Source organism: Carcharhinus amblyrhynchos, chromosome 10, assembly GCF_965287045.1.
Source record: "Carcharhinus amblyrhynchos chromosome 10, sCarAmb.v2.hapA, whole genome shotgun sequence".
NCBI lineage: Eukaryota > Metazoa > Chordata > Chondrichthyes > Carcharhiniformes > Carcharhinidae > Carcharhinus > Carcharhinus amblyrhynchos.
Window position 1 is genome coordinate 69,122,277 of NC_137333.1, and position 144,179 is coordinate 69,266,455.

At 40.4% G+C, this 144,179-nt stretch overlaps 2 protein-coding genes and 1 non-coding gene across 7 annotated transcripts; 1 reads left to right on the forward strand and 2 right to left on the reverse strand.

Moving 5' to 3' along the window:
- Positions 1–1,420: 1,420 nt before the first annotated feature.
- On the reverse strand, positions 1,421–74,085 carry LOC145349036 (radixin). 5 transcript variants are annotated; one of them, XM_080197280.1, is made up of 15 exons: positions 73,764–74,085; positions 73,089–73,428; positions 72,275–72,343; positions 40,024–40,107; positions 35,550–35,645; positions 33,255–33,529; positions 29,539–29,622; positions 25,169–25,315; positions 21,553–21,649; positions 19,472–19,635; positions 16,340–16,470; positions 13,800–13,960; positions 7,453–7,545; positions 7,035–7,274; positions 1,421–3,591 (listed from the first exon to the last, which is right to left on the reverse strand). In XM_080197280.1, exons 3-15 carry the CDS (start codon positions 72,284–72,286, stop codon positions 3,427–3,429), a joined length of 1,749 nt encoding a protein of 582 aa, XP_080053406.1. In that variant the 5' UTR covers positions 72,287–72,343; positions 73,089–73,428; positions 73,764–74,085; the 3' UTR covers positions 1,421–3,426. The 5 variants fall into 5 exon arrangements, with proteins under 5 accessions (XP_080053406.1, XP_080053403.1, XP_080053404.1 ...); XM_080197277.1 differs by lacking the exon at positions 73,089–73,428; XM_080197278.1 differs by lacking the exon at positions 73,089–73,428 and having other exon boundaries at positions 72,275–72,376.
- A 25,617-nt stretch (positions 74,086–99,702) lies between these two features.
- Positions 99,703–99,864, reverse strand: LOC145349579 (U1 spliceosomal RNA). Its single transcript, XR_013888102.1, has one exon. It is a non-coding gene; the product is annotated as a U1 spliceosomal RNA (small nuclear RNA).
- Positions 99,865–113,032: 13,168 nt separating this feature from the next.
- On the forward strand, positions 113,033–138,490 carry fdx1 (ferredoxin 1). Its single transcript, XM_080197283.1, has 4 exons — positions 113,033–113,285; positions 122,968–123,092; positions 132,251–132,380; positions 135,918–138,490. The coding sequence occupies exons 1-4, from the start codon at positions 113,071–113,073 to the stop codon at positions 136,030–136,032; spliced, it is 585 nt and encodes a 194-aa protein (XP_080053409.1). The 5' UTR covers positions 113,033–113,070; the 3' UTR covers positions 136,033–138,490.
- The last annotated feature ends 5,689 nt before the right edge of the window (positions 138,491–144,179 follow it).

The following is a 144,179-nucleotide window of genomic DNA, read 5'->3' on the forward strand; positions in this document are numbered from 1 at the left end:
AGGCTGAATAAACTAGGCTTGTACTCGTTAGAGTTTAGAAGAATGAGGGGAGATCTCATTGAGACATACAAGATGATGAATGGGATGGATAGGATAGAGGTGGAGAGACTCTTCCTGCTCAGAAAGGACAGTAGGACTAGGGGGCACAGCCTCAAGATTAAGGGGGGGGGGGGGGGGGGGGGGAGATGCGGTTTAGAACAGAGTTGAGGAGGAACGTCTTCACTCAAAGGGTGGTGAATCTCTGGAATTCTCTGCCCATTGAAGTGGTGGAGGCTGCCTCGCTAAATTTTTTAAGACGCGGGTTGATGGGTTTTTGATAAACGAGGGGATTAAGGGTTATGGGGAGAGGGTGGGAATGTGGAACTGAGCCACGATAGATCAGCCATGATCTTATTGAATGGCAGGGCAGGCTCGAAGGGCTAGATGGCCTACTCCTGCTCCTATTTATATGTTCTTATTATGCACATTATTTCCTATTCTCCAGCAGAGGTCAGAATTGCTAAACTTCATTGAATTGATGAGATCAACTGCTCCCAGAAGGCAGTAACAAATCCAAAGCTGGTTATATATTTTTAGAAGTCTTTGAAGGAAGATGATTAAACATCCCCACTAAGTTTATTCTGCAACATTTGTTTTTAAGAATATCAAATCATTTACTGCATCTCCATACACTTTCCCCACTGTGGCTGTGAAAAAAGATTGATGCACTGTTGCAAAAGCTCAACATGTTTTCCCTGCAGCTGAAACCAAGCATTACAATGCAACATATACTAGTGGTAGTTGCTGTTTTACTAGCAAGTCCAAGTATATATTGCACAGAAGTCCATAAATGCAAATCCATATTTACTTGTATTGTAATTTATCCCAGACTAACATGAATAATTACTTTGTTTATCTTCCAACCACTTGACTAGAAACATGGAACAAGGTATATTCCCAGCTTTTTTCCTGAAAAGCAGCATTTTTAAATACATCCGAGCGCAGGATTACCAATGACCATCCAGTAATCTAGAAAGCAGGTCAACTGCCAACCATCTGATGGAAGAACAATAAAGAGTTTCAATATATGTTTTGCAACATTTAGAAATTGTTACTCTATTACATCTAGGAGGGATTTAAACATTCAACTCTTTCAGCCCAACTTAGTGACTGAAAGAATTATGTATTTTTCAAAAATTCCACAATTTGAGTTGATGGTAGACCACTTCTGCAATGCTGGTCATCTCTGTAGGTTGGTCACCAAGTCACCAAGTCACCTCATCTGCACTTCAGCCTCATTAAAAAAGGCATCTAACTCATCTGATGAAGGAGCAGTGCCCTGAAAGCTTGTAATTCCAAATAAACCAGTTGGACTTTAACCTGGTGTTGAGACGTACTAAAAAGAGAAACCACCATTTATTGAAATGAGAGTACACCAGACAGGTATTTTACATCTTTAATTGTTAACCAATGAATGTTGTTCAAAATAGTTATGCTCAATTGTACAACATATGCCAGGGAAAAGCATTTTTAAAGTTACTTTTTGGAAGAAATAAACCAATGCATTTTATATTAATGTGTTCTACACTGCTAGTGGTTGCATTTTTAGCCATACAGCTTAATAGTTGCACAATTGTATAAATGGAACATTCTCGTAATCTAGCTCATATAGCTATTAAACTGCAAACACAATAACTGGTTGTATTATCCAACAATGATATCAATCCACTGATGCATCAATATTTAGTGTACACTCTTCAGGAAAAAATCCATTGAAAGCGTAGTATTTCAACTTGCTATGGCAAACTGCTTGAACATTATAAAATTATTAATGCTCATGCTTCAGTGAATGTTTTTGATGCACAAAAACAGTATGCTATTATGCTGTAAGTGGAAATACTTCACAAAAAGCAGTTTGATGCATGTACACAACATTCACAACCAGTTTAAGAATTGCCAGCTGTCCCTCAGCATACAAAATGAAACAGAAACCTCACCTGCAATTACAAAAAAACTAGATGTTTATTCATGACGCAAATCAAAACTTAACCTGCAATAATAGCCACAAAGAGCGCAATAGAATTGCCCATTATCTTTAGCCTACTAGGCTTGTTAAATGCTCAACTATAAATGGCAATTTCAATAAACCATCATTACAGATAATAAATGCTGATTTATGAGTGCATAATACCAATGGGAATTTAGCTGAACCAAGTACAGAGGAAGCAAGGACACAAAAATCTAAGTTACATCTTCAATGACTTGATCACATGTTTTAGCTCGAGAAATGTGGCAAGCTTTGCAGACAGCCAAATGTCAGGACAACATGCACTGTTCTTCCTACTGTAATTTGCCACTTTAAATGCTTGGATTTAATAATGCAAGTTACCTCAGTACCTCATCCTCTTTCTCAAGAAGCATAATTCACTGGAAATGTGCGCACATACATTCACTCATTCTCCCGCAAGAGGAAAAACAACAACAAAACACCAACTGGGTACCAGCAAAGAAATATTAAGTGTAATACAAAAACTTATCATTTTACATATACAACATTGAGTGGTCTGATCAACACACAAGTATTGCAATATTACTAACAAAGGGAAGAAAGGTGCCAAAGAAGCAAGATTCAAAAATCACATGATATCTTGCAGAAAATTCAGACTCCGAAAGGGTGTTTGACTGGCCATTCATCATGTGTATAATATTGAGGTAGTATACTGTCCCCTCCTTGGGACTGATGTTTTCATATGCTCCCCTGTCAGAAAGGCCTGATATTAAGAGTTGTTCACTATTTTAAAATGGTGCATTTCAATTTGGTCTGTGCAGACACAGAAAACCTAATGCCAATGCATTGCTTGCTATGTCTTGAGCAAATAGCATATCCCACTTTTTAGCTGGACTGCTATCTGTTAAGCAAGTCTTTGTGAACAGGTAGGCAAAGAAAACCATCTATGATGATAGGACATGAAACACCAACCTTGAGACAAATATGTTCAATCTGACACAACACTATTCAATTAATGTTACATCTCAATTACCAAAATTTAGATATGAATGTTGCAGACTCCCCTCAATTTAAGGCAGTTTGCTTAAGCCCTCACAAAAGTATCAATTGTTCTATTAATTTTATACAACTCTAATGACAAGCTGCAGAGACCAAGCCAAAACTTCATACATGCATTTCATTGGAATTATATTTGTTCCAAAAGAAAAAAAGTCTATTTCCTGAATAGTTCCAGCTAAGTTCTGTTAATTGTTGTACTGTAAAATGCTTAAAGGGCATTTATTAACTGCCTTAGAATAGAAATTTACACCCAACTCTTACATAGGTATAACTGATACAATACTTTGGCAAGGTGAAACACTACTCTTATTAGCAGTATAGTGCTGCTTGTTCCTCTGCTGTTGGTTCAGCTGTTTTAAAAATATAAAGTAACTGCACTTTCACATGGCTTCAAACTCATCAATTCGCTGTTTCGTGTTGCCTTGTCGTATCTGTCGAAGGGTCTTGTATTTGTCACGGCCTGCCTTAACATTCTCAGCATGGATGACATCGTTTATGGTTTTCTTTGTCTCATCACGGGCATGGGCCAATTCAGAACTTAGTGCCTGTTAAACAAACATGGATTGAGTGGTCTTTCAATGAGAAAATCCATCTAAACTTTTCAATTTAATTAGAAAAACATGAAGAAATAGTTTTGAAAGCATCCTTGAAGCTCCAAGGGTGTATAGGAAAAAAAACAAAAAACCAATTGTCCAGATCACACACTGAACAAAATATCTGTTGAAACTCAACTGCATTGCATAATTATAGTGATCTATACTTTGCAGATAAAACATCATGCTTGTGGAAGGGTACGGTCACAATTAAACAATGTCTCAACTAACTTGTGTCTCCACAAGTTATATAATCTACAACTAAAGCACATGCACAATACAGAAACCAAAATAATTTGGGGTTCAGCTCTGATTTAGAGTCAGTTATATTGGACAAAAGTTTTATGAAGTGACCATCCTCAATTGCTAGACATGCCAAACTTGTAGGTTCACTCAAGTTACAGGATGTGCCCCCGCCCCAGGAATTAAAGGAAAAAAATCCTGTTGTGTTAAGCAGAGAAGTGCTGGGGAGTAAACTAATTGGGAACTTGTTCAAAAGAAACATCACATGCATGGGCTGAATGGCCTCCTTATGCTATGTTGTTCTATGCTTTCATTGTACGTAGATAGCAGAGTGTATTATTTCAATTTTTCTGGAGTTGAAAAAGCACATCAGCAATTCAGGTAGTGGTGCCTGTATTCAACATCTGAAAATAAACCTCAAAACAACATTTAGCTGACAATAGCACTTTGCCTTTTAAATTGCAAATTAACAGGCTCAATGAATAATGAAGTGTGAAGATGAAAATTGCCAGTTTACAAAGTAGAAATCAATGCTGAATATACAATAAACATTTATTCAGCACTTTTAATACTGCAATAAAGTCTGACCAGAGCAGTGAGAAATCAGGCAAGGTGGCCAAACACAATTAAGTCAATTTTGAAATGAGTTCAGATGGTTGAGGTGGGCACTGCGTAAATCAAGTCTTGAAGTAACAAGGACATAATTGAGAATTTCAGCACCAGAGATTGCAAGGATACACTCAAGTCACAGTGCAGGACATCTAGTCTCTGGAACGAGGTTTGTTTCAAAATAAAAATCTTTGTAGCTGAGAATTTGAGAAGGAATTTAGGAATGCAATCTTGAAGGTGGATAACCAAGTTGCATCACCAATATGGCAAGGTAGTACAAAAGCAATTAATGGCCAATGAATTGAAGATTTGCCATAAGCATTACAAAGATTCAGTAATTATTCTATACACACACACACACAGATACCAAACAGAAGTATTTCAAAATGTCATAATGTTGGCTTATGAGGTGATGCAACCTTTCATATTGGAGCATTCATGAAATGGAACAGATCAAACCTTAGTACTTCTTTATTCCATCTGATTGCCCAAGGATTTTTTTTAAACATAGCTTCACCTTCAAGGTGAATATCAGACCTTAAATAAAAAGGTGTTCAGAATTCCAGGGGACAGAATCCTCCACAGAGCAGCCCAGACTCCCACTTCATAAACAATTGGCACTCTTTCCATCTGCAAATCAAGTACTCAAAACAACAGGCAACAATGAGCTTCAATGAAGGGCTCACTACTCCTCCAACAAAACAATACTGGCAAAGTTTCACTACAGGCATAGCAGAGTGCCAAGTGCCATTTGAGGTTCATTTCAGAAACATCCCCATCAAAAAGCAACAAGAGAACAAAATTCCTCAAACAGCTGCTAGCAAAATAGAATAGATCCATTATTATACTGAAGCTCATTTCAGCTGAGGTTATGGTAAAAGTTGCTCTAAAATACTGGAAATCAAATAACAAAATGCTGTAAATACTATGATGGTCAGACAGTTGTGGAAGGAGAAACAAATAATGTTTTAGGTCAATCAGACCTGGAAAAAAGTTAGAGAGATATAACAAGCTCAAAGCAAGAGCAAAAAAAAAGGGTGGGTGGGGATGAGGGAAGACATGAACAAACAAAGGAAAGATCTGTGATGGGGTGAAAGGCAGGTCAATTTAAATGGACAAATCAGGATGAAGATGCAAGGCAAAATTTGATTGGTTGAAAAAGGAACGGGAAATCCACAGGATGATTAAAGTTCCAGCGTGTACAGGATTGGCTTCTGGTGTTTAATGTAGAATCCATACAGTGCAGAAGGTGGCCATTTGGCCTGTTGAGTCTGTACCAACCACAATCCCACCAGACCCTATTCCTGTAATCCCACATGCTTACTCTGCTAATCCCCTGATACTCAGGTCAATTCAGCATGGCCAATCAACCCAACCTGCACATCTCTGGACAGGGCCAATGAGGTCCACAAAAAACCTTCAATGTTGCTTTAGTGTTGGACATCATTGGTAGTTCCAAAAGGATCTGCACTTTTTCTTGCATCTGTCTTAATTAAAATCATACGGAGGAATGCAAAGAAAACAAGATTGCAAGGTGCAAATGGAGCTCAGGTTACATCTTTGACAGTTAATAAATCCCTCCATGACAATCAAACTAATTTTACTGACAACTTTAAACGAGTCAAGTCTAAGAGAATACAAAAATGTGAAAAAAAAACTTACGGCAGTTAATAATGCAGTCTGGGCACAGCAGCCACACACTACTTGTACTGTGTGCACCTGCTGTCCTTGAACCAGATCAGCTAATATAAATACTTGCCACTCCAGATAACAGTACGTGATCTAATGGGAAAGTCACCACAGCTGCTAGATGTCCTGAAAGGGCAGCTGCTTTTAAACTAAGACAGCATCAAAAGGTGGGGGAGTAGATGGGCACCTTTTTCAAAGCTGGACCCCAAGTCAAACTGTTGCTATGCAAAGCATCCAGACCAACCTATTTAACGGCAGCAGGCAAATACTGAGGACACAAAACATCTGCAAACTGAGGTACTGGCTACAAATTCTGTTCATGACACTGAAGGAATCACAAATTTCCCTTGCAAAGCTGGCCTCATACAAACACTGAACACCTAGAACATTGCTCAAAGCTGAAAGGAAAACTATCTGCTGTACCCCCTCTAGGCTGATGTAACAAATTTAATTTCAACTACATAAAAGTTTAATAGCAGATATGAAAATGAAAGCATCTAACTGGGAATGCAGATGTATACAAGCAAAAAGTGCATTAATAAGTGCTTTGTTTTTAAAGCACTGATGCAAATCTGATTTGAGGCTGGTCTAATTTTTTATTAAAAGCAGAAATTATATAGAAGATTGACAACAAATTGAATATATAAACCCAATATGGAAATGCAGAGAACAATGATTAATTCAGTTAGAACTCAACACACTGGTCCTAACTTGATATTTCTTTAACCGCATGCCATTGCAAGCTTGTGAACTTTAAGATACCTTTGTAAGTTGCTTTTTCCAATCCAAGGATTGCATGTTTGGAGTGTTTATAATATATGCACAAAAGGTACCCAACAACTAAATTGGTTCACCTGCAGCTGTTTCTTTACACGCTCATTCTTCTGTGTCTCAGTAACGCGTTCTTCCTCACTGCGATGGTTTGCTATTCCTTCTGATAAAAGTTCAGCACTGGCTTCAGCATGGTTTTCATCCTGCTCATCGTCATGTTCATTTTCAGCTTGTGGAATAACAGGTGGAGGTGGAGGAGGCGCAGTCATCACAATTTTCAATTCCTCCTTTGTTTTTTCCAAATCCTCTTGAGCTGTGACAGCCTATAGTAGAAAAACACACTTTTCACCATTTGTACAAGAGGTTCTTCACTCATCTCAAATATTATCTACATTAGCAATAATAAGATGCTCTTATTTCAGAAGCAGTGTTGCTTCTGTTGGACAATGTCTGCCACTGCCCCCCTTAAAATATTAAGTTATTCACAGCTGAATTACTAACTTTCTGCTGCCATTCAGTGGCTTCCTCTTCCTTCTTTCTCTTGGCATCCTCCAGAAGTGCAATTTTGGCTGTAAACTCAGCAAGTTCAGCTGCCTAAAAGGAAGAAACATCTTTAATCAATTAAAATTTGAGAATTGTACATATCCACAGCCATAGGTTTTTTTCAGAGCTCAAAGATACCTTCTAAGTATCCAGGGAAAAGTGAATATCAACCAACTTTCCATCACTAACCAATTATATTTGTAAACCACCAAGAGGAGCCAGCACTGAAAGTTAAAAGGAAAGTCATACTTCAAAAATTTTTTTTGGAAGAACTGACCAAATAGACTGAAGATCAGGATAACATTCTTGTATCAGGAAAGTGTGTAGCGGAAACAGCCACAAGAATTGCAAAGTTATACACTGGCTTTTACAGAAGATTTAGACTTGCACGTTGGTGCATATTTGCATTTGGAAAACAGCAAGTGGGTGAGAAGACTCAAGATGACAATACCTTACAGGTCACTTCATATTGAAGAGAAGGAGATAAGGAACAGCAATGGAAAGCCATTAAAATGAGAGGATGAATAGGTATATCTAGAAGTGTTAGATATAGAATTTTAATAGTTCTGACTCAAGACAAATCAGGTCATTAGAAAGATTGCAAATCAAACTCTAACTCCTAGTAGAATAGAAAGCTTCTATTAACTACTTTTCATCATTCTTCACCAGTAGACTGGGCTGCTGGACTGAACAACATTTCAGGAATGTGATGCAAGTGCCTCTGGATTTTAGTTCAAAGACTGAGTTTGTTCTTAACAACTGGAGGCTAATATAGTACCAGTATTGTTTTAAGGAGCAAAATAGTAGGAAATTATACACCACACAAAAAAAAACCAGTAATCAGGCACTCTGCATGATCAAGACAGTAGGCATTATTAGAGACTACCCACCTTTTCTGAGAGCAATCAGTTGTCATACCAACCTGGTTAAAGTTTGAGATAAAGTTGTTCTAGTTACATTAAATTTTCAGAATTTTGGACAATATATTGCACAATGTTTTTATTTACAAGATAGACTCTTGATAGAAAGGCATCTGCTAGATTAAATAGGGGCCAGACAAGGTCCTTGCTTGGTCTAATGTTACTAGGTACAAAAAGATTAGGTAGACATTGGACCTGTACATCAGTTATGTTGATTATCCAGAATTTTTGTTAGTCACATGTCCCAATCTCTCACTTGATCTGTCAATTTTTGTCTAATTATGCTTCCACAAAACACCCTGGGGACCTTTTAGCACATTTAGAGGCACTACATAAATAAAGCCAGAAATGAATTGCAGTTCTTCAACTTGCCAAGTTTTTTTTGCTACAAGGGACTACTTGAACTTTTAACTTCAAATTCATAACTGTCTGCAAGTCAGAGTACATTTGGCTAGTGCTCGCAGTCTGTTGCTTGGGCACTTCAAAACAATGATGGTGGTGGTGGGTGGGGGCAGCATCCAGACCTGGGGATCATTATTATTGGTGGTGGTGGTGGCAGTGGCAGCAAGTATCACCATACTGAATTCAATGATCAGCCATGGTCCAAATGAAAGATGGAACATGCTCAAAACAAAGGGCCAAATGGCATACATCTGCTTCTAGTTTACTAGTACAAGTATAAATACACCAACTGTGTTTTGATTTTATAAAATCATGGAACAGACTAATTTGTATAAAGCAGTAATTATGCCATAATTAAGAGTATGGAGGCCAGTTTTGGGCATCCGTTTGTAGAAACATCAAGCCAAAAAGTGTAGATTCTTCATGGTGATGCCACATGCAGAAATTAGTTATAAGGAATTTCTAGAGCTACCTTGAATATTCAAGTCTGTAAAGTGATGTAGGGTGAATGACACTATCTTCCCACTGGATTAAGTCCTTTAAGATTGAAGGAGGGGCATTGGTTAGATACATTTCTTTATAAGAATTTGGGATAGTTTCACAGTAGTGATTGAGGTAGAGGCTTTTTATTTAAAGGGGCAAACTGGATCAACATGCAAGGCAAAGAAAACATACGACATCAAGGAGACCAAGAAATATTTTGGGTTTGCTTGAATGGACCAATTAAAGCTTCATGGTCCACCTTTGCTGTTAAATGTTTAATAGTCTCCAACATGAGGAACAGCTCTGGAGGAGGCTGCTAAAGAGCCACAAAAACACTAGCACCAGATGATCATTTGGAGGAGAAAATAGTGAAAGATTTACAGATTTGAAAAGGCAGCTAAAGAGTAAACCTGAAACTAGTTTAAAAAAAATCTGGAACCATTTAAGAAACAGTTAGAAGCTAGTTAGGGTTCACCAACTTTCTAAATGGATAAAAAAATGCACTGTGGTCTTGAGCTATCTCGTGCTTTTTCTGCATATCTAGTTCAGCTGTGAAGAGAATCTTGGTAAGACAAGAAATTTGCAGGCAGTTTAGAGAAATTTTCAAAGGCAAAAAGTGGATACCAGCTTCCTCCATATTTGCAAAGAACTGCCTCAATGAATATATTTGTTTTAAGACTTTTAATAGTTTTAAATTGATCACCCCTCAATCTAAATGACTTCTTTCTATTTTGTTCTGACTCAAAAACAAGGGTCGGAATTCTCAGACCGTTCATGCTCCACCACTGCCATCAAGAATTTGGCACAGACAAATCTCAGTTTGCTTCCGCAGGGCCAGAGAATCCTTGCTGTGGGCAAGGTCAAAGAGATCAGCCCAAGCTCTCCATTTTCTAAAGCAGTTCACAAGTCTGCCATTACCTTAAATTCTCTCAGACTTCTTGAAACAAAGCATCTTAAAGACCATAGCTGTATTTTGAATAAAGGCTGTAGATACCAAAATAGGGTTACAGCAGTTTCTAGAGCTGGACTTCATACAGGTGCTAAAGAAATAGAGGAAAGTTTGTGTTTTAATTTTTGAGGGTGATGTAGACAGTAAAGCAAAGAGGGAACCACAAAAGGAACGAGGTCATGTTCCCTTCAGATATATTTTTGCTACCTTTTTGAAATATATCTAAAACATATATGATTTGTACTCTCTTCTGCTCCATCACTTTAGAGAAGTTATTCCTTGCTTTGTATCACTGAGCACTTGTGTAATGTGCATGGGCAAGTAGGTTACACTAGATTTATGTGGTATTCCTTGAATAATGCTTTTAGCTGCTCAGGATGTGCCTTGGGGCTTGTGGAATGAGAAGGGAAATAAATTGGGCAGTCCCAACATGAACACCTTTGTTTGGAGTGCCCAAGCATATTAGTAATCATCAGACCACAAACACTAGCCAAGCATCACTTTGCACCTGACATGCTCAAAAGACCTTAGAGATCTACAAAATAATGAGGGGCACAGGGAGGGAGGGGAGACACCAGGGGAGCAATTTTTTCAAGGTGGTGAGTGTCTGGAACAAGCTGCCAGAGGTAATAGAGGCCAGTACAATTTTGTCTTTTAAAAAAAGATTTTAGTTACATGGTACGATGGGTATAGAGGGATATGGGCCAAAATGTGGGCAATTGGGATTAGCTTAGGCATTTTAAAAAGACCAGCATGGACAAGTTGGGCTGAAGGGCCTATTTCCATGCTGTAAAACCTCTAAAAAAAAGATATTAAGGTTGAAACTCAGATTGTACTGCAAAAGAAAATTACATCAGCAAACTCCTGGGGCCAGTAGTTTGTCATTTGCTTTTTTCCCCCCCCCCCAAAAGTGAAAATGCACAAAAGCCAAAAATTCTAGTTAAGGTGGTTACAAAAGAATTGGAGGAAAGTAGTACAGAATACAATGCTTTTAATTCATCCTTAAATCCAATCACAGTATGGATAGAATCCCTACAGTGTAAAAGGAGGCCATTCGACCCATTGTGGTTGCTGGAGACTCAATCTCTAAAGCCAGGTGCTATTCCCATAACACTTCATATTTACTCTTCTAATCCCCCTGATACTAGGGTTAATTTAGCATGGTCAATCAACCTAACCCATACATCTTTGGGCTGTGGCAGGAAACCGCAGCATGCAGAGCAAATTGTAGGGTTTAAAGGACTGTAGAAGGGTTTAACCAGCCGTGGTTATCTAAAGAAATAAAGGAGTGTACTAAATTAAAAGCTGATGCATTCAGAGTGGCTAAAAATAGTGGGCGATTAGAGGATTGGGAAAGATTTAAAAATCAAAGAATGACTAAGAAGGTGATAAAGAAAGGAAAGATAGACTATGAAGCTAAACTAGCACCAAATATAAAAAAAGACAGTAAAAGTTTTTACAAATATATAAAGAGGCGACGGCTGGCTAGAGTGAATGTTGGACCCTTGGAGGATGAGGGGGGATTTAATGGTGGGAGATGAGAAAATGGCCGAGGCTTTAAAATAAGTTTTTTGCCTCAGTCTTCATGGAGGAGGACACGAATAGTTTGCCGGACATTAAAGATAGAAGGATGGTAGATGAGGGCCTGAATGCGATTACTGTCACTAGAGAGGTAGTGCTTGATTGACTAATGGGACTGAAGGTGGACAAGTCCCCAGGACCGGATGGAATGCATCCCAGGGTTCTGAAAGAAATGGCAGAGGTGATAGCGGATGCCTTAGTAATTATTTATCAAAACTCGCTGGACTCCAGGGGAAGTGCCAGAAGATTGGGAAATGGCTAATGTTACGTCACTGTATAAAAAAGGCAGGGAATTATAGGCCAGTTAGTTTAATGTATGTAGTTGGAAAAATGCTAGAATCCGTCAAAGAAGAAATAGTGAAGTACCTAGAAAAGAATGGTTTGATCGAGCAGACGCAGCATGGATTCGTTAAGGGGAAGTTGTGTTTGACAAATTTATTGGATTTCTATGAGGATGTGACTAGTGTGGTAGACGGACGGGAACTGGTGGATGTAGTGTTTTTAGATTTCCAAAAGGCGTTTGATAAGGTGCCTCAAAAAGGTTGCTACAGAAGGTTAGGGCGCACGGAGTTGGGAGTAAGGTGTTAGCGTGGATAGAGGATTGGCTGTCTAATAGGAAGCAGAGAGTTGGTATCAATGGGTGCTATTCTGGTTGGCGACTAGTGGAGTGCCGCAGGGATCAGTGCTGGGGCCTCAACTATTTACCGTTCATATAGATGATCTGGAGGAGGGGTCTGAGTGAAGGGTGATGAAATTTGCTGATGACACGAAGATGAGTGGAAAAGCAAATTGTGTGGAGGTGTGGAAAGTCTGCAGAGGGATCTTGATAGGCTGAGCAAGTGGGCGAGGACCTGGCAGATGGAGTATAATGTTAGCAAATGTGAGGTTATCCACTTTGGAAGAAATAATAGTACGAGGGATTATTATTTAAAAGCAAAAAGCTGCAGCATGCTACAGTGCAGACAGATCTAGGGGTCCTTGTGCACGAGTCACAAAAACCCAGTCTGCAGGTGATCAAGGCAAATGGAATGTTGGCCTTTATTGCAAGGGGGGGGATAGAATATAAGAGAAGGGAGGTCTTGCTGCAACTGTACAGGGTACTGGTGAGGCCGTAGCTGGAGTACTGTGTGCAGTTTTGGTCAGTGCACTTGAAGGATATATTGGTCTTGGAGGGAGTGCAGAGGAGGTTCACTAGGCTGATACCAGAGATGAGGGGGTTAGCCTATGAAGAGAGACTAAATAGACGGGGTCTGTACTCAGTTTAGAAGGATGGGGGGGGGGGGGGGGTGGTGGAATCTTAGATATATAAAAGATAATGAAGGGGATGGATAGGGTAGAGGTAGAGAGATGCTTCCAGCTTAGAAAGGATAGCAGGACTAGAGGACGCAGCCTCAAGATTTGGGGGGGCGCAATTTAGATCAGAGTTGAGGAGGAACTTCACTCAAAAAGGGGTGGTGAATCCCTGGAATTCTCTGCCCATTGAAGTGGTGGAGGCTACCCTCACTAAATATATTTAATTTAAGTCACGGTAGATAGGTTTCTGATAGACAGGGGAATTAAGGGTTATGGGAAGAAAGCAGGAAAGTGCAACAATCCACTTCAGATCAGCCATGATCTTATTGAATGGCAGGGCAGGCTCAAAGGGCTAAATGGCCTGCTCCTATTTCTTATGTTCTTACAAAACCCATGGTGAGAATGTGTAAACTCCAGTGACCCAAGGCTGGAATTAAACCTGGGCCCCTGGCATTGAGGCAGTAGTGCTAGCCACTGCCACCCCAAATCATTTCATACAGCGTACTCCTCTCAAATTGGAAAAAATGGAAAGACTGCCATTAATTGCAATTTGGATTTTATAGTTTATCTTCCCTCTTCTGCACTGAGGTGCCATTTCTAGATCCTGCAGAGCCCCCTCAGAACTTGACAAAAATTAAGTAGCTCGGTTTATGATTGACAGAAAGCAAGATTCCTACCAGATGTTCTTGATTCTTCATTTGATCTTCAGCCTGTTTGGCCAAGGCAGCTTTTGCTTCTTCTGCATTGCGACGCTCTCTCTCTAGTCTCTCAGCCTCTTCTTTTGCTCTTTTCCTTTCCTGTTCAAGTTCTAAAGCTCTACGTGTTTGATCTTCTAACTCTGTTAGAGAATTAAATATATTAATGAGAAATGTGCCCAAGCTCATGCAGGAAAAAGGGATTTGCAGCTTATTTACATTATCTGTACAATAGGCAGAACCAAAGTTACACAAATAATTGATTGCCAACTTTGACCAGCAGGATACATGTATGACCACGCAATACAGCAGAACAATATTGTCATTATCTACTTAAACACATGGTTAGTTAGATGTGGCTGAATTATTTTTCTTTTATTATCCTCATTTTGGCTCAGACACAGGTCATCTCAATTACCTTGACCAGCAACTACCTGGACAGAGTGTCAAGTGATTCAAGTATGGGAGCCAACACAAGTATAAAAAAAAACTTAGTCATGGCCAAATTTGGATAACATGGCAGAAAGTTAGTTAAGGAATCTTTCTAGTCTTCATGCAAGACAACTTGCTTCTATTAAACCATGTTTACTATATATATATATATATATATATAAAAAACAAAGAACAAAAGAAAATTACAGCATTGGAACAGGCCCTTCAACCCGAAAGCCTGCACTGATCATGCTACCTCACTTAAGTAAAACCCCCTATGCTTCCGGAGACCATATCCCTCTATTCCCAACTCATTCATTACTTGTTAAGACGCCCCTTAAAAGTCACTTCAGTATCCACTTCCACTACTTCCCACAGCAGAGTTCCAGGATACCACCACTTAAAAAAATCTGCGTTGTACATATCTTAAAACTTGCCCCTCGCAACTTAATCCTATGCCCCCTAGTAATAAACTCTTCCACCTTGGGAAAAAGCTGACGATCTACTCTGTCCATGCCTCTCATTATATTGTAGGCTTCTCAGGTCTCAACCTGTTGCTCCAGTGAGAGCAAACCAAGTTTCTTCAACCTCTCCTCATAGCTAATGCCCTCCATACCAGGCACTGGTAAATCTTTTCTGTACCATCTTCAAAGCTTCCACATTCTTGTTAGTGCTGCGACTAGAATTGAATACTATTCCAAGTGCGGCCTCACTAAGGTTCTATAAAAGCATCAACATGACATGCCAATTTTTAAACTCAATACCCTGGCTGAAGGCAAGCATGCCATATGCCTTCTTGACTACCTCCTCCACCAGCATTGCCACTTTCAAATGACTTGTGTACCTGTACACACAGATCCCTTTGCCTATCAATACTCTTAAGGGTTCTGTCATTTACTACATATTTCCTATCTGTATTAGACCTTCCAAAATGCATGACGTCATTTAAAATCAGATTAAACTCCATTTGCCATCTTTCCACCCAAGCCTTCAACTGATCTATATCCTGCCTAATCCTCTGATGGTCCTCATCGCTATCTGCAAATTCACCAACTTGTGTTTTGTCTGCAAACTTACTGATCAATCCAGTTACATTTTCCTCCATCATTTATATATTTGGAAACAAAGATCCCAGCACTGATGCTGGAGGAACACCACTTGTCACAGCCCTCCATTCTGATGTGCACCTTTCCACTGCTACCCTGTTTTCTTTAAACTGGCTCAAAGACAACAGAGGGTAGCAGTGGAAGGGTGCGTTTCTGAACTGGCTGTGACAAGTGGTGTTACTCACGGATCAGTGATGGGACCTTTGCTGTTTGTAAAATCTAGAATCAAGTACAATATTAAATACATTTCAATATAAAGGTTAACAGTTACACTCAAATCTGAGCACTATTTGCAAATAGGCATTGAATTGGTTTTTGTTGAAATGAAATTGCATTCCAATTTTGGCCATCAAAATACATTCCAACTACACCCAGGACATTGTGCCGAACACCAAAAATACACATCTTATTTAAGCGGCAGGCAGGATGCTATCACGTTTTCTTGAAAGTTGGCTACACAAGGTTACATGTTGAACTATATTCTTCAGCGAAAGAATTAATTTTGTACATTTTACTCTGGCAATGCAGTTCACTACAGCAAAGATTTGCTTTTTTTGCTGCATCTAATTCACTTTACTAGTTAAAATTACATTTATAGGAATTCACTTTTGCCTAATCCTTTCAAAGGAATGGATAAAGTATCCATTAATTTGTTCAAGACAGTTCTAGATTCAGACACAGGCTTGAAAATAAACTTTGTTCCTTCACCTGAAGGGGAAGAATGATAAATGGATTTACTAAAACTGACTCAGAATAATTACACAATGTAAATGAGGGGCAGAAAGGAACAGGATTGCAATCACAAATTAAGGTGGCAGGCTGCAGGCTAACCTCATCATATTCCTAGTTTAGCAAACACAATAAATTAGCATAAATCAAGATCAGCTTTGCAAAGACAAAGACAGTCTAGAAAATAAACCCAAAATGTTGAACCAGGTAGAAAGTTTGTCTCTGTATACATTAATGATTGAAGTAAACCATCACCTTTCTGAGCCTTTGCTGTTTGTTCTTCAATTTGTCTAAGTCTTTCCATGAGCTCCTCCTTCTCTTGTTCTATCCTTTCTTTTTCCTTTTCTGCCATTTCTCTCTTTTTCTTTTCATTTTCCAGTTGTGCCCTTTTAAAAGCAAAAATAGATGAACTTAAATACTGATCAAGAAACAAAATTAAATGAGTATCATAAAAGTACTTGGTCAAGGAAATTGGGGCTATACATGTGATCTTAGAAGAGGTAAGAGTAAAGATCAGTTTTTAAAAACAAGCTGCCAAAAGTACATACGCTGAAGATGACGCAGGGAAAAGCAATTCAAAAACCTGATCCCAACATTGAAAGGAACAATCAAGGAAGCAGCTATAGGGAAAAGCTCAACTGAAAATATGTCCTAAAGATACTTGTGACTAAACTTTTAAATGCAAGGCTCACACCAACTCAGCAATGAGATTACTGTGAAATTCCCCTAGTTGCCAGACACCCGTTTGGGTCAATGCACCTAAACCAGCACATTCTTCAGACTGTGGGAGGAAACCCACACAGATATAGGGAGAATCAAACCCAGGTCCCTGGCACTGAGGCAGCAGTGTTAACCACTCTGCTACCCACATTTTATGTGGATACTTTTTACTTTAAAAGTTTGTCAAGAGATGACAAAAAAATTATGAGAAGAGAAAGCTTGCAAATAGCAGAAACCAAATGAAAACTAAAATTGCTAACCCAGGGAGAAAGAAAATGCAGGTTCTGACATTTCAGACATGTACCCTTCATCAGAAGGGAACAGAACAGAGGCATAAGAACTGAGCATCTTGAAGGACAAATCAGTATTTATTCTCAAGGAAACTTTTCAGTATTACCATTAACAGGCATTCACAAAAAAGTTATCTGGCAAGAAAGTAATCACTTCAATTTCAGCATTTATTACACTTCAAATCCTCAAGACATCGTTTTTAATTTGAACTGCAATGCAGTGACTTACATAAGCAAAGTTGGCAGCCAGGTTCCCAAAGCAGCAGTGACAGCAGTATTGAAGACTCTTAATCACTTCATTGGAAAGAAAGCAATTGAGCTATAATTGCCAAATTAAAATTTACCCAGTTTGTGTGTATAGAAGTTATTTGGCAAGATTCCACATTGTTAAGTAGATGCCAGTGTCATTGCTGCATTGAACAGCAGCAAGTTCTGGCAGAGGACTTCAATGCTGTAGAATGGGATTGTGGTCAGTGCAGACTCAATGGGCTGAAGGCCTCTCTGCACTGTATGGTTCTATGATTCTCAGAGGCCACAGCTTCTGTCATTTCCAGCGCACAGACCTTTATTACATGGGAGTGAACCAGACTCGTTGCAAAACAGTCACCTCTGGTGGGAATCAATAAGTTAAATTTTGGCTGAAAGCACCCACGAAGTTTGGAATGCTCACAGAACTGCATTAGTTCCTTTTGTGTCCACCAACATTTCCAAATTGAGGTGGTAAGGTTACAGGGCTTTGCTTGGATCAGTTTGTTGTGGTACAGCTGAACTCAGTTTGCTTCTTTTGATGTAGGCATGGCTGTTTAGTAACTTCACAAGATGATGCATCTTCAAAGGAATGCCCAGAACAGCTCCTGGCGTACCCTCCCAAACGTGCCTTTGTAGCGGCATTAATCTACTTACTAAATGGTGAGGATGCGCCGGGTCAGGTTAGATTGGTGGTATATAACTCTGCTGCCAACAATCCATAATGCCACAAAGGAATATTTTACTGTGTGATAGAGACTGCCTTCATTGTAGTGAGTGCTCCTCTCATGGAAAAACTACTATAGATAGAAACTAGTCCTTTTGACCAACCTATCTTAACCTAGAGATTTGATTCCCCTGCCTTGGAATTTCCTGTAAGCCATCTTCCTTTTCTATTGTAAATACTGAGGCAAATTATTCAACTTGTGCCATTTCCCCATGGTAACTGGTGGGCCAATGTTAAAATTTTATTTTATTAATGTCACAAGTAGGCTTACATTAACACTGCAGTGAAGTTAGTGAAAACCCTCCAGTCACCACACTAGCACCTGTTCAGGTACACTGAGGGGGAATTTAGCATGGCCAGATCACCAAACCAACACATCTCTAAAATTTAAGCAGTTTATTTTAAAGTGAAAACAAAAAAATCTGTCAGTGCTTCTCGAGACAGTATCGGTGGGAGAAAAAAGTAGCAAGACAAAATTTCAGAACTGAAGACCTTTCATGCTGGAAAATATTGGCTTAGCAAATCCTGGGAATTTGTCACTTTTTACTGCCATTGTTTTCTTCATTACCATTTTGATTGTTAATTTTGGTGAGTTCAGACTCACTGATTTCCTTTGTATGTTTGGCATACTTCTACTGGACCACCATTTCCTTACTTTCATTAATAGTTCTGTGCTTTCTTCATGTCTCTGGACTACAACAAGATCCAAGACTCAAACCCACTATTTCTTGTGACCTTTAAAACTGGATGCCTTCAGATTTTCCAAATCTATATTTGATGTAACCACTGCTTTCTTATTTCTAATGGCAATTCCCCTTGCTTTGTCATTAATAAAATGTCTCACTTGAATTAAAATTAATGAATATGGGATCAAATGATAATTTAAATTGAGACCACTGGATTGTTTGTAAAAGCCCATCAGGTTCACTAATGTCCTTTAGGGTAGGAAATCTATCACCCTTATCCAATCTGGTCAGTATGAGAGTCTGGACACAGCTATGTGGTTGACCCAACTGCCCTCTTAAACAGTCTAGCAACCCACTCAGTTCAAAAGCAATTAAGAATGGGCAATAAATGCTAGCTCTACCAACACATCTCCAAGAACCAATAATAATGAAATTCTGCCAGATCCTGCCTACCCCTTATAAGCAGAGTCTTTTACTGTGAGAAATGCCATGTAAACAAAATTCCTAGAGTTCTTCTCAGCAAACTGATTTTGCTTTCAGTGCCTGTTAGAATTCAATTATGTATTTAGAATTCATGCAAGGGTTGTGAATACTACCTTAGTCAAAGAGACTTCTCCAGAAGAGTCAGATTACAGTCAAGGCTCACACCAATATCCTTGTGCATATAACAGACATGGACTTGTACAGAGCAATGATAAAGTTGACCAGTCTCATTTACCTTTCTAATTGTTTCTGATGCTTTTCCTCTCTGGCCTGTGCCTTCATTTGCTGTACTTCAATAGTGTCAGGTTTTCTCCTTCGCATATAGAGTTCATGATTTCCCATACAAAGTGCCAGAATTCGTTTGTTGATTCGCAGACGTGGAGCATAAAATACAAAATCCTATAAAAAAATTAGGACTGGGCAAGATATTCGAATGACAAAACCATAATCACTTGTGCTTACATTTTATCATTAGCTATATGAATACCTACAGTGCAAAAGGAAGCCATTCAGGCCAAGTCTATACCCACAACCACCCAGGCCCTATTCCTGTAGCCCCATGTATTTATCTTGAGTGATGGTCAAGTTAACATGGTTAATCTAACCTGCACATCTTTGGACTGTGGGAGGAAACCCACACAGACATGGGAAGGATGTGCAAACTCCAGTCACTCTAGCCTAGATTTGAACAGGGTCCTTGGTGCTGTGGTAGGGGCTTATTGCCCCTACTGTTTTTACTCTGAAAAGGATGAGTGTTTCTCAAATAATTTAGCAATGATCAATTATTAAAAATTCCACTGCAAGAGACAAAAGCCTCAAATAACAATTTTGCCAACTGATTAATATTCCCACTTTTGTTTCATTCCCTAGTCCAATCTTTTCCCACAGTTTTGAGATTTCCAAATTCTTGGCCTCAAGTCTTTACATCATGGACATCCAATACCTCCACACCATCTCTGAAGAGTCTGACCCAAGAGCTGTCCATTTTTCTCTAGAAAAGAGACCCCATCCATCACCACCCTTCTACAAGCCAAATTAACTCAAAAATCTTCATTCCACCCCATTTCACATTTTTCACCCTGACAAGGTGACCTTACATGTCAGTGCTTCTGGTCATCTTCTTCCTCAATCTAAGACTTCCTTCTGTGGTTGGTTGATAGGCAGAAAATTGCCCTTATCCCATTTCCTGCACTCGCCACTCCCCCATCTTCCCAGAACCATAATAGGATTCCCTTGTCCTAACCTTCAAGCCCAGCAGCTGTCAAATTCAACACTCAGCCATTCTGCACTTTCAGGATTCCAATGAATACATCTTCCCCTCACCCCTATTCTGGAGATGTAACACCCATTTTACGTTTTCCCTTCCCACCATCTAGGATGTCAAACAACCTTTCAGGTGAAAGATTTACTTTGTTGTTTTTACCAATCCAGTATGCTACTCACAACCCAACCTCCTCTACACTGAATGCTTTGCAGATTACCCAGTCTGTAAGAGTTAAACTGCTTCCAATCATTTGTCATTTAAATTCTCCTTGGGTTCAGTTGGTAGCTCTCTAGCCTGAGAGACAGACAAGGGGTGGGATTTTCAGCCTCACTCAACCAAAGTGAAAATCCCAACCAAGGTCAGACATTTCCACTGTCTGCCCCTTACCCACTCTGATATCATGGCAGGTGGGACAGTAGAATTCCAGCCAATGTTCCAGGTTCAAGTCCCACTCAGGCTAGAGTGGGCAAAAAACCCCAAGACCTACACTCCAGTGAAATGCAGAGGGCATTGCTGGCAGTTTTTCTTTCAGAATCCCTACAGTATGGTGGTCACCATTTGGCCTGAGTCTGCACAGACCAGAATCTCACCTAGGTTCTATTTCTGTAATCTGACATATTTACCATGCTAATTCCCCCGATACCAGGGTCAAGTTAGTATGGCCAACCTAACCCATACACCTTTGAATGATAAAACCAAGGTCACAGCTTCCCCCTCAAAGATTTTCAAAGAGCCAAAAGAATTATCCCAGTATTTGTCAACATTTATTCTTTAAATCACTACAGTATCTGATCATCATTCAATGGTTTACACTTTAATTCTCCCATAAAAAAGGGAGTCTGGTTGATTAAGACCTGGATCCAATCCAAACTTTAATTTATACTTCCTACTAAAAGGAACTAAAACACTTCCTCTTAACCTACTGCTTGGGAATGAAGTGGTTGCACTGAACATTCCTGATCATTTAATTAATTCAAAAATCAATGATCTGCAAAAGTTATTTGTAATTCAGGAAATTTTAGTTCAACATTTAAAAGTTATTAAACACTTACTGGAGCTTTCTTATCAATAGGCTTTATGACAAACTTCTTATCATTAAAGGAGATGTTTCTTATTTCACTCCAAGGAAAACCAATTTTGGGCGTTAATCTGTTGATTAAAGAATACAATTACAATACAATTCTAATTTATTTTCTTCAAGGAAAACAGGACAGTGCTTTTCTTTAGGTACCCAAAAATGTTTGAGCAGAGTTCCCTTAATATTGGATTGTTTACGTGCACTTAATGAATTTTTAAATATAACTGTTCAGAGCATCCTTTACAATAAAGGCCTTCAGCAAATATCAATGCCCAAAGCTCATTTTTCAACTTTGTCAGAGGAACTGCTGCAGTTACCTGGTTCAAAAGTGGAATCTTATTTATGTTGCAACTCAAGACACCTATATCAGACTCCTATTTATTGACTACACCTCAGCCTTCAACATTATAAGAACATAAGAAATAGGAGTAGTCCATCTAGCCCCTCAAGCCTGCCCAACCATTCAATAAGATCATGGGTGATCTATAGTGGTTCAGTTCCACTTACCCGCCTACTCCCCATAATCCTCGATTCCTTTATCGATCAGAAAGCTACCTGTGACTTAAACACATTTAACAAGGTAGCCTCCACTGCTTCAATGGGCGGAGAATTCCAATGATTCACTACCCTCTGGGAGAAGTTCCTCCTCAACTGTTCTAAATTGACTCCCCCTTATTTTGAGGCTATGCCCTCTAGTTCTTGTTTCCTTTCTAAATGGAAAGAACGTCTGTGTGTTGTTGTCATTGTCATCATCAACAACAACACTTCAGCTAATTCAACTCCAAGCACCTGAGGGAATGCAGCCAACTGAATGAGCTGCAGCAGGATACCTTGTGGCATGCCCACTTCCCTACACTGACATATTTTTGCACTGCTGGAGTGTCCAAGACCAACAGTTCACCTCTGATTAACTTCGACAGGAAAACAGTCAAATCAAAAATCAGGTACACAGAGGGCAAGGGAGGACAAATGGCATATGACCAAATCTGGAGTATAACTCCCTTCCTGATGTTAAGATAATTTCATATGCATTGACAGCCTTCAATCACTTGCATTTATATAGCACCTCACTGCAAAGCACTTCAAGTTTCAAAGGACTAAAGTCAGAAAAATAGTGGAGAGTTAGTAGAGCAGGATCATAAAAAGGAGACAGGTGGAGCCATTGCAGAGCAAGAAGTCCAGGTGGCTAAAAATACAGCTGCTGATGGCAGAGCAAAAGATACAGATTCATAAGAAGCCAGAATCAAATTCAAGTTGTGTGTGGGCATGGCCAGGTAGAGATCATGAAAAGTTTAGACATGGAAGTGAAATGAGGGATGTGTCAATGTAGGTCAAAGTCAGGATCCATAGGACTTACTATAGATGATAGAAAGTTTAAAAATAACCCAAAGTTTACACTGGGAATAATGCAGCACAAGCCTGGGAATGTTTCAGCAACAAGTGGGCTGGACACTCAACAAGACAATGGGTGAAGTTATACTTAAAGTGGATACAAAAAGGACAAATCTGTGGTATGAATTCAAGAGTTTAGGAAAATGACTTTGATCTTCAAGGAAATTGCCTGTCAAAATCACTGGAATTAAAACAAGGAGAGAAATCAGAATCCCTACAGTGCAGGACGACACCATTCAGCCCATCAAGTCTGCAACAACTCTGAAAGAGCATCCTGCACAGGTCCACCACTCCCACCCTATCCCTGTAACCCCATACATTTAGCACAGCCAATCACAGAATCTCTACAGTGCAGGAGGCAGCCACTTGGCCCATCAAGCCTGCACTGACAACAATCTCACCCAAGCTCTGTCTCTATAACCGTATGTACTTACTCTGCTAATCCCCCTGTCACTGTCAATTTAGCACAGCCAATCCACCTAACTTACACATCTTTGGACTAAGAGTGGAAACTGGAGCACCCAGAGGAAACCCAGACATGGGGAGAACGTCACAGGCAGTCACCCAAGGGCAGAATTGATCCTGGGTCCCTGACATTGAGACGAGAATGCTAAAGCTAGGTGTCAATGCACATGTGGAAGTTGATCATGTTGTAAAAAGTGTTACAAAAAGAACAGCATGTAGATGAAAAAGAAATGGGAACCAAGGGTAGGTCCTTGGTGAATTCAAGGTAGTAGTCCAAGGGCAGGAAAAGCAACAGTTACAGGAAGAGATCTCACGGTTTTTGAGGAACCATGAAAAAGCCAGTTTCAGGAGACTGATCCATAGGGGAGACACCCTGGAGGAGTCAGCATGATAAAGCTGCAGGAGGTCAAGGAGAGAGGAATGCACTATGGCCACAAGTCAAGGTTAAAATCAGAAAGCAACAAGAGATGGCAGTTATGCTGAAAGCAAAGGGATAGAACTGGAAGACAGAAAACCATTTTCAATGTCAGTTATCACAGAACGCAGATCAAGTAGGTGGGTCTCAGTGAGAGGAACTCAAAATTGGAGGAGAAGCAAGAGTGTGATACAAGACCTGGTAATCTAGTTAAAACATTTACGTCCATTACCAATAGCACGGAGAGAGCAAACACACCAGGCTTATACAAGGGAATGACCAAAATGGAAGATAATGAAATGATTACTGGGGACTAGGGCAAAAAAGCAGAAGGGAGCTAATGCAGGAAGGAGGTGAACAGAACAGTTAGAGGCATCTTTGTGAATAAAAGACAAAAAAAACTAGACCTGGGGAGTTTAAGTGTAACTGAAAGTGAATCAGGGACACTTCTTTCCAAATTGAGCACATGGATAGTGAAATATGTTTTAGGAACAAGATGAGGAGAGATACAAGGAAGAGTACAGAAGTGGCCTGGTGTTGATCAAAAGGGACTGAGTAAAATTGGAGAATGAGAAGGAAAGATTACTATTCATAAACAGTCTGCAACAAGTGATTAACAACAAAATGCTGATAGTATAGGCTAGTGCCTGAGATGCTTTGCACCTGTTTGAAGATGGGGACAATTTAAAGATGCCCAAGAGGATGTTGGGCAAGGAGGACCCCAAGAGGAAAAAGAATGCTTTATTTTCTGACTATATGCCTAGTATGCGAGCTGTTCAATTGTTGGGCATCACTGACAAGTCCAATCCCGCCAAAACAAATTTACATAATTTTCTACATTAAAAGGGATAATCAGACCAAAAAAGACACCTTAGCCAAAAGTAGTATTTAGATACATGCATACAAGAGCAAAATACTGCAGGAAATGATTTTTAAAAAGCTGGAAATTCAGATCAAGCAGCGGAGGAGAGAAAGGAGTTAGGGTTTGCCCAATGTCTTTTTAGAGATTTGGGAAGGATAACGAAAGTCTTTGTAGACCACTTGATAAGAATACACTAGGAACATAGCTAATTTTTTGCCACTCCCTAATCTTCTCTGCAAACCTGGATCTTCTATTTTACCACACCAAGAACCAAATCTGGATCCTCCATAGTTATATGGCTCAATACATGATCACAAAATGCCCAAGTTATTAGCAATAATCACTTACATTTTAAGCAACCTTTCCTTCTACAATCACTGGAACAAATGGTTTACTTACATTAGACTCTAGCTTTAAAAATCATGAATCAAGAAGTATTTTAAATACAGTTCTTACTTATCATCATGTTCATAGATGTTGAGTCCAAGGGCGTCAACGCCCAACCATAACTCTGTTCCTTTTTTGTTCTTGATTTCAAAGTAATTGACACCATACATTTCAAGATCTTGAGCAATTTTGAGGTACTCCATCATTGAATCCTCCCTATTGACAAAAAAATTATAAAGGCCAGATCTGTCAGATTGTTCATGACAGCCCCATTCATAATTGTAACATGCAGTCCACATCACATACACTTGCAGAAATAAAATACTGCAGAGGCTGGAAATCTGAACTAAAAGCAAAAAAAAAGTGCTGTAAATACCAAGATTAGGTAACATGTGCCATTAGAACTGATGAAATGTCACTGACTTCAAACATTCACACTCAACTGCAGAGCATTTGCTTCTCTATTTTACCTTTCATATGAAGTGATACACATTGGATAGCAGGAAAAGCTTAATGGAGAAATAATCACGATGCCCTGAGTGCACTCCTCAAAATGCTGAACACATGCATCGATATTAAAGTTGCTGCACTGAATGACAAATTTATATGTGCTATTAACATGGCAGATTATGTTTTTGCACATTAGCTGGTCACAGCAAAACCACAAGTTGACAAAGTTTACACAAGACTTCAGTAAAAATACGTTCGCTTAATTAACATTCCTATTGTATCATCTCAAGAGGACAACCATGGTCAGTTCCCAGTCTCAGGCAAAAGGATAAACTGCATTAAAAATTCTGCTATTCATAGACACATAGGACTTAAAACTTGCTCCACCTTTGGATAACTTCATGACTTGTCTGTGGCCTCAATTCCATTTTTCTGTTTGCCCCCTACATCCTTCAACTCTTGTCGAAATATTTAACTTAAATGATCCAGCTTTCATTACTTGAGAATTCTACATACAAGCAAATCTTAGAAACCTCTGCTCATGTCCATCTCAAAATTATGCCTCCTTCTAGTCTCTCCCACAAGTGGAAACATCCTTCACCCTATTAAGTCCCATCAGGATCTTATACACTAAGATCACCTCTAGCCCTTCCAAACTCCATTACACACCCAGCTTGTTTAATCTTTAAGATATGCCCTTCATTACAGGTACAAGTCTTTCTATTCACTTGCTATACCTCAGTATTAATTTTGAGATTAATGCATCAGGATTGGTGTCTGCAGTCTCTCGCCAATGACAGTATACAGCTTTCGCATTCTTAAAAGCTCACATTTTCCCATATTATACTTCATTCAGTCCAATTTTTACTGCTTTACAGTCCCTTTGCAGACACTACCTCCTCGCGAAGGATGTCATTCGGTCCCTTCATCCAATTTGATGTAGACGGCAAATAGTTGAGGCTCACCACTGGTTCAGCTTGCCAACCTGAAAATTATCCATTTATCCCCACTCACCATTCTGGTGTAATGTTATCATTAAGTGATTGGTTAAGCAAAAGAAAAAACCATGTTCTCTCATCCTAAGAAACCTTTTGAAGTGGTTGCTTATCAAATCCCTTGTGGAATACAGTTCAAATTCACATGTTTTCTTTAATTGATCTTGGTTATTACTTCAAAACTCAAACACTATCTTTCAGAAAACCATGTTGATTCTGCCTGATTTTCTTAAGTTGCTTGCTATAACCTTCCTAATAAATGGATTCTAGTAATTGTCTTAGGACAGATGTTAGATGAAATGGCCTAACATTTCTTTTCAGTCTGCCTCTTTTCTTTAAGAGGAGATGTTACATTCACTATTTTCCAAACTACAGACTTTTCTAGCATCCAAAGAATGAGAAAATTATTACCAATGCAATTGCAGTCACTTATTTTAAAATCCTTGGATGCAGGCCATCAGTTCAAGGCCTTTTCAGCCTTTAGGTATAATCGCTTTCCCAGTACCTTTCTCCTAGAGATGGGCGATTGTTAAGCTGTCTCTTTCACCTCTACATGTTCAAGTATCTTCCATCGGTTTGTCAAGTCTTCTACAGCGAAGGTAGAGTTCAACATCGCTGCCATTTCCATGTTTCCATTAGCAATTCCCCAAATTAGTACCAATACTAGGTTTGGTAACTCTTTGCCCTCTTGTCATGAGTGTACCTTTGAAACATCATGCAGCTTACAGCTTCACCAATGTCATTGGGGGGGGGGGGGGGTGGTTTGGAGCTAAGCTGTGGCAGTCAGACGATAGGGTTTTCTCCCCCCTTTGGGTTTTTCAATTTTTTTTTTGCAGAGGCTTTGCATGTTGGAAGCATTTAGCAGCAATCGAAGAAGCAGTCACTTTGGTTCTGAAACTTAGTTAGCTGAATGAGAGACTTATTGCCATCCTGCCTGAAAGCAGCTGTATTTTGGGAAACAGATTCAACTACAACCTCAATTTCAATGGATTTTCAACATTCAACCCAGGAAACTGGATTCCTGTAACAAGTAGGCATTAACCTATGCTGTATTGTGCACTGGATGTTGGCTTTGGTTGGTACACGTTAGATATTCCTCAAGAGGAATACATCATGGTTGTTGCATTTCTTGTTCGTAATAGTTAAAAGTTTTGTTAATTGTCTTACTATACATGTCAGTAATATTCTTAATTAAAAACTTTACTTTTGATAAAAGCTCCTTGTGGGTCAGTTGAATCACACCTGAAGTGAAACTTCATGCACATCCTAGCCAAATTCAACATAAAATGTTACATGTCAGGCAAGTTTCATAAAACACTTTGAAGTATCCAACCTGACTTGTAACACTTGGTTGGTTCTTTTAGTCACTATTTCTTGGTTGATACTCAAATTTCACTTCTGGTCTCCAAAACCAGACTAGGAGTTAGTCAGTTCTTCAAATGGAGGTCCCCTCATTTTACATTTAGATAGCTTCAGTTTATCCTCTTTATACTTGAGCATTATAGTTTTGTGAACCCTTGCACATATATCCTTTAGTATTGCATTCAGCTCTAAATTTAAATTTCAATCATGATAGCTAGTATACCAATTGTCACAAGCATCAAATATCAATAACTCACATTGACCTTGGTTTCCATCTGAAATTCTGCAAAATATTATAAAATGAACCCCCAATGTCACAGCAAAAGGCACATAATTCAGATTTTCAACTTGAAAGTAGCTTAAGCCACCTTTAAATGGGCAATCAATTGGGGAATGATAGTGTTGCGAACTTAACTTTTTTTTGCAGCAACATTTTGCCATTTAGGATCTGAACCACAGCAAACCTAATAACACTATGGGTTTGAGATTGCTGTCATCTTCAAGTTCACATTTATTCTTTTAGAATTAAAATGTGCTCTTATTTGTTTCACCAATACAAATAGATGTAAGCAAAAATTTTAAAGTTACTGGTGAAAATCCCCTAGTCACTACAGTCCAGCACCTGTTCAGGTCAATGCATCTAATCAGAATGTCTTTCAGAATGTGACAAAACCTGAGCACTCTGCAGACATGGGGAGAATGCGCAAACTCTACACCCAAGTTGGGAACCAAACCCAGGTCCCTGGCTCTGAAGGAGCAGTGCTAACACTGTGCTACATGCCACAAAATTTACATCCGCTATGTGCCAAAAGAACTTCCATCAACTTTCCTCTTCTTCCACAAACACAATGAGTTAGAACACAAGAGATGACCACATACAAATTCAAACATTTGCATTCAAACTCAAGATGACTCAAACCTTGCTTTCCTGGGCTCTTTGCTTTTTCTCCCTCCATTTGTGAAGAGGAATTACTGATTTAGCAACCAACTTCTCTCATTTCTTGCAGTTCATCTGCCCAGATATTTATTCACAGGTACAAAAATCTTGCTCTTATTGTTGCTGGCCATTACCTGAACTCTACTATAAATTTCTCAAATTTGAAGGATAAATACAAGGGAAGGTATCAATGGAATTAGACAAATTTTAAATTTAATTCCTTCACCAATCTAGGATTGTACAACCATGGCAATGCTTCTTGCAATACAAATGCAGTTACCTCATAAGCCCTCTTAACACAATATACATAATCTTCATTTCTGGGAAGGGGGGAAGTGGGGGAGAGGAGAGTGAAGGAAATGGGGAGAAGGAAGCTGGACAAGTGCATTTTGTTTACCAGGTCATCTTTTCCCAATATTGCCATGATTACTTACTTGTTTGAAGCGTTCCCACTACTTTAATATGTTTATGATAAATGGCATGTTAGAACATTTCTAATGCATATTGGAGGGGAAAGGAATAACAATCCTTTTGATTTTCAGAATATATCAATGGATTGTCTATATAAAATGTAAATATACACAAAGGCTAAGCTCTATCACTTGGAAAAGAAACCATGAAAATTCCATCCAATGAGAACCTCAAGACACAAAAGATGTGTTAACCAAAAATATGAATTATTGTCACAATGTTACCTCAGCATTCCTCTGTGTTCTTCATGCCAAGTCTGTATCCTATCTTCCCACTGCTCTTTCGTCAACTTATGCTGTTCTAAGACACTAAGAACATATAGCGCCAAATTAAAAAGAGGATAAGAATGTTTGAAGTTAATTTAACATTGCTCAATGCCAGTATACTCAAGCCAACATCCAGGATATTCAAGCAAATGAAGCATTTTGAACTGTTAATAATTGGTATAAGCATATAGGTGATCTCTACCATTAGACTCTTTACAACACATGTAAACCCCTGGAACAAAGTAAACATCATGTTAAATATTTAACTCAAATAAACCAATTGTAAATTTTTACAGATCGTTAAAGTTCAACCATTTGTCAGACAATCTGGAACAAATATTTCCAAACACAAGCTTTATAACCAACCAACCTAGAATTATGCTGCAATTACCAGATTAAGGGGTTCAGTACTCCAGTTGAAAGTTGAAAAAGAGGCCGAGTCTTATAACAAGAACTCAGGATACATCAGCCAATTAAATCTTCTAGGTTAAGAACATTCAAATATGATATAGCTGATCATTTGGAATTAGTTTTCAGATTGAGAATTAGAGCATGTAGAAGAGGGAAAAACTGACAAAGATCAGACTCAAATCTGCTTCAAAATCACCTGACAGACAACTAGAACAACTGTAGGCCACAAGTACCAATAAAGAGGATGTACAGCAGCAAGTGTTCTACAATGCAAAAATGTAATGAGTGATGGCAGAGGGAGGGGGTAATAAAGGAAAGTTCAAAGTTCAAAAATATACTTTCAGCAGAGGAGAATGAAATAGGGTGGTGGAAGGGAACATTTCCATTGTTTAATTGGTATTGCAATGCACTCCACTATAACAGATTACAAATTTGAATCCAAAAATTCAACAAAATGGATTAATATGTATGAACTGACAGCTCAGATCAGTGATACCAGAGTCAGAAGGTTCCAGGTCCCAATTCTAGGTCTCAAGCACAAATCCACATCTGCACTTCAGCACCATACAAAGAAAGGACTGCACTATTGGAGCGGAGATGTTCAGATGGATGCAACTGATCAAAGAGAAGCCAGAACATCCTGGCCAGCATTCATCCTTCATCCACCACCAGCCAAGCCAGTGAATTATTGACTTCATGTGCTGGCATAAATCCTATGCAGCACTGTTTACCCTTCAAGTAAATTACTAGTTGTGAAGTGTTTAGGGACATTAGAGTGTGAATGTGTCAATTAAATGCAAGTTATTAACTGTTTTGCAGCTTTAAAAACCTCATTCAAAAATCAGTAAATTGTGAATACATTAAAAACATACCGTAACAGCCAAAACAGCAAGTGGCAACATGTTCAAATTGACATTTCATTCCAAGTATTCTTCAAACAAAATCACATACCTACTGCAGTGAGCCCTTCATATGCTACAGCATGAATTCAGACAGCATGAATTTGGACATCACCCACAGCTGGGGTTCTCTGGTCCCTCTGCAGTGAATGGAGTTTTGGCTGAGTGCCAAATTTTTCATTCTTGCTAGTAGCAGTGGCAGGACAAATGAGATCAGAGAATCCCAGCCTACATCTTTACTAAAAGCTGTAATGGTGGTCTAGTGGTTGACACGCCTCTTCTGCTGCTCCAGACGTTAGACAGCATCAGCCAATGCACGACTCGAGATATGGCCTTAACTATGCAGCAATCCAAGTCTCAATCTCCAAGGACACAAATGATGCAAAGCTCACACTATTACCTAGCAAATTTTCAAACAGCTGGCAGTCACCACAATAACCTATTATCAGGATCAGCATTGTGGCATAGTAAAATGTAGCCTTTACCAGATCAAATTAACAACACTTCCAAGATGCTAAGACATGAGGGAAAGGGAGAAATGGAATAGTATAATGTATCATGCCTTAAAATTTTATTTTTCTGTACACAAGGGCTCACCACATTTAACCTGGTAATGGCTGGGGCCTTGAACACACAGATAATGTAAAAGATGCAAACCTTTGTTTTTGACATTGTTGCCCCCTGTCAAAAGACAAAAAAAGGGAAGCTTTTTGAAGGAGAAATTGCTAGAAAAGATTATTAATTACATGAGGAATGATCAAATGAAAGCCACTTACATAAATATTCATGCAACCAAATTGTTTTTAAATATTGGTGCAGTGACAGAAAGTGGTAAAGACTTCAGTCCAGTTATTTTTGCTATTTTAGTGCAATGTTGCCCCTGGACACAATAATTCACGTCCATTTTTGAATAATGTCACAAAAGTCCCATAAGACTTGTAATGCATTCCACACGAGTATTAAACTCAGGTAGAAATTTCAGGGCAAGCCAGAATAGGAAAACTAGATGAACAGCAAGAAAAATAAATATCAGCTGAGTTAGAGCACTCTAGCCCTGGAATTGGAAGGCTATAGGCTAAATCACAGGAGCTACATAGTTTAACAACCAATACTGAAATAAGATTGTCTATGGGTTTCCATGTAAAGCTAATGTTTCACTCAAACTACTTGTGGTACTTAATCCAGACTGACAGATCAATGCACCATCTTTTAGATGAGACATTAACCAAGGCCCACCTCAGATGAGTCTAAAGATCACACTCCATTATCAAGAGCAACAGGGCAGCTCTCCATACCCTGGCTGAAGTTTAACAATTATTGCAGTTTTTAGAAGGAAAAAATGCCTGCAGTTCCTCTACAGAGACTGTGCTTCAAATGAACTTCATTGGTTGTAGAGTGCTATTTGATGACACAATGCCAAGTCGGTCACGTCATAACTTCTAATAAATAAAGACAAGAATGGAAGGAGGGGGTAATCCAAATTCAAAAGTGGTTGAATTTGCAGATGTTACTGAACCAGCAGGAGCAAAGAAATCAGAAGCTGCAGTTCAGAACATACAGAATGATTTAAACTAACACACAAACAGAGCAGTAGCAAGTAAGGTTTAATAGAACTAGAAAAGGCTACACAAGGAGCAAAAAATTACAAAATGTTTTAGTTAAGAATGTAGTAGAGACCCTTTCCCCCCGCCCCCCCGAACACGTCTTGGAAGATGGGTCAGAGGATTCAATTGAATTTAGTGCTATTTTATGCATTTTTGATGATTTCCCAAATGCCACAGTGGATCACCATTTAAAATAAAGTCCTAGCATGACAAGACACTCAAATCACTAGTTTAACTATGATTAGTCAATGACTCCATTCTCTTCATTTGAATACCTAGATGTTAACAGTAAACTATTTGGACTATATCCTTTTCTTTCAAGAAAAAATTCATATATAAATAATTCATCTTAAAAATAAATTAGGGCCACAAAATGCCTCCCTACAAAGCCAGATTTCTTCCAGAATCCACCCTAATCTGAAAAGTGTCTAGACAGAGCTGACTGTGGTGCAGACCTGACAGTTAGTGGGAACTGGAAACAAGATGGCAGAAGAGAGAGGAAGACAATTTACTTCAGCACACTCAATCCCAAACACAGCCAGTTTAGCTCCACCCAATACAGATAGACAAGGCTAAACTAATTCATCAACTCCTGACAGCCACTGGCCCCATGACACGTGTTGGCCCACAGCAACAAATACTCTAAACCAAACAAGTCATTTCACTAAGGAGACTGATCAGAAGTTAGAAAAAGGTTCACTTTACAAGTAGTACAGCAATTCAAGATAAAAAGTTGGCAGATAACCCTAGTTCCACTTACCGCTGGGGAAGAAGTCGATCACTGGCTAGATAACCTGACTTATGAACATCTTTGTTGAAATCTGCATATTTTGCTTGCACAGCATACGAAGCAAGGAGGACAGCAGTTTCTGGTGGACAGTAGATTTCATCATTAAGAATGCCCTCCTTCACTTGCAAGAAGAATAAACGCTGTGTTATCTCCTGGATCAGCTCCTCAGACACATCTTCCGGGAAGAACTTTGCCCTGAATTTAAATTGTAACGGATTCTCTTTTCGCACATCCTGCTGAGTAACCTGAAAACATACAAATTGGAAAAGAATAAGCAGGAAAATACTAAGTTGTTTCTACAGGACAAAGTGGGGGAAGCCTGGTACAATAGGATTTTGTGGAACACTTCAGGTAAAAAGTTTTTGTACACTTATTACATTCAATTATTTGAGGTTTATATTTGGCCACACTGATTGTTTCATTGCTAATTACTATTATGTGAAATGAGGGGTCTGAAGTGTTGAACGAACAGTACCCATTTGTAAAGTGCTTTATTGCAGCATGCAAAATATCATGGTCAGAAGAAATTTATGAACATTAAGTAGGTAGAGTATACTTAGGTCCAAATATGTAAATAATTTGGAGAGGGGAGTGAGACTTTTAGCAGGATTTTCCAGCTGTCAGCAGAATCTTCCAGTCCCACTAAATTCAATCTCCCATGGCAGGGGAATCATGCAAAACAATTCAGGCTTTGGGGGTAAGGGGGTTATGGAGAATTGGAGTTAGTGACAATGCACCGAGGCCATTGCAAACAAAATATTCATGACAAGAAAGCAATGGGAAAGAGTTTTATTCTTGACCGCCATCTGACAACTCCAATTGGGCTTGGTAGATCAGTTGCAAGAGTTAGACAGTGATGTTGATTATCGACCTACTGTTCACCAATGATCACTTGAGCAAAAATCAAAGACAGATTGGGGAAGGGAGAACCCAACAAAAACACTTACATTTCTTCAGCTCAAAAGTAACCATATGGCTATGCCAAGTAGGATGCACCCAAGTTGCAACTATATTTATGTACTTTTACAAATTGATTAGTAAAAAAAATACAGCTGCAGTTAAAATTGAATTACTTTGAAAGCAAAGGTATTTGAGCCCACTAACTTTATAAAAGCTTCAATAGTGATTTTCTCATATCTGGTACTCGGCTTCAAACCCAGCCAAAGAGGTTCATAAATCAGGAAGACTGCGTGCTGGTCCCAAGAGTTCATGTAAATGAGCTCAGTGTCAATCCAGTTCACAAGGAATCTGCAGCATAAACTGTCCATCATTTAGCAATCTTTGCTTAAAAAAGCCACAGGACGTCTAGTATGTGAATTGGAAAAAGTATTACGCTGGTATAGAAAGTAAAAGATGCAATATCAAGTAAACTTTACTTTGATTGTCACATCCAAGACATTATACCTAAGCTGCAATTTAGAATGCCCAAAATGGAGGGAAGCTCTATTGTCACATATCTAAGTGATATGGTGAGTGATGTTGTAACTGAAATGTACATGTATTACTGAAGATTTGTTTATTTCCTCCTGTTCCACCACAAATACTTTTATGCTGTATCTTTGTATGATATTTCATATCAACTCTGACAAAGGCAACCAGAATCCCAGAACCAAAGTGTCAATAATATCCTGTACACTGGCCTTGAAGTTTACTCTTACACAGCCATTTCCTGCTTCCATTCAAAGGTTAGCAGCAAAGTCTTAAACGTGGAGAAACCGCACATTACTTTCTCTGAAACTGGTCTGTTCCATTTGCAGTGCAATATTCTTTAGCACCTACTGAAGAATTGGTAAAAGGAAAATTTTCCAAAAATATATCGTGTCCTTTGATATATAGTTCAAACCTTAAATCCAAACTTGGACAAGAGTTTAAGTTTCAAGTTGAGTGGCCCTTTAACTTTTCAAAATAGAATCCAACCCCAATCAACTTGATTTGAAAGGTTTGAACACAAACATTTATAACAATGGTTCAACAAATTCTTGCTGAACCCAAATGCATTAAACATTTTCCAGTATTTTGAACAAAGCAGTGAATTGTAGAAGCCAGAATAGTGATCAAACTGCACTAATTTCAATGAAACATTTCTGTACCAATTTGTTCCAAATATTGACTGAGGTTATGATTTATGTTTGAATACTGATTTGTGTTTTAAAATGCCTGGCATAGATTTTAAACTAAAAAAAAACAGAAATAAGTGTGCACATTGCAGAATGTTTCTTGGAACAAATTCTTCCAGCTTTAAAGATTCACAGAAATAAAAAGTACCTTTTTATTTAACTTCAGCCATGTGGTATATCCTTTGCTGTCTATATACTGCAGGCCAAAGAACCACACTTCTCGTAGGCCTACAGTTTTTACAACCTGAAACAGAAACATCCATCAATATCACATTGATACATCACATGTCATAAGAAAGAAAGCTATCTGAAGTTCTATTTGAGCATAAACAAAATCTGAGTAATGGAAGTAGTGATTTGTGTAAAGCAAAGATCACTCAAGCTAATGGAAATATCAAACTTTGCAAAACATGTTTAAAGACAACTAGCAATTGGAATAGGCCACATGTTCTGCAAACCAGTTGCACCATGCATATTAAATCATGGTGGATCAGTGTCTCAATGTATAAATTGACATCAACAGGTTAAAATAGCATTTTTTTCCTCCATGGGGAGGGTTGCTATCTCAAGATTTTTTCATATTCATTTCACATTCACGATTCCTTTTTAGTTGCACTTGTGTATGTTTCATTTAGTTTGAGGGGGAAATGACAACCAACATTTTGGCTGTTGATAAGGTGAATACAATCTCATTGAAACATTTAAATCAGCGTGCCTTTTCAAAGCAGTCCCTATCCCCAACAAAAGCACCTTAGCAAAGTATTGCCATCCATAACTAAATGTGTTCTTAAAGACTAAATGTAGTACAAGATGTGAAGTGTCATCTGAATGGGGAAAAGAACAAGTTCCTCATTATAAGCTGACTGGAATGCTCAGATGCCCTTATTACAACTATTACACATTTAAGAAGTTGGATTTAAATGCAAATTTTAAGAACCTTGTTGCAAAATCAGTTCAATTAACTTGATGTACAGTGGCAAAACAATAGTGCAGTATTAATACCAACACTTAGACAACATTGCCATCATTAAATGAAATGGCAGACATGAAAGAGTTAATTGGCTGTTAGCAACACCATGTTCACAATGTATTAGAATAATTTCAAGGCATTAATTAAATACGAGTGAATGCCTCAAATTGAAATAATACAATCTCAAAAATACATTAATGTATTGCACCAGGTTAAAAAATTCAACTACATTTACATTTGTAAATGTTATGCTACCTCAAGTCAAAGAATGCATGCTAGATAAAAAATTAACAGTATTCAAGTCAATAGCTCCATTGTTTATGGAGCATGAAAATTAGGAATTTTAAACATCACAAGTCAAGACTTTTAAAAGCCATTTTCTATAGTATGCATATGTCTAGGAACAGGCTGAAAATGGGCAATTGAAAAAATTAGTAAATTTTTAAAATAAAAACAAAATGGCGAGGCCAGTTTTTTGTCCACTTGTAGATGTGCTGGTAAAAGGTGGTGATGGGGATGTTTTCCTGTATTGCTGCAGGATAGCAGTCTGATGCAAGCAAGTAGTTTTAGGCCACAGACGACAGAAGTCAGTCATGCACTTTTGGGACTGGGGTCCTATGTAGGCCAGTGTGGGTGAAGATAAAACCCAAGCTAGTTTAACTTTTAAACATTTATAAAGCTTTATATCCCCTTCTGCTGATGCCAGATATAGAAACAGATTAGGGGAAGTTAGTATTTGGCAAAACTTAGTTTAAGGGTGTTGATTTAATGCATATAGATTTTGAAAGACATTCCATCATGTCTTAAGCAGCCATTTAAAAAAATTCAGATAGCTGACGCCAGAAGAAGGTGATATAGCATGGATGTACAGGAAGCAAAGTCAGGGTAAAAGGTTACACAGTCAGGTTGTGAAAATGGTAAACTAGAGGGATCAGGTCAGCCAGTCCATTGTCCACTTTTGGTACACCTAACTTGAGCTCAACATATGAGCAACGCAATATCAAAAAATAGGTTTGACAACATGAAAAATGTAGGCAGATTCATATAGTGTTGATAAGCAAGAGGAAAAAAAGAAATGGCAAGATATTGGAGGGGCTGGGGTACAAAATTTAAGTGGGACCATAGAAAAAAGGTCAATTGGATTGAGTTTAACAATTAGAAAAACAGTGTACAAAACCAAAACATACACAAAGGATATGGCTGGGTGAGCAAGAGTATCAGGACAACCCATAAATCCTCACAGCAGCAATTTTCCAATGACTGAATGTGGTGTGTGGGCGTGCATGGAGAAAGTAGAGACATACAAAATGCATCAATTTTCATTGAGCCGTTCTTTCAATATTTGGCTGTTCCATCCTGCTCCACCTTTGGACCTTCATGTGGTTGGTCATGGTTCCCACTCCATCAAAAAAAACTCCCAAGTTTTAATGCATCTTACAATTCTAAATGTTCTAGACTGTCTCCTTAACATACTGTTGCTCAGCAATAGTGCATAGGAAGAACCTGCCATATACTTACACACTGACAAAACCCACTTCTCCTGCAACTCATTTATAATCACTGCTGTTACAAAAACGTGGAAAAATTTTCAACTGCCACCACTGCAATATTATCCTCTTGAATCCTTAATATTTGACTTCATAAAAAGTCTGAGCTCTACTCTACAAAATTGCCCAAAACCAACCACGTTTCAGTCTAGTTTTCCCATCATTCCATACATGCTGTCTCTACATATTGAATTAAACATCTTGTTGCAAGGTTTTTTGATACTAGGTAATGATTAAACTTCAGCTACAGACTCATGAAGCCAGTGTCCTGGTTGAAGACGTATCTTTATTTGGCCAATTGATGGGAGAGGTTAGCATCAGGTGGTCCAATGTCTTTCTTGACATGAAGGTCTGAGCATTCCAATACCACTGAAGTTACAATGCATCAAACAGATCAAGTTTTACTTTTCTCACCCATCTGGTAGTTATGAACCAGTCATTATTAATGCAAATATTGTTAACAGTTGTCACATACCTTAGCCAATTGCATTCTACCCTCTTGAAATCATGGGATTTCATGGGTCCATAGAATCAGTATGTTTCTTGCACCAGTCACTTAACAATTCAGGTCAAAGTTACTGCTCCCACCAATTCTCATTCATTGAAATGGCTGGACCAGTCAGCTGACATTCTCATGTCTAAGACCTGTCTTAGAAGGACAAGAACAGCCCTTTTCATAAAGTGGCTTCAAGAACCATACTCTTAGTAACTTTTGCTGATTGAAACCATACACATTCTGCTGTTTCACTTTTTGAAACAATGGGGTTTGTCTGTTAACATAAGAAATAGGAGGAGTAGGCCATCTAGCCCTTCGAGCCTGCCCCGCCATTCAATAAGATCATGGCTGATCTGTCGTGGATCAGTTCCACATTCCGCCCTCTCCCCATAACCCTTAATCCCCTCTCAAAAACCCATCAACCCGCGTCTTAAAAATATTTAGCGAAGTAGCCTCCACCACTTCAACGGGCAGAGAATTCCAGAGATTCACCACCCTTTGAGTGAAGAAGTTCTTCCTCAACTCCGATCTAAACCGCCCCCCCCCCCCCCCCTTTATCTTGAGGCTGTGCCCCCTAGTCCTACTGTCCTTTTAGTGGGAAGAGTCTCTCCACCTCTATCCTATCCAACCCATTCATCATCTTATATGTCTCAATGAGATCTCCCCTCATTCTTCTAAACTCTAACGAGTACAAGCTAGTTTATTCAGCCTCTCCTCATAGCTCAACCCCCCAACTCCAGCATCAGCCTAGTAAACCTCCTCTGCACTCCCTCCAAGGCCAAAATATCTTTGCGTAAGTACAGCACCCAAAACTGCACGCAGCACTCCAGCTGTGGCCTCACCAATGCCCTATATAGCCGCAGCAAGACCTCCCTACTTTTATATTCAATCCCCCTCGCTATGAAGGCCAGCATCCCATTCACCTTCCTGACCACCTGCAGGCTGGGTTTTTGCGACTCATGCACAAGGACCCTGAGGTCCCTCTGCACCGTAGCCTGCTGCAGTTTTAAGCATTCATTCCATCATCCCTCACAGCAGCCTGCCTTTGGCTGAAGTGTACAATTATTTTAAAAAAGTTAAAATGCATGTTTAAAATCAGAAATACCATGTTTAAGCAGACAGTTCCCCTTGTTAAAACGAGTCTGATCGGAAGTCACTTCACTTATGGCTGGTAGTTTTATTAATGATCTAAATAAAATTTGAAATTTCTCTAACCTATGAATTTCTGCAATGCATCCTTACCAATATTTTCAAATCTCTGGTCTCAGATGCTACACCTGTATCCTCCTCCGTCTTTACCAGAAAACCCGTGATCTCCTCACCCCTTGTGCATCACCCTTCGCTGCACTCTCAATTCAGGTGAGAAGCCTTCAGATGTCCTCCTTGCTAATTTTTAAGCATCCTTGCTAACTCCATTCAGCTCCAAATACAGCTGAATGACTGGCCATGTTTTTGGCCACCTCCCTACATTTTGTGTAATGGCAAAAAAATGAAATTGTTGCTGTCAATTTCAAACTGAAGAGCTTTACAAGTTAAAACTCAGCCACACAAAAGATGTGCTTCACGTTGAAATAAAAATTTTAAACTTGAAGGGAACAAAAAAGCTTACCTGATCAAAGAGCTGCTTGCCAGTTGTATTTGGCTGGATGGCAAACTCTAGCTCTGCATCCATGGTTGTTACACGTACATTGATCTGTTAACAGGCAGAAAATTAAACCCATTAACTCATTTACCTACAGCAAGCTATCAATTCTGTAATTATAAAAGGAAGAAAATACAAACAAATTTTGAAGTCATCAGCATTTTAACTCTCTCCCACTTTGAATAACCAGAAACAGCCATTTCTACGCAACTCTGTTAAAGTGCTATCATTATTACACTCCACAAAAATATTTTTGAAGTCTAACCAAAGCATCAGGGGATTATATTCATCCATGAAAGTAATTAGAAGCGTATGATGTGCCAAATATAGATTAGGTTAGACAAAAACAAAACAAGTTTGCACATTTTCTGGCTCTAAAAATGAAAATCAGCATGCCAGTTTTGAATCCATGTTAAGTGCATCTGAGATATTAAAGGTTCTTGAATATTGCAATAAAAATAAACTGAAGATTACTTCTCCAAGTATACTTTCTCAGTTGCATAACATTTACCCCTGCAAGTTTTTAATGATAGAATTCAACATGCTAAGCTAATTTTCTATAATGAAAATCAAGTTAGTTCAGGGCATTATACAGTAATCAGTTAAGTAATTGGGTATCACTCACTACTGGCTATCTTGATTATACACTTAAAACAAGAACTAGCTGGGGCAACACACTGATTTTCTAATCCATTTAAGTGTAATGGATTTTAGAAAGATTAAAAAAGGAGTTAGGAAATGTACAGTAAATGGCAGGACCCTTAAAGAATATTGATAGGTAGAGGAATCTGGGTGTATGGATACACATCACAAAAAGGGACAACGCAAGCTGAGAAGGTAATCAAGGCAGCATACTAGCTTTCATCGGCCAGGGCATCAGGTTTAAAAATTGGCAAGTCATGTTGCAGTTTTATAGAACATTAGTTAGGCCACACTTGGAATAGTGTTCAATTCTGGTTGACCCACTGCCAGAAGGACGTGGAGGCTTTGGGGAGAGTACAGAAAAGATATACCAGGGTGTTGCCTGGTATGGAGGGCATTAGCTACAAAGGAAAGATTGCAGAAACTTGGTTTGTTCTCACTGGAATGACAGAAGTTGAGGGGTGGCCTGAAAAGTCTACAAGATTGAGGGGCATGCACAAAATAGATAGTCAGAAGCTTTTTCCCCCCAGGGTGGAGGAGTCAATTACTAGTGGGTTTAGGTATTAAGGTGCAAGGGGCGAAGTTTAAAAAGGAGATGTACGAGCAAGTTGTTCTTTTGAAAAAAAAAGCAGAGGGTGGTGGGTGCCTGGAATTTACTGCTGGGGAAGGTGGTGGAAGCAGATATGAGAGTGAGTTTTAAGGGGTGTGTCTTGACAAGTATGGGAAGAGAGATATGGTCCCCAAAAAGAGTAGGGGGTATTAGTTAATTCAGGCAGCATGGTCGGTGCAGGCTTGGAGGGCCAGTTCCTGCACTGCAATTTGTTCTTTGTATACTCTCATTGAAATACAAACAGTAAACAGGGATCATGTTCTAGGTATGGTCACCAGCACACAACATCCCACCCACCTATTACTTTGAATTTAAACAATATCTACAACTTGAATGGCCATGTTATTCAAACTAGAAATATTCCAAATCCAATTCCCAGTCTGCACAAAACAAAAAAAGGTACTGATCTAAGAGGGCTGAAAAAGTGTTCCACACAATCTTGCTGCCTGTAGATAGAAGGGGACTGTAGCAGCTACAGTTCACACTCCCAAATGTAGGCAACTCCTGTTGGAAAGGCACATGAATGCCAAGCAACATGTGCCTGGGATATGCCAAGTGGGCAAAGCTGGTGAGTACCATCTTTCCCAGAAACAATAAGTAATCCACCATGCCTCATGAGGAAGTGGGAGAAAAATCACAACTATGCCTAGCAGATCATGCTAAGTGTCTGTTTTACAAGCACAAGACTACCATATACTAGTTATTATTTTGCTGTTCTGCTCACCAAAGTGTGTCAGGTCAGATTTTAGTTCCCATTCAGTAAGAGAAAAAGGAAATTGGAAAATATCTCAAGCTCTAAAAAAAAACTATTTTGCTTTCCTATCTTCCAAGATAGTCACAGATGCAAAACAAAAAGGACAAAAATGTTTTTTCTTCCAATGTCAGCTACCATTAAGTCAACCCAACTTTATTTCCTACTTTGAATCAATGTCAGCTTCATGTTCTTCAGCAATGATGACCTGCCTTCACCAAGGCTCAATCTTCAACCTTTCACTGGAAACCAGGAGACTGGCATGAAATTAAATATTTTCAGCTCCATTGACACCCCTGTTCAACTCAACTAGGTAAATAATTTCAGAAATGAAAATCAAACTCCCATATTTATTGATGTTTAATAATTTTTTCCTCCCCCCCCCCCCCCCCCCCCCCACCCCTGCCCAAACAACTCAATGAGTACCAGCCTTTTTCTGAATAGCTTTTAACCATGACCTTTCTCAATTCACATTTGGAAAAGTTACAAAAAGATACAAATGTCCGAGGTCAAGTACTAACTGACTTAAGAACAGCTTCTTACCTGCTGCCAGACTTTTGAATGGATCTACCTTGCATTAAGTTAATCTCTGAATCCTAGCTATGTCTGTAGTGCTACTTCTGCACTCTATGAATGGTATACTTTGTTTTGTCTGTATAGCACAAACAATACTTTTCACTGTATACCAATAATAAATCAAATAAAAAAGGTTTCATAAACAATGATATAAAAGGCATACACCACCAATCCAGTTGTTGAAATATTTAGAACCATTTGGGCTGATTCATCTTGCGTTACTAGTTAGGCAATTCATGCTCCCAGTTCATCACTGCTAAGCGATTAAACATTTACTAAGCTGCAAACCTTAAAAATTACAACTAAATTGAAGCTGACTTGTACCATGAGGTTGTAATTACACTCAAGGAAAAGCAAATGGTTTAAAATTTCCCCATCCTCCAAACCACACAAGTATAAAATGCTAGTTACTGAAATTTGTTCTTTATATGGTTTCACTGGACCACCAGCTTTCTACCTCCTCCAGTAGTTCCATCAACAGAAAGTCATCAACATGTAACTAAAGGCTTTAGCCCCTCACGAAATAAAGATAACTTAACAGAATTAACTTGCACAATAATCCAATTTTCAAAAACAGAATTCTGCCTGATCAAACTACTCAACAACCCAACCGGATAGGGTGCACCTCCAACCTGCAAAACAGACCTTCCTGTACAAAAGGCTCAAAACTGTAGGGTTTAGGATAAGCTACAAGAATAGATTTTTAAAAAGATTTTGTTGGGTAGGAAACAAATTTATATATGTGAAAGCTTGGGAAGCCAGACAAGCTGGGGTGGAATTACTAGGTTGGATGTTTCAAGGTTTGGTGTCAAGTGCTGGTGTCCAAGTTACATAAACTCAGAAATAGTCACATCTGCAGACTATACCATAGATAGAACAATTAAATTGCAAATCACTGGTGCATTAAGCAATACATACAATAATTGGCCAAGTTAAATTTTAAAATAGTAAAAGTTCTACACAGGAAGGAAAAAATTGCCAGATACTCCATGCTGAAATAACAATAAATCCAAAAAGGGGCCTTATGTTCAGCCAATGCACTGCAGCAAATCTGCAAGTTAACAGATGTTAAAACTACAGAACCCAAAAAGTAAAACACAAGTCAAGAGGAGGAAATCAAATGATCTGCACATCAAGAAACAAGACATTCTAACATGAGACAGTGATGATGACAAACAAGTTGGTCCCCATTATCAGGTGTCCCTTGGAACACCAAGTTCAATGCAATTGAACAGTACCCAGCATATGAGCCTTCTGGACAGTTAGGAGCATCAGAATCCTTAGTGCAATACGCTCCAAATTTAAAATTCACTGTTCTGAGAATTCATTCAGCAAAGCAATATTCTAATATAATTCATCAAGGAAAATGTTTAGTGATTGTGTTTAGAGAAGACAGTTCAGAGATTACTTGCCTTCCAATAGTGTGTGGAATTCTGGATAGACACTTCTGGAATAAAAACTAACATTATATATTCTCAAAAGACAACTCATAACTGGGGACATAATAAACGTTCTTAAATGGAGAAATCAACCTTTGAACTCAATTTAATTTGTCACATGCATTGATATACAATGCAAAGTATATTTTTCTTGCACACTATACAGGCAAAACATACCATTGAGAAGGAAATGAGTGTGCAGATAGTGTTACAGTCATAGCTAGGGTGTAGAGAAAGATCAACTTACAATGAGATGGCAGTCCACTCAAAAGTCTAATGGCAGTAGGGAAGAAGCTGTGTACACATCTGGGGTTTTACTGCACCTGTTGTGAATTCTGCTGGCTGCTTTTCCGAGGCAGCAGGACACAGACAGTGTCAGTGTGTGGGAAGCAGGTTTCAGTGATGGACCAAGCTTCGCTCACGACCCTCTAGTTTCTTGCGGTCTTGGACAGCACAGGAACCACACCAAGCTGCACTGTTTAGTAAAATACAGTACTGCAACACTGAACCACTCCTATTGGACTGCTGAAAGTGAAAGTGCATCTTATATGTCAGACCCTACATGAACTGAGATGTCACCTATTATGTCCATCAGTCCACATTCTCCCAATATTGACTTAAGCTGCAACTCCCAACTTATGTAGCAGCTGAAGCTCCGATTTATTTAAAAAATAACTCGGAGTTATTGTCTTAAAAAAAGGGATGTTTACACAATAAAAAGTTTTTAAAAATCCATACAGCCAAGAAAGTATGACCTCGAGTCAGTTAGCTGATTTTAGCCAGAAAAGTGAAATTATAACCAAAGAGCTCTTAACTGTTGCTGTTAGTTCAGGTGAGGGTCAAACGTCAGTGGATCAAACTACACAGGCATTCTTCAGTGCTCCAAACAATTGCATTTTAGAAGTGGAAAATCTCTGCAGTAAAAAAAAAGAGCTTGGGAGATGCAAAGCTGGGAAGCTGCAGCACAGCATATTAGAGTGTAACGTCGTACGGCAAGTTTAGAGGTAGTATCCATTAAAAATCTGGACATAGAAATTTACAAAATGAAAGTGATTGACAACATGACTTATGTTTAAGAGCAGATCACCACAATTGCAAGGTTTCTTACAGCCTTTGTTGTCGTTTACATCACTAGTAACAAAAGTAGATCCTAGTTCAATGGCCGTGAGTAAAGAAAATTTATTACTTCATCCCAAAGAAATTCTATAAAGCAGCTGGAATAATAGGTTCTGATCACAGGAACTCCCAACATCTGCTGTTGATTCTTGTACAAAATCCCACCAAGAACACACAACAGAACATCTGTGCTAGAGCTTTATGTAATCAGTAAAACAAAAAACTTTGAAAAACAGCTTGCTTTTGTCCAACCTCCTTTGTGAGCATCCAGTTCTTCTACACCTTCATCGCCATAACAGTCCCCATCCATCACCAGTCTCCCAATGAAAGGTGCAAGTATCCATAGCAACATGGATCCTTGCCAAGTCCAACTTTGTGGGAAGCATTTATTGTTCTAATCCTCAGGCCCCCCCTCTCTAGTACTTGTAGAATGTCATGGTGTCATTTCCTGCTCACACCACATAGTGACTGTTCCCCTTAACTTCTCTGACCATTTCTGGTGATAGTGCAACTATAGGGTTCTGTGGATTAGCCTGGGTACCCTACTCCTACCCCTACAGATTCCAACCCATTTCATGCATTGCTGTTCTCACCTCTTCACTCCCAGAATCATGATAGGGTTCCCCATGTCCTCATCTTCCAGCCCAGTGTACTCAACAGATCTCCATTTCCACCAACTCCAGCTTCCCTTCCCCATCCAACATTCCAAAGGGACCATTCCCTCTGCAACACTGGTCCACTCAAGTTATCCTCAACACCCTCTCCCTTCCCTGTGCAAATGCATAGGTGCAAAATTCATCCTTGCATCTCCTCCCTTCTTCCCATCCAAGGCTCCAAACACTTCTACCAAGCTATCTGTACTACTTTCAATTCATTCTATTGAATTCACAGTTCATGATAATGGTGGCCTCTACACTGGGAAGGCCAAAGGGCAGGTGATCTTTGTAGAACAGCTCAATTCAGTCCACAAGAATGATACCAACCTTCCAGTTGTTGCCACCTCCATCCCATACTGACTTTTCTGATCACTGCTGCTAATATTCCGGTGAAGCTCAACACAAGGTCATGGAATAAGTGGCACTATATCTTCAACCTGGCACTCAGCCTCTTGGAACTCAATGTTGAGTTCAAATTTAGATCATAACTTCTGCCTCCTTGTTGTTCTTGTTTTGCTGGATTGGACTTTTTAATCCCTCCATTTTATTGGAATACCAGGTATGAGGAATTTTTAAAATGAAGATTGAGCCCAATTTCTCTATTCTCCTTTGAGCAAGAGATGTTATTGAGGTGTTCAAAATTCTGAGCAATGATACGACAAAGGATACTCCATTTACACTAGTTGGTATGTTAGTGACTCAGTCACAACTTCAAGGTGGTCAGCAAGAGAGCTAGGGGTGAGATGAGGAGAGATCACTTTACCCAGTTGTTGGGATTTGGAATGTGCTGCCTGGGAAAGTGATGGAGGCTGATTTTGTAGATTTTAAAAGAGCTGGATACATATTTAAAAAAAGAGATGAATTTAGAGGGCTATGGAGATAGGACTGGAGAAGGGGACTAGCTGGGTAGTTCTTTCAGAAGCCAGTGCAAACACAATGGGCAGAAGGCTGCTACTACGTAACCAATTTCTTTGCCACATCCACTACCACTGCTTCACTTTACAATAAAGTTATCAAATCTCTCCTGCCTGCCACAGATTTTTTGTTCTCTACCCTTCCTTTTCACTTGCTTAAAAAGCTTACATTTTTATTTTTCATCAGTTGAAAGAAAGGTCACTGACACCCAAAACAGTAACTGATTCTCTCCATTGATGCTGCTGGCTTGAGTTCTTCCAGCATGGTGTTGTTTTATTTCAGGATTTCCAGAATCCACTTATCTGCATGGTACAGGACTTGGCTTGCATGAAAGAAAATTGCAATGCATCCAAGGAACTGCAAACTGACCAAAATCCAAATTCACTTTGGCCCCCATTCTTCCAGTGGACAGAACAGTACCACAACTGCTAGCTAATTTAAAAATAGCCAGAAAAATATTTTATTGTGAAGGAATAATTTTGCAAATTGAATTAGAAAGTATTTTCCAAAATAATCCTTTTTTTTTACTCAGCTGGATAAAGGTTTCAAAAACAACCTACTGTGAGTACTCAAAATGGAAACAAGGTTAGACAGCATCTGTGGAGCACAAAACAAGTAAGCATTTTAGATAGATAGCCTTTCATCACAACGCCAGTTAGAAAGGCAGAGGACTCAATTTTACTTTGAGGGAAATTCTGTGTAAAAATATTAGATGCGAGTTGAAAGTTAGCAATGTCCAAATATATTCACATAAAGGGCTTCTGGAAATGCAGCCAGGGTTGTATTTCCAGAAGCACCTCATTTTTGCTAGTAAAGGACTGTCACTAAAAAAATTACAGATTTCAATTTCTATTGTGATATTATTATATCACAAGATATTTAGGCAGAAGTTGGCTTGTTAAATCAAGTGAAAAATTCTTTTTAAACTTCAAAGGGAAAGAACAGGTTCACTAGACAGGTACTATATAGATGGTGCAGCATGTTAGTGCACTGAGGACTATGGTATTAGTTAAAGCCAAGATTTCTATAGTTAAAAACAGTTTGAACAAAGTCATTTGGTAGTACAGAACTGGAGTACTGATGAAAAAGAATTTGTCAAAGCTTTTCATTTTGCACTCATTGATATTCTTGTGAATTGTCCTAATGTCGGAAACACCAAATTTATACCATGAGTGCTGATTGGTAGAGGAGTTAATACAAAGAGCACTGCTTAAAATTTAAACCAAGTGGGTCGACTGATTGGTCAAAACACTGCCCTGAGGAATGAATCAGTGAATGACTGTCACTTATGTTGCACCTGTTTCAGCTAAACAATGTACATCTTCTGTCTGCAAAGAGGGCTCTGTAGTAATATGTAGCTTTCAGAACATCCATGTGCCAAACCACAAGCCTGACTGAATCTTAAATTCAGTATCAACAAAATTCTGAGCACATGGAGAACTATTTAGCAAGTGTTGGGCACATTTGAGTTTTGTAAGCATGGGCTGGTTAAGTACAGTCTGTACCCTGCCCATTGAACAGTGGAAGGGACATGCTGTTTAGTCATTTAGTACAGAGCTTACATACCTAGCATCACACTAGCACCAAAATTCATACTACATTAGTCATGTATGATAAGCAGAACATCCTTTTGGTTTAACAGCAGGATCCTGTTATTGGCAAATACCCCTCATGTTACTACTGCATTGTTGCAGTTAGACACAACCAACTTCACTTATTATTCAAATTGTTTAAGACCTTGCTCTCCCATGGTAGACCCCATCGAGCAAATGGCAAAGGCCCCATACGATGGTACCAGCCACATTGAAGAGGTTGCCAATAAAATAAACACAATCTTATAGCATGTGGAATTTTAGGAATGTATGCACTGACCCATGAAGGTAAGCTTGCAGTATATCTTGGTAGAGAAACCCCTGGCAGGTTTCTCAACTAGTACATCAAGGATGGGGAATTCATTTACAGCTCCATTTCAAAAAAGGTGAATTTGAATATAGGACAGAGCCCTACATTAAGCCATGGAAAGAAGTTACATAAACTGTAAACTTAAATACAGCAAATGCATAATCCACACTAGAAATACACAAAGGGCAGGCAGTTAGCTGTAGTTCCATTGAAGACAGCTTTCTCATGGAGCCCACAGATGTTTGAGTGTGGATTCTATGACAACCTATTTGGGCATAAAGTTGTTAAAAGGTACCAAGTTCAAACTCAATGAACACTGATTCACACAAAAAGGCGTGCGTCTAGATTGCCATGTCAGTGCTACAGCACAAATATCTATGGTTTCCCTTAAGGGAAAAGATGAGGTCACAGGACACTAGGTTATAATCTAATAGCGCAGACTGAAGGAGCACCACTCCAAAAGCTTGCGATTTCAAATAAACCTGTTGGACAAGAACCTGGTGTTGTATGACCTCATCTTGTCCACTACCAGCATCTGCACATCATGGCCACCATCTTCAAGTGGAAGATTTGATCATTTGACATTGCAAGCCAATTTACCAAAGAGACAGCTCTGATTTTCAGTAACAATCAGAATGGTGGATTTGGCTCATCTATTAAGGATAGATTGATTGTTGACAAGTCCATGCTCAGTTTAAAATGAAAAGCAAATGGAAGAAGCTGAAAAGAAAAACAAAAAATGAGCAGCAAATTGGAGGAAACATTCTGCATTAAATATCTGGAGAGAATACCAAGAAGAATTTCATGAAAAAAAATCCAGGTTTATGCCAAGCACAGCCATATCATTTCATGAAGAATTCAATAGGTGGACATATGGATTTATTCAGAATTTTAGATTTTGAATACCCATTTTAGGAATTTTCACTGCAGAGTTGAGGAAGCCAGCAAGATACTAGTTCCCAGATATTCTAAGTTTCCCTTTTGCCTGTTTAGGGTTCAAACAGTATAACGTGGACAAGTTTAAACAAAATGCTGAACCTATGCCTCCCTTGAAAATGAAAAACCTGTGCTATTGGTTTTTCGGTTACTCTTCGAAATGAATAGATTTTAGTTGCAGATATCTGCATCAAAAAAACGGAACAAAAAGAAAGTGGGGTGTGTTTGTTAGTATCTGATTAAAACAAAATACCAAATTGTCTCAATAGCATTGGTTTTGTTTACCCAACCTTGTACACTTTTCCTTTTAAACAGAGCATGCACTAAATGATAAGCTATTACACAAATCAGGTTTCTTAATTTCAGTTATATTTACACATTAAACCCTTCATGTGAAATCCAACCCAGAAGAGGGCTGGGATGTAGGTTCGGCACAGTAATTAGAAACAGTCAATGTTTGCCAAAATAACCAACTGTACAACTGGAGACGGATTAAGTTTCTAGTGTTGACGTTTTGTTCCAAAATGATCTATAATTAGACTTGTTTTAATTATAGGTTACTGCCTTGTAAGGTAGTTTAGATGCAAGGGCTGTTCACTTAGGGTTCAGCACAAACTCCTCAATTTCAGTATTGTTAAAAAAGTGAACGATGTTTTAATAACTGACGTTATATTGAAATCAGGAACACAAACCAAGTTAACTGTTAAAACAAGAACACCTTTTCATAAGAATGTCATTGCATCGCTCAAAAGGACTGCAACATGCCAAGATGACTTGAAAACAAATTCAGATTTTAAAAATTGCAATGGATAAAGGCTGTACACTGACTGAATTATTGGCTGTAATTTGCAAAAAGAATTTCTAGCCTTCGAACTACCACAGTAACTTCAGCACCTCTAAAAATGTGCTAATGCATTCCAAGGAAATCGATTTGTGGTAAAGTCCTGGCCAATGGAGAAACTGCTGATGGAGGACAAAGAACCCCAAAACCTCTGGTCAACTTATGGAGGAAACAAGATCCACACCAGGAAATGTACATCCTGTGTTCAAACCAAGAGGAAAAGTGGGAGCTGTCACATGACCACTCCTCCCACATTTAGAACTTGTAATATTGCCTTGTGAATCTAAGAGGTAGTATGTCTTTCAATTAACAAAACAGTAGAAGTCAGATTTTATAAAGTGCATGGCCCTCATCTAAACCATGTTCCCTACAAGATTGTCCTAATATCTTTAAGAGGATCTACAACAAGATTAATTCATTTCTGTTTGCTTCTCCCATCATGGAAGCCAGTGTTACTAGTAAAGTGGATTCACCCCAACCAGCTTTAGCCTACTAATCTCAGAAGAAATACACCATTAGAGGCCATAATTGAAAGATTATTGAAATAATAGTTCTTTTGTCTGCACTTCTTTCCCTCATCCCTCTTTCATTGTTTGAATGCAGGGAGAGTGGTGTGAGAAAGATGGAAGAGATATTGCACACCATCTTCCAACATTGATGAGTAAAATACACTAACCCTCCGAATTTGTCCTGAGTTTGCTATGGGGTTTGAAAGGAATAGATCACTCAAACTGGAGGGGCAGGGAAAATACACGAGGGGAGAAATCAGGGAAATTTTAAAGTGAACTCGTATCTGTAACATACACTAGTCATTTTGTGCACAGCACAATCCCATAAGCTCTTAGTTAAATCAAATCGATCTCTGATGGTACTGAAACATTACTACTTTTACTGTTCATTTTTAAATAATGCCATGGGACCTTTAAACACATTAGAACCAAACAGCTTAATAACAACCCTCCTTTCAAACTGGCAATGCTAGTTTAAACAAAATGCCCAAATCCTAATTCAGCTATGAATGCAATCAAAATTATACAGGAATATAGGCAGTGCAGTCAACCTACCAACCCCTCAAAGTTGTTGCCAAGAGATGAGCCTCTGACCACATGACCATACTCATCATTCAAACTGCTCATTTCCACCACCTGACTCCTACACTCATCTTAACTCATCTGCTGTTGGTACACTCAGTAAGAAGTCTCACAACACCAGGTTAAAGTCCAACAGGTTTATTTGTTAACAAAAGCCACTAGCTTTCGGAGCGTACTTCATCATCAGGTACACTCACCCATCCCTTGGATACTTCTAGACTTACCACATTCCAAAACACTCCTGGCTGGCCTCCTACATTCCAACTTTGAAGATATGCTCAACTTTGCCACCCATATTCCTACTTGCAACAATAGCCTTCTGGGGAAAATGTGCACTATGATCAGTGTCAAGCTTCTATAACTGAAGAGATTCCTCTATTAAGAAATTATTAAATCTGGATGTAAGAATATTCATAGGCCATGGCTCTGGTTAATATTTTAAAGGGCAATGTTTAATTCTGGGAAGATTGTTGTAATGGTAAAGGTAACTAAATTGCTGAACTTGTGGTTGCCAAAATGCCCAGAGAAAAATGACAGTCAAGATTACCCATGTTGTTATCCATGAGTCAGAATAGAAGATATGGGGCCATAGAACAGATGGGCTTACTTAGCTGGAGACAATGTCAACATTCGACAAGAAGTGCAAGGCAAAGAAGATTGGTTTGGAGTTGGAGCCAGATTATGTTAAAAGCATTATGAACCTGAAAGGTTATGGCATCATGGAGATGGATGAGCTTCAGAAGGCTCTTGATTTCACTTTTAATTGTGGGTTTGCCAGGGGAGGAGAGCTGGTTGCAATTTGGACCTTGTGCAGCTCAGAATAATGAACAAACTCCAGGCAGTTAGGGCTCAGGGAGAAGTCCTGGGGAGCAGAGAAGGTCACTGATTCTAAACTGGAGGCAGTTAGGGCTCAGAAGCCAGGGAGCCATTTATAACTTGCAGTTAAGGAGACTGATTGAGAAATTAGGTCAGTGCTAGCTTAGTGAAGTTAGATGTTTGTAAAAGGAGTTGGAATGGGAAACAGTCTCAGACAAGATTGAGCCATAGGGAGACAAGCAGCTTTTGAGGGATGACATCTTTAAAAAGTTGATCAGTTGAAATTCTTCAAGAAGGAGACATATTTGGTGCTTCTGGTTACTGGGTGGGTCTGGTTTTGATCATATATGCCATTTTGTGCAAAGTTGTATTCAGTTTGCCTGTTATTCATATTAACATGAAGAAATACAGATGGTTTCACTTTATACACATTTGGGATTATGTGCTAAGTGGGATTTCAAACATTGCCCATATAAATAGAAAATTATTCACCAGAAAAAAAAACTGGTCCCTCATGGTATCATAACACCAGTTAAATTTCATTACTTTTCTAAAAGCAAACATTTCCAGACTGCCGTTAACTTTGAGCTCCAGGGAATAAAATCTAAAGTTACCCAATTAAAACACAATCAATGCTTTCATCTTACCATCATAGGTGAGTCATCACTGGACTTAGTCCAAGATTATGCTTCCCAAACAACATTCTGGCATTCTAATACTATTTGGTTCACCCTGCCCCCCAACCTCCTACTTGTTACATTATTAGGAGTTATTCACTTGGTCTGGATTATTTAATCCTTCTGTTCATCTACTTATTGCAAGGACAGTTAATCAACTGTACTGAAGATAACTAGTTATACTACAATAAAAATATTAATGCTAGCCTTTGCTCATTAATCTGTAATGTATAACCCAATTTAAAGTTTCACTAACTATTAGGCCCAGACTAACTCTACAATGGTCAAATGCAATTAAAACTAACATCTGACTGGTAGTGTAATTTAAATCACCAACCAGGTGTATTGAGGCAATTAATTGCTAATGAAATGAGGAAATTTATATTTAAAGATAAAAGCCATGCTAATAACCATTAAGCAGACTAAAAGAATCCATACAAAAAGTGACAGGCAGAATAGCTTTAATGGAAATAGGAATTCGGCTTTTGCAAAATGCATTGAAAGTGATGAGGACAGAAAATGGCTGATCAGAACAGTACAATAATGCTGGCATCTGTTTGTGCTTAATGTTCTGCAGTGAAAGCATATTGTGTAGTATTTGTTTTTATTACCACTTACACAAAATAGCATCACAGGTAAAACTGAAGGTTTTTCCTTTAACCTTCATGCAGGAGGATGAGACCATAAAGACATTTCAGACTTTGGAATGACAGCTATGAATATATGAGAAGGCAATTACTCAAGGTGCCTGTGATCATTGGCAAAGCCCTGAAGACTTGAAACCCACCCTACCGCTCTCTGTACTCTTATTTACATTAAACTATTGACCACTTCTCTTCATGCTATTATGGTGATATTGTAGTGCTCCCTTCAACATCAGTTCACTACCCCAAATCATGTTTTTTGATCAAGCTGCACCTTTGACTGTTGATCGTTCTAATTAAATAGAAGAATTTCCAATTAATGTTGGGTAGGCTCAAATCTGTTCCCAAGCCAAATACAATGATTTTATGGCAGGCCCACCAACTCAATCTTGGAACATGGAAAAAAAATCATTGTTTAAAGTTATGGATGACTACATGTTATAGGATTCCTCAACATATTGGATTCCTCAACAGGTTAGTGTGTCACAAACAGTATGCATCAGAACCTTGAAGATCAACAAGGCGGCAATCATTCAAGTTTCATCTTGTCAGGAACACACTCATTGACACACTATGAAATTAACCATAGAGACAAGGAGGTTCACAGCTCCTTTCCCAGTCTATGCAGTTAGTATTATCCAAGGGGCATTTGTGTTACAGCCAGCCTTAGCATCCCAGAGTTAGGATTAGAGTTCTTTTAATTGACCACTCCCCAATCCCTTATCAGATCTTAAGGTTTATTCACATTTTCTGGGATCAGCTCCAAAAAGCATGCCACAGCACTCTGGAGTTTGTTTTTGTATTCCAGCTATTTCTTGCGGTGGCAAATGCTAAGGAGATCTTTCCTTAGCTTTTTGAATGTATCATTCCCTACCCTTTAATTATGGATCTCTTAAATTGTACTTGCCTGTGCTGGTAGATACCCAAATGCTTTCCTGCAGCTTCCCATGTTAATGCACTACCACTTTGTCGCAAAGCTCTAGGGCCACCGTAGATTTCTTCACCAGCAGCAAGAAAGAGCAAATAGTTTAGCTGCTTTTCCTTGCATTTAAACTGAGCTCTACCCACCTTCCAAATAATGAAGGATGGTTAGTATTTTCTCTGCACAAGCTTGAAATGCAAGCCAGCCTATCACCACCCGTTGGTATCCTCAAAATGGTAAGATGTAGTCTTCACCAAAGCAAATTTACAACCACCCTTCTGTTCCCAGTTGATCTCCTTGCTCATCAGAAAACACACACTGATTTAAAATAAAACTTGTAACCAAGTCTCAACTCTGAAATACATTCTATGACAAGGCAAACAAATTATTTTCCCTTCAACATAACTGCAACCCATAGGAATGATTTGCATCTTCAATGGAACTTTACAACCCTCTTCCCCCAAATTGCTAGATTTTGGCTTTTATGGAGAAAGGGGTGGCAGAGTAGTTAGCATTGCTCAGCACCAAGGACCTGGGTTCAATTTTGACCTTCAGTGACTGTGTGGAGTTTGCACATTCTCCCCATGGGTTTCCTTTGGGTGCTCCTGCTTCTTCCCAGTCCAAAGATGACTTTTATTCTATTGAACAAAGTTTGAATTCTGATCAACTCCTGTTAGTGATATACTACATTGCCAGTTTTAACATAAGATTCAGTATTGCCAGTTGCAACATTAAGATTTCAGTGAGGTTAAATCATTGTTAAGTGGAATTTTCATGCTTTGCCTAATTTACAGATGGTGTCCCAAGAAGCTTGGAGAGTTATGTAATGCTTCTGTTAAGTTCTGCTGGTTACAGATCTGTAATAGTGGAAGTTGTTTAAGTGTTCAATTACTGTATAGGCATATAATATTGCATTGGCAAAAAAACTAACTGCATAGCTTTGGCTTAGGTGTAGGTTTTCATGTGAGCAATTTTTAATTGCTATAATGGGTCAATCCTCATCAGAATCACCAACACTTCAAGTATCTAAACTAAACCTTTTAGTTCAATTTTAGCAACTGTGATCCATGCAGAATAATGAATTTTTTTTTGTTTTATTTCAATTAAATTGACTTGAAGATTTTGGGTAACTTTAAACAACAAATCTGGATAATTGGGATTAGATATTTTGGCATGTTGCTTCACTGAAACCAACTTGTGGGGAAAGCAAATTAAAAGTAAACCACTGATATTAATAGATTCATGCATAGAGCTCTGGAAAAAAAATGGACATATCATATAGTCCTCCACAGATGCTGAGCTGTTCACAATGGATTTGAGATTGTTTTTTGCTTTTCATTTTTGTACAATGCAGTGAATGCAAGTTGTATTTACAATTTGTATTCAGCATTTTACACTTGGTTACTGTAGTTTACTGCCTCAAGGAGCTTTCTTGTTTCAAAATAATAGACAGTTTTAGTACAGAAAAAGTGTGACTTGTGCTTGGACATACCTTGTCTAAGTGCCCAGATATCAGTTGGAAGGGGCTACTATGTGTTTCTGAATTTCAGAACATAGTAGCCCCTTGGATATACTATGTGTTTCTGAATGTTTTTGGTTGAATAAGCACAGCTGCAGCTTTTCCTCCACACAATCTGTATTACATCACACACGCATTTAAAATGCTTAAGAAAATTTTCACTTTGGATATCACCATTGTTTTCCTGGGTGAGACAGCCAGCCTAATCTGCACTGCAGATGTGGCAGCTGTACTACGTTCTTGCCTTGTAATGTTGCATTTGGACCCCACTCTTGATTATAGTTTGTTTATCCTTTTTACTTGCATGTCTGTTCATTAGTGCTTTCTGATCAGATTTGTTGGATAATTGATGACATGAATAATAAGAATTTGAGCCACTTTTCCATTTGACACTGTTTTGATTTTGTTGGAAATTGGGACATAAGAATTTGTGGCAGGAGCCAAAGACTTTCCAATATTTCATTAGGGGAATTTTCTGCTTGTCCATTGCTGGATTTTGGACAAGTAGCATGAAGGGTCTGGTGCAGTGGGGTTGGGGAGGGGGAATGGATGAGAGATGCCTTAATATCATATTTCACAAGTGTATATCCAGAAAGGCACTTCTGAATCTCGTGCATTTTTAAATTACTGGGCCAGTTTTGTCTTTTTAAAAAAGTACAACTCAGATCTCAGCACGATTTGCTTCAAAAGCCTAGGATAAGCTAAAAAGTTAGTGGTGCTTGCTTTAATTTCTTGATGCAAAATCTTTTGGCAATTAACCAATAGAACAGTGTCCAATGTTCCATGTCTTTAAACATGAACAGTCCCTATCATGAACAGTACCCCATCGTGGTACTGAAAGATGCCATGTATATTCAATTTCTCTTTCAGGTACTTTTTTTGAAAAAATTGTTATATTGTATTGTTGTACTTTAGCCCCAAGCACTCCAATTACAATATACTTAGATAGCCATCAGGTAAATCCTAGCTACTACACTTAGTTAGTTGCATCACAAACATGAATCACTGGGAATTACTTTGGGGGGTTTTCCCAAATGGCTGCTCTGTCATTAGAAGATCAGTGGAATTTCATCTGAGATCCTACAAAGAAACATTAAAGCAGCAGCTCCAAGGGAACTTTTGAGAAAGCACCCATCAACTTTGGATGTAATCATTCAAAGCATGCACTGGGTAATCAAATGTGTTCCTATAGCAGCCCTTGGTTACATTTAAGTAATCAACTTATTTTTCTTGCCTGTGATTTTAAAAGATGAACCATTGACTTAAAATATTTACATGGTCATGAAAAATTGGAATCACGCTATGCAAAAGCTATACTGAATAACCAACATGGCAGTTGTTCGTGCTGCTGCCTCAGTGCCAGGGACAGGTTCAATGCTGGCCTTGGTCACTGAAGTTTGCACAGGTTTCCTCCCAAAGTGCAAAGATGTGCAGATTAGTTTGATTGGCCATGCTAAATTGACCCTAGTGTGGTGTTACGGGAATAGGACTCAAGTGGGATTGTGGTCAGTACAGACTTGATGGGACAAAACAGCCTCTTTCTGTAACGTAGGGATTCTATGATTAAAAGGTATGATCACATTTACATTCAGACACTGCATACAAATAATCTGGTCATCCTATTATAGAAAGATTATTAAAACTTGAAAAAGTGCAGAAAAGATTTACTAGGATACTACCAGGACTTGGTTTGAGTTTGAGAGGCTGGATAAACTGGGACTTTTTTTTCCCCCCCACCCCCCCCTTGCAGCATAGGAGACTTAGGGGTGTTCTTAGGTCTGTAAAATAATGACAGGCATAGATAAGGTAGACAGTCAACATCTTTTCCCAAAGGCAGGGGAGTCTAAAATTAGATGGCATAGGTTTAAGAGAGACAAGATACAAAAGAGGGTCCAGAGGGCAATTATTTCACACCGATGGCTAGTGTCTGCAACAAGCTGCCAGAAGCAATACGGGCAAATATACTTTTTCTTTTAAAAAGCATTTAGACAATTACATGGGTAAGATGAGTCAAGTGATTTGGGCCAAATGCAGGCTACTGGATCTAGCCTAATGGTAAAACTGGACAGCATGGATAAGTTGGGCCAAAAGGCCTGTTTCCACTGCAGCTATTTCTTTTTCTCCCACTGGCTATGTCAGCTCAGTCAAGTGAATCTTCAAAACTGCATTTTTATCCTCAAAAGAAATGAAACTAATATACTAGATAGGGTTTCACCAACTTCTGAACTGTAGCTTATTACATTCCGCTTACAATAAACATTCTATTTGTCTTACTATCACTTGCTGCACCTGCATACTAACTTTTCTTGATGTATATCAGGACAGCTAGATCCCTCCGTACCTCAAGTTCTGTAGCCTGTTTCCATTAAAATAAGAACATAAACATAAGAACATAAGAAATAGGAGCAGGTGTAGGCCATCCAGCCCTTCGAGCCTGCCCCACCATTCAATAAGATCATGGCTGATCTGTCGTGGCTCAGTTCCACTTTCCCGCCCTCTCCCCATAACCCTTAAACCCCTTGCCTATCAAAAACCTATCAACCCGCGTCTTAAAAATATTGAGCGAGGCAGCCTCCACCACTTCAACGGGCAGAGAATTCCAGAGCTTCACCACCCTTTGAGTGAACAAGTTCCTCCTCAACTCCATTCTAAACCAGCTCCCCCCTCCCTTTATCCTGAGGCTGTGCCCTCTAGTCCTACTGTCCTTTGGATGGGAAGAGTCTCTCCACCTCTATCCTATCCATCCCATTCAACATCTTATACGTCTCAATGAGATCTCCCCTCATTCTTCTAAACTCTAACAAGTACAAGCCTAGTTTATTCAGCCTCTCTTCATAATATTCTATTATGATAATATTCTATTTTTCTACTCTGCCTGCCACATAATATTTCATCTGCTACTCACTAATGTTTCTTTGCAAGCTATTGGCCTCTTAAGGGTCATCAGTAAATTTAGTAATGATACAATTTGGATGAAGGGACAAATGTAAATAGTTGAGACCTGGGCACTGAACCCTATGGCACTCCAATCAATATGTTACCCCTACACCATGTGCTCATTCTGCAAGTAACCTTTGAATGGGCACCTATCAACTGTCTTCTGGAAACCCAAGCACAGCACATCCATAGGTTCCCGTTATACACGTTGCTTGTTACTACCTCAGTAGAATTCCAACAAATTAGCCTAATGTGACTTCCCCTTTACAACATGTTGACTTTGCCCAGTTGTGTTGAGATTCAGATTTCAGCATTTCCCACATGACTAACTGGAGAGTTGATTCTCGTTTTCTTTTCCTTTCTTGAATAACAGAGTTACACTTGCTTTTTGCTGATTTGATGAGACTTTTCTAGAATCTAGGGAATTCTTGAAAGTTAATTAATACACTTACTAACTTACTTCTCAGCAGCCACTTCATTTAAGACAAGTCCAACGGGGCCCAGGAATTTGTCAGAATTTTTAAAAATTTTCTTGGTACTCTTTCCCTGCTTAAGAGTTTAGTTCTTAACTTGTTTACCACGATTCATTATGTCTGGGATGTTACAGCAAAAACAAATGCAAAAATCTGTTCATCTGCCATTTGATTATTAATTCATCATTGTCTACAGAGCCACCTTCCTTCTTAAGTATTTAGAGAAAATGTTATATATTTTAGATAGCTTTCTCATTCCAATTTCTCCCTCATTAACCTTTCTGTCCAAACTTCTGACCTGACATCTTTGCAGAAGAACATAAGAAATAGGAGGAGTAGGCCATCTAGCCCTTCGAGCCTGCTCCACCATTCAATAAGATCAAGGCTGATCTGAAGTGGATCAGTTCCACTTTCCCCCCATAACCCTTAATTCCCTAGTCTATCTACCCGTGACTTAAATATATTTACATAAGAACATAACATAAGAAATAGGAGCAGGAGTAGGCCATCCAGCCCTTTGAGCCTGCCCCGCCATTCAATAAGATCATGGCTGATCTGTCGTGTCTCAGTTCCACATTCCCACCCTCTCCCCATAACCCTTAATCCCCTCGCTTATCAAAAACCCATCAACCCACGTCTTAAAAATATTTAAGAGGCAGCCTCCACCACCTCAACAGGCAGAGAATTCCAGAGATTCGCCACCCTTTGAGTGAAGAAGTTCCTCCTCAACTCTGTTCTAAACCACACCCCCCCCTTTATCTTGAGGCTGTGCCTCCTAGTCCTACTGTCCTTTGAGTGGGAAGAGCCTCCCCACTTCTATCCTATCCATCCCATTCATCATCTTATATGTCTCAATGAGATCTCCCCTCATTCTTCTAAACTCTAATGAGTACCAGCCTAGTTTATTCAGCCTCTCCTCATAGCTCAGCCTAGTAGCGAGGTAGCCTCCGCCACTTCAACGGGCAGAGAATTCCAGAGATTCACCACCCTTTGAAGAAGTTCCTCCTCAACTCTGATCTAAACTGCCCCACCCCCCTTATCTTGAGGCTGTGCCCTCTAGTCCTGCTATCCTAAGTGGGAAGAATCTCTCTACCTCTACCCTATCCTTCCATTCCATTGTCTTATACATCCAAGATCCTTCCCCCCCCCGCCCCCTCCATCCTTCTAAATGCCAACGAGTACAGACCCAGTCTATTTAGTCTCTCTTCATAGTCCAACCCCCTTGTCTGCAGTATCAGCCTAGTGAACCTCTTCTGAACTCCCTCCAAGGCCAATATATCCTTGCGCAAGTGCAGCGACCAAAACTGCACACTACTCCAGCTGCGGCCTCACCAGTACCCTGTACAGTTGCAGCAAGACCTCCCTACTTTTATATTCTATCCCCCTCGCTATAAAGGCCAACATTCCATTTGCCTTCTTGATCACCTGCAGACTGGGTTTTTGTGACTCATGCACAAGGACCCCCATGTCCCTCTGCACCATAGCATGCTGCAGCTTTTTGCCCTTTAAATAGTAATCCCTCCTATTATTTCTACCAAAGTGGATAACCTCACACTTGCTAACATTATACTCCATCTGCCAGGTCCTCGCCTACTCGCTCAGCCTATCCAGATCCCTCTGCAGACTTTCAACACAATTTGCTTTTCCACTCATCTTCGTGTCATCAGCAAATTTTGTCACCCTACACTCAGCCCCCTCCTCCAGATCTATAAAATGGTAAATAGTTGAGGCCCCAGCACCAATCCCTGCAGCACTCCACTAGTCACCAACCACCAGAATAGCACCCATTGATACCAACTCTGCTTCCTATTAGACAGCCAATCCTCTATCCATGCTAACACCTTACCCCCAACTCCATGCACCCTAACCTTCTGTAGCAACCTTTTGAGGCACCTTATCAAACGCCTTTGGAAATCTAAAAAAAAAACAGCACATCCACCAGTTCCCCTCTGTCTACTGCACCAGTCACATCCTCATAGAAATCCAATAAATTCAAACACAACTTCCCCTTAAGAAATCTATGCTGCATCTGCTCAAACCATTCTTTTCTAGGTGCCTCGCTATTTCTTTGATGACAGATTCTAGCATTAGAATACAGCCTAACTTTAGCTAGCAACAGACGGGATATCCTTCAAGTCTCCTTCTCATGCAAACATTCTAAAAGATTACCTTACATGCCTGTTGTTGCATCTCATGACTTTTGGTTAACCTAATGTGCCAATTCAATTTAGACAACTATCTTTGTGTGCTTATAACTGCCCTTATTCAAGTTTAACACTAGTCTTGAGACCCACTCCTCTCCCACAAATTGAATATGATCACAGCTACCTAGTGGCACCCATTGAAATTAATCTCATCTCTGCCAGAGCTCTGGTTGGTGCTAGAACACACTGCTCTAAAGGAGATCCCTTAAAACACTAAAGATCATCCAGATTGTCTTTGTCAATCTAATTCATCCAATCTGCGTACTTTAAAATGACCCATAATCACAAGCCCTCATTTCTTCCTGAATACCCCATCTGACAGTGCAGTTATTAGGAGACCCATAAACCAATCTAAGTGACTTCAGTTTCTCCACTCCACCCAAACCAATTATATATCTTGATCTCCAGAATTAAAAGTAATCTCTGTTGACACCATCCTTAATAAGAAGTCTCACAACACCAGGTTTTAAGTCCAGTTTTTGATAGTAATCCCACAAGCTTTCAGAAACGGTGTTCCTTTGTCAGGTGTGTGGAAGGTTCTGATCAGAGAAGGGCATATAAAGTCACACACAGTTTACAGAATACTGATTAGAATGTAAGTCTTTACAACTAACCTGCTATTCAAGTCTTAAAAGATGCAGACAATGTGAGGGGAGATAGCATTAGCATAGGTGGAGAGGTGTGTATTGTCTCCAGACAGGACAGTAAGTGAGATTTTACAAGCCCAGGCAAGACATGGAGGTTACAGGTAGTGCAACATGAACCCAAGATCCTGGTTGAGGCCATCCTCATGTCCAGAACTTGGCTATCAGTCTCTACTCAGCGACTTTGCACTGTCATGTGTCGTGAAGGCCACCTTGGAGAATGCTTACCTGAAGATCAGAGACTGAATGCCTGTGACCGCTGAAGTGTTCACCAACAGGGAGGGAACAGTCTTGCCTGGTGGTTGTTGAGCGATGTTCATTCATCCATTATCATAGCATCTGCATGGTCTCGCCAATGTACCATGCTTCGGGACATCCTTTCCTGCAGCGTATTAGATACACAATGTTGGTACACACTCTTGCAACTTGGCCATGTACCTGGTAGATAGTATTCTCACATGAGATGATGTCATCCACATTGTGGATCTGGCATGTCTTGCAGAGGTTGCTGTGGCAAGGTTGTGGGTGTTGTGGTCATTGTTCTCCTGAAGGCTGCGTAGTTTGCTGCCAACAACAGTTTGAGGTTGTGCAGTTGTTTGAAGGCAAGAAGTGGAGCATGGGGATGGCCCTGGTGAGATGTTCGTCTCCAATGATGTGTTGAAGACTCCAGAGAAGACATCATAGCTTCTCCACTCCAGGGAAGTACTGGACGACAAAGGGTACTCTAAAATCTCACACTGTCCTGTCTGGAGACAATACACATCTTCACTCACATTGTCTGCATCTTTAAGACTTGAATAGCAGGTTAGCTGCAAAGACTTGTATTCTAATCAGTATTCTGTAAACTGTGTGTCTTTATATGCCTCTGATCAGAGCCTTCCACACACCTGACAAAGGAACACTGTTTCTGAAACCTTGTGGGATTACTATTAAATAAACTGGTTGGACTCTAACCTGGTGTTCAGAGGCTTCTTACTGTTTACCCCAGTCCAATGCTGGCACCTCTACATCATGATGCCATCCTTAACAGGAATATCCCAATTCACCTTTTCCTGCCCTTGTAAATGTCATGCACAGGCTCCAGTCTGTCATCCTGCAACCATGTCTATACAATGCTTATATCATTAATTTTTGTGTTGTCAATTCATCTGTTTTGTTATGAATGTTTTGTGCATTTAGATAGCACCTTTATTTTTGTAACCTCTAGCTTTCGCTCAGTGCACTCTTCATTCTGTACACTGTCCCTTCCTACCACACTATCATCTTTTCTCTTATTCCTACCTTGTGCTCTTGTCTGGTCTTCTCTATTCATCACATCTTCCCAAAGTCAACCCCACTATTTTAAAAGCCTCCTCCACTACCCTGGTTGTATGACTTATCAGAACAAGTGTGCCAGCAGTTTAAGGAAAGAACATTCCAACAGTACAGCTCCCACTTACACCAAGCACTAGTGCTAGTGTCCCATGAATCAAAACTCGTTTCTCCCACACTAATCTTTAAGCCACATGTTTAACTTTAACCTCATTTCCCCATGCCAATTTGCTCATGACTCAGGTTATAATGCAGAGAATTGTGGTTCAGCCTTTTAATTTAAACTGAGCTCATCATACCCTGTCAGCAGAATCTTTCCTAGTTTTACTATCTCATTGGCACCAATGTGGACCCCGATCATTGGATTTTTCCACTGCAACTCACCAAGGCTCCTTTGACAGCATTTTCCAGACAATGACCTCTACCACCTAGAAGAGTAGGGGCAGCAGAAACACCACCTGCAATTTTCCCTCCAGGCCACACATCATTCTGAATTGAAACTGTATCTTCAATATTTCACTATCACTGGGTTAAAATCCTTGAACTCCCTCCATATGGACTCAGTGGTTTAAGGTAGTGGCATACCAGCACTTTCTCAATGGTATTATGAGAAATAAATACTGGCCTATGAACCCACATGCTGTGAAAGAGTTTTAAAAGTTCTTCTCCAGCCCAAGATGTCTCAAATTCAAAGGGCAGGCAACACATTATCTGGACACCCTCTCAACTAAAGAACTCTGCCCTACTGTCCCCAATACTATATTCCTATTAACTCTTTCCAGCATCATGGTGCCATATTCAGATTAGCCACCATGTTCATCCAAATAGAGTGCAAGAACCTCAAGCCTGCTGGACAATTGCAAAGGCTCAGAAGCCAATTTTACCATCTGGGTTCCCATACCTACCTCACTTGCAGTCACACCAAGTCCCTGACCAAATCAGAAGGCATGTGGAGATGCTGGCGTCGGATTGGGGTAAACACAGTAAAAACTCAACACCAGGTTAAAGTCCAACAGGTTTATTTGTTAGCAGAAGCCAATAGCTTCAGAAGGCTCCATCTTAAGATGCAAGATTGTCTCCTGATAAAGTAAATTAAGAACATAAGTAGGAGCAGGAGTAGGCCATCTAGCCTTTTGAGCCTGCCCCACCAGTCAATAAGATCATGGCTGATCTGAAGTGGATCAGTTCCACTTTCTCCCCATAACCCTTAATTCCCTTATCAGAAACCTACCCGTGACTTAAATACATTCAGCGAGGTAGCCTCCACCACTTCAACATTCAGAATTCCACAGATTCACCACCCTTTGAGTGAAGAAGTTCCTCCTCAACTCCGATCTAAATGGCCCCCCCCCTTATTGAGGCTGTGCCCTCTAGTTCTGCTATCCTAAGTGGGAAGAATCTCTCTACCTCTACCCTATCTATCCCCTTCATTAGATGCCTCTATAAGATCCCCCCCTCAGCCTTCTAAACTCCAACAAGTACAGACCCAGTCTATTCAGTCTCTCTTCATAGGCTAACCCCCCTCATCTCTGGCATCAGCCTAGTGATCTTTCTCTGCACTCCCTCCAAGGCCAATATATCCTTCTGCAAGCACAGCGACCAAAACTGCACACAGTACTCCAGCTGTGGCCTCACCAGTACCCTGTACAGTTGCAGCAAGACCCCCCTGCTTTTATATTCTATCCCCCTTGCTATAAAAGGCCGATATTCCATTTGCCTTCTTGATCACCTGCAGACTGGATTTTTGCAATTCATGCACAAGGACCCCCAGGTCCCTCTGCTAATCCCTCCTATTATTTCTACCAAAGTGGATAACTTCACCCTTGCTAACCTTATACTCCATCTGCCAGGTCCTCGGCCAGCCTATCCAGATCTCTCTGCAGACTTTCCACACCCTCCACGCAATTTGCTTTTCCACTCATCTTCGTGTCATCAGCAAATTTCATTACCCTACACTCAGCCCCCTCCTCCAGATCATCTATGTAAAAGAAGTGTCCAGGTAACTTTTCTCTCCCCTCCCTGGTGCATTGCAGGGTCTGCAGCTCAGCCTCCAGATCTCAGAGCTGAAGCTCCTCAAGCCACAGACACCTAGAACATAGAACACTATAGCACAAACAGGCTCTTCAGCCCACAAGTTGCACTGATCACATCTATACCTACCAAGCCACAGAACTATCTGTAACTCCCAATCCCATTTACTCATCCAGAAGTCTTTTAAAAGACCCCAGCGAGTTTGCCTCTACCACCACCAATGGCAGCCGATTCTACTCACCACCCTCAGTGAAAAACTTACCCCTAACATCTCCGCTGTACTTGCTCCCCAGCACCTTAAATTTGTGTCCTCTCGTAGTGACCATTTCAGCCCTAGGAAATAGCCTCCGAGAATCCACCCCATCTATTCTTCTCAATATTTTATAAACGTCTATCAGGTCGCTTCTCAACCTTCATCTCTCCAGGGAGAAGAGACCTAGCTCCCTCAACCTAAGGCATGCCTCCCAATCCAGGCAATGTTCTTGTAAGTCTCCTCTGCACCCTCAATAGCTTCCACATCCTTCTTGTAGTGAGGTGACCAGAACTGTGCACAGTACTCCAAGTGGGGTCTGACAAGGGTCTTATAAAATTGCAGCATTACTTCCCGACTCCTAAACTCAATCCCTTGATTAACGAAGGCCAGCACACCATACACCTTCTTGACTACATCCTCCACCTGCGAGGCCGATTTAAGAGTCCTATGGACCCGGACCCCAAGATCCTTCTGCTCTTCAACACAGCTAAGACTCCTACCCTTGCTATTGTACTCCTGCATCCCATTGGTCCTGCCAAATTGGACCACTACACATGTACCTAGCTATTGGCACATTCCACAAGTGGTCACCCTTAAGCCTGGTTGCATTACTTTGATTGTGACTTCTTCCTCTTTGAAATAATTAATCTCCTGAATCATGACCAACAAGCTTTTCTTGTTGCAGAAATTAACAGGATTAGAGAGATTGTCCCAATAAAGCAAACTGTACTGATTCAATAACCAACCAATCAGCTAAATGTTAATCCTGGAAGTGTCCTGATCCACAAGGCTCAGTACTGCACCTCAAAGCATTTGTACAAAACTAAGACAATTTTACAATTTAAAGCTTTTCCATTTACCCAATTTCAACTGGCCACATTTGAGTTGCCAAAAAAGGTTAGATTGTCTACTCCAATACCTCTTCTGGTGCTCTTCACTAGTCAGTAGGTATCATTGTAGCATGATTTCCCCTCTGTAGCAGCAAGGTACCACAACATTCACTTACTGCAGCTCATGCCAAATCAATTCCAGCAGCTAACAAATCTGACTCCGTAGGATTCTGCACCACTGCAAAAATAAGTCATATTTCATGCTTTTTTGTCAATTCATGGCAGAATTTGACACTGGAGTACTGCAATTTAAAACAAAATGAATTAATTTTTAAAAGAAACAGGCTGCAGGTTTGCATTAAAAAGGTAGATGGAACATTTAAAATCTTCCAGCTCACCATTTAAACCTTTTTAAAAAGGATTCCTTTAAACACAGCATGAGGGAACAGGCAAGGACAGTCAAATAGACAGCGCTGGCAGAAGTCTGGCCAAGTAACAGGAAATTCAGCCACCATCAATACCAAAAAACACCTGCATACGCAGCAGCAGAATGGTTACCACTGCTGCCTCATGGTACCAGGAAACCTGGTTTGATTCCAGCTTCAGATGACTGTGTGGAGCGTGCATATTTTCCTTATGTTTGTGTGCTTGATTTCCTCCCACAATCCAAAGCTGTGCCGATTAGATTGTTGGCCATGCTAAATGCCCAAGGGGTGTAAGTTAGGGAGATTAGCAGGATAAGTGTGGTGTTGCAGATATAGGGCAGGGGAATGGGATTGGGCAAGATGCTCTGTCAGATTTGGTGCAAACTCAATGGGCCAAATGGCCTCCTCCTGCACTGGAGGGATTCTATGATAAAATTATAATTTTTCATTCTCAGCAAAGTTTTGTAGTATTGATTCAACTTACAAGATATATTGCACCTTATATCATGCATCTACCATCAAGAGTTTCAGTCCACTGTTGTTTAGATTTTCTGTCACAAGTAAACTGACATGAACATTGCAATCAGGTTACTGTGAAAACCCCTTAGGTCACCACACTCCAGTACCGATTCTGACAGTACACCGAGGGAAAATTTAACATGGCCAAGGCAGCTAACCTACATGTCTTTCAGACAGTGGAAAGATTGGGTAAGATTTATATCATATGCGAGAGACAATGAATTTGGATCGTGGCCAGGGAAGATGTGGAAGTTATGTCCTAGTTACATAATTAGATAGTAGCATGGACAACACCCAAGCAAGCACCCCTTTACTAGTAGTACTCAAGGAAGAACTTATTGGATTGGGCTTTAAAACAAGGTGACACTTGAGCGCAATCTTGAGTGCAGCAATTCTGATTACACATTTAGCTGAGGTCCCATTTGCCAGTTCAGGTTGATGCAAAATAATCAATAGCACTATTTTGTCCTGACCATCACAAAATAGATGTCAGTGGAATCTTGCCAACAAACTGGCCATTAAATTTGTCATCAGAATAACAAAGTTTGAAAAGGCAATGTACAGGCTGTGAAGAGTTCAGCATAAATATGCATGTGACAGTACTCACATGCACACCCAAGGGCTTGTAACAACTATCAGGTGTTTTTGAATGGATCATCCAATCTGGTTCAAATTTTAACTTTTTGCCCCTGAATCATGGTTAGTCATATTATTTGTATAATCTCAAACAAGTATAGTTCCTTCAGGAGAACAAAACTAGAAACAATTTATTTTTCTAAAATGTATATATGTTTCCAAAGTCCAAATATCAGATTTCTTCACAATTGTTGCAAAACATTTTTAAATACAATAAATCGTAATAGAACGTCAGAGTACTCAAGTGTTAATGTGTTTAAGGGATAAAGTACTGCAAGAAGATCTAGACTAAGAACAGTTTCTCAAGTTCCTAAAGTAACACAAATAAAGCCACAAAGTATCAATCTATAAAAGTTACATTGCAGACTGCAAGCTATTCATCTCAATACTTTTATCCTGGAGGTGCTTTTAAGTTCAACATTGTTTGTTCCCAATTACATCATTTATGAAAAGTTCAAGTTGGAATATAAAACTTAGAACAATGATTCTCTCCAGAAGAGGGTGTAAACAATTGCACTGGTGAGTTAGAAATATTTTAAAAGTATAAAAATGTACTCCAAAAAAACTGGCTTGCTTTTTGCTTTAATTTTTAAAGAACAAGATTCACCAGTCATTTTAAAATCAACTGGACCACCCTGCTCTGCCAAGACAAAGAGGAATTACATGGTTCAGCAGATTAGATAGTGGACTTGCACCCTGTTGTTGAGTTTCTAATCCACAGATTTGTGGGGTTTAAAGTTTGTATCTGCTTTTGGCTACGAGAGTTCTATGAAACAAGTTTGGTTACTGCCAATCCAGTTCTTGACATGATGGCTTGCATGAGTAATTGAAAAAAGGCTGTGAGGCAGACATCTACTTGTCTCATTTTGTTAGGATACCTTGATGGAAACATTGGATGCCTGCCCCAGCATTTGGAGTATAATAAAAATCTAAAATTTGAGTTGTGGTGACTTCTATACATCACCCACAACAACACTAATTTAAATATGAAGACAGTAGCTTAGAACCATCAGGACTACTTAACTGAGAAATTACTCAATACTCAATTCCTAAATGCAGAAGGAGGCTGTTCAGCTCATCAAGCCCCCAAAGAAGCACTCTACCTAGGCTCACTCTTCTACCCAATAATCCCCAGTCCTTGATCAAGACCTGCACATCTTTGGACAATGGAGGAAACCAGACCACATGGACAAAGCCTACACAGACCTAGGGAAAACATACAAACACCATGCAAAACTTCACACAGACAGACAAAGTGAGATCAAACCAGGATCCCTGGTGCTAAGGCAACAGTGCCAACCAGCATCTTGTTTGACACATGGTTTAGATGAAGGTAGCTAGAACATATAATTTGCACCAAGGTATATAAAACAAATAGTGACAAGATCATTCTTCAAAGTTTACAATTTGCACTGTGCCTTAAAAAAGTTCAATTAACGTTCAATATTTAAATGACTTCCCATTTAATATAGATGAGCTAATGGTAGCAGATTCTATCATTTGTGTCTTGCTTAAAATACCATTGTCTTGAGCATAACCCAAGTGGCAAAAATTTCTTCGGAATAAAAATTCACTAGTGCTTCAAGTTGGCAGAGTACAAAATCTAATTCATCTCTGCAGTTGCGATTTAATTTACCATCTGTTCCCTCCAGGGGGACAAAAATTTCCAACAGCAGTAAATACAAAAAAAACTTGTCCTCTTTTCCCTAGGTATCACTTGTTTTACCCTCCTTACTTTTGCAAATCGAGTCACTGTAGAAAGCACATTAAAAAGGGACTCTCTTAAAACTAGCAAGACCATTCAAGACATGCACCAGTTTCCATGACAACTTGCTACCAAACAGTCATGTTAATTTTCTAAACAAACACTGGTACCACAAAATAGTTAGGAAAATGTTTTGTCATCCTAAATTATACATGAATGCATGGTAGTACATCTCAAAAACTCCCTCAGATGAACCTACATTTATTAACACAGTAATTCATAATTCAGAATGAAAACTTAGACCAATACATATTTGAATGTTGATCTAAATTTACAGTTAGAAGCACTTATTTTGGATCAGAGAACTATAGCAATTGACAGTGTATATTCAGCACAAGGATAACCTTATGGGTAGGAATAGTGGTATAATTAAAAGCCATTGAATTAGTAAATAATTTGTCAACACAAGAAAACGTTCCAAACTTGGTCTCATCACATTCAACTGAACAAGAAATGGGGAGGAGCAATAAGCTACCCTGTACAATGGAATTAAACAATGACAAATATCAGCTTGATAATGCAAGGGAGACAAAATAGAAAAATGTGAAAAAAAAGGAGGCAATAAGACTAAATTTGCAGTTAACCACAAAAGGGAATCCAAGATTTGTCACTGACATTCATAAATTTAGAGGAATGGTACTGTTGATAATGGATAGAAAAAAAATGGAGACAAAGGCAGAGGCACAACTGAGGTACTAAATGAGTACTTTGTATCAGTGTTTACCAAGTACACGACTTTGCCAAAGCAACGGTAAACAAGGAGGTTGCCGGGATACTAAAGGAGATAAAAATAGATCAAGAGAAGGTACTAAAAAGGCCTATATCGTTTAAAGAGTGGATAAAACACCCAGCCAATGTGGGATGTATCCTCAGGTGCCAAGAGGAGAGTCAAGACTGGGGAGGTGCTGGCCAATGTTCCAAAGCACAGGGGGAAATCACAACTATTAAGCTTGTTCAAAAGAGAGAGAAGGATATGCTCGACAGTTAGCTGATCAGGTGGTGAGAAATAATAATCCACGGGAAAATTAACAGCTACTTGAACAAGTATGGAACAAGAGAAAAGCCAGCACAGATTGAAGGGCAAATCCTGCTTGAACTTTTGATGAGGTCACAGTGGATAAGAGCAGTGTAGTTAATATACATGGGCCAGAGTTTCCCCAGCCACTGAAGCCCTGTTGCAAGTGAGGATAGAAAATCTGACATTCAGCCAAATCTTTATTCATTGCAGCAGGACCAGAGTATCCCTGAACAACCAGAAAATGCCACAGATTTCAAAGAGACTCAAAGGCACACCATTTTGATTCAAGATGCAAGTATACTACCAAGATAGTATGTGATTATGGGCTTCAGGCAAGAGTACACTTGCAATTTAGGGTTTAATTACTTCATGTCCATTCAAAAATGAAGTATAATATCAAGTTGCTATGCAGCTTTATTGTTTGGATCAAATTATCACATTCTTTAAGTGTGTGATAGTTTACACCATTATGATTATGGTTAGATAGGGGTGTGACAGCAGAATTTAAGTGGTTGGATATATGGCGCATTCCCTACTCAGTTTATGTTAAATTCATCAGGTGAAAAGGTAACAATCACAGGGAAGCAGCAGTCATGGTCCATTCCTGATTAAGCTATAACGATATGACAAAGACACTCATCAGACAACACTTGTTGAGAGAAAACCAAAATTGAACATTAAAAAAACCGAACAACGTGCAACCCAACTTTCACCACATAACCAGTTATGTTTGGTCTACAGTTCATATTTTGTCTACAGGGCGGGCGGAAAAGCCTATTTAACTGGTGAATACTAGTGTCAACAACTTCAAGTATACAAAAAGCAACATACTGCAGATATGCTCAAGTTAACAGAGTATTGATGCAAGTGCTGCGTGTCGTTCTGCCAAGCTCATTTATCTCTAGAAAGACAGCTTACAATGCGCTCGGAGGTGGGAAAAGAAAATCTAAAATCAGATAAAATGCAGACTTCAGTGCAAAATTTCACAGTACCTCTGCCACGTAAACCATTATAAACCACCACAACGTATGACAAATGTATTTAAGCACAACCTTCTGTCAAAAAGCACAGAGGCGTTACACCACTTCCATTTAGTGAAAGACAACATCCTCTACTTACCGGCTTCGGCATTTTGTCTATGGTGGTTAACAGCACACTAACACAATAGGGGCCAACCGCTCTGTTTTCCTGTGAAGAATGAAGTAGAGCAGGACAAGAGAGCTATAAATGAAGTATCAAGTCCACATGTTGTTAATTACATTACACCTTTTAAATACAAGGGGTTAACATTTATTATCAGCTCCCGATACGCTCAATATTTCCCCCTTCCTCCTCCCCTTGTAAAGCTATGCAGCAGCCCACCTCTGCAAGTCAGGCGCTGCACAGCCTGCGCTCCTTGACTGAGTGATTGACAGCCTCAACATACATTGAGAAGCCACCAGGCCAGCAGGATAATGATTGATGGCTGGGCCAGCCTATGAGGGTGCGGTGAGTGAGCTGCTAGCCTCCAGCTGTTGGGGTATCTGCGCTGTGATTGACAGTAACAGCTGGAGTTGCCCAACCCGCACTGCCGGTTGGCCCAAACATCATTGGTGCCGCTTGACTGGGTTCCACTGGGCCAATCCGTGCGGCCGGGAGGAGGTTCAATGCGTTAATGAGTTCGATTACCGGCGCAATGAGCACAAGTTATGCTTTGGTCTGTTTGGCGCCTTGTTGGGGCATCTATGGGGAGGAGCTTTGGAGAGAAGGATGAATGAAGTGAAAAAATATTAAATTCTGAATACAAATAACGATTAATACACGTGTCGAAAAATAAAGAGGTTTTTTTTCCTTTTACACCTTGTTTTGAGCAGCGGCAGCAACGCAAACTGCAAAGAGGACAATGATTGAATTGTTGGCGCAATGTGTGTTTAGCACACCGACAGAATCAAACCTCATGGTCCACTGTCTTGTTACACCTTTAATATTGTTAATCTTTAAAACAAAATTCCAGAAGATTAACTTTCCACTTCGTGAGAGACAGGTTTGTCACGAGGAAAACGCTTCACGGATAACAGGCCCTTCACCCACACACGGTCTGTATACGTAGCTGTGGCGGGAGTTGTTTTTTTAAAAGGAGAATTGTGTTGATTTTGAAGATATGTCTGCAGAAAGATGGCGAGACAGCCCAGACATGGTCCATACGTTCAGACCAGATCCCAACATTTAGTTTCTATAAACTTATCAGGCCACTCAACTGTTGCAGCTCCAAGTCTTACTGGAGCGGTTTGTGACTGAGGGGAAAAAAAAGATGCGATATTACTTATTCAGTATTAGACAATTCGCAGCTAAATAGCGTTCGTCGCTAATAAGGTTATTCACCGCACTGCCTCTGTTCCGTGCAGGTGATTATTTTTATTTTCCCATTCATTTTGCAGAAGCTTTATTTTAGCAGAGGAATGTAGCGGGAATGGAGCTGGCCTTCAATGTTCCTCTAGGCCTAGCTGATAACGAGAGAGACACACACATATAGAGAATGAAGGCAGCATTAGCAAATGAAGGGAAATCCTCACACACAGCACAGGCTTTACAGTCACTGCAAGACAAACACAAAAAAAGAGAAATTTACCTGGGCAATAAAAACGGACCTCTTTAAAGGTCACGTGAGTAAGCTCCCAAACAAATTGTCCTTCTCGGATTTCTCTGCTGTTTGACGGTGAAGCGGAGCAATTTTCAACACTGAAAACGCAACATGGCCGCCACTGAGAGCAAAGGCGTGGTCCCCACTGACACATCTCAGTGCCGCCGTCCTCTACATGGCGCTGCCCGTGCCCGCCGCGCTCTCCCTCCCTCTCTCTGAGCCGGTGCCCCAGTTGGGGCACTGAGAGCCGTGCCAATGAACCCCCCGCGCTATCACTGTTCCCAGCACACGCTGCCAGCCGCTCTCCTGGAGCAGCTTCTGAGCTTTTCCTCACTGCAGTCTTTCTGCGGAGCTGGGATAAATAATTCCAACTTAAGGGAAAAGATACAAATTGACATATTTTTCAAAAAAAAATTACTGTGGGAATAATCACTACTTAATACGACCTGGATGTTAAAAATGTACCTGGCCTCCCATCATTTTTTTGAGAAAGCAAATAGCCCACTGGCGGGAATTACAGTTTAAATTACTTATTTTGACGAAGAATTTGCATCGTTTTTTTAAAATATGTAGCTTGGGAGATGTGAATTATAAAAATTGGATTGTAACACGACATTCTGCACCTTTTCCTTCTCTATGATCCTCATGCTTTGTCTGTATAGTGCGCAAGTTTCACTGTATACTAATACATGTGACAATCAATCAAATCAAATACATGGCATCCCTGAGTAAAGATCCTCAAGTTAAATATATTCTGTATTTTTCCTTCCAAATGTTATGTAGACTTAGGTATATATGTTCTGATTATATAATTGACAGAGCTTTCTTTTAATTACCTTCTCAAACAATGTAATTCAGTGTAACTAAATTCCTCATGAGGTTACATTTTAATTTTTTTAATTAATTAGAAAATTGATTCCCTGAACCCGCCCAGGCTTATTTCAAGTTAGCTGCACCATGCAACATTTCAGAAACAGCACCAATGCGTGCAAACTCGCACCACAGCCTTCCTGTCAAAATAATGGCAAGGCTAAGAGAATTCCATTTTTTATGCACAAATGCTACAATAATTTCTGGCTAGGGCATGGCTAAATCCAAAGGTTACTGTATTTAATGTATCCCTCCATTATTTTATTCCTTCAAAGGACTTGGGCATCACTGACTCGGTCAGCATCCCTGATTTTCCTTAAGAAGATAGTAGTGAGCTATCTTTTTGACCCACTCAATCCATGGGACGTAGGTACAGTTTTATGAAAAAAGTTTCAGAGTTTTGACCCAGTGACAGTGAAGGAACAGTGATATAGTTCCAGTTAGGGTGGTGTGTGGCTTGGAGGGGACTTGCAGGTGGTGGTGTTCCATTGCACTTGCCACTCTTGTCCTTCAGGGTTTTAGAGTTGTGGTTGGCAGGTGCCTTAAAGGACCCTTGGTGAGTTGCTGCAGTGCCTCTTGTAGATGGTATACACTGCTGCCACTGTGCATTGATGATGGAGAGAATGTATGTTAAAGGTGGGGTGCCAATCAAATAGGCTGCTTTGTCCCAGATATTATCAAACTCATCAAGGCAAGTGGAGGGTATTCCATCACATTCCTGCTATTGGATGGTAAGCACGATTTGGGGAGTTAGGCGATGGAGTTACTCAGCACAAAATCCTGATCATCTGACCTACTCATAGCCACAGCATTTATGTATGGATGAAGCTGTTCAGTTTCTGGTCAATAGTAATCTCCCACTCACTCCTCCCCCCACTTCAGGATGTTGATTGTGGGGGATTCTGCAATTGAATGTAATTGAATGAGAAGGTTGGATTCTCTCTGGTGGGCAATGCTGATTGCCTAGCACTTATTTGATGCAGACATTACTTACCAGTTATCAACCCACGCCTGAATGTTTCCAGCTCTTGCTGCAGATGGACATTGACCTCAGGACCTGAAGTGGTGTGTTTATGGTACTGTACAACCATTTATAAACATTCCCATTTCTAACATTATGATGGAGGAAAGGTCATTGATGAAACAACTGAAAATGGTTGGGCATAGGACATTACCTTGAGGAACCAATAATGTCCTGGGACAGAGATAATTTACTGCCAACAACCATAACCACCTTCCTTTGTTCCTTTCCAACTTCAATTTTACTGCAGTGCCTTGATACCACATTTGGTTAAATGCTGCCATGATATCAAGGTCAGTCACTCTTTCCTCACCTCTTGAGTTCCGGTTTGGATCAAGATTGGGTGGCTCCGGTAGAACTCAAACTGAGCATCAGCAAGCATTACTTTCCTGAAATGGCATCTTTCAGACTTCCTCAAAATTGAAATGTATTGTACAATATTTGCATAGGAGGCATGAAGTAAGTTTTCCACAGAAAGTTAAATCTTGTCCATTTCGGTCTCTAAGTACATTTTCAACTACAGAACAAGTACTTATTACTCCCAGCCAACCTCTCTAACACTGAAAATTACAAGTTGGAAGCTTTTCTCTTCAATTATCGTTGGAGGTTTCACAGAATGTAAGATTTCATTATTTTTATTTACCTTCCTGTGTCTTTTTTCTCTTTCTCTTAATCCAATATTTCTTTCTCTGTCCTTTTCATTTTAGCCATGATTTAATATTGAAGTCAACCACTCTAACATACCCTTCTCCCTCTTGTACTGTTAATTTCACAGTCCATTAATCTGATTGGTAAGGAGTCAAGTGGGTGTTTGTCCTGTTCAGTTGTGTTTCAAAAGCCTGATTTTCAGCATTGTGACTTTATGAGCTTGTCCTCATACTCACACACCCAATAGCATGTTGGTTAGCACTGCTGCTTTACAGTGCCAGGGACCCAAGTTCAATTCTGATCTTGGGTGACTGTCTGTGTGAAGTCTGCATATTCTTCCTGTGTTTGTGTGAGTTTCCTCCAGGTGCTCTGGTTTCCCCCACTGTCCAAAGATGTGTAGGTTATGTGGATTGGCCATGTAAATTACTCTAAGTGTCAGAGGGGGTTAGCAGAGTAAATATGTAGGATTACAGGTTTATGACCTGGATGGGACTGTTGTTGGGGCAGGCCTGATGGGCTGAATGGCCTCCTTCTGCCCTGTAAGCTACTTTTAACTAGTTGCTGCACAAAAATTTAAAACCATGAATATGCAAGACCATGTCTAACTAATGAAGCAATTAGATGCTCTGCTACCACAAATCATAGAAATGGTAATCCTGATAGGGTAGCATTAGAAATACACAACTAATTGATTCTCAACTTTTCCAACAGCAGAAACTGATGATGGAATCTGCTCTGGGGGTGCCTGAAGTACTCTGATATATTTTCAAATGTCTATTCTTCATGCTTGAGCACAAACAAGTTACTTGACAATGAGTAGCACAGCTACCCATCTCCCCAGCACACTTTATATTCCAGCAGGAGTCAGTAGATAGCAATGAGGAGCAGGAATGACAATTCTATTTTTCCCCTTTGTAGCCCTAGGGAAAGAGATTTATAACAACTTACCCCTCCTCTGCCCTAGGTAGAAACAGCAAAATGAGCTGAAATAACAAGTTTCCTGATGCACATGGGTGATTAACATATTACATTTTCATTGATTTATTCTGATATCAAGAGAGCTTGGTTCATTATTTTGGCAGACAATAGAGGATGGAGAACAATGGTAAAATGCAAGTATACTGTTACAATCCGAGAACTGACCCCAGAGCTGTTGGTGGGATCTAGTTAGGGATCAATAATGTTTTGTAGACAAAGTTTGTGATTCAAGACACTTCTTCAGTGAACAAAACCATAAGATTCTATGGGTTTTGAACAAATAAATCTTACTACACAAGGTCACAAAGATAAAACAATTTACAAGATCTCTCTTATGCTCTAACATTCAGTATCAATTTGAGGTACAGATTAATCAACAGACATCACACCACACAATAAATGACAGATGGGACCCAAACCCACCTAGTTGGCAGTAACACCATGAATCAACCAATCTAACTGAAACTCTGCCTTTCACCATCTTCACCTTCATCTTGCCTTGGAATTCTCTCCAAAAGTCACTTCAACACAACTACCCACCTCACAGAGTTTCAGTTGCATTTCCTGTGATTCCATTGCCCTGGATTCCTGAGTGTACACCAAAGCACCAAATCACAAGCACAGCTTCAGATCTTTAGCCATGCCAAGCAGAACACTACAGATGCAAAGAAGTACCTTTAGCCCAACACCTTCAGCTGTAAGTCACTGAACTCCAGCTGTCTTCTTGGATCTTTAGGGCTGTTCTTCAGCCCTTTTCAATTATCAGAGCTTCTCTTGAGCCCTATTCGCTTAAAGTCTTCTCCCTATGGCCTTTTCCTATTTGGAGCCTTTTTTGTTCTACTCTCCTTTGAACTACCCCAGGATCTTTTCCTATTCCTGTCCCCTCTTTGAAACTCTGATTTTGGGATCCCTTCCTGTTCCTTCACTCCTTTGGGACCTGTTCTTGGGATATCTGCATACAATGGTGCCTTGCTCCCAACCTCCTGGCTTTCATGCCGTTTTCCTTTCATGCGAAGGCACACAGGGCTTCACAAGTACAAAAACAACGTGACCCATCAGCAATTAAGGTTCCCAGCCTCCCCATTCTTTTCAATAAAATAAGTTTGGGTCTCATAACAATACGATCCTTTTTTATGCCTAATAACAACGTTAATCATTCATTATAGTAAACTTACATCAAATATCTGGGCTAGAATATTACAAATGGAATGTTAGTAATTTTGAATTTTTGTGATTCATTAAATTTTCACAATCTTCATTTTTGATATGTACAATGTATACTAATTACATATAATTATTAACATTAAGTGCTCAACTCTTCATCTAATGCAACACATTCCCCTGTTAGTTTCAAAACATGCTGTTCTAGTAAACCCTTTACTACTTGAACTGTTCTGCTTCTCCTTGTCTATATAAACTAAAATCTCCCACGCTAAACACATTGTTTCCACTGAGCTCCATGCAAATATATATTCCCCACTATATGCTACAATTTGGATACCTTTGGCTAACTCAAACCAGAGTTTCCAATCTTTTTCTGCTCTTTAGTTCTACTCTTTCTTGGGCAGCACAGTGGTACAGTGGTTAGCATTTGCTGCCTCACAACATCAGGGACCTGGGTTCAATTCCTAGCTTGGGTCTATCTGTTTGAAGTTTGCATATTCTTCTCATGTCTGCATGGGTTTGCCCCAGGTGCTCCGGTTTCCTCCCACAGTCCAAAGATGTGTGGGTTAGGTTGATTGGCCATGCTAAAAAAAAATGCCCCTTAGAGTCCTGAGATGTGTAGGTTAGAGGGATTAGTGGGTAAATATGTAGGGATATGGGGATAGGGCCTGGGTGGGATTGTGGTCAGTGCAGACTCAATGGGCTGAATGGCCTCCTTCTGTATTGTAGGGTTTCTATGATTCTAACATTGTTTATAATATGTGTATCTATGTACATAATTCTCATTTATTTAACTGTCCTCGTTGTAGCTAGTCTAATAAATAAAATGACTGTAAAACTATACTTTTTGTAACAATAGATTAGAATTATTCTTTTTTGTTTATTTTGATTTTAAGCCTCAACCTTTCCCAAAACCAACAATGTCTTAATATTTTTGACCAAAATGGCACATTTTGCAATTTGGATGTGTAGTTTACACATAATTTCCAAAGATCCATCAATATCACTGTGTAAGTTATATTAAGAAGATATATTTCTTCAACTTCTAGCACATTCTGTCCAATAGCATGTCTCTAAATTCAAAGAATTGTAGGGCATATTTCAAAAGCTTAACTGATGTAAATTTATATATGTTTTTAAAGTGAGTGTATGTGCATATGTCTAGGTACTTATGTTTCTGTGGGAGTGGAAGAAAAAAGCCCCTATTGTTTGTTCTTGTTTCATTAAAACATTTTAAGTTGATAGAGAATGAATGTGGAGGAGAAGGAGGGAGTGAGAGAAGTAAGATACAGGAGGTCAGAGAGAAGGGTTATAACATGACATAAAAGAGATGGTGGTGCGAGTATCCTTGTTATTCTTGCTGATACTGATATCAAATTTCCAGCTACATAACCAGGTTAATTTTGAGGTTAATGAAATTATCTTCACTTGCATTTTCTTGGCAATTAGAAAATTCCAGGCCTAATGGTTTTTACCTCTAAAGTGACTCTAATTTTACACATAAATGAGGCAGAATGTGATGGGGTTCTTTTAGAAATATTGAATTTTGAAGAAAACAGGTTGGGTAGAAATCATGATTGGGGAGAAGAAAAGGAAATTCAGAAGGATTGAGAGGGCACATTGGTTATGAGAGGAGGAAAAGTTAAAAAAGAGCAAGATTGAAGGGGATGGCTGTGGAAGGGGGCCTGGAGAGAAAAATAATTGAGAGAGGACGAGGGATGGGCAGGGAGAGATGGAAACAAATACATCTATAAATGGAAAGAAAAGCAGACAGTTGTTTTCCTCATTCTAATGTTCTTTTTAAGTTACATTTTGATAGCAAACAAAGTCACCTTGAGGGAAATGGGTATGGTTGAGGATGAGGAAAACATAGAAACTAAAACCAAAAGAAAAAATGCTGGAAAATCTCAGCAGGTCTGGCAGCATCTGTAAGGAGAGAAAAGAGCTGACATTTGAGTCCAGAAAATCCTTTGTCAAAGTTTGCTGAGATTTTCCAGCATTTTTTCTTTTGGTTTCAGATTCTAGCATCCACAGTAATTTGCTTTTTTTTTAACATAGAAACTAGAAGGAGGAGTCGGCCATTTGGCCCTTGGAGCCTGCTTTGCCATTCATGTTGATCAAGGCTGATCATTGAATTCAATATCCTGATCTCCCCATCTCCCCATATCCTTTGATCCCTTTAGCCCCTAGAGCTATATTTAATTTCTTCTTGAAATCACACAACTTTTTGACCTTAACTACTTTCTGTTGGAAAGAAGTTGGGAATGAGAGAGCTTCTGTCCTTTTCATACCCAATGTGTGGGAGTGGCTGAGTATGAGGAGAACCAGAGGAAGGATTATGAGTGTGCTGTGGCAAAATCCAGAACTAGAGTCAGTAAATACAAGATCATTACTAAACTCTCAAATGGAATTTGGAGAACACTTTACACAGAGTGTGATGAGAGGGTGGCACAATGGTTAGTATTGCTGCCTCACAGTGCCAGGGACCTGGGTCCAATTCTGGCCTCAGGTGACTGCCTGTGTGGAGTTTACGTGTTCTCCCTGTGTCTGTGTGGGTTTCTTCCGCACGCTCCAGTTTCCTCTCAAAATCCAAAAATGTGTGGATTAGGTGGATTGGCTGTAATAAATTGCCCCATAGGGGGATTAGCAGAGGAAATACATGGTGTTTCAGGGATAGGGTTGGATAGGAATGTGGTTGTGCAGGCTCGATGGGGCTCCTTCTCCACTGTCAGGATTCTATGTTTCTATAAACAAAACTCTCACTGCCACATGAGATGGTTGAGACATTTAAGTGAAATCCGAATAGGTACATGAGGACAAAATAAATAGAAGGCTATGCTAATAGGTTGAGATGAAATAGACAGGAAGAGGCTTATATACTGCATAAATATTGACATAGGCCAGTTGAATTAAGTGGCCTGCTTTTTCTGTTGAAGGACCCCCCCCACAACCCCCCATCCCCCTACCACCACCACCACAAGGCTTTTTTCAATAGTTCTTACAGCTGTGCACAAAAATATATTATAAAATAAACACTGTCCTGTGGAATCTGGAGAAGTAGGAGTGCCTTCCTCACCCTTGTTGGCTACTTCAATCCCCCCTACCAGGACGTACCTGTGGGCTGCTGTTGATGTCACAGTGGCCAGACGTTGACAATAGCAAGGCTGATCAGAATTCACTGGTGACTCTTTCATGTCAGATTTATAAGGTGCAGGAATATTTACTCATCTCACTATTGACCATCACATATCTGCTATTTCACACATTTGGCAACTGAAATCCAGGACTAATCTATTGGGCATCATTAGAGGTAATCTGAGTGAAATACTTGCAGTCCTATATCAATGGAACATATCTTAACCATGCAGATGCAGAGTGTAATAAATATATAAAGAGAAAACATGAGTGAGAGGGTGCTATAAAATTAAATACAATCTGAGTCCTGCTGAGGTATAAATTATGGCAGTAAAGATGTACAGGCGCTGAGCTGCCAGGACTGTATTATTACCACCCACAACTATCTTTCTGATAAAAGTTAGGAATTCCTTATGTGAATCTTATATCCACTGTTGCTATTTATTAGATCAAATTTATTTGAGGCATCTATGTACACTAATTTTATCAGTTGTCAGATTGCATAAACTGCAAGAAGAAGTTCAATTTATAGTCATTTAGCTAAAAATGCTTCTGATATCAATGATATCAACATTGCAACTGTCACTGCAGTTGAAAATTAAATAATTGTGTAAAAAACTTCAAGAGATGGAAGGGGGATCTTCTGCTTGGGCATTAAACAGGCATAGCAACATTTATTGGGTAATATTTAATTTAATGGGCAGCACGGTGGTTAGCACTGTTGCCCCATATCTCCAGAATCCAGGTTCAATTCTGGCTTGGGTCACTGCCTGTGAGGGTCTGCACATTCTCCCCATATCTGTGTTGGCTTCTTCTGGGTGCCTCCAGTGTCCTCCCACACTCCAAAGATGTGCAGGTTAGGTGGGTTGGCCATAGTGAAGATGTGGGGTTACAAATATAAGACGGGGGTGAGGGCCTGGGTAAAGTGCTCCGTCAGAGAGTCGGTGCAGAGTCGATGGACCGAATGGCCTCTTAGGCACTTCCATGACTACAGAAGAATTCTATTGGGGTGAATGGGGTCACAGGTTATGGGGAAAAAGCAGTATTAGGCTATTGAGTTGGATGATCAGCCATGATCGTGATGAATGGTGGAGCAGGTTCAAAGGGCCAAATGGCCTCCTCCTGCTCCTATCTTCTATCTTTCTATGACTCCATAATAACTTCTCAGAAACACTTTTAAATGTTTGGCTGCAACCTGTTCTCCCTGACTCAGTCATCAGAGTTACTTCCACAGGCTTTCCCAAGCCATAAAAGCACTTCAATTCCATGTATCCTCACATCTTGGCTGACTAAACCTGAAAAGAAATTGGGGAGCAGCATTTGTGTGGCATCAGCTGTGGGACTATTCTAATGTGGTACTCATGCATTCTGCTCATTTCCATGGATTCCAGAAAAATTGGTCCTTCTGCTTCGTGCAGTCTTGGGTAAAAATTCCATTGCTAAAATATACTTTTAATTAACCTATTAAAACTGCACTGCATTTATATAGCCCCTTTCAGATCAGGATATCCCAATCATTTGTTTTTGGAGTATTGTGACTTAGTTTGGAGGTAAACATGAAAATCAATGTGCTTTCATCAAGATCTCACAAATTGCGATAAGATAAATGACTGGTTAATCTGCATTTGGAGTTGTTTGAGGGGTAATTTACCAAAAAAATTCTAAGGGCTGAATGAGCATGAAAACAGGAGAGAATCGCACCCTTTTTTTTTGGTGAGAGAAGAATTCAAATCTTATTCCACTTAGAGAAAAAAATTAGGCAAAGTGTGATTCACACCAGTAGGGAGAGTGTACAGTGTCTATTCATGCCTGGAAGTCCAAAGATATGCAGGTTAGGTTGATTGGCCATGCTAATTTGATCCTATTGTCAGGGAGATTAGCTGGGTAAATGTGTGGGGTTGTGGGAATAGGGCTTGGGTGGGATTGTGGTCAGTACAGACTCGATGGGACAAATGGCCTCCTTCTGTACTGTAGGGTTTCTATGATTCTATGATTCTAAGCTGGCTGCTGACAGCCAGAGGATATTAATATGCATGTGCAAGTGTACACAGTTAGTGCACTGGGAATCTGACACTCCCCCCACCTCCCTGATTGCAGCCCCCATTCACTCCTCTGCCCCCCAGTTAAAATTGATACATATTAAAGCAATGCAATTTTAAAAGAGATATTTCAGAGAATAATATCTTGGTTTTCAACAAAGTCAACAGTGTATCAATGTTAAACCACAAATCATTAAACAATGGTAAAAAGTAAAACTTGGTTAATATTTACCAGAGTATTTCCTTTTATTATCAAGTTTTATAAACATACCATATAATGAGAAGATAACATATCTAAAATATACTGTAGATAGCAAACACAGATAATGCCACAAAACAGTGACATGGCTTCTGATGCTAGTGGAGACTTGCATTAGTAAATAAGTCACTTCGATCACAGCAGGTATGTAGACTTATTGCTGAGATTTTCCTCCTATTGGTATGTCATTATGTATGGAGCCATTTTTTCCATTTCACTGCTGATTCATCTGTGACCTTATGACCCAGATTTTGAAATCAAAAACAATGTGTTGTTGTTTATTGTTGACCTCAAAGAAATCTACCCATAAAGATCTAGCAGGCTGTGTAGCATGAATTTCACATTTCCCAATATTAACTTAATTTTGGCACCAGCTACAAGTGATCTTTGCCATCCAGAAGCAGGTGTTTTGCCTGTTCCAGAAACATCGTCGTGCTGTGTCCTTTGACAGTGCTTGCAGAAATCCGTCAACTGACAACAACATATCTCTGGAATGTTCTTTCATAGTCTTGGAGTCGGCATTGCCTTTCCTTGTCTCTCTGTTGATGACATCAGGATTCCTATATCAAATGGGGCCCTCTAATATTTGATTAACACAAGTGCTCTCCATTGAGAACTGGTTGCCTGAGGTTCCTCCCCCTCATAGGAAGACATTAGTGCCTGATGCACCTTGTAGCTCCTCAGCCCATTTTTCTGTGTTCTCAAGTGACAAGGCTATCTCAATGGCTTCTTAAAAATCCAAATTGGGTTCAGCAACAGCATCTTTTGGATAGTCAGGTCATTTTTACCACATTCCTATTTGTCCCACAACATTTCATTAAGAGGCAGTCCAAATTTGCAGTGTTCAGCTAATTTACACAACCTAGACAAGAATTCAGCGACAGATTTCCCAGGGGACTCCCAGCCATGTTAAAGTGGACCATTGGAGAATTACCATGAGCTGTGGGTCGTAGTTATTTTTACCTGGTCTACCTGTTCATTAAAAGTTTTTGAGTCAGGGACATCTGGATAGGTCAGACAGCTTATCACATTGTAAGTTGTGGCCCCACATGCTGTTAACAATATTATCTTTTGCTTTTTGTTTCCTTCAATTTTGTTAGTACAGGAGGAGTAACGCATGCACTCAGTGCAAGACCTGAGGCACTGTGGTACTGGGTAAAACATCTTTGCCAATTTTATCATTTCTTATATTTTGAAATGATTCCAATGGTGGAAAAGTGGTAGCTATTTCTCACCCTCGTTCCAGGTTGTCTTTTCCTGCACTGCTTGTCCTGCCAGCCATTGAGCTGCCCTTATTATTTGGTTATCTATATTATATATGACATATATATTATGTCATCTATATGGATTTCAGTAAGGTGTTTGACAAAGTCCCTCACGGTAGGCTGGTAGAAAAGGTCAAGGCACATGGGATACAAGGACAGGTAGCTAGGTGGATTGAAAACTGGCTGTGCAACAGGAGACAGAGAGTAGTAGTGGAAGGGTCCTTTTCTGGCTGGAGGTCAGTCACCAGTGGTGTGCCACAGGGCTCAGTACTGGGACCTCTCCTCTTTGTAATATATATAAATGACTTGGAAGAGGGCATACGTGGTGTGATCAGCAAGTTTGCGGATGACACTAAGATGCCAGGATTGGCGGATACTGAGGAAGATTGTCAGGTGACACAGCAGGATATAGATAGGTTGATATATTGGGCAGATAGATGGCAGATGGAATTTAATCCTGACAAATGCGAGGTGATGCATTTTGGAAGGAATAATGCAGGGAGGAGTTACATGATAAAAGGTAGACCGATTAAGAGTATAGAAATACAGAGGGACCTGGGAGTGCATGTGCACAAGTCTCTGAAGGTGTCAACACAGGTAAAGAAGGTTGTGAAGAAAGCTTACGGAATGCTAGCCTTTATAGGAAGGGGTATAGAGTGTAAGAGATGTCGTCTAATGCTTCAGTTGTACAGAACATTGGTTAGGCTGCATTTGGAGTACTGCGTCCAGTTCTGGTCACCTTACTACTGGAAGGACATGGAGACCCTGGAGAGAGTGCAGAGGAGGTTTACCAGGATGCTGCCTGGCATGGAAGGACTGAGTTACGAGGAAAGATTGGAAAAACTGGGGCTCTTCTCCTTAGAAAGACGGAGAATAAGGGGGGATCTGATAGAGGTGTATAAAATAATGAAGGGAATAGATAGAGTCAACAGTGGCAGCCTTTTCCCTAGATTGGGGACAACTATTACGAGAGGTCATGATCTAAGGGTGAGGGGGGGAGAAGTATAATATGGATGCTAGAGGAAGGTTTTTCACGCAGAGGGTCATGGGGGTATGGAATGCGCTACCAAGTAAGGTGGTGGATGCAGGCACGTTGGACTTGTTTAAGGTTTACTTAGATAGACACATGAGTGAAACAGGGATGGGGGGTTATAGAAGACAATATTAAAAAAGGTCAGAACCTCAGGACAACACTGGAAATGTAATATTACATGTTAATGTGTTGTTTCTTTTAATCCACAGGTGTCGGTCCACCTTGTTGTCAAACAAGGGGCATGCATACGGTGGGTCGTGTGTGGGCTGCTCTTGGAGGTTTCGAGAGTGGCCTAGTACTTTGTGTCGTTGTGTGTGCTTAATCCTGGACCAGCAGATGGGCACCACCACAGCTCAGTGACTATCACTGCTAGCTGTGCAGATACATGGATTTGGGCCTGTGTCTGTGGGAGTTTGCGCATTCTCCCTGTGGTTGCGTGGGTTTCCTCCGGGTGCTCCGGTTTCCTCCCACACCCCAAAGATGTGCTCTTCGGCTGATTGGTGTACCATATTGACCCTACACTATTCTCCCCTGAATCTGGCAACATTAGGGGTACCATTCACATACACACGGGGCAGGGTAGGTGTAGGAAAATGCTTTGTTGAAATGGTGGTGTGGGCTCGTTGGGCCGAGGGGCCTGTTTCCCGTGCTGGGTTGTTCTTTGTTCTTTGTTTTGTTCTTTGGTTGTTTCTGATGTGGTTGTTGAGTTGGCCTTAACGTTCTCCTTCCACTGTTCTGCACTGCTGCTGAGTTTCACCTGAGGCTTTTTCCATTGTTTTGTACTGTTCATTCATTGCTGTCACCGCCTGTTATTGTAGGTTTATCTCAGGATTTGTTGGCTTCTTAGTCTAGAAGAAATCTTGCTGGAGGTGATGGCCTTTTGTTCAAAACCATGTTTTTATCTCCATGTTTTTACACAGCTGGAGTTATTCTCTGACATACTTCACACTCATTTGCTCTCAGTAAGTGATATTACTGTGACATATCTCCTCACACAAATGCTCAGTAACTATCATTAGTTAACCCCTTACTCTACATTAAAAAGTATGGAAGGATGACACTGGGTGGATAGAAGAAGAATATTTCCAGTTATTAAGTATATCTTTAAAAACTAATTTACATGGCATGGTATCAGGAAAACAGAGGCAGTTTATATTTATATTGGTAAATATTACATATAAGGCATTGTTTTAAGTGGGTTTAATGTAGCATCCCTGTGTACATAAGAATATAAGAAATGGGAGCAGGAGTAGGCCATCTAGCCCTTCGAGCCTGCCCCGCCATTCATCAAGATCATGGCTGATCTGAAGTGGCTCAGTTCCACTTCCCCGCTTTCTCCCCATAACCCTTAATTCCCTTGTCTATCAGAAACCTATCTACCCATGACTTAAATATATTCAGTGAGGTAGCCTCCGCCACTTCAATGGGCAGAGAATTTCAGAGACTCACCACCCTTTGAGTGAAGAAGTACCTCCTCAACTCCGATCTAAACTGCCCTCCCCTTAATTTGAGGCTGTGCCCTCTAGTTCTGCTATCCTTTCTAAGCGGGAAGAATCTCTCTACCTCTACCCTATCTAATCCCTTTCATTATCTTATAAGAACATAAGAAATAGGAGCAGGAGTCGGCCATCTAGCCCCTCGAGCCTGCCCTGCCATTCAATAAGATCATGGCTGATCTGTCGCTGCTCAGTTCCACTTTCCCGCTTTCTCCCCATAACCCTTAATCCCCTCTCTTATCAAAAACCCATCAATCCGCGTCTTAAAAATATTTAGCGAGGCAGCCTCCACCACTTCAACGGGCAGAGAATTCCAGAGATTCACCACCCTTTGAGTGAAGAAGTTCCTCCTCAACTCCGTTCTAAACCGACCCCCTTTTATCTTGAGGCTGTGCCCCCTAGTCCTACTGTCTTTTTTGAGCGGGAAGAGTCTCTCCACCTCTATCCTATCCATCCCATTCATCATCTTATACGTCTCAATGAGATCTCCCCTCATTCTTCTAAACTCTAACGAGTACAAGCCCAGTTTATTCAGCCTCTCCTCATAGCTCAACCCCCTCAACTCCGGTATCAGCCTAGTAAACCTCCTCTGCACTCCCTCCAAGGCCAAAATATCTTTGCGCAGGTGCGGCGCCCAAAACTGCACACAGTACTCCAGCTGCGGCCTCACCAATGCCCTATACAGCTGCAGCAAGACCTCCCTACTTTTATATTCAATCCCCCTCGCTATGAAGGCCAGCATCCCATTCGCCTTCCTGACCACCTGCTGCACCTGCAAGCTGGGTTTTTGCGACTCATGCACAAGGACCCCGAGGTCCCTCTGCGCCGTCGCCTGCTGCAGTTTATCGCCCCGTAAGTAATAGTCCTTATACGTCTCTATAAGATCCCCCCTCAGCCTTCTAAACTCTAACGAGTACAGACCCAGTCCATTCAGTCTCTCCTCATAGGCTAACCCTCTCATCTCCGGTATCAGTCTAGTGAACCTTCTAGTGTAAGGAAGGATAAACCTATCGTTGGATTCCTGCTGGACAAATGTGTTCTTATGGACCCGATTTTACCATCACATTGTGCCCATTTTTGAGCATGAAAACCTGGTAAGACCTGGGTGTGAGGCAAGTAACACGATCCGCATCCATCTCTGCGCCATTTCTCCTTTTACGAAGGACTGAAAATGGCTATGATCAGGACCACGTCCAAAAGGGGTGCAACAGCCATTTAAATGCATTTGCATGCATTTAAATTGACTTAATGGACTGCACGGCCAACTTTACCAACACTCCCCCATTTACCACATTCAGAATCAACAAAAAACAGACATGCTTCATATAAGCCCGATTCGGGCACTCCATCAGTTTGGATTAGTGAGGAGGTAAATGCCGAGCATCCGCTGCCACCCTGCCTGTGATCAGTGGGGTGGGTGGGGGGGAAGGTGTCTGCTGCCACTCCGTCTGAGATTGGTGGGAGGAGGGGGGAGAAGCCCGTGATCGGACTGTATAGCAGGGTTGTGGGGGGATAAGGGAGTCAGTAATTTGTGGGATGGGGCAATGTTTGTAGGGGCTGGGGGAGAAAGGGGGCATTACCCAGCCTGGGAGGGATATGGCAGGGCAGCAACATTCCATGTTTTTACAGTGCATGTGCAGTTAGGAGCGCTGATCGGAGCTGCATGGTTTCGGGCGCATTAAGCTCCACCCACAGGCTTGTGCAGTGCAATTCAGAATCACTGAGATTTATTGCAGGCACTGTGCATATGGGGCACCTGAGATTGGGTCTAAAAGTCAGACCTGAAACACTCCCAGTTTCCAGTCCGCCCAGCACTTAGAATCAAAATGGTAAAATAGGGCCCTATGTGTGGGGGATTTGGTTTCAATTCAAATTGTGCTTCTACTGTGCTTAGAGAAGTTATAGCATGAAGAGTAAAAAAAAGCTAGCAGAAGCATGAAGTCATTGCTAAGCAACCTGGGGAGCAACCTTTTAAGTCAAAGACTTTTGAATTTAGTTTTAAGCTAAATTCATTTGGACATAGCATGCCAGGAAGTACACATCTTTCAATGCTGCTAGAAGACAAGCTGGACAGGACAAGAGGGCTACAAAAGGAAAACTTCCCAAAGAATCAGATAAGGTCCACAGAACCAGAGAATTGGGGCAGAAAGAATGTTTTAGGAAGACTATGATTAAGGGAACAGAGGCCAAAGAGTTGAACAAGGTACTATTCAGGAGAATTCAAGAGCAGGATTTTCCAGCTGCGCTCACCCCAAAACTGGAAAATCCCACCTGAGGTCAACGGACCTTCCCATGGTCCACCCCTTGCCAGCTACAATTTCCGTGATAGGCGGAAGGAGAAAATTCACTCCAAAGTGTTCTGAATTGAAGAGACAGCTGCAGTAACAGACTTAAAGTGGAAAAGTCGATTTCCAGAGGTAAATCAGAAGTTTGGTGCCCTCATAATACAGTCTAGGAATAATACTTAAAGCAATTGTGAAAAGTTTGTGCAACATTCTAGACAAAGAAATCCTGAAGGGGAGATTTAAAACTTGGATGCTAGATTCCTTGTTAGAATTGGAGCAGAAGCTTTGTTTGAAAGAACAGTTTGGAAAACCTGGGGTGCATTTTGTTTTAACATTATTTAAAAGAGGGTTTGAAAGTGTGTTTTTTTGAAAACGGAATTTAAAATCACTCGTGGGAGCTGGAGTTCAGTGAGACCATGGTGGCCCATGGCATAAGAATCAACTGGGGAGACTCTGAAGAGAAATCCACAGATATTCACTTGGGTTCAGAGTGGAATGTATGCTTTTACACAGCCTGTCTGTGTGTTTAAAGTGGTTATGTGTTACTGAGACCATTATAGACTAAGGTATAATTTCTAACACATACCAACCTTGAAAATTGTGCATATTTGTGAAGCTAGAGAGAAGAGTAAAGGAACATTGAATCATAATCAAAGTTTTCATGTTTAATAAATCTTTTAAAAATAATTAGTGGGCCTGTGACTCTATTCCTCCACTACTTCTAAAAGTTATGGGCTGGAATTCTCCCAACCCGCCCTCCACTTAATTCCTAAAGATCCACTGAAGTCGGACAGGATTCTTCAGTTTCCAGGCAAGAGAACCCTGCCCCTGGTCTTTTGATTCAGGATTCCATTCAGGCATCTTCCCATCCAGTTATAACATCAACTGTAAAAAAAGGGTATTGCTGATTAGAACTTCATTTAATACCCATCCTTAATTACCTTTGAAGTGAGTAGCTTGCTAGGACATGTCAGAGGGCAGTTAAGAGCCAACTACATTTCTGTGAACCTGGAATCACATGTATCATAGAATCACAGAATCCCTACAGTGCAGAAGGAGGCCATTTAGCCCATTGAACCTGCACCAACAACTATTCCACCCAGGCCTTATCCCTTTAACCCCACATATTTACCCTGCTGGTCCCCCTGACACTAAGGGACAATTTAGCATGGTCAGTCCACCTAACCTGCACATCTTTCGGATGTTGGCCAAGCCAACTAAAAATGGCAGATTTCCTTCCCTAAAGAACATTAGTAAACCAGGTGGGTTTTTACAACAATTGGCAATGGTTTCATGGTCATTCCAGATTTTTATTGAATTCAAGTCCCACCAACTGCCATAGTGGGATTCAAACCCAGGGCCCCAGAGCATTACCCTGAGTTGCTGGATTGCCAGGCTGGTGATAATATCACTACGCTACTGAATACAAAATCACAGTCAACGTTTATGTCTGCCTGTAAATGTCTGCTTTTGTTTTACTAAGTGAAGGAGAAGTGCGGCTCACTTATCTAGTTCACGGGCCGCCCACATTCACTAAGGAACTAGGATAACTACTTATCATCAGTGATATAACCTCTGAGTTAAACTATTATGGAAGATTTGCAAATGCTGTGATACAGTCAACAGCTTATGACTCAATTGCTACGTGGGAGTATAAAAGTTGGTATGTTGGGGTGTAGGCTGAAAAGGATCAAGTAAGTATGGTCTATTTTACAGTTGTACTAAATGATAAACGTGGATTGGATTTCAACATTGATTTGTAATTCAAATGTAATTTGGGCTTGTTTTCAAAGATTTGAAATACTGTGTTAGATTCTCAAACAAAGCGTTTCATTATCAGCTCTGCATGTAATTCCCAAAATTAATTTATTAAAGTTCAATGAATAAAGGCTTCTTTCATAATACAGCATAAATAACTTAGTTACTCACTTAAAACAATGGGGGCAACTTTCCTGCTCCCCCCCCCACGGGAATCGGAGCAGGCGAGGGGCAGACCATGGAAAGGTCTGTTGATATGAGGTGGGATTTTCTGGTTTTGGGACGAGTGAGGCTGGAAAATCTCGCCATATGAGTCAAATAATAGTTTGATAGTTCCTTTTTGATAAGCAGAAATAATGATAAACTAATTGTTACCCAGAAGCAGTGCCCATAGAATCTTGAGCAAAACTATGATTGCAGCAACAAAGATGGTATTGTCTTCAATCCGGCCTCTACTGCCAGACCAAGATGGGGAGTGGCTGGGGGGTGGGGGGCTTCTCTCAGGGGTTGTGGTTTGACCCATGTGGGGCCCAGTGTGGGTCTTTAAAATAATTACTGTCAAGTTAGAAGTGCTTTTCTCCCCTTAAGAACATAAGAAATAGGAGCAGGAGTTGGCCATCTAGCCCTTCGAGCCTGCCCCGTATAAGATAATGAAAGGGATGGATAGGTTAGAGGTAGAGAGATTCTAACTCTTCTAACCCTTCTAACTCTTTCAGAATTATTACAATTATTGAACAATTTTGGGCCGTAATTTCTTGACTCCCCAATGTCGGATTTGGAGGATATCCCAAAGATGCTCTTGGAAATCCCTCTTGAAGTTCCCAGGTAAGGATTTTCCCAGCAATTGTCTAGAAGGGCTAACTTCCTTGGACTGTGCTAGGCTGGGAACCATCTGACAAAGCAATTTAAAATTGCTAGCTTCAGATGGTTCTGTCAGTTTTACCCTCATAATTACTAGGAAAGAGTTAGAGGGGGAAAAAAAAGCACTTCTAACTTAAGAGTAATTATTTTAAAAACCTACACTGAGTCCCACATGGGTCACACCACAACCCCTGAGAGAAGCTGCCTCCCCCCCACCCCCTGCCATTCCCCACCTTGGCCCACACAGGGGTGGCACAATGGCACAGTAGTTAGCCTTACTGTCTCACAGTGCCAGGGACCCGGTTCGATTCCCGGCTTGAGTCACTGTCTGTGTGGAGTTTGTACATTCTCCCTATGTCTGCATGAGTTTCCTCCAGGTGCTCCAGTTTCCTTCCACAGTCCAAAAATGTGTGGATTAGGTGGATTAGCCATGCTAAATTGCCCCTTAGTATCAGGGGGACTAGGTAGGTAAATGCATGGGGTTACAGAGTTAGGACCTGCATGGGATTGTTTTCGGTGCAGACTTGATGGGCCAAAAGCACTCCTTCTGCACTGTAGGATTCTATGATTCTAACACTGGACACTCCCCTGCTCCATGACTGACCCAACCCCCACCAATCTCCCCTGCCAATGACTGAACTCCCAATCCCACATCCCATTAACTTACTTTTGAAACTTACCTTTTTCTATTCAATGATCCTTTCAAACTCACCTGCTTTACAGCAGCTCGTGCAGTAAAAAGGATTTTTTTTGTTCATGGGACATGGCTGTCACTGACTGGATCAGCATTTACTGCCCATTCCTGAGGAATTTAAGAGTCAATCACATTGAAGGGGCTCTGGAGTCCATGTCAGCCAGACCTGGTAAGGTTGATAGATTTCCTCCCCTAAAGGACATTAGTGAACTAGATGCATTTTTACACCAATCCACAATGGTTTCATGGTCATCAGTTGACTTTCAATACCAGATTTTTAAAATTGAATTCAAATCTCACCATCTATCATGCTGGGATTTGAACCCTGGTCCCCAAATTATTACCCTGGATCTTTGGATTACTGGTCCACTGACAATACCACTACACCACTGCCTCCTTTTTACATCTTGCCTCTGAGCTGGTTCACTTATTCAGTGTTGCCCGGCCTGAGTCAGGAAGGTCAGGCAAGGCAGAGGTCTTGGATTTCAAGCACCGGTAAATCACTACGGATCGGTAATCCCTGCTGATTGCCACTCCGAGGAAGTTATTGGTCTCTATTTAGGGTCAATATCCCTATTTCTGACCCTAATTGTACAGAAAAGATACACTTATTTTCCTCCAATTTGTTAAGACAATTTTCTGATCGAGAAACCTATTGAACTCAATCAGTGCAGGAAATCTCAGAGGCAGCAGTGAAGAAAGTCAGCGCAGAAGTCTCCCTTTTACAGCACTGGCTATTGTATTCTGGGAAGTAAAGAGCTTAAATGTCCCCTTTTTTTTTAAAGCTACAGAGAGAAAGTAAGTGGGTAAAGCACAGGGTGAGTAAGGGGGTAGAATGAGTTTGAGAGTCGGGTGCTGGGTGGGCAGGGTGGCTGATAGGTAGAGCGGCAGAAGGCTAGGACGGCAGAGTGGTATGGTGGCAGATGGGTGAGTGGGTCAGGTTGGGTTGGGGTTGGATTTAAAGTTTGGTGGTTAGTCAGGTCGGGAGGAGTCAGATAGTGAGTTTGGGTTAGGTAGAACTGGATCCAGCTGGGTGGTTGGAGGCGGAGTCAGATTGAGTTGAGAGGAGGCCTGGGGAGGGAGGGGGTGGTGGAGGGGTGATGCATCAGTGTGTAATTTGGAGGGGTCAGTTATCTAGGGGCCACATCTCCTGAGAAGACATCACTAGCTGCCATAAACCATTAAGTCTCAGCCAACTTGACCAGCTAGAGGAGAAGGTAAGTGTGTCAGGTAAGTGGGTGAGGGAGCAGAGAGAGAGGTTAGTCGGAGGTTTCAGGTGGTCAGGGGGTAGTTAAGCAGGTCAGGGGTAGTCGGGGAATCAAGGGGTATAGACTGGCACAGTCTGTGCCTGATGCCACCTCGGATAGGGTGCTCGTATGGGCAGTGTCCATTGGAAGTATGCAGAGAAAGACAGATTGTCACGTCAATCAATGTTTTGATGACAGTACTGCCATTTTGGATGTCAACAGTCCAGCAACATCCTCTTAACCTCGTACAGCTAAACATGTGTTTAGCAGCAAGAAAGATACCGTTCTTATCATCTATTTGAAGTGATTAGCAACTACTTTCAGGTTAATTGCAGTTTGATGTATTCCATCTGTTGCTGATTTTGATCTTTGAATTAAAGTATACATAGAGTGACGCAGCAGATGCTGAAGATCTTGGTCCTGATCTGAAGAATTCTGATTACAGAACAAAGAAAATTACAGCACAGGAACAGGCCCTTCGGCCCTTCAAGCCTGCACCAACCGTGCTGCCCAGCACAACTAAAACCCCCTAGCCTTCCAGGGATCATATCCTTCTTTTCCCATCCTATTCATGTACTTGTCAAGATGCCCCTTGAAAGCCACTACCGTATCCGCTTCCACTACTTCCCCTGGCAACAAGTTCCAAACACCCACTACTCTCTGCATAAAAAATCTGCCTTGTACATCTCCTTTAAATCTTGCCCCTCGCACTTTAAACTTATGTCCCCTGGTAATTGACTGTTCCACCCTAGGAAAAAGCTTCTGACTATCCACTCTGTCCATGCCTCTCATAATCTTGTAGACTTCTATCTCCCCTCAACCTCCGTCGCTCCAGTGAGAACAAACCAGGTTTCTCCAACTCTCCTCATAGTTCTCCTCATAGCACAGGTTGGGGAGCAGATAGTTTGTACCCTCTTGTCATGTGAAGATACATTCAATGGCCTTTTCCATCCACATGAGGTCACTAGATTTCTTGTGGCACTGTTACCAGATCCTCCTGTCCAGGCTCTAGGAGTTTACCTCCCTGACTACCTGCTCCCACTCCCCTCTGAGGGCTGTCCTTGAGGGTCTCCTGGCCATTGCAGAAACACAGCCCCTTTCCTCCTGACCAGTTCCACCACTAATGCCAGCAGAACCACATCGAACACTCTCCCTGCAGTGGTGTTCCATTTTGCATCTTTTACAATTCAGCAGCATTTAGTGTGGCTTCCCTTTAAAAGGGACAGCCTGCCATTAAAGGCAATGGGCCAGTTGTACCATGGTGTTTGGTCCCCTGCTGAGCACAGAGGCAGCCAGCAGCACAAATAGGACACAGGAATAAACAGCCCCCTCAGTCCCACTCATGCTACAATCAGATAATGGCATGGTGGCACACTGGTTGGCACTGCTGCCTCAGGGATCCGGGTTCAATTCCCAGCTTGGGTGACTGTGTGGAGTTTGCAAATTCTCCCCGTGTCAGTGTGAGTTTCTTCCAGGTGCTCCAGTTTCCCCTAACAGTCCAAAAATGTATGGGTTAGGTTGATTGGCCATGCTAAATTGTTCCTTAGTGTTAGAGGGGTATCAGGGAGATTAGCAGGGTGAAAATATGAGGTTATGGGGATGGGGCCTTGGTGGGATTGTTGTTGGTGCAGGCCTGATGGACCAAATGGCCTCCTTCTGCACTGTAGGGATTCTATGATTCTAAGTGGGAGCACCAAGATAGTGCAATATCCACTTTCATCAGGAACAGAAACTGGTGACAAATTGTGACAGCCCCACCCTAAAAATTGGGGAAACAAACTTTCAGCCCTATACTTTTGTTTTAGCTCAAAGTCAAATAATGGGAATTACGTTTAAGGCAATTTAGCAGTTAATTAAAGTGAAGGTACAGCAAATTCAATGTTTCCTAAAGCAACAATGAATAATGGCCTTACATCATTGTTGTGTAGGACTGGAGGAACTTTTTTCAATTAGTTAATTTGTTTTTCCACTCATGGGTTAGCAGCATGGTTGCTAGGGCAACAGTTGTTGCTCAGTGCAGACACCCATTAGAATTTAAATAATGAACACATTATATGGTGTCCATATGTAGAGCAAAAATAGTTCTGGGAAAACTATACCTCATGGATATTATTTCGTAAGATAAACAACATAGCCTTTGGTATAAATATATTTAATGCACAGAAGGCTTAACTGTGGCCTAGTTCCAAAAAATTCAGGTAATAAATTATGTTAAGAGGAATCATGTTCACTTAGATTAATTGTCTTTACTTGGCTTAAGGATGTCTCAATTCATCAGAGTTGATCGAGTGTCCTCTGACTAAAACAGCTTTTATGTTCTTTTTGATCCACAGAAGCCAATAAGTTTGTAAGAGAATGTTTTACTTTGGCTTGCTGCAGTATTTAGATTGGGCATGATTTTCCCAGTGCCAGTGTCAATGTAGTTTCAGTATTGCAGAGGCCTAGGGAAGAAAGTGGACGGTTCAAATATAAAGCAGCTGGATAATATTACCAGCTTTCTACCTAATTTTCCCTAAAGTGGCTGTCCTAAGGAGTAGGTTACGTTAATATGGGTGGCAGGGTGATGAAGAAGCGGGTGGCATGTGGATGGCAAGGAAATTTTGCCAGGGAAATAAAATATTTGAGATGGGTAGGAATTGTTTATAGAATATTATTTGGTTGATCAAATTTTTAAAAATGAATTTGCTATGGTGTTGCTCACTATAAACCATAGCATACAGTCTCTGCCTTATCTGTCATTGTCCATTTCATGCTACTGGCTGATTGCTAACTCTGGACAAGCTGACAAAGACCTTCAGGTCCTTTACAATCAGTAAAACTGCTGGAGACAATGCTGACAGGCCCCGTGCTTTATTTGACTCTGCAGGAATGGATCAGCCAGACCTGTTCGAAGGGTTTGAGCATATGCTTCTTGGTGGCAGCATGTCAGAATCCATCAGGAAAGGCACCATTACCCTCAAAAACAAACAGAAGGGAGGAAATCAGATATTGGCTGCCTATTCACTGCTTAATATGGACTAAAATACTTTGTCCAATGTTTGACTAATTTGATTTATTATTGTCAGATGTATTGGTTACAGTGAAAAGTATTGTTTCTTGTACTATACAGACAAAACAGACCATCATAGAGTACATAGGGAGAAGGAAAGGAGAGAGTGCAGAATGTAGTGTTACAGTCATAGCTAGAGTACAGACAAAGATCAACTTACTGTAAGGTAAGTCTGTTCATAAGTATGGTGGCAGCAGGGAAGAAGCTGTGCTGAGTTGGTTGGTATTTGTTCCATGACTTTTGTATGTTTTTCCCAACAGAAGAAGGTGGAAGAGAGTATGTTTGGGGTGCGTGGGATCCTTAATTAAGCTCGCTACTTTTCTGAAGCAGTGGGAAGTGTAGACAGAGTCAATGGATGGGAAGCTGGGCTATGTTCACAACCCTTTGTAGTTTCTTATAGTTCATGGTCAGAGCAGGAGACATACCAAGCTGTGATACAACCAGAAAGAATACATCAGGAAAGGTCATTACCAATCAGGTCAAATCTGCCCCAGAGTCAGTGGTCCATGCTGATCAGACCTAAACTGCAGGTTGCAGGAAGATTTTATACTACTCAGATTTTGATTCATTATTCCTACTTGCTCCCTCCAGTTTCTAGTGCATGCCCTGGTCTCTCTGAACCATACTCCCAGCACCCTCAGGCCATTTGACTTGACAGAAAAGGGGACTAAGGATTGGTCTGCCCAGTTCCCAAAAATGTGGTCTCGCTCTTGCCATGATTTACCTTGGTACTTGAGGTCAGTTTGAATTGGGCACAGATGTTGATCAGTCTGCACACCAACAGCGGATCCAAGCAAAAGATGCTGGTGATGCCATCCATCTACTGGGAGGCTTCGATCGGTATGCCTCCACTGTCTGGGATCGTTGTCCCTAATCCTTCCTGATGAACTTAGCAAAGGTCTTTATACAACAGAGGAAGGAGGCAGAGACAGGGCAGTCCTGCCTGACTCCAGATTTCATTGGAAAGCTTTCTGATTCTCAGCCATTGATGTTGATGTAGAGCAGTTGAATCCAATTGTGGATTCCCTCTCCAAACCCTATTTTGGAGAGCACATCCATCATGTAGATGTGCTATATTTTGTCAAACACTTCTCCTGGTTCAGGCAGATGACATAGGTGTCTACACACCTGTTCCTGCACATAGGCAATGGTATCCCTGAGTAACGCAAGGCCATGATGTGGGTATGCCGGCGTTGGACTGGCGTAAACACAGTAAAAAGTCTGACAACACCAGGTTTTAGTCCAACCTATTTATTTGATAATATACTCGCAAGCTTTCGAGGGGTTACCCTCTTCGTCACCTGACGAAGAGGGTAACCCCTCGAAAGCTTGCGAGTATGTTATCAAATAAATAGGTTGGACTAAAACCTGGTGTTGTCAGACTTTTTACTGTGTTAACGCAAGGCCGTCAGAGATCTTCCTGTGGGAACACAGCAGGTCTGATCAGGGTGAATCGCTGACTCCAGAATGTACCTGAACAATTGATGACATTGAACAGAATTTTATAATCTATATTCAGCAGTGAAATCGGTTGCCACTTTTTAATCTCTTCCCTTTCCGCTTGTTGATGAGATGGATTCTGTCATGCGCCCGACCAGGAGAATACTATGATATATTTCCAACAAGCCCCGGGTTGATCCAGTCCCACGAAGCCAAAAACAACATCGCTTCCAGGAGTTTTACTCTTCTTGGAAGATACAAGGGCCTCAGTCAACTCCTCCAGAGTTAGTGGTATATCCAGGCTCTCTGTAGTCTAAGTTCCCCTGATAGAGGACACAGTGTTAAAAGCTGGAAGTCAGTTTAGAAGCAGCAGACTGCTGCAATGGGGGATCATTTATTTTATGAATAAATTTTAAAAGATCAAAAAGGTCTTCTCAAAACGTGTGTGTCTAGTTTATGATGAAAACTATATCATACAAGGATAGAGGAAATCATCTGCAGTAAGACGGCAATATGAATGAAAATGACAAAGGACGGATGACAAAGAAGGAAAACGTTGAGTATTGTAATGTTCGGAACCAAATTTATTTATTGCAGTATTAAACCAATCCATGCAGAAAGCAATTCACACAAAGAAGCACCCTCTTAAGAAATAAACAGAACAGTATTTAGTGTTGATATAAATCAGGAGAGAGTACAAACAACCTCCTACTGCCACAAATTTTACAGTCCAGTATCCCACATTTAGGGACATCACAGGCATCAGCACACCCAAAGAGTAATGGGATAGCCTCATCATAGGCAAACTACCTGCATGTTCATATTTTCACTCCTATTAGATAAGTATGTCTAAAAATTGTCAGACACAGCCATCCGACACCAAACATTACATCTTACAGTTATACTTACTGAAATTCAAATGCCAAATTGTTGCTTAGTCTAAGATTATCTGTATCAATTCTTCTATATTATTCTGATAAATGTTGGAATGATCCCCCCAATCAAGAAAAACAAAGGTAAGATGCCCCATATCTATTTGCATATTGCCCTTAAAAGGAAATGAAGTACAATGATGTGGCGTTGGACTTTGGTAAGCACAGTAAGAAATCTCACAACACCAGGTTAAAGTCCAACAGGTTTATTTGATAGCACAAGCCACAACTTTCAGAGCACTGCTCGCAAACTCAATTTACAAAATAATGGTTGGAATACGAGTCTTTGCAGGTAATCAAGTCTTAAAGGTACAGACAATGTGAGGGGAGAAATGGTTAAGCACTCATTAAAGAACCTTCCAACCTCGGGACTGTGTTCCAAAATGAAAAGTGTTTTTGTGCCTAACTTTGTTCAGGAAAAAATGATTTAACTTTTTAGAAACCGGGAGCGAGAGAGAGAACTAAAGATGTTGATTATTGTCTCAAGGGAAAGTTTTTAGGACCATGAGGAAGTTATTGAGGAGAATCTGAAAAGGTTATTGAGGAAATTCAGGTTAACATTAATGGGGAGGGAGGGTGAGGGAGGATAGGGGCTATTGGAGGTTCCAGGATGGTCATGAAAGGGATGGGATATGAGGTGGAATCGGACTCTAACTGCAATATAGAAAATATACAACTTTTTTTTTGCAGACCATAGTCTATTCATAGAATATTTAAAGAAATATCACAATTTCAAATTGTCATAATAGGAAAGTGCAAAGAAAGTCACATTTTCTCCAGAGACCAAGATGCATTCTGACAACTTGATAGATTTATCTGTCCCATGATCACACCTTTACCACTAAACAAGGGCCATAAGCAGTTGTCTCTACCTGTAAGTGAAACATCAGTTTTACATCCATGCAGAAATAACTGTCTTGATCTTAGTGATCAAAATCACAGAAGAACCAATGGTTGTTGTATGTGAGGAGGCAGTGGTTTCGAGGTATTGTCACTGGACTAGTAATCTAGGGAGCTAGAGCAATGCACTCCAGCCGCCTTGAAATAAAAGCTAACTTTCCATTTGCCTTCCCTATTATCTTCTGTTCCTGTATGCGAGTTTTTTAGGTTTCAAGAACAAGGATTCCCCCCCCTTCGCATTACAGCTTTCTGCACTATTTAAATAACAGTTCACCTTCTCATTCTTTCTTCCAAAATGAATAATCGCACATTTTCCCCCACATTAAATTTCATTTGTCAATTTTCTGCCCAGTCACTTAACCTGTCAATATCGCTGTGTAAACTATTTATATTCTCCTCACAACTTGCTTTCCCTCTCACCTTTGTATCATCTGCAAATTTGGCCACAATACATTCTGTCCCTTCCTACAAATCATTAATATATATTGTGAAGAGATGCAGTCCCAGCACTGAACCCTGTGGCACTCTACTGGTTATTGCCCTCCAACCTGAAAGAACCCCCCTTATCAGCACTTACTGCTTCCTGTTGACTAGCCAATCCTCTATCCATTGTCAGAATATTACCTCCAACACCATGCATTCCTATTTAGCATAGTAGTCTTTTGTGTGGTACCTTATCAAATGCCTTTTGAAACATACAACATTGACTGGTTCTCCTCTATTTACTCCAATCGATACCTCCTCAAAGAAATCTAGTAAATTTGTCAGACATGATTTTCCTTTCATGAAACCCTGACTCTGCTTGATCAGATAATGACTTTCCAAATGCACTGCTATTCTCTCCTTTATAGCCGATTCTAATATTTTTCCCACAACTGAAGTTAGACTAACTGGCCTGTAGTTTCCTGCATTTTGCCTCCTTCCCTTTTTGAACAAGGGTATCACTTTGGCAGTTTTCCAATCCTTGGCACAATTCCAGAATCCAAGAGTTATTGGAAAATGACTGTCAGTGTATCCATGGTCTCTGTAGCTACCTTCTTTAGGATCCTGGGGTGCAAACCATCAAGCAAAGCTGTCCCATCAAACTTGTTGCCAAATTCAGGAAAGATGTGAGGGTAATAGAAGTGACAATCTCAGGCAGTAGAGGCATTCAGGGTCAAAAAGGTGCAAACATCTGAGGACGCATACCAACCGACTAAAGAACAGCTTCTTTTCTCCTGCCATTACACTTTGAATGGGCCTACCTAGCATTAAATTGATCTTTCGCTACACCTTAGCTATGTCTGTAACACTACATTCTGCACTCTCTCATTTCCTTCTCTATGTACGGTATGCTTTGCCTGTATAGCGTGCAAGAAATAATACTTTTCACTGTATACTATTACATGTGACAATAATAAATTGAATCAAATCAAAAGCCACCTTGTACATTGATGACATTGCCATCTTCTGCTTGTTTCCTGACTGACTGAAAACAGTGCTTTTCTTAAAACAAAAGTATTTTAACCCTCAGAATGCTGTAACTGTCAGGAGCTGACAAATGAGAGGGTTTCTCGTAAGCGTTAAAAGAAATTTAAATATTTGTTCCACAACTGAATACACACCTACTTGAACATTTATACAGACACAGAGAAGAAAAGATTGTGATTACAAAACTAAAAGTAACATGCAATTTAGTCTTAAAACTCTGAGAGTTCTTTGTCACATTTGTTTTTCCCCCGGGTGAAGAGTTGAGAAGATGTAATCTTTCTGGCCTACTGAAGAAGATTCTGGGGGTTTAGGAAGACTAATTCACTGTGTTTTAGTGCTTGCAATAAGAGATTTCACTTGTTTGACTCCAGTTGAGGGGCAGTCGATATCCTGTGGTTTCTTAGGTAGAGATACCAAAGGCCAGCCTGAATTGTCTGCCTATTGGTCTCAGCACTGCTGCCTCACTGCCCTAGGGACCCGCATTTGATTCCTGGTTTGGGTCACTGTCTATGCGGAATCTGCATGTTCTCCTGTGTCTGCTTGGGTTTTCTCTGGGTGCTCCGGTTTCCTCACATAGTCCAAAGGACGTGCTGGTTAGGTGCATTGGCTGTGCTAAATTCTCCCTCAGTTTACCTGAACAGGCACCAGAATGTGGCAACTAGGGGATTTTCATAGGAACTTCATTGCAGTGTTAATGTAAGCCTACTTGTGACACTAATAAATAAACTTCTAACTTTTCCTTAGGCAGTGTCTTGTTCCTTTGCTGGCCTAGACATTTCTCTCTTTTTGCTTCAGAAATGTATCTTTCTAAATCTCCTGATCAGAAACCTTGTTTCTGTCGTGACCTCAGAGTATTTCTTTCTCTCAGTCAAGCAATGGGTTCCAAGTCTTGTCTACCTACATATCATTGTGATAGAATAAGGTTTTTTCACACTCATTTCTAGATTTCAACTCTTTCAGAAAGTCCACAATCAATATTGTGAAAGCAGTTTCTTTTAATTATTTGAAGAAGGGCAGCCATTAACCACAGAAAGGTTCTTGGATTTTGATGAGGTAATTTGCATTTTAATGTCTTTGTTAAGACTTGCCCCTGCACGAAGATGTCTCAGGGTCTTGTTGTTTCTTTGTGTATTAGAGAAAAGGAGAGGTTACCTGATCTTTCAATTCAATTTTGTTTTAAAGTGATACTTTATGATGTGCTGAAGAGAAATGCAAAAGCTTCAGGCAACCAATGGGCTCTTTGAGGAAATGCCACAGAGTAAACCTCCCCACCTTTGTCTATCCAGGCCTGGAAACCATAAAAGACTCTTGGGCATATAATGTTTGACGAGAAATATAACCTGTAATGGCAAGTATAGTGAGGCACATTATGTACTGAAAGAAAGTGGTCTGTGTTGAACATTATTTATGTCAAACTTGAATTGTTACACAACGTAATGTCCCTTTACAAACTTAATGACTAACATATATTTTTAGAAAAAAGGCTGCTTTCCTGGTTCCTTTTGGTTTTATTCTTTTCTACTTATCCCTTCATTCTGGTTCATTCCTTGCTCTGTTATCTATCTCTCTTGCTTTGCTGGTGGCAGGTCTAAATGCTGGCCAATGAGTGGTAAGGACAATATTTGGTTGAGAGATCTGACTAGAGCCAGAAGAATATTTCAGATCCTGTGTGGTGAGTGGAATCCTACCAAAATGCAGGCCAGCTTGGTTTTGATGGATGGATGACCACGGGGGCAAAGGCCAGCAACAGAAAGCAATGTGGAGGAAATATCAGTCCACCCCTTGTCTGACGTCTCCTCCCACAACCACGTCTCATTTCCTCACCTAACTTTCCCTTTCCTTTATAATCCGGGTCCAGCCTTCTACCTTCCCACCACAACTCATCCTAATTCTTGCCATCCCTTTCACTCTCACTTCCAATCCTTCAACTTCATCTTAGAAACTCCCAGTTTACTCCACATGCATTGGGGAGGCAATGGTGTGATAGTATTTTCAATGCATATTGAAATCCAGGGTAATGCTGTAGGGATTGGGGTTCAAATCCCACCACGTTAAAATTTGAATTCAATAAAAATCTCAAATTACAAATCTAATGATGACCATGAAACTATTGTTGTAAGAACTGATCTGATTCACTAATGTTCTTTAGGGAAAAAAATCTGCCATCCTTACCTGGTCTGGCCTACACGTGACTCCAGTTAACTTTTAACTGTTCTCTGAAATGGGCCTAGCAAGGCACCCAATTCAAGGACAATTAGGGTTTCGCAACAAATGTTGGCCTTGCCAGCGATACCCATGTTCCATGAAGGAATAAAGAAAAAATTTGCTTCATCCCTTCGCTATACCACCACTTCAACTTCCTCCTCTATCTCTTATCTATGACACAGTCTTTCACTAATTTTCATGTTCTCTTACCTCACACTCTTTTTATGACATCAACCACCATTGCACTCCCAAGGATTCCTTCCCTCTCACCAATCCAACCTGTCCTGTCCCTCACTCTGAAAGATCTCAATCATCTACCAATCACAGTAGATAATCTGACAGGATTAGCCTCCCAGAACAAATAAATCATTTAACCTGCAGCTATTTGGATCATTGGAACTATCAACCTCTTCAGCGTGTTCTGCCATTCTACTAGATCATAGCTGAACTGTACTTCATCTCCATTTACTTACCTTTGATCTGCATCCCTCAATATCCATATGTGAAGAAACTTATTGACCTGAGATTTTAATTGGGCTGTATAGGGCATTGGTGAGGCCGCAGCTGGAGTACTGTGTGCAGTTTTAGTCGCCGTACTTACGCAAGGATATTTTGGCCTTGGAGGGAGTGCAGAGGAGGTTTACTAGGCTGATACCGGAATTGAGGGGGTTGAGCTATGAGGAGAGGCTGAATAAACTAGGCTTGTACTCGTTAGAGTTTAGAAGAATGAGGGGAGATCTCATTGAGACGTATAAGATGATGAATGGGATGGATAAGATAGAGGTGGAGAGACTCTTCCCGCTCAGAAAGGACAGTAGGACTAGGGGGCACAGCATCAAGATAAAGGGGGGGCGGTTTAGAACAGAGTTGAGGAGGAACTTCTTCACTCAAAGGGTGGTGAATCTCTGGAATTCTCTGCCCGTTGAGGTGGTGGAGGCTGCCTCGCTAAATATTTTTAAGACGCGGGTTGATGGGTTTTTGATAAGCGAGGGGAATAAGGGTTATGGGGAGAGGGCGGGAATGTGGAACTGAGCCACGACAGATCAGCCATGATCTTATTGAATGGCGGGGCAGGCTCGAAGGGCTGGATGGCCTACTCCTGCTCCTATTTCTTATGTTCTTATGTATCGTCAGCTTTTTTGAGAGACTTCAGTTTTCTGCTGCCTAGACACACTGTTCCACAAACGTCCCCCAAATGATATGAGCTGACAGGTATGTAGTTACTTTTCTTACTGTCACTTTCTCCCTCCCTTCTTTAGTAATCAACTGGCATTTGTAAATTTCCAATCCTAAGAGGCAACAAATCTAGAAAGCTTTGGAAAATAATGATTATTTCCTGAACTATCCTGGGATGTATCAATTTTAAGTCATGCTATTTTGTCTGGTACCCATTTTGAACTTATTTTTCAATCCATTCAATTCCTCTACTTGACTGAAGCCAAGTGTCAGCAATGACTAATGCATCATATCCTATAAGCTACATTTGTGCTACTAACTAAACTCTTTTAAACATTTTTTACTGCATTTTGCAAGTTATAAAGCCAATGTTCAGAGTGGACCAGGCAAGCCCGAATCATTCTCCTTGCTTGTTCTAAAAATCAAATTCAAATTGAATCCAATTAATAGTCTCCACAATAGAAGCAAACAAGGTCCAAGCTGACAAGATAAGGCAATACACCCCATCTTGGGCTTGATCTCCATAACTCAACGTTTTTTCCCAAAAATATACTTTATTCATAAGAAGTCTGCAGGAACTTTAAAAAAAATTCCAAAATGGCCAACACACAGAAAGCAATAATATTCAGGTTGTTTACGTACATCAAGTAACACACTGAGATACTTAAATATAATAAAATAAACATTTCTTATGCTACATGCATTTGTGAACTCTTAAAGGTCTCCTATTTCAGTAACTGTCCCCACCCTATGATATACATTTTGGTAAAGGTGGCAAAATTAATGACAAACATCATTGTCTTCTGCTTCTTCAATGCTTGACGCATGCTTCCATATTTTCCAGAGTCAGAGCATAAAGTCCTTACTGTGTACCATGGAAACTCATTTATATTTTAATCATCCGTCTTTCGGATTATTCACAATATTCTGAGATATTGCCACTTGGCAATGTCAACGCTAATAAGCAAACACATTTGAATTCATGGTGTGTTATTCGGATTCTACTTATCTCTCCATGACTGGATTATGTGAGCTATACATAGAGGACCAAGATCCAGAGACATTGATAATCTTAAAAAATTCCAGAGCAGTAAATTGAGATTTTGCTCTATATTAGTGACATCTAGTGGCAGACTTTCAGTACTTCACACCATTTTCTTCTCTCTATATAACACCAACAGTTTTTAATGAGAAGACGTTTTTCCTCCCCAATTCTCTTTGCTGAAGTTATTGCCTCCCCTCCTGAATGGAAGAAGTTGACATGTTGGTAAGTTATGATAGGTAGCCTTTGCTCTATTTAGCTACTATTCATTGGATACTGGGGATATTGAGGATTCTTTCTTTGGTTCCAACTACACCAACCATCCACTGATGAAACACAAGTCAGTTGTGCTGCAATGGTTTGCTTATTTCTTTGTAACGGTGATTCTGAAATGGCAAAGAAAGGGAGAAGGCAAGGCATTTTCGATTATTTGCCAAATACTGAGGTCCTACAAATTGCAATAGAATGGTCTCAATAATAAGGGAAGCGAAAGAATTAGAGAGCTTACAGTAGAAGGAAGCCATGCTGCTTGTGGTTACCTTCAGTTGGAATTACAGCAGATTTCTCTCTGGTCTTTGCTGGGCTTCCAACATGCAAAGCATAATTAAGATGCATGATGTCTGAGGGTGACAACTGCCTCCCACCTTTTTCCATCTCAGAGGAACCCCAGACACTGTATTGCTCCCTGGCTGGGATTTGCACCTCGCTGAAAATGAAATCTGAATCGAACTCCAGGGATTTTAGATCCATGGCCATGCTCCTGGTTGCTAAAGAATAAAGAAAATTTCCAATCTCATGGGGTGGTTAACACTACTGCCTCACAGTGCCAGGGATCCAGGTTTTCTTCTTGGCTTGGGTCACTGTCTGTGTGGAGTTTGCACATTCTCCCCGTGTTTGCGTGGGTTTCCTCCCACAGTCTGAAAGATGCACTTGTTAGGGGCATTGACCCAAACAGGTGGCAGAGTGTGGTGACTTGGGGAATTTCACAGTAACTTCATTGCAGTGTTAATGTAAGCCTTAGTTGTGCCTAATAAATAAATTTTACTTCATGGTTTGAAAAAGTGGTTCCTGATTTCATTCTTAGTTCTTGGATTATGCCCTGTTGATCCAGATTCCCTCACCAGAGGAAAGTGTTTCTCTGAATCTACTCTTCTCAAGTCTCTTTAATTACTGCCATTGCTGCCTCACAGCACCAGGGACCCAGGTTCAATTCTGGCCTTGGGTCACTGTCTGTGTGGAGTTTGCACATTCTCTCCATGTTTGCGTTGGTTTCCTCTGGGTGTTCCAGTTTCCTCCTACATCCAAATATGTGTGGGGGTTAGGTTGATTGGCCGCGCTAAATCGACCCTGGTGCCAGGGGGACAGCAGGGTAAGTACATAAGGTTAGAGGGATCGGCCTTGAATAGGATTGTTGTCGGTGCAGGGTTGATGGACCGAATGCCTTCCTTCTGTACTGTAGGGATTCTATGATTCATCAATGAGATTATTTCTAATGTTTCTAAACTCAAAGGCCTATAGACCAAGTTTATGCAACTCAGCCATCAGAAGTTAGATCCGAATAGATGGAAGTAACAAATAACAAGGGGAAGAAGAGACAGGAGCAATACAGTAAGATGGAGTAAATTAGGAGACAATAAGCGTCTACAAAAAAGGCATGTCTTTAATCATGAAAAGCGATAAAATGAAAAGAGGTAGCCATGAGGAAGAATTCATAACGTGTATTTCGGACAATATCCTCAAGCGATATGTTGTGGATCCCAGTTAGGGACAGTATTTCGGACAGTATCCTCGAGCGATATGTTGTGGATCCCAGTTAGGGATCAGGCTGCATTGAATCTGGTAATGTGTAATGAGACAGGTTTAATAAACAATCTCAGAATAAAAGATCCCCAAGGCAACAGTGACGTTAACTTGATAGAATTTAGCACTTCCAGTTTGAGAGTGAGAAACTAGGGTTGGAAACAACTGTGCTACATTTAAACAAAGATAATGACAAAGGAATGAGGTACATTCGCGGCCAGGTATCCCTGGTGAAGGAGTATGCGGTGTCCGCGGGCGCCGTCGACGCCTTCCGTGCCCATTGGGCACCACAGGGGCCCGGGTGCATTGTAGACCACGACAATCACATTTTGATTTGATGAGTCTTAAGCTTCCTTTGTACTTTTGTTTTTGTTCTGGCTGTTCCCCTTCCTTATGGGGAGCTGCCCCTTTTACTTTGTCCTAATTTAATTTGAGTTTGTCTACTTGGTTGACCTGAAAGACCTTAAAAGAGGACAAAGGAAAGAGGGCAGAGTTGATTAGGGTCAACTGGGAAAGGAGTCCCAAGTGGGCACGCCTTCCTCTGGCCCTGTCCCTTGGTTTTAGTCCAACCTATTTATTTGATAATATACTCACAAGCTTTCGGGGTTAGTCCCTTCGTCAGGTGAATGGAGAGTTCTGGCCTCAGACAGAGCATATAAAGCACAGACAGTTTAGAGATTACTGATTAGAATGCGAATCCTTACACCTAACCTGCTGTTCAAGACCTGAAGTGGCTGACAATGTGAGTGGAAGGAGCACTGATCACAGTTTAAAGAGATGTGTATTGTCTCCAGACAGTACAGTAAGTGAGGTTTTGCAAACCCAGGCAAGTCACGGGGGTTACAGATAGTGCGACATGAACCCGAGATCCCTGTTGAGACCGTCCTCATGTGTGCGGAACTTGGCTATCAGTCTCTGTTCAGCGACTCTGCGCTGTCATGTGTCGTGAAGGCCGCCTTGGAGAATGCTTACCCGAAGGTCAGAGGCTGAATGCCCGTGACCACTGAAGTGTTCGCCAACAGGAAGGGAACAGTCTTGCCTGGTGACTGACGAGCGATGTTCATTCATCCGTTGTCGTAGCGTCTGCATGGTCTCCCCAATGTACCATGCTTCGGGACATCCTTTCTTGCAACGTATCAGGTAGACAATGTTGGCCGAGTTGCAAGAGTATTTACCATGTACCTGGTGGATGGTATTCTCACGTGTGATGATGGTATCCATGTCGATGATCCGGCATGTCTTGCAGAGGTTGCTGTGGCAGGGTTGTGTGGTATTGTGGTCACTGTTCTCCTGAAGGCTGGGTAGTTTGCTGCGAACAATGGTCTGTTTGAGGTTGTGTGGTTGTCTGAAAGCAAGAAGTGGGGGTGTGGGGATAGCCCTGGCGAGATGTTCGTCTTCATCAATGATATGTTGAAGACTCCGGAGAAGATGTCGTAGCTTCTCCGCTCCGGGGAAGTACTGGACGACGAAGGGTACTCTGTCCACTGTGTCCCGTGTTTGCCTTCTGAGGAGATCGGTGCAGTTTTTCGCTGTGGCGCATCGGAACTGCCGATCTATGAGTCGAGCACCATATCCTGTTCTTATGAGGGCATCTTTCAGGGTCTGGAGGTGTCTGTCACGATCCTCCTCATCTGAGCAAATCCTGTGTATACGGAGGGCTTGTCCATAGGGAATGGCTTCTTTAACATGTTTAGGGTGGAAACTGGAGAAGTGGAGCATTGTGAGATTGTCTGTGGGCTTGCGGTACAGTGAGGTGCTGAGGTGACCGTCCTTAATGGAGATGCGTGTGTCCAAGAATGCAACTGATTCTGGGGAATAGTCCATGGTGAGTCTGATGGTGGGGTGGAATTTGTTGATGTCATCATATAGTTGTTTCAGTGATTGTTCACCATGAGGCCAAAGGAAGAAAATGTCATCGATGTATCTAGTGTATAGCATCGGTTGAAGATTCTGTGCAGTGAAGAAGTCTTGTTCGAACCTGTGCATGAAGATGTTGGCATATTGAGGTGCAAATTTGGTCCCCATGGCTGTTCCATGTGTCTGGATGAAAAACTGGTTGTTGAAGGTGAAGACATTGTGGTCCAGGATAAAGCGGATGAGTTGTAAAATTGCATCTGGAAACTGGCAGTTGTCAGCATTGAGTACTGAGGCAGTCGCAGCAATGCCATCATTGTGGCGGATCTGTGGGTAATTGTCTGTAGTGTTCCTCATTGTTTAGTTGTCGGTACACTTCTTTACAGTAATCCATTCCGAACCGACCAAAGAACACACTCGTCGACTCAACAATCTGATCAAGACCTTTGATCTGGACCTTCAGAGCACCCTCCGTGCTCTCATTCCACGTACTCCCCGCATTGGAGATCTCTACTGCCTCCCAAAGATACACAAGGCAAACACACCTGGCCGTCCCATCGTATCGGGCAATGGAACTCTGTGTGAGAACCTCTCCGGCTACGTCGAGGGCATCCTGAAACCCATTGTACAAAGAACCCCCAGCTTTTGTCGCGACACTACGGACTTCCTACTGAAACTCAGCACACACGGAGCAGTTGAACCAGGGACACTCCTCGTCACAATGGATGTCTCAGCGCTCTACACCAACATCCCACACAACGATGGCATTGCTGTGACTGCCTCAGTACTCAATGCTGACAACTGCCAGTTTCCAGATGCAATTTTACAACTCATCCGCTTTATCCTGGACCACAATGTCTTCACCTTCAACAACCAGTTTTTCATCCAGACACATGGAACAGCCATGGGGACCAAATTTGCACCTCAATATGCCAACATCTTCATGCACAGGTTCGAACAAGACTTCTTCACTGCACAGAATCTTCAACCGATGCTATACACTAGATACATCGATGACACTTTCTTCCTTTGGCCTCATGGTGAACAATCACTGAAACAACTATATGATGATATCAACAAATTCCACCCCACCATCAGACTCACCATGGACTATTCCCCAGAATCAGTTGCATTCTTGGACACACGCATCTCCATTAAGGACGGTCACCTCAGCACCTCACTGTACCGCAAGCCCACAGACAATCTCACAATGCTCCACTTCTCCAGTTTCCACCCTAAACATGTTAAAGAAGCTATTCCCTATGGACAAGCCCTCCGTATACACAGGATTTGCTCAGATGAGGAGGATCGTGACAGACACCTCCAGACCCTGAAAGATGCCCTCATAAGAACAGGATATGGTGCTCGACTCATAGATCGGCAGTTCCGATGCGCCACAGCGAAAAACCGCACCGATCTCCTCAGAAGGCAAACACGGGACACAGTGGACAGAGTACCCTTCGTCGTCCAGTACTTCCCCGGAGCGGAGAAGCTACGACATCTTCTCCGGAGTCTTCAACATATCATTGATGAAGACGAACATCTCGCCAGGGCTATCCCCACACCCCCACTTCTTGCTTTCAGACAACCACACAACCTCAAACAGACCATTGTTCGCAGCAAACTACCCAGCCTTCAGGAGAACAGTGACCACAATACCACACAACCCTGCCACAGCAACCTCTGCAAGACATGCCGGATCATCGACATGGATACCATCATCACACGTGAGAATACCGTCCACCAGGTACATGGTAAATACTCTTGCAACTCGGCCAACATTGTCTACCTGATACGTTGCAAGAAAGGATGTCCCGAAGCATGGTACATTGGGGAGACCATGCAGACGCTACGACAACGGATGAATGAACATCGCTCGTCAGTCACCAGGCAAGACTGTTCCCTTCCTGTTGGCGAACACTTCGGTGGTCACAGGCATTCAGCCTCTGACCTTCGGGTAAGCATTCTCCAAGGCGGCCTTCACGACACACGACAGCGCAGAGTCGCTGAACAGAGACTGATAGCCAAGTTCCGCACACATGAGGACGGTCTCAACAGGGATCTCGGGTTCATGTCGCACTATCTGTAACCCCCGTGACTTGCCTGGGTTTGCAAAACCTCACTTACTGTATTGTCTGGAGACAATACACATCTCTTTAACCTGTGATCAGTGCTCCTTCCACTCACGTTGTCAGCCACTTCAGGTCTTGAACAGCAGGTTAGGTGTAAGGATTCGCATTCTAATCAGTAATCTCTAAACTGTCTGTGCTTTATATGCTCTGTCTGAGGCCAGAACTCTCCATTCACCTGACGAAGGGACTAACCCAAAAGCTTGTGAGTATATTATCAAATAAATAGGTTGGACTAAAACCTGGTATTGTCAGACTTTTCACTGTGTTTACGCCAGTCCAACGCCGGCATACCCACACCCTGTCCCTCGGACCATGCCCGCCTCTCGGACCACGCCCCTTTGGTCTCCGCCCTCGCGACCGCACACGTCTCTGACCACGCCCCCTCACCCCGTCACTGAGGCCCCGCCTCCATGTCTGACCCCGCCCTCCCGGCGGCTTCTCCCTTTCCCCTGGTCCCGCCTTTGGGGCGCTGGCGCGTTCCGGGCTGTGCGAGGCTGGTGAGGTCATAAGTTTGAAACTGGGTCAAAGTAACCGGTGTGGAAATGGCGGCTGGAGCTACTCGGGGATTTGTGCTGACTCTCCGGAGTGCGGTGTTGAGGCGGCTGTGGCATCCTGGTTGCGCCGGCTACTTGGGCCCGGGCAGTTTCCGGAGCGGAAGGCGAGGAGAGGGCGGGCTGTTTGTATGCGGCAGGGTCACTGCCAGCAGCAGGGGGATGTGGGGCCGACATTCACTGAGCACCGCTGCCCGGCTACAGAGGTGAGAGTCAGTGGGCAGTGTGGTACCGAGAGAGGCCGGCCTAGTATCTGCTCGCAGAGACCTGATCACTATTGGGATGATTGTGTAATGGGCAAGAAAGCGGCGTTATCTTATTGATAACTGATAGATCACACATGCCATTGCTTAGGTGACGTAGTGGGTTTACGAGGAGTATTATGACCTGAAAGTTACAAGGTACATTGGCATCGTATATAAAGACAAGGTATTAAACTGAGGTGTGCTTTTATCTTAGAACTATTTGTAAAAATTCCATTGCACTAGTCAAACAGCAAGGAATATCTCCTATATACTTATCCATTAACAACGATTAGAACAGTTTATGTGGCTTTTGATCTCATTGCGGTTAGCGTGATCTCGCAGTATCCATGTTGGGCCTATCCCCAGGTCACAATAAACGGCATGTCAAACAATACAGTGGCACGCGAGTCTTTTGGGAATGCGTTGATGTAAATGTTTTGATTAAAATGGAGTTAGATATTCCAACTTAGAAATCCCTTCCTTCCTGTAATATATCTTCAGCAACTGTCCTGGGAGTCAGCATGAGGGAGATGTATTTGAAGATTGTAATAGGATTTGAAGAGGTCAAAACGTTTTATTAAATTGTTGAATGGATGTAATGAAGTTGTCTATAATGTAAAATAATTAGCTTGTTGGTAGTACAGAATTTGAATATTGCTGAAGCTTTTCACCTTGCACTCATTAGGGCAAACACAATACCAAATGATCACAGTAGTTTATACTACAGGACAGAGGGGTGTGTTTGACAAGTCAACTCTAGTGAAGTTATTTCCCTGTTTAACTAATTAGTTGAATTCATAACAATTACTTAGAGCCCTGTTCTTTGCAGACAGAACATATACACATGTTGGGGATGACTTGTTGACAGATTAGTAAGTGCTGCCTCACGATGCCAGGGACCTGGGTTTGATTCCGGCCTTGGGTACCTGTCAATGTTGAGTTTGCACATTCTGCCTGTGTCTGTGTGAGTTTCTGCTGGGTGCTCGTGTTTCCTCCCATAATCCAAAGATGTTCAAGTTGGGTGGATTGGCTGAGGTAAATGCATGGGGTTATGGGGATAGATGGATGGGGGGATACCTGGGTAAGATTAAGATGCTCTTTTGGAGAATCAGTACAGACTCAATGGACTGAATAGCCTACTTCTGCACTGTGGGGATTTTATGCTTCTATAAAAGATCAAATCTTTTCAAACTGAGTAACCAAGTTTGCTTGGGCCCACTACTATCTCCCCATTGCCCACCATCAATAACTTGGGGTTAACCATGGACCAGAAACTGAACTAGACCAGCTATATTCATACTGCGGCTAGAATAGTTGGTCAGAGGTAGGGAATGTTGCCGCTAGTAACTCGTCGGTTCACCATTAGTTAGGCACAAGTCAAGAGTGTTGTGGCATACATTGCACTTGACTTGGATGAGTGCTGCTCTAACTCGAGGCTCTCACCATCCAGGAGAAAAAAGAAGCTGGTTTGATAACTGATCACCAACCTTAAGCATCATGCTCTCCATTGCTGGCACACAATGGATGCAGTGTGCACCATATACAAGATGCTCTGCAGCAACTTGCCAAGGCTGCCTTGATGGCAGTTTCCAAACCAAAAACCTCCATCCCCTAGAAAGACACAAACAACAGGTGCAAGGGAATGCTGCCACCTGCAAGTCCCCTCCAAGTCACACAACATCTGTCTTGGAACTGAATTGTTATTCCTTCATTGTCACTGGATCAAATTTTTCAGCCTCCCTCCTTAACAGCATTCTGGTTGCATCTACACCACTTGCTCTATAGCACTTCAAGAAGGCAGTTCGTACCACCTTCTCGAGCAATTAGGGATGGACAATAATTGCTGACCTTATCAGTAACACCCCCATCCCATGAATGAATTTGAGAAAAGGTTATTTTATCCACCCCCTCCCTGTCTCCAAGCAAATAATTTTTTTTTCAAATTGTTTACAAATCCTTTTTAATCCCTAGTTGTAAATGGATGCCTGTTGCTAACCAGTGAAATAAAGCATTCTTTGCCTGTGCTGACATGTTTCATTGCAGGGTAATGCTTTATCCTTTTACATGGTTTTGTCTACTGCATGTGCACGTGTAAGCACAGCTTTTAACTCTCATTTGTTGCATGTCTAGTACATTCACAATTACTGTTCTCCTGTTTTTATTGATTCAATAATAGCTCCTTACCATTCTAAAGGAATTAGAATTAGGCTTCATTTAGTGGTCACCCTATTGTCTCTCAAGTCATAAAGGAAGGGTTCAGATAGTTTTGGTTGGCACTTGGAATGTTGGATATGGTTTTTTAAATGAAATGTTATACCTATTAGACAATAGAATAGTAGCGATATTATTGGACTAGTAATTCAGAAGCCCAGGCCAGTGCTCTGGAGAACACAAACAGAAAATGCTGGTAAAACCCTGATAGCTTCTGTGGAGAGAGAATAGAGTCAACATTTCGAGTCAGAGTGACCTTTTGTCAGAGCTAGAGCCGGTAATCCAAACTCAATGTTAGCTCTGTTCTCTCTCTCCACAGATGCTATGTCTTCCAGCATTTTCTATTTTTGTTTCTGATTCCAGCATCTGCAATATTTTGTTTTTTCTCTCAATGCTCTGGGGGCGTGAGTTGAAATCCCAACTGGCAGCTGGGGGAATTTAAATTCAATTAATAAATCTGGGATATAAAGCTAGTTTCACCAGTGGTGACCATGACAACTATCATTGTCGTAAAAACCCATCTGGTTCACTAATACTTTTTAAGGGTAAAGAATCTACCATCCTTACAGCAGTGTGATTGATACTTACTAACTCTCTGAAATGGCCTAAAGCCACTCGGTTCAAGGGCAATTAAATATAGGCAACAAATAGTGGCTTTGTCATTGATGCCTGGATGTCCAGGTGGATGGCAGTTAAAGATCTAATTGTTAAGTTTGAAGAAGAGTGGGACTGTTCTCCTTATGTGATGGTCATTATTATTCCTCAAGCAGCAGGTTATCTGTTTACTTACAATAAAATTTCTGTTGTCTGGTTCTCTATCAACCAGAATTCTTAAGCAGAATTCTGGGTTCTAAACCTTTTATAAATGACTGCTAGGGCCTTAGCTGGCGTGTTGTGCTCAATTTTGGGCACCATACTTTAGGAAGGATGCCAAAGCTTTAGAGAGGGTGCATAGGAGGATCACTAGAATAGTACCAGAGATAAGGGATTTCAGTATTGTGGAGAGACCAGAGAAGTTGGGGATTTTCTTCTTACAAGAGAGAAGATTGAAAGGACATTTGATAGAGGTGTGCAAAATCCTGATTTGTTTTGGTAGAGTAAATAAAGAGAAACTATTTTGGAGCAGAATGGTCAGAAATCAGAGGACATGTTTTTAAGGTGAATGGCAAAAGAGCCAGAGGTGACACTTTCAAACGTTTTTTTCATGTGGTGATGAACTGCCTGAAAGGGTGATGGAAGCGGATTCAATTGTAACTTTCAAAAAAAAATCTTGAAAGGGACTACGTTGCTTGAATAGAGGGGTAAAGAGCAGGCACAGTGGATTGAATGGCCTCCTTCAGTGCTGTGTTATTGATGATTCTCTGATGTGGAAAGGTGGGCCAATAATGAAGACATTAGATTTAAGAGGTGATAGAAATATGAATAAGTGATGCTGGAGTTGGGGATGAACAGTATTGCAGGGATTGATGTATTTGTTCACTGATATCAGTAAGTATGTTCAACCCAGAAATAAGCTACTGAGACAAGTGACTGGGGAGGGGAATAGTGTTTTATTTTCTATTTGTTCACAGGAGGTAGATATCACTAGCTAGATGGTAGTGTTACCATGTGCTTGCTTCTTGGGTTGGTGGTGGTTGTAGGTTTGGAAGGTTCTGTCTAAGGAGCCTTGAAGAGTTTCTGCGGTGAATTTTGTAGATGTACTGTTGCCACTGAACGTTTAGTATTGGAGGGATGAGTGTTTGTTTCTGGATGGGGGTGCCAATCAAATAGGCTGTTTTGGGAGGAAAAAGGGGAGGGCGTAGCTCTGCTGATTAAGGATAGCATCAGGGTGGTAGCAAGGGATGATATAGGAACCAAAGAGCAGAAAGTGGAATCGTTGTGGGTGGAGATTAGGAACAGCAAAGGGAGGAAGACGCTGGTGGGTGTCGTCTATAGGCCCCCGAATAATGATCTGGAGGTGGGGTGGGCTGTTAACGCGCAAATAAGTGTGGCGTGCAGGAATGGAACGGCGGTAATTATGGGGGATTTCAATCTACATATTGATTGGTCGACCCATGTTGGACGCGGTGGGCTCGAGGAGGAGTTCTTGGAATGCTGCTGGGATAGTTTCCTTGAACAGTGTGTGTTGGAGCCGACGAGGGAGCGAGCTATCTCGGATCTGGTGTTATGTAATGAGGCGGGAAGAATTAGGGACCTTGTGGTGAAGGATCCTCTGGGGAGAGTGATCATTGTATGGTGGAGTTTCTGGTGCAGATGGAGGAGGAGAAAGTGGGTTCCCGGACACGCGTCCTTTGTTTGAACAGAGGGGAGTACGGAAGGATGAGAGAAGAATTGGCGAATGTTGATTGGGGGAGCACGTTGGAAGGTAGGTCTGCTGAGGAGCAATGGAGGATCTTTAAGGAGATCTTTCTTGGTGCTCAGCAGAACTTTATTCCGATGGTTAAAAAGGACTGTAGGAGGAGAGGTAATAAGTCGTGGATAACGAAGGAGGTGAAGGAAAGTGTTAAATTAAAAGCGGAGGCGTTTAGAGTAGCTTAGAGTAGTGGGCAAGAAGAGGAATGGGAGAGGTTTAAATGTCAACAAAGATTGACAAAGAAGTTGATAAAGAAGGGTAGGAGAAACTATGAAGCTGGGCTAGCGCTTAATATAAAAAAGGATAGCAAGAGTTTTTATAAATATATAAAAAGGAAGAGGCTGGCTAGGGTGAACATTGGACCCTTAGAGGATGAGAAGGGGGACTTAGTGGTAGGGGATAGGGAAATGGCTGAGGTCTTGAATAACTATTTTGTTTCAGTCTTCACGGAGGAGGACGTTAATAATTTGCCGGGTGTTAGCGATAGAAAGGTGGTAGGAGTGGAGGGCCTGAGTGACATTATTGTTACTAGAGAGGCGGTGCTCGACAGACTGGAGGGACTGATTGTGGACAAGTCCCCAGGACCGGATGGAATGCATCCAAGGGTTCTGAAAGAAATGGCGGAGGTGATAGTGGATGCTTTGGTGGTTATTTTCCAAACGTCGCTGGATTCCGGGGAAGTGCCGGAAGATTGGAAAACGGCTAATGTTACGCCATTGTTTAAGAAGGGTGGCAGGCAAAAGGCGGGGAATTATAGGCCGGTTAGTTTAACGTCTGTTGTAGGTAAAATGTTAGAATTTGTCATCAAGGAGGAAATAGCGAGGCACCTTGAGGGGGAATTGCTTGATAGAGCAGACGCAGCACGGTTTCGTTAAAGGGAAGTCGTGTCTGACAAATTTATTGGAGTTCTATGAGGATGTGTCTAGGGCGGTGGATAGAGGAGAGCCGGTGGATGTGGTCTTTCTTGATTTTCAGAAGGCGTTTGACAAGGTACCTCACGAGGTTATTGCAGAAGGTAAGGGGGCATGGAGTTGGGGGTAGGGTGTTAGCATGGATAGAGGATTGGTTGTCAAATAGGAGGCAGAGAGTGGGGGTTAATGGGTGCTATTCGGATTGGTGGTTGGTGACTAGTGGAGTGCCCCAGGGGTCGGTGCTGGGGCCTCAGCTATTTACCATTTATATAGATGATCTGGAGGAGGGAACCGAGTGTATGGTGTCGAAATTTGCTGATGACACCAAGATTGGTGGATCGGCAAATTGCACGGAGGGTGTGGAGAGTCTACAGAAGGATCTAGATAGGCTGGGCGAATGGGCCAGGAACTGGCAAATGGAATTCAATGTTGGCAAGTGCGAGGTGGTCCACTTTGGTAGGAATAATGGTAGGGAGGACTATTACTCATGTGGCGAAAAACTGCAGCAGGTGAAGGTGCAGAGGGACCTCGGGGTCCTTGTGCATGAGTCGCAAAAACCCAGCCTGCAGGTGCAGCAGGTGGTCAGGAAGGCAAATGGGATGCTGGCCTTCATAGCGAGGGGGATTGAATATAAAAGTAGGGAGGTCTTGCTGCAACTGTATAGGGCATTGGTGAGGCCGCAGCTGGAGTACTGTGTGCAGTTTTGGTCGCCGCACTTACGCAAGGATATTTTGGCCTTGGAGGGAGTGCAGAGAAGGTTTACTAGGCTGATGCCGGAGTTGAGGGGGTTGAGCTATGAGGAGAGGCTGAATAAACTAGGCTTGTACTCGTTAGAGTTTAGAAGAATGAGGGGAGATCTCATTGAGACGTATAAGATGATGAATGGGATGGATAGGATAGAGGTGGAGAGACTCTTCCTGCTCAGAAAGGACAGTAGGACTAGGGGGCACAGCCTCAAGATAAAGGGGGGGTGGTTTAGAACGGAGTTGAGGAGGAACTTCTTCACTCAAAGGGTGGTGAATCTCTGGAATTCTCTGCCTGTTGAAGTGGTGGAGGCTGCCTCGCTAAATATTTTTAAGACGCGGGTTGATGGGTTTTTGATAAGCGAGGGGATTAAGGGTTATGGGGAGAGGGCGGGAATGTGGATCTGAGCCACGACAGATCAGCCATAATCTTATTGAATGGCGGGGCAGGCTCGAAGGGCTAGATGGCCTACTCCTGCTCCTATTTCTTATGTTCTTATGTCTTGGATGGCGTCAAGCTTCTTGAGTGTTGGAACTGCATTCATCCAGGCAAGTGGAGAGTACTCCATCACATTCCTGACTTGTGCTTTGTAGATAGTGGACATTCTTTGAAGCACCGGGGGTAAGTTACTTGCCATAACGTTCCTACCAAAGATTTACTAGGATGCAAGCGGGACTTGATGGTTTGAGTTATAAGGAGAGGCTGGATAGACTGGGACTTGTCTTTCCTGGAGTGTAAGAGGCTTTGGCGTGATCTAATAGAGATCTATAAGATAATGGGGGGCATAGATGAGATAATCAATAGCTTTTCCCAAATGTAGGGGAGCCTAAAATTAGAGGGCATAAGTTTAAGGTGAGAGCAGAGAGATACAGAAGGCTTCAGAGGGGCTTTTTTTTTCAGAGAGGATGGTGTGTCTGGAATGAATTGCCAGAGGCAGTAGTAGAGGTAGGTACAATTTTGTCTTTTAAAAAGCATTTAAACAGTTGCATGAGTAAGATGGGTAAAGAGGGCTATGGGCCAAATGTGGGCAATTGGGACTAGCTTAGTTGTAAAAAGTGGGCAGCATGGACACGTTGGGCCGAAGGGCCTGTTTCCATGCTATAAATCTCTGATTCTACCCACTGATCTGCTCTTGTCACCACAATATTAATGTGGCAAGTCCAGTTCCATTTCTAGTCAATAGTAACACCCAAGATGTTGATAGTGGGGGATTCAGCGATGGTAATGCCATTGAATGTTAAGGGACAGTGTTAGATTTTCTCTTGTTGGAAATAGTCATTGCTTGGCACTTGTATGGCTTAAATGCAATTTATGAGCACAAGCCTGAATATTGTGCAGATCTTTCTGCATTTGAACATGGACTGCTTCAGTAACTTGGGAGTTGTGAATGAGGCTGAACATGGTGCAATCATCAGCGAGCATCCTCACTTCTGATCTTGTATTGGAAGGAAGACCACTGATGAAACAGCTGAAGAACTTTTAACAAAATAATTTCAGAAGCAGCCTGCAGCTGTCCGTTTAAGCAGAGGTGTTTTAATTTTTGAAATAGTTTGTGGCGTGTTTCTTGAAATTCTTCAATTATGTGACATTAATTTTAAAGTGACTTGCAACAAACACTGCACACAAATCTAAAGCAGAAATGTTGATTATTCATGCATTCGGACCTATGGTATAGTCGTTACAGCTACACATACATACTTGTACAGATGACGGAAATAGGAATGAAAGAGTTTTACAACTAAGAATAATTAAAAAAAGAACCAAAGGTATGGATATTAATTCATATGAATGTCAATGTCCAGGTAAGGATGCCTTCACACAAGCTTTAATGCTCAGGCAGGTTCAGCTAGCTGAAAGCAGGAGTTGCTAAATTCCTTTTAAAATTGGTTGATGATGCAGCAAAATGATTTAAGTATTTAGAGACTTTGTCCACTCTGCAGGTGAAGCAGGAATCTTCCAGGAAACCAAACCTCAATGAGGTTTAGACTTGAGACTGGCTTTGTTGTGAGTTTGGAGCGTCGGCTTTGGTGGTGTTAGCCTGAGTCCTGGAATGTAACATTAAAAAACTTTCCAAAGGCCAAGGGAGTTTGTGATCATGTGATGTTGCCCATTGAGTTAGTTTCAGGTAGACAATCTGTTTCTACTTTTGGTCAAAATCCATTGATCTATCTTTTATGGATCTGTAGATAGATGGTGGCTATTAGCACAGCCAAAAATATGAAAAGTTTTGATGGCTGTATCTCTGGTATAAGTTCAGATTGGGGAACAGGGTCTTTGCTGCTGTCTCGCTTGTTGATTGTAATGGGCCCATACCATTACAGATGTGTAATTCCATAAGGATGAGGGTTGAACTTTGTTTTGCAAATACTGTTGTGTGTTTCCAGAACTGTAATCAACTTGCAAATCTTGTGATCTGTAGCAGCCATGTTTTTGGTTCAGCAAAGTCCATTTTTTAAATAAGCAGAAAATCAGGTCAGATTTAAACGGTTTAAGAATTTTTTCCCATCTAATGGACATGACGGTCTGCTCTAGAAAACTAAGGATACTAGAATTATTCTCCAGTATGACCCATTTGGAAATGCTGACCAAAATGGCAGCGATGGGAACATTGCTTTAATTTTTAAACTGCTGCAACCCTGGTCACATTGAGTCGATGGCGGTTATATTACTGTGACCTATATTTCCTAGGAGAGCATAATCTGGTAATAATTGTGGAAAGATTTGCCAACTTTTTTCCCCTCCACTGCTTTCTGGAAAGCTTCAAATCAACTTTTCAATGGACGATCTCTGGTATTTTATTCAAGAGATTATTATTTGTGTATGCAATCACTAAGTGTCAGAATACTATTTTTACATGTTAACTCAGGAAACCCTTACCCTACCTAACATCTGTACATGCTCTTCTGACAAGGATTGCTGGATCACCAAGAGTGACCAGCCCCTTTTCTATCCTTCCTGTTATGGGTAACATTCAGTAATGCAAAACTCTTTTTTGCTTTACTCAACTATTCAATAAATTACTGTTTTTCTAAAATTCCAAGGTAATGCGTTGAAATTCTGCAGACGCGTTTATGGTTTGGTGAAATCTATCTGAGGAACGTTATCTTCAAAATTCCTTGAATTTTTAAAATACTATGTTTTATGAAAAGAAAGGATGTGCAAGGTTACAAGAATAAAGCAAGGGTGTGGGAAGAGATAGAATGTTGTTTCAAGAGCCAGTGCAGATTGTAAAGCCTGCACCGTAAAGATTCAGTGATTATTCATATTGGTTTAATATTCAATCATTAAACCGCTACAATAATATTACACACATCTTTCAGTTGATATATGTCAACGTCTTTTCTCTTGTACTGGTGAAAAATAAATTCACTTAATTTTAGCCACCAAACAAACAAATCTCCTTTGTACTTGTTCTCATTTGCAGTTCAAAAGATAAAGTAACAATCAATTTTGTTAACCGTGATGGAGAGAAACTTACAGCAGAGGGAAATTTAGGCGATTCTCTCTTGGATGTTGTCATTGAAAATAACTTGGATATTGATGGTTTTGGTAAGTTCTGTTAATTCAACAGTATTATTCAATCATGGTCTGAAATACATAGTTATAATTCAAGTCAGTCTTACCATATTATTATTTTCCAAACGTTATTTATTCACTTGCAAACTTTAATTAAAAAACATTAACTTATTTTTACGTCTTCTGTTAATTGAATTAAGGTTCCAATTGTTTTCTCTGAAATCAGGCATGAACCAAGGTCCCAAGGTCACCAGTTTTGACTGTACCTATCGAGCTCTGAATTTTTCATATGGAAAAACACTCCTACATGTATACTTAGTTTTTCAAAGGACTAGTTTATCCCATAAACCATTTTAAACAAAAACTTGAATTTTCCCAAAATGCGGAAAATATAACTGCCCTTCTGTTAATTGAGTACACAATTGTAATTCGTTTGGCTGACCACAAACGCAGGGGTATCGGGGTTTGCAAAGCAACTATAATTTGTCACTTTAGTTTTCTGCAGAAAATTACTTTCTATATTATGAATTCTTCCAGACATTTTAGTTAATGATAAAAACATTTTCACAGTTTGATGTGAAAGGATTTTATGTAATGAACAGAAGTTTAATTTTTATTCCATTTCTCTCTTTCCAATCTCTACTTTTAGCCCACACACAACCCCCCTTCCCCACTCTTGATTTTATGCACTACTGCAGTCAAAAATGATGTAATCAGCAGTTAATTGAGCACATTCCAGATTGACTTGCTCTTCCTATGGTGCAGTGTCTAGTTTCTATTTGATCCTCTTCTTGATAACTGAGGATAAACAACAAGGAGAACTAATTTAAATCCTTGTTCATCTCTACTGTGTTCCAGACTGCAATAGTTTCCAAATCTGTTATTATCTGAGGAAATGCTTCAGTGGTTCTACTATGCTGCATCAAGATTATTTCCTATCTCTAGATTAAAATGCACGCAATGTCTTGACTATGTCGTGTTCAAATTTCTTAGATTTTTTTTAAAAAGTGTTACTGGCTTTATCTTATGTACAAATGAAGTTTTGTCCCCACCAGATACAGAATGCTAGTAAAACTCTTCAGCCCAGATTTCCACTCCTGGGTTTGGGATAGTTCTGCCAAGCCAAGCCAACCCAAGAGAAAGAGGCTCGGTCAGATTTTCATTCCATGGGGACAGGCAGGATTAATGTGGCAGTTGCTGGTGTGAAGGCAGGCTGATCAGGAGGCTTGCCTCTGTGCTCTGGCACTTTGCCAAATTTGTTTTAAAATACTTAAAATAAAAAACATCTCTAACTCTCAATGCTCCATACTCCCAATGTCACCTCTTGCTCCACACCCAGCCTTGATGGCCCCCTCACACCCCTCTGCCACTCTTTTGTTTTCCTCTATCCACTTTGACAGTTCCAGTAAATCTATGCACCTTACATGCGCAATCGTGTCTGTTTTAAAAATCTGAAAGGGCTGCTGACCTACCCAAAAGAAGTATCTTGCTTCTCCGACAGGATAACCTGGCAATCCAAATGAATCCCAAGGCTCGCAACTGTTCTTACCAGGTAAAAACCTGTACATTTTGCGTTTGAGATACCAAAATCTCACAACTGGAGGCAGCTGCTGATGAATATGGGCAAATGCCTTTGAATCACTATGCGACTAATATTACTTGTCCCATCACCCATCCCTGCAAAAATGGCAGAAGTCAGTTTTGGTTGACACTTTCTGTTTTGGGCCTCTGCAGGCACTTTTGCGCAGATGGAGAGCATCTCTGTCTGTGCAAAAGCTTGGGTCTTAATTTTACTTTGAGTTTGCATACTTAGGGAATTAGTTAGAAATAAAAATTTAAACTCTGAATATTGTGAACTATTGACTTAATACCTTGTTCCTTCATTAGCAAATTAACCCAGAGTGCCTGAGAACAATTTGATCTGGAGCATTGGCCCATGCTGGCTACTAAAACCAAAAAAACATATGTCTTGTTCCTTATCTCATATGATTTCAAGTTAAAACGATCATAATGCCCCTTGTATGAGTTTGTTTTGGAATTCTCCCTACCTCAGAAAATTGCTTCATTGTGTCATGGATCTCAAAAAGGAATGGTTTCCACTGTCAAAGCCTGTATTTGATAAGATATGGAGTCTAATAACCTTTTTGGCAGGGCTCACAGACAACCTGGGCTTAATATGCTTTGAAGTTATGTAGGCAAAAAGACAAGAATAAACTGCTCCATTCCAAAACCTAACTGCGCAAAGTTGATTGCAACAACATGATGTGTGCTTTTCGTGCTCAAGTCAAAGTTCCTGCAGCTGCATTACATTGTTTTACGTTGATACAGTGTCATCAGTGCTGAAGCTTTATGACTTGTTTATTTGACTTCAAATTTTCCCAGATAATGAAATACTGTGTATTGTGCAGATGTTCCACAACTGAGTTAAACCAAGGCTGTTGCAACAGGTACTTGGCTGTGAGAAATTTGACTTTTTGGCATATAGGAAATCTTCTCTAAGGTCACCTTGTGCTGCAAGGAGGGGGCACTGGGGGCAAATGCAAGAGATTTTTGTCCTTGTCAGTTATAGCTTGTTAATATAATTTTTAATTTTGCTAAATTTTTGACATCTTGAATGCCTGCAGACACTGGGAAAACAGAGCTTTTGATGCTTTTCCATAATTGAACAGCCTGTAAGCCAATGCTGTCCAGGCTTACTGATGAACAATAACCTTTTGGGTGAGGTACCATTTAGATGAGATGCCATGCACGTCTGGAACGTCTTAGGACAAGACAGTGCTTTTAGAATAAGAAAATAGAAAGATGAAGAAAAGTACCTTGTTGTATGATTGACACCTTTTGTATAATTTAACTTTTCTAAAATAGACCCTCAGATTTTTAAAATTCCACCCTACTCAGTCAACACTATAATTTAAGATGGTGACTGGTGTAAAATATGATGGATAGGATAGAGGTGGAGAGGCTCTTCCCGCTCAGAAAGGACAGTAGGACTAGGGGGCACAGGAGGCGGTTTAGAACGGAGTTGAGGAGGAACTTCTTCACTCAAAGGGTGGTGAATCTCTGGAATTCTCTGCCCGTTGAAGTGGTGGAGGCTGCCTCACTAAATATTTTTAAGAAGCGGGTTGATGGGTTCTTGATAAGAGAGGGGATTAAGGGTTATGGGGAGAGGGCGGGAAAGTGGAATTGAGCCACAACAGATCAGCCATGATCTTATTGAATGGCGGGGCAGGCTCGAAGGGCTAGATGGCCTACTCCTGCTCCTATTTCTTATGTTCTTATGTAAAATACATGAATACCAAATCTCCTCATCCCCAATTTTTAATCAGTAACGTATAGGGAAGTCACTATAAGCACAAGATAGAATTAAACCCAAAGGTAAAAGTAAATTACTGCGGATGCTGGAATCTTGAAACAAAAACAGAAAATGTTGGAAAATTTAATCTGCTCAATTATATCTGGGACTGGTCATAAGTTCCTCAGATCCCAGAAAAATATAACGTTTAGTTTGCACTGCTAAAAGATCTGATAATCGAGAACTTCTGATGTTAGAATAAGCATTTTGTTGGGTATAAATTTTAGTTTTTTTGGGGTTTATTTGACTGTTTGCCACTAGGTGCTGCTGTAATAACACAGTGTGAGTAGTTAGTTGCTACCTAGCTGAATAAGCCTTATTCACTGTTGTTTATAGCACTAATCAGTTTGGAACTTTACAAGTTCAACCTCATCTGTTCGACATGAATTTAGTGACAGAAGCATTGTTTAAAATTTCTATTATTGGCATAGGATCACCCTCAGCCCTGAATATAAATAGCATGAGAACTTTGAACAATGTTTGTGCCATTTCAGCAAGACTACAGATTCCTTAGGATTCTGTTAAGTATGAGAAAATACAAAGACTTGAAAAATTGTAACAATATGATGGTGTTTAAAATTATAAAAGAATGAGATTGCATAGATGGAAGCAACTGTTTCCATTATCTAGAATGAAGAGCCATAAAGATTAAATGTAAAAGCTATTGAATAGAGAGCAGTAGAGCTTCTTTTCATGGAGAATGTCAAGGCTGTTGAATTTACTTCTAAAGTTAGTGGTGTGACACAAACGTTCATAATTAGGTTGGAAAAGTGATGAAAAATATGGGAATGGGATGGGCAAAGGTAATTAGGAATACCATTGACATAGATTGGTTGCACTGAGTAGCTTTTCCCCACACCGTAACATTTACATATTGTTACATATGTACTTATAAATAATAGAAGTTCGTTCTGGGGACATCTTTAAGAAATCTTCCCACCAGGTTGCAGCAAGTGATGTACTGCTTTGACCATTTACACTGAATGTGTTCATCCGAATGGGATTTGCCTGCTGTAAATGATGGACTATAATGCTTTGATAGTACCTGATGCACTGCAGATAATTATTGAAGATAATTTTATAAAAATATATGGTGGGTGGGGAGGGTGCAGTTGAGACCAGAAAAAAGAGCTTACGTTTGACTTTTGGGCATCCCAAAGCATTTTACAGTGGACATCACTTTTGTTATAGAATAACCTGAAGGAGGGGGTGGAATTTCTGAAATAGTCACTTAGCAATGCAGAACTTGAATATTACTGAAAAAGAGAGACACATTGCCAGAGCTTTTCATCTTATGCTCATTAGGACAAACTTAATGTCAATTTTCAAACAATAATATTACAGATGAAAAGGAAGCATGCTGATTGGTTGGAGAGTTGACTTCTGGCCAAGGTATCATCATGGAGAAGGCAGCTAGGAACCATAGGCTCCCTGTGCTTCTGGGTGATTTTTTTAAAAAAAAAATGGCTGTTTATAAAGAGTAGATGCCTGTGTATCAATGTATTAACTTTAAAGTTTATTTATTAGTGTCACAAGTAGTTTACATTAACACTGCAATGAAGTTACTATGAAAGTTCCCTAGTCGCCACACTCAGGCGCCTGGTTCAGTAATACTAAGGGAGAATTTAGCATGACCAATGCACCTAACTAGCATATGGGAGGAAACCCATACAGACTCTGGGGGAATGTGCAGACAGTGAGTGACCCAAGCTGGGAATCAAACCCAGGTCTCTGTCGGTGTGAGGCAGCAGTGCTAACCACCATGCTGCCCGCCATGTCCTTCCTAACAAACAGAAAACTTCTGATTCACCATGGGATTCTCTGATGGTCCTGCCAAGACATATCTGCCCATTAAGTTGGACTGTTTGCCTGGGGTTTGCATAATTCTTAAATTTCTACCTATAAACTTAATGGCACACCTCCAAGAGAATGCAGGAACAGAGATTAGCGATTCATTTGCAAAGATCTTTGAAGGTGGTATGGAGAGTTATTAACAAAACGTGGAATCTTGAACTTCATAAATTGATCACACACCATCATCAACCAGTGCCCTCCACTGTCGTCTAGTTGTGTGGGATTACCCTCACAGGGAAGTTGTCCTGAACTTTTATCAAACTCTGGTTACTGTACTGCAGGAAGGATGGTAAGGGTTGTTGAGAGGATGCAAAAGAGATTTACCAGAATTATTGGGGTGAGAGATCTTAGCAAAAAGATTAGGTTGTAGAAGCTGGTATTCTCGGATCAAAGGGAATGTAAAGAGATTTGATAGAGGTGTCCAAGATTCTACTAGTTTAGATAAGGTGGACCAAGTATAGTTGTTCTCATTAGCTAATGCTATAAGGACTAGGGAACACAGATTAAGAATTTGGACTAGTGCAATAAGTGGCAATGATTTAGAACTTGCTGTCTACCAGGGTGGTGATAGCAGAGATGGTTAATGATTTCAAAAGGAGGCTGGATGGGCACTTGAAGGAAATAAACTTGCAGGACCACAGATAGTTGGTTTGCTATACAGAGAACTAATATGAGTCAGTGGGGCAAATGGCTTTCTATGTCATAATGATTTCATGACTTTAGTATTGTTAAAGATTTATTTCAAGGTTTTTGTGCAAAAACTTTCAACTATTATGTGCCCTAAAGTGAGTAATCAATTAGTGGCATTCTTGCAGCTTCAACTTGAACTTCTGAATTTCATTCATATTGCAACAAAGTGATTAGAATTGTTTATAGCTTCCTACTGAGGACAAATTCAATAGAAACTTGGTGCATGTTCTCAATTAATGGTAGGACAGAATAGAACATACAGGGATGTAATACATACAGTAACCATTAGTATGTAATTTTGTGTAATTATTTGTTTTGAATATGTACTGACTTATATTGGCTTGCTTAAATATAGGGACCATTCTCAAAATAAGTCGCTTTATTGAGAAATATACAATTGCAACCTCCAAAAAGAACCTTTTGTAGATTATATTTTTAAAGGAAGAATTCACCATTGAAAAATATAATGCAACATATTCTTGCATATAAATTTGACGTGGAGACGGTATTTCAATAATTCATGGCTACTGATCTAATGTAGGGGTTGTGTTTTTAATCTTTCCAAGTGGCAATATTTTATTTTTGTTAGTGAAAGTTGCATTACAAAGAATCGCCACAAGGAAAACTTAACAGTTGACAGGAAAATATTTGCATAGTTAGCTCTTGTTAGCCAACTGCTAGCCAACAGCATCTGAAAATTGGATGCAAACTGGTAATTAAAAAACGAAAAGCATTTTAATTTTCTTTGCCTATACACTAGATGCATTGCAGCAACCTGTTGGATGGAAACTGGAAACAAACTATAGCCTTAAATGCACGCAATTGGCCAAAATATCCTATCTTGATCAGATATGTTCCTGGTATTAGATATGAGCTGTTGAAATGCATAAGTTACCCTATTTAGGCTGCAGAATTTTCTGATCAAATTCCAAAAAAAGTGGAATGGAGTGTTGATGCATTTAAAATAAAAGCAATGGGTAATCATTTATAAAACAGGAAATAAATTCTTGGTTAAAGAAGGTAATAATAGGTTTTGAAGATGCAAGATGCCATAGCATTACATGCGGTTGACTTAAATCGCAGGCTAATAACTTAAATTAATTACCTTTTATGGATTTTATGGATATGGGTTAAGGATTTTTTTATGTAGGTCTTATTTAATTCTGATTATTATTAGTAATTGTTTTTCTCATTAAACTTGAATCACGTACTTTATGCCAGAAACCAAGATTGTGAAAATATGCAGATTGTAATTATATGGGGGTTTGAATCACGTTTGAAATGTGTGGTCGGCACATTGGCATAGAGGTTAGCACTGCTTTCTCTCAGCGCCAGGGACCGGGGCTCGATTCCTGGCTTGGGTGATTGTGCGGACTTCACACAGACATTCTCCCTGTGTCCGCACGGGTTTCCTCAGGTGCTGCGGTTTCCTCCTACAGTCCAAAAGACGTGCTGACTAGATGCATTGGTCATGCTAAATTCTCCCTCGGTGTACCCAGACAGGCACCGGAGGGTGGTGACTAGGGGATTTTCACAGTAACTTTATTTCAATGTTAATGTAAGCCTACTTGTGACTAATAAATAAACTTTAAAGAATTCCTTCAAAGTCAAATTGAGCAAGTACCTCCGTGAGAAATATGTTAGTAATAATTGCTGAGGCAGAATGAAGGTGGAATAGATTTTGAGATTAGACAAGATTGAATCTTTATATTGCAAATTTAACATGTGCCATAAAGTGAGACAGTACCATATTCAAGGATGTAGGAAAGGGTTGGAATTGGCACACTGCTTTGCAAGGGTGGTTGGGTCACGGAGACCTTTTGAGGAGAAGGATGATGTCAACAGATGTAAAGGAGAAAGGGCCAATACCTGAAAAGAGAAAACTGTTAACATCGACTAACATGGACTAATGAGGAAGTTGGTCATTAGTGGGAATAGAATCAAGGTTGGGACTCCTGGACAAAAATTGCTCAGAGGGCATGAGGCGAAATAGGAGAGAAACTAGAGAAAGATGTGAATTCAGGAGTTGGACATGGAGGAACATTAAAGGAAGTTTGACAAGGTGACCTAATGAAAGGGAAAGACATGGCCAAGGCAGCTAATTGCAGGGACTTGATTTTGGTGACAGAGATCTATCAGTTGTTTGTACTTATTGGAGGTAAGGTTCAAGGGGGGAGGGGTTTATGATGATGGTTTGCAGTAAAAAGCAATGGAATTTTTGTTTTGCAACATTAGTTCTTTGTATCTCAAGCTGTAAATGTTTGTAGGAGCATGACAGCAGATGGGTATAGTCTGTTTATGTTACAGTCTGATCTTCCATGCCATCTCCCTGTTGCTCCCAATTATTTTCCTTCAAATGTTACATTTTATCCAGAATCAACTTTGTAATTTGGGGTAGATTGAGGTTGCACTAACTGCTTTATCTAGCGCCTTATTCTGCACGTTCACTTACCCAGGTTGGGTTTTTGCATGTGCCTAAAAGTACTTCCCACGTTTAAACCTCCCCTCCTCCCATCAGTAACTCTTTCCAGATAGTTAACTGCCTGTCATCAATTCATGATATATCTTCTGTGCTACTTCAGTATAAGCTGTCACACACTTGCGATAGCATCCGAGTTTCCATCCTGATAGTTCCTGCCAGGTTTCCAATGGGTATCAGCTGTACTTACGTAAATGAACTGATAAAGGAAACTGGCTAATATGCAGGTGTGACAGTGCATATATTGCTGCTCTTATGAAGTACGCGATTAGGAAATACAAGTCATACAGAACTGTATTGTTGTCCATAAGAGTGTAGTATCATTGTTACTCTTCACTAATGGACTAGTTATGGTTTTGATCAATTTTCTTATCCTGCTGAAATGGAAGTGTAATGGAATCCCTATAGTGCAAAATGAGGCCATTTGGCCCATCAAATATACACCAAAAAACAATTCCATTCAGACCCGAGCTCTGTAACCCCATGTATTTACCATGGCTAATCTTACCAACACTAATGGTCAATTTAGCATGATCAATCAACCTAACCCGCACATCTTTGGAGTGTGAGAGGAAACCCATGCAGACCCCCCACAATCACCTAAGCCCTGAATTGAACCTGGGTCCCTGGCACTGAAACTGCCATGCTAACCACTGTGCATCTGTGTAGCCCAATGGTACAATTTTTAAAACTATAATTAAAATCAGTTTCTGTCTGTACTTTAGCAACATTTAATTTTTTTTTCCAAACATAGTTCTGATAAAGTAATTGTAACTCTAGCAAATGCAGCTGATGATATATTTGCCTGACTTGTAGGTGCATGTGAAGGAACTTTGGCCTGCTCCACATGTCATCTAATCTTTGAAGAATCTGTCTACAAGCAATTAGATAGCATCGCCGATGAAGAAATGGATATGTTGGACTTGGCCTATGATCTCACTGAGACGTAAGCTATTCTGTTTATTTTAATACAAAACCCAATATTAGTAATTTAAATCAAATTACAAAAACAACAATTTTCACTAATGTATTGCCTTAGGATAAGTCTCAAGATGTTTTGCAAATTGGCATTAAAAAAGTTGGATGTTGAGCTAGGAAGGGTAGTTGGATGTTGAACCAGGGGGAGTGGTTGGCTGTTGAGCCGGGGAGGGGGGTGGTTGGCAATAAGACAGAATTTGTTGAAAGAGATCAGTCTTGAAAAGGTGCTTTGCAAGTAACGAGAGAGAGGGGTTTGAAGAGGAAGTTGCAGAGCAGTACTGAGGCAACTTGGACAATATGCACAAAGGAAAAATCAGAATATTACAGCCTCAGAGGGGATATAGGACTGGAAGAGATTCTAGTTTTCTGTGGACTATGGATTTATTGATGGAGGCAAATAGGCAGATGGGGTGATGGGCAACAGCAGTGTTGTGCCTGAAGATGCATGCAGCAGAGTTTTGGTCAAGTTTACGGGCAGCGAAAGATGGGAGACCAGAATAGAGGGCAATGGCATAATTGAGATTGGAGTTAACAAAAGCATGTATAAGGGTTTCAGTGTCAAAGAACATAAGAAATAGGAGCAGGAGTAGGCCATCCAGCCCTTCGAGCCTGCCCCGCCATTCAATAAGATCATGGCTGATCTGTCGCTGCTCAGTTCCACTTTCCCGCCCTCTCCCCATAACCCTTAATCCCCTCTCCTATCAAAAACCCATCAACCCGCGTCTTAAAAATATTTAGCGAGGCAGCCTCCACCACTTCAACGGGCAGAGAATTCCAGAGATTCACCACCCTTTGAGTGAAGAAGTTCCTCCTCAACTCCGTTCTAAACCGCCCCCCTTTTATCTTGAGGCTGTGCCCCCTAGTCCTATTGTCTTTTTTGAGCGGGAAGAGTCTTTCCACCTCTATCCTATCCATCCCATTCATCATCTTATACGTCTCAATGAGATCTCCTCTCATTCTTCTAAACTCTAACGAGTACAAGCCCAGTTTATTCAGCCTCTCCTCATAGCTCAACCCCCTCAACTCCGGTATCAGCCTAGTAAACCTCCTCTGCACTCCCTCCAAGGCCAAAATATCTTTGCGCAGGTGCGGCGCCCAAAAATGCACACAGTACTCCAGTTGCGGCCTTACCAATGCCCTATACAGCTGCAGCAAGACCTCCCTACTTTTATATTCAATCCCCTTCGCTATGAAGGCTAGCATCCCATTCGCCTTCCTGACCACCTGCTGCACCTGCAAGCTGGGTTTTTGCGACTCATGCACAAGGACCCCAAGGTCCCTCTGCACCGTCGCCTGCTGCAGTTTTTCGCCTCGTAAGTAATAGTCCTTCCTACCATTTTTCCTACCAAAGTGGACCACCTCACACTTGCCAACATTAAATTCCATTTGCCATTTCCTGGCCCATTCGCCCAGCCTATCTAGATCCTTCTGCAGACTCTCCACACCCTCCGCACAATTTGCCGTTCCCCCAATCTTGGTGTCATCAGCAAATTTTGACACTCTACACTCGGTTCCCTCCTCCAGATCATCTATATAAATGGTAAAAAGCTGAGGCCCCAGCACCAACCCCTGGGGCACTCCACTAGTCACCATCCGCCAATCCGAATAGCACCCGTTGACCCCCACTCTCTGCCTCCTATTTGACAAAAGGTAGGTACCATTTCAGAAATGGGACTAAGCCGTCTTTATGGTTGGAAATTGTTTTTTATACTCCATTTGCCAGATCTCTGCCTATCTATATTCCCTTCAACCTACTTTCTTAACTACCTTTGTATCATCACCAAATTTAGCATCCATTCTTTGATCCCTTCATCCAAATTATTTGGATGAAATTATAAAAAGCTGAAGGCCCAGCAGTGATCCCTATGGCAAACCACTTGTCACATCAAACCAACAGAAAAAGACCCATTTGTTGCGACCTTCTGTTTCCTGTTAGTTAGCCAATCTTCTATCCATTGCCAAATATGTTATTCCCTACACAATGAGCTTTTATTTTCCACAATAGTCTTTGATATGGTACTTTCATCAAATGCCTTCTGAAGATCTAAGTACAGTACATCCACTGGTTCTCCATTATCCACAGCACATATGACACCTTCAAAGAACTCCAATAAATTGGTTAAACGTGATTTATCCATCACAAAATCATGCCTGATTGCCTGAATTTTTCTAATTGCTCTACTATAACATCCTTAATAATGGCTGCTAATATTTTCCTATGACAGATGTTAACCTAACTGGCCTATAACTTCCTGCTTTCTGTCTCGTTCTCTTTGAATAAAGGAGTTACGTTTGGTATCTCCCAATCAAATGCACTTTCTCTGAATCCAGGGAACTTGGGCAAATTAAAACCAAAGAAATAAAAATTAAAGGCTGTCTCAAAGGTGGATTACTGACTCCAGTTGTTGGTTGTAGGATGTTTCGTTATGGCTATTGATTTGGAGCACTGGGATGCTGCGCCACAGTGTAATGGAATGTGGCATTGTTCAGAGAAAGCTTGGTTTCCCAATCTCCTCAGCATTTTTGCAGGGGGTACTAATGCTTTTCCAGAGGTTGGCGGATGGGTAAGGACAAGAGAAGCTTGTTCGTTCGTGGCTATTTAGTTGAATTTCAGAGCATCAGTTTGATTAAAATAGGTGCATGTCCCTAGAAGGCAAGGAGAACAGAAAGTTAAGCCCCAGGTAGGAAAACTGAAGTTTGCAATGTAACACATAATCCGAAGCAACTGAATAAATATGTCAGGAGCTTGTTTCAGTTGCAAACCTCAAGTGAAACTACATTTTATTCTAAGGTACATTTTATAATTACTTCAGGTATTAGAATACTGAACAAACCTAATTAATCAGTTGCCATTTTTTTGGTCCACATACCTATTAAATTATCCTCATTCTACTTGTGTCTCTGTTGGCTTTCTTGGATTTTCTTTCTATGTAGTTCCAAATACTTTTTTTTCTAAAAGATTGAAGACGCGTTCCTCAAACTAAATATACTCTTGAGAATTTGATTAAGCTAACATTTACATATGACAAGTGTCTGTCTGTTTAAATGAATTATGACTGCCTCATGAACGACCATTCTTATCTATCAAGATAGCCTAGCAAATTCTGTTTTCTTAACGCACGTGGTGAAATATCAGTCATAAATGGAAAACCTTTCAACTTGAACATAATTTTTTGGTATTTTTGTTACTTGTGTCCAGTCAGCTTGTGTTTGTCCAAACACTGATTTAGCATATTTTAAGATGCAATTAGTAAAAAGTTTGGAAATTGTGTGGATATTTACATTTGCTGGAATTATCAAGTTTTCCGTTAACAATATAGGCAATGCTTGTCCTTGAGTAAATATGACAGTACACTACTTGAATAATCAGCCACTTGGAATATTTCCCAAAATAACATACTGCAATAAGCCAGGCGAATATTTTATTACATCAAGTGCTGCCGTGGATGCTTACCTAAAGATTTTTCAGTGTTGCTTTAAAATATAATTGAATTTGATTTTTCAGATCGCGTTTGGGTTGCCAGATCTGCCTTAAGAAATGGATGGATGGGATGACTGTGGAAGTTCCAAATAGTGTTGCTGATGTTAGAGAAACCAAGGATTTTGACTCGGGCTCCTGAAGGAATCAATCTAAATCACAAAATCTACGTGGCTTTAAAAAAAAGTTCAAATCACTTTAATAATTAAAATATGACTTATTGTTTTAAAAAAAATAAAATCTTCAGTATAACTGGGTTACTTAATATTGAATGTATCAATAAGCTCTCATTGGTTTAATTTCTTGGTGGAGGTAAGATATCAACATCACTGATTTGGAAAAGTATACTGATAAACTGCTTAACTATTGTACACAATATATATACTATAAAGAAAGCAATTGGAATGTTTGAAGAGGTTGTAAATGCTTGATTTCTATGAACTGCTGTTGGGAATTTTTGGTTAGCTTCGGGTGGAAGTGGCGAATGTTCTTGAAATTCCAATCTTATTTTATTAGTTGCAATGTGTGTGCTATATTTCAATTACGTTCACAATTTTCAAGAGATTTGTTGTTGTAATTGATAAAGCCATTGAGTGGATTTAGAGCCATAACATTAATTTCTTCTGATATATTGTAAAAATGCTGCAACACTGGAAATATCTTTTTAATTGTTTCTCTTATAGATTGTTTAATTAGAAACTTTAATACAGCAATTAATATGGTTTCTCACTATGTTTTATGAGAACCGTATTGGAGCATGAAGTTGCATAGATGGTTTTTATACAATTTCTTTTGGGTTCATAAATGAATGGTGGTGGGAAGAAACTTTGACTGAAGCTGTGTTTATGGCTTGTCAAAATTTGAGGTTGAAAAGGCCCTTTACAAATATCAGTTGACAGTACGTTCATGTTAATCGTTTTAATTGCATTGCTGATAATTGGTCAGTGGAACAAATGCCCTTTTTGAGATGAAGACTAGTATTGGTCATTTCTATTTGGAAATGCAAACTTTTAGAATACGATGAAATACTACCTTCTGGTCTATATACAACTCTACCTCTTTCTCCAATAATTTCCCTGCCCATTTGACATTAATGATAACATGGCCTTTGAAACGTTGAATCCTGTTGCAATTCAACACTTTAAAATATAGGTGAACAACATAGGGATAACTTAATTGAGGTCTTGAAAATTATGAAGGGATTTAACAGATTAGAACATGGAGGTCTCCAAAACTAAATACTTGTTCTTAATGAATCCAATACGGACTGTAGACTGGGGTCAGAATGCTACCATGTGGAGTGGTTGAGGCAACTGGCATGGATGCATTTAAAGGGATCAACAACATGACTAACTTGTATTTATATAGTGCCTTTAACATACTAAACTGTCCCAAAATGCTTCATAGGAGCATTGTCAAACAGAATTTGGCACCAGTCTACACAAGGAGGTATTAGGACAGTAGATCAAATGCTTGGTCTAAGAGGTAGATTTTAATATGCAACTAAAGACGAGAGGTATTTAGGGAGGGAACCCCCTAAAGCTCAAGACATTTGCAGTTGAAGGCACAGCCACCAGTGATGGAGAGATTAAAATCAAGTAAATTCTGGAGACTAGAATTGGAATGAGATTGTGGGGGCTGAAAGAAATAAAAATGGGAGGAGTGAGACCATGGAGGAGTTTGAAAGCAAGGCTGAAAATTTTAAAATTGAGATGTTGTTTATCTGGGAGTCGGTGTAGGTCAGTGAACACATGAGTGTACAGGCCTCGGTGCAAGTTAGGATATGGGGAACAAAGGCTAGGATGCCTTCAAATTTATAGAGTAGAAAGTAGGAGGTTGACTGAGATGTGTTGGAAAAGGCAAGTCCAGAGGCAATAATGACATGGATGAGGGTTTCAGCAGCAGCTGACTGTTTAAGAACAATTGAGAATGGTTTATGTGCTATACATTTTAGACAATTCAAGCGATTGTAAGTAAACAAGTTGCAATATTTTTCTTTCTTCCTGGATAAGACTGGAAAAAGAGGATTGTGCTTATTAGATTTTATTTTGCAGGCTACCAAATTTCTTTTTCCATTTAATTGCAAGGAGTATTACAGCCATATAATTGTGATGTAAATATGTTAATGTGTTATTGAGCAGTGCATTTTAAAATCTTGTTTCTTCCCTCCTGCTGCCTTCCTCCATATCTCTCAATTACATGTGTGATAAGTAATACTACTACGACGTGTACTTCCAACGCTTGATTATTCACAGATCAATTTTATAAAGAATATATAAAGGAGCACAGTAGAATTTTCTTAATATTGGTATTTGTATAAAGGTCTTCTCTTCATATGTGACAATGATCTTTGTGAATTAACTTCACGACTGCTAAGATCATTTCTTGCAAAAAGATAAATTCAATACATTTTTAAAAAAAAAGCAATTGCTAACTGGAGGTGGACCTTCAGTTGTTTTTAATTGCATCTGCATTTAACCTATTTCATTTAATCATTTGGTTGCTGTAATTGCCTTTCCTTAATGTCTTTAAATGCTAGCGTGAAGAAATGTTTTAAGTATGTGCTTTCATTGGAAAATACAGTTGGTTTTGATTTCCTACTTTGTTTGCATCTTAACCCATTGAGTTCCTTTACAAAGGTGTGTCCACTTTTATTTCTTAATGATTTAATTTTCTTAGTCACCTAATTTGCAAACAGAAACATTTTGATAGAATTATAGAATGATAAAACACAGACCATTCAACACATCATGGTGAAATTATCCAGTTAATTACAAATTACCATAATTTTTTTCCCTTCAGTTCTCTTTTGACTGTTGCTGTTGAATCTGATTCCAATTCCTTATCAGGTACTGTGTTCCAGATCACAACAACTTGCTGTGTAAACAAATGTTTCCTCGTATTGACTCTGGTTATTTTGCCAATCTCCCGAAATCTGTGTCCTGTCATTGGAAACAGTTTCTCATTTACTCTACTAAGGCCACTCATATTTAGCATACTTTTATCAAATATCCATTTTCATTGACCAAAGGAGAGCAACCTGAGCACCAGTCTACATCACCCAGTATCAATCTTATCTGCTCCCTCTCTCAATGGTCTTGACATCCTTCCCGAATTGAAAGCAATACTCCCGATGAGTCCTAACTAGTGTTTCATAAAGGATTATAACAACTTTCTTTTTTTTAAAAAAAAACTCTTCCTCTATTAACATGGCCAAAAATCCCCTTTGCTTTAACAGGTCTCTGTTCCTGTATTCTCTTTACTCATGTTACATCTCATTTGTCATGCTAAAATTTCAGTCACTATTTGAATATTTCAGTATATGTTATTTAACTTATTCATTTCATACATCACTGTATTTAGTGTCCTCTGTCTAACTGTTTATCTGTACCATAACACTAGAGGGAATACTTCCTGCACATGTGCAAATGCAGTGTCCTAGGCAGCTATTAGTATTAAAACAAAGGGTGCGATTATCTCAAAGTAGCCAACACCAATGATAGGTAGGAAAAGAGGCGTTGCAAAAGTAGTCATGTGGCTTCCTCCAACATATAGTGCAACATTTTTGAAATAAAACCTTCAAGGATTGGATTATATAGCTGGTGGGGTGGCCTCTGAATTGCAAGGATCGGGAATGCCATTTTTAAAGGCCACCCCAGCAGACAGCAAACAAACCAGTTAACCCTGCAAACCATATATTACTCAAGTGTTTTCGGCACATGAAGTAGGTTTGGAATAAACAGGATTACTGGAGTATATGTCTAATAATCCCGACTGAATAATTATCTGCATTTGCAATCTGAAAAAAAACAGCTGATGGACTGCGATAGTTGAAAATATACCTGTATTCATGCTCAAGAGTACTTTAGATTTTGGAATGTAGAATAAAGATGCACTTCACTATTCAAAAGAATCCTTTCCAAAGATGGCCCCAATTATAAATGGGTATGGTTGATAAAATAGAAACCATTAACAATATATATATATGTTGCTGAATTTTGTGTCAAAACATTCAGAAGAATTTGGGTTCCACATATGAACTTCATGAAAGAAATGCCATATTGAGTCTGCTAATGATAAATGCAGCATTTTCACATACAAATGTAAACTGAGACTCTTAGGTTGTTTCTAATTTCAAATAATCATTATTATTAATAGTAATCAATAATGTTATCGAGACAGCTTTCATATGGGAGAACATTCCCTCTTCCTTCCAAAGGTCAGAAGCCTATAGTCCCCTGACTAGACATGAAAATCAGAGTTCTATGTTTAAAATGCCATTTTGATTAGAGGAGTGTGCCTTAGCCAGAGCAATGATTTTCAAAGTCCCTAATATATCTGGAAAAGCAGCTGGATTGCCAGTATCTGACAAGTCCAAATGACAAAGGAAAGGAACAAAGAGGCTTGTGGTGGTGGATACCCTGAGGTCAAAGTTTACAGAGCTAGTAGTGACCTCATGGAGTGTCTTTATCTGGAAGGTTTAATTGCACAAGAACAAAATATTTCAAACCCTTCATCAAAAATTTCTGATTCTCAGTCACCATTTGAATATTTCAGTATATATTATTTAACTAATGAAATCATACTTTAAAATATATATAGTAATGTAAAATTGGTCTGTTGTTAAATGGAATTTTTAAAATACATAATGAATGAAAGTTGTTATAGATTAGGTGCCATAACCCTTTTGGCCATTATCCTGAAAGTCCCTCTCCTCAATGGTAATTTAAAAGTTTCTGTCACTTAAGAGAATGCTTTGCTGAGGTTGGTTCTGATTATGACAATGGGGTACAAAATAAAAACACCCATTCCCAAGCACCAATATGCTAAAAGAAAATTCACAAGTTCATTTTTAAGTTATGGCAGTTCAAACAGTTCCATATTAATAATAACATTTACAGGGATCAAATACCTATTTATTAGAAATAGTTGGCATGGATGACTTATTGCAGTAAGGATTAGAGCACAAATGCTGAGTCCCAAGGAGCAGGAACATAGATTCAACTATTCATTCTGTACTGTTCCAACAGTGCAGGAATTGTGCCAGAAGACTGGAGGATAGCAAATGTTGTCCCCTTGTTCAAGAGTAGAAACAATCCTGGTAATGATAGACCAGTGAACCTTATTTCTGTTGTGGACAAAGTTTTGGACAGGATTATAAGAGGCTTTATAAAGATCTAGAAAGAAATAATTTGATTAAGGATAGTCAACACAGTTTTGTGAAGGGTACATTGTGCCTCACAAACCTTTTTGAGTTATTTGAGAATGTGATCAAAAAGGTGGATGAGGGTAAAGCAGTTGATGTGGTGTATATGGATTTCAGTAAGCTATTGCAAAAAATACAGAGGCTTGGGATTGAGGGTGATTAGCGGTTGGGATCAGAAATTGGCTAGCTGTAAGAAGACAGAGGATAGTGGTTGATGGGAAATGTTCATCTTGGAGTTCAGTTACTAGTGGTGTACCACAAGGATCTGTTTAGGACCACTGCTGTTTGTCATTTTTATAAATGACTTGGATGAGGGCATAGAAGGATGGGTTAGTAAATTTGCAGGCGACACTAAAGTCGGTGGAGTTGTGAACAGTGTGGAAGGATGTTGCAGGTTACAGAAAGACATAGATAAGCTGCAGAGCTGGGCTGAGAGGTGGCAAATGGAGTTTATCAGGATGTTGCCTGCTTTAGTGGGAAGGTCTTATGAGGATAGGCTGAGGAACTTAAGGCTGTTTTCGTTAGAAGAAGGTTAAGAGATGACTTAATAGAGGCATACAAGATGATCAGAGGATTAGATAGGGTGGACAGTGAGAGCCTTTTTCCTTGAATTTTTAAAATACATTTTGGCTAGCATGAGGGGACATAGCTTCAAATTGAGGGATGATAGATATAGGACAGATGTCAGAGGTAGGTTCTTTACTCAGAGTAGTAAGGGTGTGGAATGCCCTGCCTGCAACAGTAATGGACTCGCAAACATTAAGGGCATGTAAATGGTCATTGGATAAACACATGGATGATATTGGAACAGTGTAGGTTAGATGGGCTTTAGATTGGTTTCACAGGTCGGTGCAACATCGGGGGCCAAAGGGCCTGTACTGCACTGTAATGTTCTATGTTCTAATATGAAACATAATGAAAGACATTATTTAAGGTAAAATTAATGAATTCATATATTGTATTAATAGCCTTATCCATAGACTTGATTAGTATAATTGCTGTTAATTCCCCTCAAAGGAAAATTGATTATCAGAGGATTGGCAAGGTTAGTATGGTTGATGTGTATATGGACTTGCAAAAGTAGAATGTTAAAATCAAAGTATTTAATTCTTTTACTGAAAATTTCACCTTAGCTTCTTGCAGAAGTCTGATACTTATAAAAAGTATACAAACAAACTTAAAAACCAAAGTGTTATGCATAATTATTAGTTTTTAATTCATTATTTGACCTCGACAGCATCATCCTTGTGCAGTGGAATGTAGCCAGTCAAAGCAACAATGCTACATTTTGGAAATTTTCCATATATAAATGTATTACTGAGGCGATCTTGTCCTTCATTTACAACCCCTTTTTCCACCAATAAAGTGTAGTTATCCACACTCTGTCATTATTTTTATCAGTCCTATCTTGTATAAACAAGTCAGATGATACCAGTTTTATCTAAACTATTATTAAAATATTTTCAAATTTATTTTGGTGTAGAACTTCTATTCCATTACATATATGCAACCATGTTCTGTCATATATCCAAATTGCACAAAGTTGTAATGTCATAGAAACAGTATGAAATTCCTTGTCAAATTTACTCTGTTCACCAAGTTGTAATTTAGATTTAAAGAAAATGTTACATGAACATCACCAGATAGTTATGATATTCCTGATAGTGCTTGCATGATGATAGAGATACTTTGCTTTGATTTTTTTTCCACAAACTGAATTATGAAGCAACAGCTTATTTAAACCCTATTTGAACATAATGGATCTTTAAACTTCTGAGTTGCTGAGCATTTGAAACATCAGTGCATATAACCAAAGTGAAGGAATGCAAAGTGCTGTCCCTATGCCACATAGTTTCCACTTATCTGTGCTGTATTGGGTGGCACTAGGTTAGAAACTAAATGTAGTAAGTTTGATTGAGCTTAGGTGTAATACAAAGATCATGGAAAAGAATATTGTTACATTCTGGAATTCATTTTAATTTGAGTAAACATTTTATTATGCACCCCCTCAATATTACTTGCTGTGATAAGTCATGACCTCTGATATAACACGCTGCTTCTGGCTCCCACTCTTATTATTGACACCACATGAGACTTTGTCTATGAATGACCCTTATTATAAATCTTTTGTATGCTTTCTGAATAGTGGATTGCATATTTCAATTTAGTTTTTCATTGCTTAGTGATTGCTGCTCAGTAAAACCTGTTGCACATGTCAGCATAGTGTTTTCTTAGTGCAACTGGAATTTAATTTCCTCTTTGTTGCCTTCTGTTCTCCCTACCACAATCCTGTTTATTTCAAACTCTAATGATAGAACTTGATTTTCAGCCTAGATCTTATGGGTGTTTGAACAAACCAACTTCACTGCAAACATCTAAACGATTTGTATTTGAGCTTTTTTGGATAAAAAATAATAGTACAATTATAACAACTCCCAATTAATTATTTAAAAGAAAGATCTATAGTTTTAGTTTAAAGAATTCTTCACCTAAATATTAATTTGCCCAAATTAGTTCAATCAATTGGGTGAGGTTAATAGAGAGCACCAGCTCCAGTGTAGCAATGCCACAACTTCTGAGACATTTCTCAGAAATAAAGTTCAGAGATATGAAGTAAAAATGGGGATATGTACAGATAACTGAGATTTAATGTAATAGCAGAACAGGTTTAGGTATGAATGGTTTTCTGTGTTTGTATTATGATTTTTTAATACAAATTAACTATTATGCTCTGCTGCATCAGGGCCACAGAACTTTCTAGGCTACCCAGTCCAGTTTAGTTTCAAAATTGGTTGAATCAAGTATTTTTTACTTGTTTGGAGCTCCGCTGGATGCAATTTGAATCTCGAGCTGGCTTTTTCAAAACAGCACTCTAATTAGAAAGTATACCAACACCGCTGCTATTTTACAAGGAACTAATGCCCATTTCTCTTGCGGTGGATGTGAAAAGAGCTGGCCCATGGAATTCAGATGCAAGTAGGTTTAATATCACTGTTAGAGACCTGGAAAGAAAGTGACCAAAGTTGGGGAATAAATATTCCCTAGTGTTCACAATTTTGGAAAAGCAGAATTGAAAAGGAGTC

Bases quoted from the DNA above. Each gene is read 5' to 3' on its own strand.
- LOC145349036 (XM_080197277.1), bottom strand. The intron at 33,530-35,549 runs GTACTTTTTATT...GTATGTTTTCAG, and splicing joins GGCTGAAGTTAAATAAAAAG to GTTACTCAGCAGGATGTGCG. The intron at 19,636-21,552 runs GTAAGTGTTTAA...ATTTTTTTATAG, and splicing joins CTATTGATAAGAAAGCTCCA to GATTTTGTATTTTATGCTCC.
- fdx1 (XM_080197283.1), top strand. From the start codon at position 113,071: ATGGCGGCTGGAGCTACTCGGGGATTTGTGCTGACTCTCCGGAGTGCG. The intron at 123,093-132,250 runs GTAAGTTCTGTT...CCTGACTTGTAG, and splicing joins CTTGGATATTGATGGTTTTG to GTGCATGTGAAGGAACTTTG. The intron at 132,381-135,917 runs GTAAGCTATTCT...TTGATTTTTCAG, and splicing joins GCCTATGATCTCACTGAGAC to ATCGCGTTTGGGTTGCCAGA.